This window comes from Sebastes umbrosus, chromosome 9 (genome assembly GCF_015220745.1).
Source record: "Sebastes umbrosus isolate fSebUmb1 chromosome 9, fSebUmb1.pri, whole genome shotgun sequence".
Lineage (NCBI taxonomy): Eukaryota > Metazoa > Chordata > Actinopteri > Perciformes > Sebastidae > Sebastes > Sebastes umbrosus.
The window spans coordinates 13,172,812-13,293,056 of NC_051277.1; the positions used below are offsets into that span (position 1 = coordinate 13,172,812).

The 120,245-nt window shown below is 41.5% G+C and overlaps 1 protein-coding gene across 1 annotated transcript; it reads left to right on the forward strand.

The window, feature by feature from the left end:
* The first annotated feature begins 12,855 nt into the window (after positions 1-12,855).
* ppargc1b (peroxisome proliferator-activated receptor gamma, coactivator 1 beta) lies at positions 12,856-117,162 on the forward strand. The gene is made up of 12 exons (XM_037779507.1): positions 12,856-13,219; positions 83,757-83,942; positions 87,543-87,743; positions 98,073-98,198; positions 100,907-101,978; positions 102,201-102,246; positions 105,557-105,621; positions 106,165-106,780; positions 107,348-107,405; positions 107,799-107,917; positions 109,787-109,914; positions 110,825-117,162. Exons 1-12 carry the CDS (start codon positions 13,139-13,141, stop codon positions 110,914-110,916), a joined length of 2,790 nt encoding a protein of 929 aa, XP_037635435.1. The 5' UTR covers positions 12,856-13,138; the 3' UTR covers positions 110,917-117,162.
* The last annotated feature ends 3,083 nt before the right edge of the window (positions 117,163-120,245 follow it).

Here is a 120,245-nt window from a genome sequence, read left to right on the forward strand (position 1 = left end):
CAAAGCAAGTTAATGCTGACTGAAAAGGTGAAGCCACCTATACCCTTTTTACATGAATTATTTTGTACACTTTTCATTCAATTTATACTCTGAAAATGAAAGGAAGAAAGAAAAGAAAATATATGTATATTATATATATCCAAAAAGTCCCAATCAAAAAGGCAAAGTTTTATATTAATCATCATCTTATTTTTTTTTTTTTTATATTATTGCAAGTTATTTATTGTTATATGCACAACAATTGCGGGGAAGCAGTCGTTGCCGATGAAAATCTTAGATCTCAAGCTCCCTCCAACAGTACTCATTAAATATGTATAAAAAGAAAATCCTGCAAGTGAAAAAAAAGAGAATCTAAGACATAGAATAGTGCACGTTAAAATATTGGGATGAAATATTATATATATACTGTATAAAATGATATAAATTTGAGGTACACAGATGTACAGTAATTGCACAGTGAATAAACTGAATGTAAACAGGCATGTAGTGAATGTATATATGTGTAATGAGAAGTAATGAATATATATACAGAGATGTAAACCGGTTGTAAAACAGTAAGTAAAAGTATGGGGTGACGATAGTGATAAGCTCAAGATTTCAAAGTCTTATGGCCTACGGGATATTATGTATTATAGACTTATTTTTAAAAACTACAACCCAGTCGTGTGTGTTGTGTGTGTTGTGTATGTGTTGACGGTATAGGGCAGGAAAAGGATAGTAGCCCAGTTGAGTGTGTGTGTGTAATAATTGTAATAATTTAGGCTTACTTTTTGTAACATTAGGTTACAGTGTCTTTCCTTGATTGAATTATTTTCTGCTACCTCCTCTTTTCCAGTTAGAGATTAGCAGGAACTCTCTTGCTGTGTCCAGTCTGCCACAACTTTAAGAAGTTTGGTAAACGCAGCGATCAAGGACTGATATGACCGATAAAACAAAATGTCAGATCAGATCTAAAGCTTAGTTGAAAAGCAGTTTTCTTTAAATTATTTCCTGCTCCAAAGTTTATCATAAAAGCTTCTATCTGTTCAAGTGAAAACATTTTCTCCTTAATTTAACATTATCTAAGAAACTTTGAAGATACAGTAACCACAGTTTACTTATAGACTACTGATAACAGAGAGGACTGGAGGCACATCTTCTGATTGATTTATTTTTCTTCCTGCACACACATTCAGACCCTGAACGCATCAGGGAGGCTCTGAGGGGTCCAAATATCTTCGTAGTACCACGGGACAAACCTAGTAATGGCCGTTACTGAGAAGTATGTTGTCTAGATGCAGCTATACTACTGTATGCTGTATTATCGTATCCCATATTTAGACTTTCAAAAACAATTATTATTTTATATATGCATATTTTAGATGGGTGGCGTGGTGGTGCAGTGGTTAGCACTGTCACATCACAGCAAAAAGGTACAATGTTTACTGAGGTAATACATCAAGTGAGAAGTAGGCTCATTTTTCTCATAGACTACAATCTGACTTACTTTTGTAACCAGAGGAGTCGCCCCCTGCTGGCTGTTAGAAAGAATGCAGGTTTAAGGCACTTCAGCATTGGCTTCACTTTTTAGACCCGGAGGTTGCCGCCTGGTCATGTCCTGCCTCCTGCACACTCTACTTAGACGCCGCCCCTCGCCTAAACCAAACAGAGTATTTCCAGTAGGTGAGAATGCGTCTGACACGGACCGGTCTGGGTCTGATTCTCCTGACATTGTCATGAGTTCATGCTGTATGAGAAAATGGCTTACGTGTCAGCCCTGTGATAGTCTGGCGATCTGAATGTCCAGAATGTAACCCACATCTATCCCGCTGTGAGCTGGGATCAGCTCCAACTACTCTGAACAGGATACGCAGTCACAGACATTGGATAGATGCATATGGTGGATGGGAAAAAAAAACCTCTCCAATAATGATGCAAAACATTTGGGTACTTTAATGACAACTGAGCAGGTTGGAGTTTCAGATTGAGCTATTTGATGTCTGGCAGCATATCTGTCCAGTCAGGGAAACAACGGGCCAAAGGCTTCAGGATTTCAGTCCAACACAGCAGCAACTGATGCAGATTGTCGACCTGAGAACGAGGCAGAAACTAATTAGAGAAAAGAGCCGCTGAAGTGTTTAGTTGTTGAAATGCAAACTCGTTTTTTCTGTATGTGTGTTCATGGACTCTAATAAAAGACAGCTGGTACACCGTGGCTCAACACAACCTGCTGCACATTTAGTTTTTGGTTTAATTTGTAACAGGTATCTGTGCGTGACGTGTCATCCATCAGCATCAGCAACCACATCGTCATTTTAAATCACTGCGTGGGAGTGTGAACGCGGACAGACAGACGACACATATAGGCTGATATAAACGGCATACATCACACGATGGGTTACTAATGCAGCAGCGGCCTTTGATAGGTCACTATGTGGGGACATACCCGATAATCTATTTACAGTGTCTGTTCACATCCAGACCTTTCATAAGCATCTTAGGCTGTGATGTAACCTCAGAGAGTCTGGCATCGACTCTAGATCATCTCGTAAACTGTAGCACAGACTCACAAGAGATCACGAGAAGCCCGCAGGCGGCTGCCAACAGGTGGTGTTACATGCAGCCTCTTCATACACCACGGAGCTCGCAAATAGCATCTGTGTCTGCAGGTACAGGTATCTCATAGTGTATACAGCAGTTAGAGGCAGTATGTAGCCAGAGGCGGAGTGCTCAAAAAGTTCCACATGCAGTAAATCCTGGAAACTTAAAGGACCAGTGTGTAACAATTAGAGGGATCTATTGACAGAAATGGACTATAATATTAAGAAGTATGTTTTCATTAGTCTATAATCACCTGAAAATAAGAATCGTTGTGTTTTCATTATCTTAGAATGAGTCGTTTATATCTACATAGGGAGCGGATCCTCTTCACGGAGTCCGCCATGTTGCACCGCCGTGTTTCTACAGTAGCCCAGAACGGACAAACCATACTCTGTTAACTTTTCCACTTTGGGCCAGAGTCGATAACGTTAATCGCTCCCGTCGCCACCGCTCTCTCTCTCTCTTGCTTCACCACTCACTTACACCTTTCACCCACATACACACACACACTCTAAGCACTCTACTCTCACAACAAATGGCTCTAGATAGGTCCATTCCCATTTTTGCGTATAGGCCACCGTAGCCATCCTACACGCTTGGCTAACGCAAGAAGTTGTAATCTGCAACCTCACCGCTAGATACCGCCAGATCTTACACACTGTTCCTTTAAGGTACTCTTACAGTTGAAAAGAATTGGTCATGCAGAACAAGAAAAGTCCATCACACCGTACAACAAAAAGTGACTTTCTAATTTGATGCATCAGAATGAAGAAATAGATTTTTAACTCTTCTAATAAACTTCATTTTGTATCGTACCCATTGATGAGACTGCATTATGCTTTGTGATACGATGAGTATGGATAATTCAGTTTTCAAATATTTCCTATTTTTCATCGCATGTATATTTTTCAATGTTGTGATAGTTGTTTTATTTGTATTTGTTGGTCATTTCATATTAGGAGATGAAGGCAAAACATACAAAAAATGCATTCACCAATCTTAACCCTACTCGTCATATTTTGCCGCTTGGACAGAAGTCCTGCAGAAGGTTTGTGCATGGTTAACGTTGGGAAACGGTGGCGGTTAGGTTTAGGCAACAAAACTACTTGGTTAAGGTTAAAAAAAACATCATGTTTTGATTTAAAATAAGTACGCTTGTAACGTAACGTAATGTAAGCTACGGACATAACATCGTTTGACTCAGTGGCGCAGCATCACATAACGTCGTCACTAAAAATCACTCAACTTTTGGTTCACGCGGGACATGAATGCCGGTCCCCTGAGTGAAATTCCTGTGTTTGTTTGACCCATCCACCACCACTCCCTCTCATCCTTAGTGTACTTTCTCGCTCTTTATACTACGTCCGTTTTTCTGACGTCTAATAATATCCCAGATGTGTTTACATTGGAGTTGAAAGCCTGGTGCGTCTCATACAGACGCTATAGGGTGCCTCAACACAAAGGGTCACTGACCAAGCGTCAGTATTTGATGCATTGGGAGTGAGACCATTGACATACATAGCATAATACACGTTAACAAGTATCAGAGTAAAGCATTACCTCTTTGTAGTCAAAGCACTTGTAACATATCTGTATTCAGATGCACCAATATGTGAGTGGACACACATGACACACTGAGTTAAGTTGTGCAAAGGTCAAGGTCAGCCTGCTGGTAGAGTGACAGACTGAGTGAGCGAACTAGTCAGGGAGTGATTGAATGAAGTAGTGACTATGAGTGAGTAAGAAAGCATGAGCACCAGCAAACACACCACACAGGATGGATTAATATCTATCTCAGTCAGATTCTCTCCACACAGTGTTTTTCCTGCTGCCTTTCACCAGATTGGCCAACCAAGTATAATGCAATTCCCCAGTTACATGTCAATGATCCCCACTGCCTTGAGTTAAACGCCGCCATAAATCAGAGCGCTCTTGATTCAGTAATGTCCTCTGCAAGATGCCTTTAAGGATGAGAGAAATGTAAATTGATTCATTTTTAGGACCTCCGTCTCTGAATAGAACGCAGTGGGAGGGAAGTGAGAGTCTGCGAGCTAATGTTGACTTTTGCATCAATACTTAAAATGGAGGTCAACAACAACGCATGATAAAAAGAGGAATCTATCCTTTGCTTGATAATCATCTCCTGATTTGAATATCTGACGAAAACTTCCTCAAAATTTGCATGCCTGGATTCTAATTTGCATTTCTGACTTTCTCCCTCAGTGTCATTCATGTCAGTTAATCTTTTTTTTATAATCAAAGCTCGATTACAGTGACTTTATAACTTTAGAATCAGTCATTTACTGATAAGCAGTTCTTTATGGACATATTTAATACTATAAGTGTTACACTGGTGCGCACACACACACACATTACATTGGCCTATTTCACAGTGAAATGTGTTTCATTGGCCCCGCTGTGAGGCTGCTCTGTTGGCTCAGTGGCTGACAGTCTGGCTAGCTGACTGTTTGGCTTCCTGACAGACTGATTCTCTGTCTATTTAAAGCTTAAAAGTGCTTGAATCCTTCGTTTACTGTAAGTAGTAATGGCAGAGTAGCAACAAGGCAATGGAACAATGCAAGTTGTGCATTTGAAATGTTACTGTTAAAGGTCACATATCGTGCTCATTTTCAGGTTCACCTTTGTCTTTGGGTTTCACATATCACATAGCTGGATGTTTATGTTTGCAGAGGATGAATCCTTTTTACAGCATGTTCCCTCTAACTATCAGATCTAATGTCCCCTTGTTCACAAGACATAACACAAACTATTGGCGACTCCCTTGGACATTCGCTTCACTCTGGTGACCCACTTTGGAAAAAAATCTACTCATAATCTCATATGCAGACTAGCTTGGCATTGGCTGAACTCATCCATGATGGATTAACCTCCCTGATCATAGGAATGACCAATGGATTTGATCTGCTGCATCTCTTTAAAATAATAGGTAACTGTACGTATTTACCAATAAAATGTTTTACTTGAAAAGACACAGCTAAAGTAATTTTGCCTCATGTGTTTCTAAATATTTAATCAAACTAGATTATAATCCATAATTATTCTGTAAATTGGTTCTGCATGTTGGTTTTATGTGTTTTAAATGTGTGCGTGTATCTTGTTTGAAACACTATTGCTGCTGTCTTGGCCAGGGCTCTAATCTCCATGGGACTTATTTGGTTAAATAATAATATTTTTTTTTAAAGTTATTCACTGAGAAGAAAAGGTGCTATAGCAGAGTGGGGGTTTCTGGCACAGCTACTTACAAAGTGCACGAAGAAGGGAAGCAAACTTCTGATCCTTGAAGAAAATGTCAGTACATGATGGCGATACACATTGTGAAAATGAATGCATGTACCAAAAAATGCCCAAAAAAAGTGTTTACAGTCATAAAAAAAAGCTTCATCCTGACAAGATAGAACCATTTCCAGTGCTTATTCGCCTCCAGTGTTAAGGTGTGAACACTGGTATGTCAAATTACCCCTGAAGTCATCTGAGGAGCTCACCATGTTAGTCAGCAGGGAGTTATTCTTGTCAGCAGAAAACACAGGGTTAAACTGAGGACGTAACTTGGAATATTGTTGAGTGTCCACTGATGAAATACTGTACTCTCCTCTAAGATCACTTGATCACCACATACCAGCCCTGCTGAGTAACTAACTGTCTGACTTTAGACTGCAGCCCAGTTTTCTGGAGGGGCGACTGCCCCCTGAGGACTAAACATTATTGAAATGTCATCTTGGATGGTCTGGATGCTGCTAAGACACACATCATCTCAGTTTACACCTGGATTGTTTTTAGTGTTTGTGTTGGTCTACTGCAAGCTCAGTGTGATCTACTGAGCCACTAATGCTGCCTGGGTTCCTGCAGCTTATAGCCTGTTTGTCATCCTGAGTGGAGTTTTCTTTCAGGTTGAGACATTTGTTTTGTAAGCTCCCCGCGGCATTTCCTCGTCTCCCCGGCACATTTTGTGTTTCTCCTCTTTCTCTTTTAGTTTTTATTGTTTGAACAGAGAAGTAACTAAATATAAAAGAAGAGCACAGAGTTGTTTGTGGTCGTGAGATGTTTCCCCACGGAGTTAGTATTTTTCAAAACACAACTCAGTTGATTGTGTATATTATAAAAGAGAACACCTCTTCTTGTTCTATTTCTACCATCTCTTGCTTGCCCCAGCTCTCTTCACTGATCCAAAATGTCCCATTCATCAATAGTCTGACCTTTAACTATTAGCTTCCCGTGACACTGATGATTTAGAAGTGGAAGGTTATTCTGCTGTTGACCTCTCTTGTAGTCTGTCTGGCTGAAGGCCTACAATGTAAATATAAAATGTAGTAACATAAGAAGAGGACATCGCTGGAACGCAAACTTGGAACAGTTTGGTGGCACCTTCTTCTGAGGCCACCACCAACCAGACAACACGGAAACACAGCGGCTTGGTAAGCCACCAACTTCTCTCTGATAATATATTTGGAAAGCATGAGAGAAAAGTAATACGTCAGATTGTGCAATGACTGAGAAATATGTAGGCCAGTAGGTTTTGAAATGAACAAAAGTAATGAGTAATGCATTAGATTAAAGAGATAAGAAGAGAAAAGCCACGACTTGCCATTTACTCAAACTTGCGGTGTAACTACTGTGCATTCTGGTCTATTTCCTGCTCTTGTGGTTGTAGCATTTGACTTTTCTCTGTATGATTGTTTGTGTGAAATGGGCAAAAATGCACTCTTTGATTGTGAGGGGAATGATGCCAAACTCAGTTTGATGTTTTGACCAAAACATTTTCTGCAAACTTCAATTTAGCGGACATCAGACAACTAAATAATAAAAAAAAGGTACATACCCAACTGCTATTTCACAACAGTATTTATGGGTTTGAATGAGACTTTCCTTCCTGTATTGCATATTTATATTTGATAAAGAGATCTAGGTGTGGTTTATGATATTTTCTGAACACTCTGTCTCCAACAGGCTTGACTGTACTTGTGCTTTAACGAGTAGTTCTTTCTTTTCATTGCAGCAATGTGACAAGTAGAAACAAATTCGGAGATTCACAGTGATGTTTTTTTAATTGAAATTGATATATTTAATACCTTCAGTGTCATCAGGAGGAAGAGGAAGAGGAGGTTTTGTACTTCTGTTTGTTAAAGCGTCCTCAAATGACTCAGAGAGACAGACATTCCTTCTATCAAATAACACTTCCTCTCTTTTGACACAGAAATATGCAAAAACACACACATTTCCAGTATCTCTGTCTCTTGTACTTCTGTACTTGTGAGTACCTTCATCAATAAAAATGTGTTTTACAACTTATTTTAATAGTTTTGACCCTCATTTCTATCGATTATGATGTTTGCTGAGGCGTGGGAACGTCAACAACATCCTCATCTAAACCACTGTATTTGGAGGTAAAACTGAAAGTGGGTGCACCCAAAAAGCTGCACAGGAAAACCAAGTGCACACAGCTACTGTAAATACGGTAGTTCAGTTTGAACCACACAGGCTACCGTCCTGTATAATGTTGATTCGGGGATGGGAAGCGAATTAACTAATCAACTTCTGTTACTGTAACAAAGTTGTGTGCTTTGTGAAGAGCACAACAGCGCAATATGATACATAATTATGTCATTATGGGTCAAGGTTAGCACTGCATGGCGGTTTAATTAATCACTGGTTAATTGCACCACCACACGTGCATGCTAGGTGACCCAAATCAAACACATCTACGCTGTTACCTGCCCAGGTGCATGCTGGGCGGAGCTAAACGCCAACATGGTAATGGTGGCATCAGAGATGGTGACTTCTGCGTTCACTGAGAAACTTCTACCATCATCCTGAGCCTCATTCAGCACTTGTTAGCTAAGTGATTGTAAACTTATAGGAGTGCAGTGGGACCAGAGGCACCAAGTGGACTGGTTATACTGGTACAGAGAGAGGCTGTATGGACTGGTTATATTACGGTATGCTACAAGAATGAAGGAGCTGATTAGTTGCACCTGGAGCAGGACTCAAGAGTCAAGAATGACGTTCAGACAGGTGAACACAACAACAAACAGATGTAGTATTAACTCCACAAGAGAATGTTAACGTTGCTAGGCAACATAGACCTTTTCATTGCCATTCTGTTACTAGGACAACAGCTTTTTTGGTCCATGTCTACTTCCTGTCAGCTACTGCATTAACAAACATTGCAACAGGAAATACAAAGGGGCCCCATTTAGAATATTTATGTTGTCAAATTTGAAAAAGGTCTATACATTACTAGTATTATTATTGTGCTGTTAACGCTGTAAGAAATTTTAGTTTGAAAGTTTTGTCCCCTTTTCTGGTTGTGTAGTTGATAATCAATATGTGTGCAGGGTATTGAGGTTACATCCAAAATTCCATACTAACTATTGCTATATAGTACGCTAAAACAGTATGTGAGATTTTTTTTAGTATGTCCAAAATCTTAGTATGAAACCAATAGTACGCAAATTGCATACTATTTCCGGTGAAATATTAAAGTATGCAATGCTGGACACTACGGCAGCATAAATATCCCACAATGCAATGGTGTAGTGAGGACAATGTTCATATAACAGACATTAATGGATAGCTCTGTAACATCTATAATGCTTCGATTTAATTGTAATTATAAGATTTCCCTTTTTTTCAGGCGTAATATTTATTTTAATTAATTCATACTTTGATTCTCACAAACCGTCATTTGAGGTTGGCACGGGTTACCATGGTTACACGTCTCCAAGCGGCAAAGAGGCTCTCAGGAAGTGACGACGTAAATTACTGCTCAGTGTGTCCGAAAAGAAACTACTGTTTATTCACACAAAATGTATGTTGAACGATAATACACCTATTAAGTATGTAGTGCATAGTATGCGATTTCGGACGAAGCCATGGTCTATATTCTATAGGCCAGTGGTTCTCAACCAGGGGTCCTTGAAGGAGTTCCAGGGGGTCCCCAGAAAAAATGGGGAATAGTTTATTTTCACTATTTAAATCATTAAAGCAATGTGAGTAACTTTTTCCATCCTTGGTTGGGTGTTTCCAACAGACAGTTTGGGAAATTATTCTATTTTTCACTTTTTTTTTCCTTCCTCAAAACAAATTTGGCTAACCTTGGGGAGTTTCTTTAAAACCTGTCTGATCAACTGACTGCTCGTCTTTCCTGCCAGACTTCTTTTACAATCCCAGATCCAAGAGCACCTTGGTGTTTACTGTTCAATGCTATTGTTACTGTTAATGATGGTCAAACCTACAAAAATAACAGCCATGTTGAAAGAAGAAGTGAGGACCACAGAAAATGTCCTTACTTTCCAAAACTATCCTTGAGTTTAACAACGTATTGGTCCTCACAAAGATAGAAGTAGCAGCACACACACATACTGTATTGAGGTCAGTGTTGTCAGCCAGAGAGAGCTCTGTTACAGCCATCACCTGCCTCAGACAGTTCACCTTTTTACTGACCAACACACACTTACAGAGCAGACAACTCCTGTGCTGCAATGCAGTGATAACATTACAATCATCACTGTTAGTGTGTGTGTGTCCTAATGCTTGATCTGCTCTGTATCAGCTGCTGGTGGGAATAGCTGCAATTGTGGGAACTCATAATACAATAACAGGACAGAACGCTATAAAAAATGTCATAAAATCGTACATTACTATAAAAGTTTAGATTGCATCATGTAATAATTTTGATGCATGATGTAATATGGTATTCTGGGTTTCCTTTTTAAGACTGTTGTAATAATTTCACTTTGAATAAAATACCAAACTAACCAGTTCCCTGATCCATCACACGTGATGATGGTAACACAAACCTGCTTACTCACTGTCACAGGCAGTCCCTAATGCATTTGTGTTCTTGCAAACTGCATGACTCACTGACATGGGAATGATCAAACACCGTTATGGGTTTGTTTTTAAAGCCGAAAACCTTTCTTCAAATATCTGCTGACATATTTTCATCACACAAACATCCCAGACATGCAGCAACAAATGAGGCCAAATAATGAGTTGCAACATGTTGCAGCTCCTTTCACATAAAGAGAGTTTGAAGCGAATTGGATTTTTCATGCAATGCACTTCTAGTTCGTCTGCCCGTGTGTTTAAAAAGTTTTAGTGGCTGCTACTGTCTGGCCTTCATCACCAACACAAAAGGAAACCACATCAGTGTTGTGACTGAAGTAGATGAGATGAGATTCTTCTTTAGTTATTCAAGAGAATCTGCTAATGTCATCTATGCTAGCTAAATGACTGACAGAAGTAGGTTTTGCAGTTGCCCGGCAACAGCAACAGGATACAGCCAACACTTGTGTCTGTGCTTCTGGCTTCTCAAAACAAAAGCAAAGTGGTTCAATGGGAATTTTCAAGCATTATACAGTCAGCGTGTCCTAAATGAGCAGGCCCTCTTTGTTTGGGACTGTGATAATGAGTGAAGTTGATCAGGAACCAGTTTGTTTTGTGCTAACTTGCTGTTTCTGGCTTTGATAAAGGGCAGAAATGTTGGATTATTTATCTTAGTGGTAGATGGAGTTTTACCAATGTGGTATACTGATGTGGAGAAATTACTAACCTATGTATACAGCAGACATGACTTGAAACCTGCCAGGCTTTGCTCTGCATATTTAAGTGTAAACCACAGGATCTGGAAATTAGCTGGATTGCTTTAGGGGACGTTCACATGCGGCATCTAAAACGCGTGGAAAACGCCAGCTGTGTCACTTTCAGTCTTTTATTCAAGGTGCTTCAGAGGTTGTGCTCCTGTCGCACCTGTCGTTACTAAGCAACCAAAACCTCCGTGCTGCGATGTCGATGATGAAGTTGCGGTAATTTAGCAGTAAAACCCTCACTGACTAAATAAAAATAAGTCAAAACTAAGATAAATGCATTTCCAGCACCGTAAATCCCTAACAGTAACTTTACTGTTTGATTTGTCTGTGTCAGTTTGGCTGACCTTTCAACAGGATGTTGTGACATCCTCGGTCAGAAAGGGAGTAAAATAGCCAGTAAAATAGTCCGTAGGAGTCAGACAGATGTAAGACTCTGGGTTGCACTGCACTATAAAATTATTAACTTCTCCATATATTTAAAGTGACTGATATGTACGGAAGACAGAAAAGATATCTGCCGGCTGTGATTGGTTGTTCCTCGTCACATGACGTGGTGTGCGCTGCAGTATTCCAAAAGTTGAACATTTTTTTTTTATCTCGGGGCACAGCCATCGTGCCCCGAAAAATAGGCGCTTGAGAGTGCTTGCATGTCGCAACGACATCGCTCCCGCGTTTGAGCACGCCTGCCGCGTGTCTAAACTGACAACAATGGATTTGATCGCGCATAAAAATGCAGCATGTGAATGGGCACAAAAAACAGGAAGCAACCGACCTCATTTGAATGAAACCAGCACAGAGGCTATGAAAAATACCGTCGTAAATGAAATATTGTGGTCTTGCAGAGACGTCCTCGCCTACACATCATATTCTACAGACTTAAAGGGACTGTTTGTAACTTCTTACACGTATAAATCAACCGGGTCGGTGTCCCATGCGCGCACTCGCATATGTGTGGCTTTGCTGTTTAGACAAGACTCCAACACAAACTACACGGAAGCACCAAAACCGCAAAGTTATATCTAGTGAAGCCCGTCTGTTAAACAGTGTTGGCCGCGGTCGGAGGACCTCCAGACCAACAGAGGAAACAACTACCAACAGAGGTTTTCTGTGTCTTGTGAAGTGACGGGGCTCCGCAGCGAGAAACGTTATCGTCTCCGACCGGGTGCCGGTGTCTCCCTCCGACCGCAGTCGGGAGGCTGAAGCAGGAAAAGCCAACACTAGGATCAGCAGTGATTCATGGAGAGACCTTCGTCTGGTCAGCTAACATTACTGCCAAGCAGGTGAAATATAGAGTGGTATTGTGGTTTTAGCTGACGTGTGTCGCCTCACTGTTTTGAGCGATGCTCGTTCATGTCTATTTAGAGCGAGCACAAGAGCGAGCCCGACGCTGACTTTCGTTGACTTAACAGCCACAGGTGTCACTGTTAACAAGCATTTCTGATTCTTACAAACAGTCCCTTTAAGAAAACATCTTTAGAACAAATCCCAGCAAAAATCACACCGTAATCATTTGAACATGTTTTAATAATTAATAATTAACAATAATTATGTCAAAATCAATTCCCTTTTATATTGCAAATCCTATCGCAATATCAAGTCAAAATGATAATATTCCAAATCCTATCGCAATATCAAGTCAAAATAATCCGAATTGGATTTTTTTTGTGGCAGTAATTTCCATTTAATTCAGTCTCAGTGAAATTTAATGAATCCTCATTTTATTGTGGGACCCCCTGGAGCCACCGCATTGACCCCTGGAGGTCCCCACACCCCACTTTTGGAGAACCGCATGTCTTTTAATGCCTTTGGTTTGTTTCTGTGTGTGTAAACAGATGCGCCCCCTGCAGGCCACCTTCCTCCACTGCTGCTCCTCCTCCTCCTCCTCCTCCTCCTCCTCCACCTCCTATACACTCCGCTCTCTGACTCCACGGCTCCTCATTCACTAGAAGATGGCGGACTGCGCTCCACTATTAGATGAGGAACTCTCGTCCTTTGTCTTCAATTACCTGACAGAAAACTCCGGCAGCCAGGTAAGACTCGGACCTCTTTGGAAACACCGAACCTTGGGCTTTCCAGCCCCGGGTGCGTCTCTGCACGTCGCCGGCCGTGGCGCACGCTGCACCCGGTTGATGCGAGCCTCTCAGCCGGCTTGTCAGCAGCATCTCACCGGCACACAGCGAGCCGGCGTCTCGGTGTGTGTGCGTGCGTGTGTGTGTGTGTGAATGTGTACTATATCTTGACGTCTGGCTTTCACGTGTTTTGGGGAGGAAATGTCATCAGCCATGGTGCAAAAGAGGGAATTTGACGGATTAAAGCGCATAAATGTGTATGTGTTGGTGCTGGAAGCTGAGCACAGCCGGCGTGTTGCTGCTTGGGGAGGATTATTTGGTATGCAGAGAGGCAGCTTTGGAAACTTTTGACGCATTCTTGAGGGAAGTTTTAATTTCAGTGCCCGGAGACGACTTGGACACGTGGTGCGCCTCTTTTACGCATGGACTCAGCCTAAGGACTATTATGATATTATGATATTATGACATTATGATGTTTATCCACTGGCAAACAGGACTGCTTGGCTTTAAAAAAATGTGCAGATAAAATACTTTTTTTTGATGTATTACGCAACTGGTGGTATATATTAGGCTTTATTTTTCTCTGCGTAATCGAAGCAGCTGTTTTAATAAAGTGTTTGTTTTGGGGGGAAACACTGCAATACATGCTGTGTAATGTTATGTATTCATTATTTAAGCAGCTTGCCACAGCACTGTGAGTTTATAACCATTGGGGATCTCTGTGTTGGATATCTGGATATCAGGCTGATCGGTGCACTGTAAAGTTGACCAACTCCCACTGATGATTCCTGTAATCATTTCGTCACTATTGGTCAATTCATCAGAAGAGGAGACAAGGGGGGGGGTTAGGTCAAGAGGAGAAAACTGAGTGCTGGTGCGGCTCTGCGTTTTCATAATCGTTTGCGTAATCGTTAGGCAACGCGGTTACAAAACGTTGGGTCTGATGAATTTGTTTGCTGGGGCCAAACAACAGACTATTGGGGCTGTTTGTGTCTGGAGGTGTGATGGTTCACAGACGGTTAATTAAACACACAGTGACGTGATTTTGCACCGAATTTCGAGGGAGCGTCCAGAACGCCAAACTGCGTTCGAAAAACCCTGCAATTCTGGAATTCCCTGCAATTCTGGAATTCCTTGCTTATATTGACATTCATGTATATAACACCTAACATAAATTACCTTTTTTTTTAAATGAATGAATGGGATCTTTAAATTGAATTCTGGGGGCATCAAGCAGCACTTCTGTGAACTTTATAACTGGCTCTAATCCCAGAATAATCTCCTGCTCCAAGAAACCCCCCAGTGGAGGGGCGGTAGCGAGTGGTGTTACAGAAATTGAGATTACATCACAATTAAGTGATGCCCTGCACCTAAAATTGTATGCCGAATTCTCTAGGAGAAAGTATTTATGAATAATAGCTCATATGATGCATACTGTGATGTATGCAGTGTTGCGTAACTCGGAAGAAAACAATAAATTAGCATATTTCTGAACCAGGTTTGGTGAGGAATTCAAATTATCACACGAATGTATCAGATCTAATCTCCATCACCTTCCTGGTTGTAGAGTCGCGCTTGTAAAGTCATAACCCGTGCACGTAACACCCATAAAACGGTCCGTCATTGGAATACAGGACACCCTGTGCTACTGCATCACAGTGTGACGTAAGATTGCGTCGTGCTGATTGGTACTGTATTGCTGTGATTGCGCGGTCATGGAGGGTGGGGGGTGTGAGTGTACTATGTGTGTGTGTGGAGGAGGAGGAGGGGGGGGGGGGGGGATCTGTCACAGCTGATTGGCATCTTAAGCAGGTTAATTCAGTGTGTGTGGTGGGATCCAGAGAAGACAGCAGGGCTATTTATAACATGCAGCAGTGACATGTGCCTCCACAACACACACACATACACAGTACTCACTCAGACAGATGTAGCCTCTCTAAAGAGGTGGATGAGAGGAAATCGAAATAAATGCACCAAAAACATCCCTTAATATAGGAGCTAACAATATGACAACACATTGTAGTAATATCCTACTGCATAATATAACTAGATGTTATCATATCCTATGACCTCACTCAAATATAACATATACTTTATATTTATTTGAATTTATCGTACGCCTATTGAGATTATGCAATGGCTTTATTATACTTTTTGGTATTAGTATGTCCCATGGTTATCACCACAATATCCCTGCAGGGACATGATATCTATAATATATTCACTAGTGACCTTATTAATCTTCTATTATATTATGATGCTCCTATACCATTTTAATGTATGGAAATGACCACTTTTTTATTTTATTACTATTGTCTCATGATAATGTTCTTATGATAATCGTATAATACTCCCATAAGATCCTACAATGGTTGTGCACTTAATTTGATGTATTAGTATGCCTTCAAACCCTTAAAGGACCAGTGCGTAACACTTTGACATGGGAAAAAATGGAATATCATATTAATAATTATGCGGGTCCTCTCCACGGAGACCGCCGTGTTTCTATAGTAGCCCAGAATGGACAAAACAAACGCTGTTAACTATTCCTGCTTGGGCCGGGGTCGATAACGTTACTCACTACCGTCGTCGTCGCCGCCGCCGCTCTCTCTCTTGCTTCACCACTCACTTCCCACGTACACACACACTCTAATCACTCTTCTCTTACAACAACTGGCGCTAGAGAGGGCCATTCGAGTTTTCGTGTCAGCCACCGTAGCAGGTGTAGTGGCTGCACAACTAGATACCGCCAGATCCTACACTGTTCCTTTAACAAGTCAGTATTAACTCAAGCTGTGCAGCCAAACGTTGTTCAAACGTACAGAATATTCATTTAACTCCTAGTGAAGATCTCAAAGTTTCCAAAGACACCAAATATGTACGACTGACTTCTCAAGACATCTAGAATATTTCCATTTGATGGAATGGTGCGACCATAAATATCTCTTGTGTTTGAGAAACATCATATAGCTTCAGGAAAGAGCTGGAACAAGCTGAACAAGAATATAACAAATACTGTCAGACAGTGAGCAATCATTTTAACAACCTTAAAGGTATAAACAAAAGGAGCAAGTATGCATTCCTATCATGCATGCTCGTACTGTATATTTTCTGTGCAGCTCTTTCTTCTCAGGCTTGTAATGCTGGATTGCTGCAAAGTCCTTGAGTGACACAGAGGGAGAAATGTACATAGAACATGATAAAGAATCAAATTGCACATTGTATCACTGCTTAAGTTCTTTCTTCATATGTAGCCCGATAAGGTTATCTATTCTACAAACGCAGCGTCGTTAATATGTTAATATTTACTCAGGGTTATTAGGGCCGGCTGGTGGCTTTCTCTCTCTCTCTCTCTCTCTCTCTCTCTCTCTCTCTGCCAGTGTGTTTCTATGCAGCTCGCCCCTGCCGGCTGGTTATTGTAATACTACTCTATCCTCGTGACTGGAGTTACAGAACAGGGCTGCTGCAGTCATGTGAGTTGTAGTGGAGGGAGGGAGGGAGGGAAGGAGGGAGGGAGGCGTTACCGTGACGTAGAGGAGTGACAGCCAGTCCCTCCCTCCCTCCTCCTCCTAACATGTGACTGCTTCCTCCTCTCTCTTTCACTCTTGCACATACATACAGTACACGCGCTTACTGTTCATTCTCATTCACACATTCTTAATCTGTCCTTTTTGTTTTATCATCCTTTATGTCAGGGCCAGTTTATATTTATATCAAGTGGGTTTATTGCACATGGAATCAATGAAAATAAAAACTAAATGGCTGAAACTGACAAGAAATTCTGCTTACTAGTGATTTGACTGGCCACTGTTCCCCAAATGATTATATGATGGATCTGTAAAGTTCCAGTTAAAGACTTGGTGTTTATCAGAGCTCAATTTCTTGTTAATTTAAGCACCATGGCACTTACATTTCTTCATGTGCAAAGCTATAATAAGTGCCTCGGTGGAGTGGACATTTTTTCTAAAGTTAATATTGATGTCTTTGGTTTTGTAAATATTCCCTTTCGAAGTGATCATCACGCCGTTGTACAAGCTCATTGACCACAGCGGGCTGATGTGACGCCTCATTGGTGAGCCGATGCCTCACTCGTTGATCTAAGTACACTGCACACTAAAACAAATGTGTGGTTTTCAGTAGAGCAGTGTGTCTCTGGTTCCTGCAACCTTTCAACACAGTGAACACAGTTTCATATACTACTGATATGTCAAATGTAAGAAATAAAGGTTAAACTGTAGTTTCATGTTGTTTTCACTGTTGAATCAGTTTGACATCTTGATATATTCTCCAAACACAGATTGTAGACCGTTCTGTCTGCTTCTCTCTGAAATTGCCCTTTAATTTTTCCCAAAATTAGCTAGATAGTTTATGCAGGGAGTGCAGTTAGTGACTGTGTGGGCTCTTACGGTAGCTTTGATGGAGTAGCAGCAGGGGGGCGGGGCTTAGCAAAAGGTCAATTGAGAGAAAAACTAAGAACTAGCTATGATGGATTATTGGTGAAATTAATCAAATCAGGTTTTAAATCCCTTTTCCTTTCATAAACGGCAGAGCAGGAGACCGATCGAGTCAGTCATCATAGTCATAGTCAGCTGTTCTCAGAGCAGCAGAACACCCAGAAGCTCATATTTTGTGCTTAGAAGAAAAACTCTTTTATCTCCAGCTATACGAATGGATCTATTGAAAGTGTTTCAGAGTGCAGGTGGACTCCCAGACCTATTTCACTGCTAATCATTAACCGGGTGTTTATGGCCAGTCTGGGTCCATGCAGGGGATTGACTCTGGGAAGATCAGGCCGACTTAACGTCAGTCACCACATCCTGCTGTAACAGGACACAACCAGCCACAGGGCACTGTAAAATATTAGCCGTGGCTCGTCAGTTGCTACACTTTAACTTAAAGTGTTGCAGTTGAAGAGAAAGTCGCATGCAAACTCAAGCACACGTGTTGGTGTCCAGTGAGACAATGTGGATTCTCCCAGTTCCCGTTTGAAAAGCAAATATTTACCTCTCGGATCAGAATGCGTCACGACAAACACAAACTGCACGTGCTTTGAAATCCCTTTTTTAAACTTTGTCAAGTTTACTTTGAAGTTCTGTTCAGGTCTGGAAGTCAAGTAAAAATAGTTGCATCAGTTTCCTCTGAAGGATCATAAAGGTTTTATACAAATATACATCCAAGTTATCCCGCTGAATGCAAATATTGTCAGCATCCAAAAGAAAGTCCAAATGGTTGATGAACTCCGGGAGCATTATTTCTATTCAAGCGTAATCTCAATTTTCAACCACAGCTCTGCACAGTGCACACCCGTTAAATTAACACTTAATTGGAGGTGTGTGATAACCCCCCCCGCCCCCTCTCCCACACACACACACACAAAGAGAGCAATCCCAGCCTGAGAGAGTTTAAGGTTGAAATAGATCAGTAATTGAAAAACTTTGTAAATACTTTTGGAGAACACATTGTTCCCGGACATCAACAGATTACTGTTTGCTTCCGTGTTTGCCTCCTCAGACTGCGCCCCAAGTTACAGGTTATTATAAAGTAAACTAATCAGCTCTCAAGTGTTTAAAACGTTAATTGCGTCTCTGAAACGATGCCTACACGCACCAAATGGAAAACTTAATAAAGCTTAAAGCCATTACTGTGCTGCTGTGTAGCCCTATAGAGCCTCATACTGTCAGTCAGCACTTTATCCTATAACCATGATGCCTCTCTGTGTATGTGTGTGTGTGTGTGTGTGCATGCGCTCCTACACAGCAGGAGGTCAGCTCTCATCCCTGGCTATCAGGTGATTATATCCAGTTTCCGATCGGAAGTCACACAGTCCCTCCCTGAACCCATTTAGCTTGATTTTGTCAAGTTCTTCAAGTTTTAAGTCAACAATTATTAAATTTAACGATCTTCTTTTGCAGCTAAAGTCATCATTTCTCAGTTATTTTCATGTAAACACATTTTTTTCTGCTCGCCATGGCTAATTGATGACAATGCCAACATCTTTTCTGGCGACTCATTTGAAAGACAAAGCTAGAAAAGGGTGGATCACTCCTTTTTTAAATTCAGTATTAAGGCTTCTGCAGAAACCTGGCTGGCCTGATGGCGAGGCCAAAGAGGGCGACAATAGAAATGGTAATGAGATTATCAAGTATCTCTCATCATCGATATCGGGTTGAATGAAACAGTAATGATCCCATAAACCACCCTTATAATGCATCTAGTCTGCCAGCAGGTAGACGCATCACTTTCTTGATGGTGCCCAATAAATCCAATTTAAATTGGACAGTGACAGAGAAGAGTGAAGGATCCAGACAGCCAAGTGGGCAGGCAGACAGACAGGTGTATAAATAACAAGGCTTTGAAGTTCCACCTGAGAGTGATGGATACAGGTGTTATTGGCAGCGACTGGGATTTGCACTGTGCCAGGGACAGACAGACAGACAGACAGACAGACACTCTCTTCAGCTATATTTCATGTTCTCTTCTGCTTCCATTTGATTTAGTTGTGACTGTCCTCTGTTTTCCTCCAAGTTCTATCTCATCATTCCTTGTTCTATCCCTCAACTCAGTGTCATTATCTTCCCCTCCGTGTCTATTCTGTCGGTCTGAGTCGTGATGTGCAGTGCTGCAGTGCAATGTGTTCATCTTGCAGCTTTGCCGTGACTCACCTGTCCCTTCTGTCACTATGTACCGGACACACACACTTGAGCTAACGAGCATCACTTACATATATATACACACACAAGCCTGTATATACAGTATATTGTACAGTATGTGTAGAAATATGCACATATAAGCTTCTACTACAGTTACATTTTTAGATTAGTTAATCTGTTGATTATTTTCTAGATTAATTATTTGGTCTATAAAATGTCAGAAAATAATGACAAATGTCCATCCCAGTTTCCAAGGTGATGTCTTTAAATGGCTTGTTTTGACAGTCCAAAACCCAAAGATATTCAATTTGATATGATATAGAACAGAGAAAAGCAGGAAATCTCCTTGTCTGAGAGGTTGAAAACTGCATTTTCTGCCACTTTTGGATGAAGAGGTACTTTAATGTTGGTGATTATTTTTCTGTCGATCGACTAAACGTTGCAGCTCTACATTTATATTTCAGGTATCTGATGTTATGTTGAGTGAATCACAGTGAGAGTACTATAGATCGTCAATACACTGAGCATGTCAAAGGTCAGGGGGGGTCAAAGTATTGTGTCAGCAAAAAAGGACAAAATGTTCCCCAGACTATAATCTGAGAGAGGAAGATAGGGAAGTGGTCTGCTGTGTTACATTTACAGATTTAAGATGAATAGCAAAGTGTTATATCAGTGAAACAGATGCAGCTTCACTCTGTGATTGATTGTCGCTAAAAATGGTCTCTGGTCTGGGTAATGTCTCCTGAACCCACCGCTGTGGTAGCCTGGTGGTCACCGTGGTGCTGCACCAAGGTGCCTATAGTGGATATATCTGTGTGTAAGTGGAGTTAACCATACAGTACATGTGTGTTTACGTCAGAGCTGGGCGCTGGGAATACGGCTGCTTCCTCCCAAATCCCTCTGAGGTTCATCAGGCATCCGGCCCCCCCGCGGGCCTTGTGTTAGTGTGCAGGGAACATAAACTGCATGTATGCTTCTGTGTCACATGCTTTGAGCGTGCTGTTGCTACCGAACATGCTAGTAGAGGCAGGTTAGGGGTCTCTCAATAATTAATTGCTTGGTGATTCGTCAGCTGCTCACCCAGGCCGGCTTGGCATGACAGCCAAGGCTCACATTAGGGCGGCACGAGTCCGGATTAAAGAAGATGAATCATGATTCTCTCTCTCTCTGAATTGAGATTACAATTATCTCTCTTCGTTCTTAGTGCCTCTATAATCTCCTTCCTCCTGTAAGATCTTTTCTGGTGTGCTGATGTAACACGTAAGGCTCCTGTCATTGATGTATTAAACTATTTCTGGCTGTTTTCATAGCCTTATTAGCATCATCATCACCTAGAGTATCAAGTAGATATATTTATGTCCTGTACTTCGTATTTAGACGTTTTCTTGATTGACTAATGTCCTCTGAAACTTTTACTCTCATCGTGTCACTCCTCCTGTATCTTCTTTCCACATGTATGATTTGTTTTAGTTTCTGTCAGCAATACAAGTGTACGGTTTGTCACATGGTGTAGCAAAGTCTTGTGATTTAGGAGTAATTAAAAGCTCCTGATTGGATGCATCAGATATTCCCGCTGAATGCAAACATGGCAGAATCGATTTCATTGAGATTGCATGGAGAAATGAATCCAAATTGCAATTTTAATATGATGAACTGTGCAGCTCAAACAGGACAGAACGTGACTACAGATATAATGCAGATTCATTAAGTGCTTGCTATCAATTGTGGAACATTATTATCGCTGCGATCCACCCATTGATTTCCATAATGATAATTTGTCATTTATATTTTCTCTTTCAATCAGTTTTTGTCTTTGGTCTCCCCTACAGAACACAGTAATGCAGCGCTAACCTTTAGCCTGGTTTCTAACACGGGGATAAACAGGGCTAGCAAAGGCTTGCAAAAGATCCAGCGTGCTTTAGTGCCAAACACAACTACGCAATATTTCATTAGATTGGTTTCCACAAGCAAGTCTGTATCAGGCTACACCAAAGCCTTGTTTTTGCCTCTTTCATTTTGTACACAGATTATATAGTCTTATTCTGCAGTCTGTGATTTACAAGTTATTTTACAACTTTTTAATATTGAATTTGACATTTCGGTGACTAATCTGACTTTAACTCTGAGTGAAATAGATTCCTACAGCACAAGGAGGGGTCAGAGGTCACAGTGTCAGCCAAGAAAAACCTTCCCTCAGGTCAGGACACGGACATGAACAGGTCTTTATTAGATGGGAACTGCTGCAGAATCTCTAAGTCCAGTTTGCATCCTATCTTGCATGCACACTGCAGGATTTTCCAAACACTATTTCTTTCCCTGAGGTGGAGCAGCAGAGCAGCACTCAACCGTGCAAAGTGTCCAACACGCACAATGGCTTCATCGCGTGTGTTACAGCGAGGGCCAGAGAGAACAGATATGGGGAGAGGGAAAGAAAAAAAAAAAAATCCAACAGCAATAACGACACCAGTGAGCGAGAGTCTTATTAGATATTCATCGTCTGCCTTTTGCCGCCTTAATTTATATGAAAATCTATTCGGTTCGTCGGCGTGTTCCAGGTTGTTTCCGCTCTTCGCTGTGACTCAAACCAGAGTGGGATGTGAGGATGTAAATTTCTCTTCATCTCGTTTCTCTCTCTCCGGGCTATAGTTTTAATACAGATTACACACTTTACAGTCAGCGCAGTGATTCACTGTTATCACCTATCATCATATTTCCTTCCTGCTTTTCCTTCTCTTTTTTTTATGGTTCTTATCTTTATGCCACATTCAGACGCTCAGCAGACCACAGAGAATTTATCATTTGAGTTATTTATTGTTAAATCATCATTTACATACCGTTTAACTTTTCGCGGCTCACTGGCGTCAAGCGGATTCAGCCTCTTGCCCGTGTGATTTGGATAAATGACCGTGCTCGCTGCTATGGGCTTAACGCGGAGAATGTGGGCTGTTTTTTTGGAAATGCTGCTATAATAAAGACCGCATGGGGCCGGGCAGCATTATTCCAGCAAAGGGGTACTGGTTAATGTTTTGGTTATCTTGCACTACAGCTGGATTCTCGCAATATCACACGAAAATCCATCTGGTCAGGCTTCAAGTAATGCGTTTGTGTCCAGACCAATCGGCGTCCTTCGAGGAGCTACTGGCAGCTACAGGCGTGGTTTAGAGAGGCGACTGTTTGTTCTAAACAACAATCGTGGCTCCTGAAGAGGTTAGGGTTGATACTGTTATAGCATCGGTTATATCACAACTGAGTATTTCCTCACTGAAGGCTTTTCTTGCTCTTCTCCCGCCTGGCTTTGGCAAGAGTTTGATTGACAGATGGGTCATCCAATCACCTGCCAAGTATTTCTTTGAAAGTGCCTGCCCTTTTCCAAACAGCTTCCAAATGGTTTCTCAGATGATTCTGTGTAAACAAACCATCCGGCGCGTTACGTTAGGTTTTTGGTAGGGCTGTCAAAGTAAATGCGATAATAATGCATTAACGCAAATTTGTTTTAATGCAACTATTTGTGTTGCAGTCATTTGTAGCGGGCTCAGTTTTAAAGCTAGAGTGAAGATACCGCCCTAGGTTTTGGGTCTTTGGGCATGTAAAGCACTTTGCTCAGGGGGACTTGGGTGCAACAGGGTGAATACACAATGCGTGGACTGCAGGAAGTGGCGCCCAATAGGAGCCACAAAAAGACAATGTTTGCTCTACGCCCCCTAACATGATAATCTACTCATGCTCTGCAGCCTTTTCTTTTACCTCAATATGTTGTGTTTGTCGTATAATCAGCGCACTTTGGATGTCTTTGTGATGTTTCTGTGTAAATATTGTCATTCAGGTTGTCTTTGCTTAAAAAAATCAACATATTGACTGTGTGTATTATCTTGAGTTTTTGCTTCAGAGGGTCGATAAAGTGGCCTTGAGTTGCGTCAAGACTACTCATTCTTCTATGCATGTAGGATGACATGTAAAGGCGCTGGATGAGTGTGTCTGCTATAGAGAACTGATTCATGCATTCATCCCTAATGTGAATTCCTCCTCACATCTCAGGCGTTTTTTCCTTTTTATCCAAGCACGTATAAAATGTTGACATGTGCACATGTGTGCCATCTGTCCTTAGCTAACCTTTACTGGCAATTTGTATTCATCACAGGGACCCTGTTGCTGTATTGATAGTGTCAACAGCAGCGTGAGGCTGTTTGCCATTCTCTGCACATACACACACACACACATCAGTGCACGCACGCACACAGCAGCTTTGTACAACACCTGAGGGAGATGGTAAGGGGTTGAAGGAGAGGGAATCCAATCTCACCCAGCAGCTCAGGGCTTTGTAGGGAAGTATGTGGAGGCCCAGCGGTCGCCGAGCTAGCTGGCTGCCCTATTTCTTTAAAGCTCTCCTCCTCCGTTACCTGATTTATCATGGGGGCAGCCACCAGGGAAATGTCTTATTTTAAAGCAGAAAGAGCGCACCGAGGGCTGTGTCTCTTTACTAAAATCTGCAGAAATGAGATGAGAGGGATGCTGATACCACGGCAACATATCGGAGCCTGATGTTAGCCATCTCTCCACATCTGTACAAGAAGTGGCATATGAAGCATGAAAGAGATAATCGTAGTGCGGAGGGATTGGATGTTGGGAATCTGAGGATTGCACAGTGTATAATGGCAGTGATTGCTTCTGTTTTAAAGGGAGTTGCTACTATATTTCTGCTAAAATTATAGAAATATTTGAATTTCTTTTCAAACAGGGTTTATATTAAAGCTTGAATAATAAAGCTTTGATGTTTTTCACAGCTGTAAAAAGTGAGATTTTAACTTATCACTGTAAAAAGTAGGGCTTGTTCACTGTCTACGACAGTTAAAAAATTGGACTTTCTTCTGTTGTTAAAAGTGAGACTTTGACACTGTGCAAAGCTGTAAAAAACGCGGGAGTTGAATGACAGTTGTGCGAGGCCACAATGTAGGCCTCTCTCTCTCTTTGACATTTTGCCAGTTGTTTTGGCTTGGGCTCGCCCCGACTTAGCCGTCAGACAGATCGAGTTGTAAAGATGTCTGGACCATGGATGGGCACGCATCCAACTGCACAAACTCATCATCCTCTGACACCAACACTATAGCCTGCCGGACCAGAGAGGTGACAAACACATTATACGCATACATACTGCTGGTCTGCCAACCAAATTATAGATCTACCAGTATATCTTTTCCCTCCCAATAATCCACTGGTCCAGCAGGATTATTGTATGTGATTACGACTCATGCTGCTCAAGGTTAGGGATTACACGGTGCGTTCATGGGTAATGCAGAGTCTCTAAACGGTTCCTCTGCTGGACTTGAAGGAGTAATGCAGCAGCAGGGATGTATGCTCGTTAATACACTCATTTCTTTTACTACTGTGCTAGTAGTACTAGTACACCCCATACATGTATTGATGGTGCTAGCAGTAGCATCAGCAGTAATGATTATTCACGCTTTTATATCATCCCAGCTAAACTACTGCAATTCACCTTCCACCTTCCTCAGCAAGTCATCTCTGAACCGTCTATGAGTGGTCCAGAACGCTGTTGACAAGTTTTCACATACAGAGCCCTGCATGGTCAGGCACAGATGTACATCTTAGACCTTCTTCGTCTATATACAGCATCACCAGTAGGTCAGTTACTGACCGTCCCTCGCGTTTGACTGAAAACTAAAGGTGGCAGTCATGTGGCCCACTCTTCCTGTAGACATACGATCTGTGGTCTGTGACACCTTTAAAAAGCAGCTGAAGACTAATTTAAGACTTTTTTAAACTGGCTTTTGTGTCACCTCGTGCTGTCTGGTGATTGCAATTTAGTGTGTTTTTAAGGTCTGTTGTTGCTGATGTTTTATTGATTGCTTTTATTGTTTTAACTGTTTAATGGTCTTATTTTTTAATAATTTGCATTCTTGTAAAACACTTTGTGGTCTTCTTTCTATGAAAGGTCCTTTTGCTTTACTAACTTCACTTATATAATAGTTGCAAAAATGATTGCAGTAAGAAGAAGTTGTGGGAGCAGTTGTTTTTATTGTAGCAGGAACTACTCATGCTGGTGGTTTTGGCAGTTGTAGTAGGCGCAGCATAAGTGTAGTAATAGTAGTAGTACTAGTTTGGCTTTTAGTAGTGGAAGTAGCATTTGTAGTAGCAATAGTAGAAGCAGCAGTAGTATTACTAATTGTAGAGGTAGTGGTGGTAGTTGAAGCAGCAGTAGTAGTATTAGGAGGAGTATACTACCTGCAGTGGTAAGCCAGTACTGTACTGTCATCAGTAATTGTTTTAAAGGCAGTCGTAGTAGTAATAGTGGCAGTGTTGTGGTTTTAAAAGTAGTAGTATTAGTAGTAGTGGAAGGTATGGCTGTGGCTCAGTCGGTAGAGTGGATCGTCCTTTAATCACAAGGTTGGATCCCTGGCTCCTCCTGTCTGCATGTCAAAGTGTCATTGTGTGAGATACTGAAACCTAAGTTGCTCCCTCGGCGCTTTACAGCAGCTCACTGCTCCTACTATAGTATGGGATAAATGCAGAGGTCAAATTTGATGTAATGTACATGATGATTAAAATAAAGTTTAAAAGTTTGTTTTAAGTCGTTGTAGTAGCAATAGAAGGAGAAGTAGTAGTGCTGTGCCACTAGTAGTAGTGGTGGTGGTGGGAGTGGCAGTACCAGTAGCAGTAGTAATAATCATCATGTGACTGTTAAGCAGGTCTGTTTATAGTCTCAACACAGTGACAGTTGGTTTATCTCTACCGTAGCCTACACCACTGCACCCCCCCCAGTATGTGTGTGGGTGTTAGTGTTGGTTCATGTGTTTCTCTGTGTGTGTGGGGGATCTCAAGGGCACTGGTGTAAATGAGAGAAAAGGTTAAAGGAAATTTCCATGGCATGGTGTACTGGGGACATGACAAAAAGGTACACACACACACACACAGATGCCAGCATGGCATATAGCCGTGGCAACCAGGTGCCAGGGGAAGGCAAGCACAGACTGGTGCGAACATGCACTTTTACACACAAACACAATCATGTAGTTAGCTGCAGTTATCTAGAAGCACGGCCTATCACATCCAGTACAGTTTGATTTGATATGGTGCGATGCAGTACCACACACACACACACTCACACACACATACATACACACACACACACACTAAGCATCTCTCCTCTTCCATTACTCTACTTTAAAAGCTATTTGTTGTTATTTTTAGATGTTGTTGCTTGCTCAGGTAAAAGGCACATTAATGTGTGAGCGGTTGTTCATTTGTGCTACAGCAGGGAGTTGTGTTATTAATAGTTTTCTCGGCACAGACCTCAACTCGTCATTTTCACATCACACACATTTAACCTGTGTGTGACCTCTGGTTTAGTCATAATTACTAGAAGATCTCCAAGGAGTCATAGCTGTGCCAAAAAAAATAATAAATAAATAAAATAAATGTAGAAATATGAAGACGAATAAGTAAATAAAAAAAAGGGAAATACAAAGAGAAATAAATAAAAGAATACATACATGTGGAAATATAAAGACAAATAAAATAATAATTATAAGTATTTTCATATATTTTCACATTTATTTATTAATTTATTTCTATGTATATTTATATATTTTTAAAGAAATATATTTATTTGTTTTTTGCCTTTAAATTACTTTTTTTTCTATATATTTTTAATGTGTTTCCTGCACACATGTACTCTATTTTAAATAAAACAAATAGAGTAATTTATATGCAAAAATAAGAAATGATAAATAAATATATAAATAAATAAATAAACAAATAAATGTGAAAATAAATAAATGATTATTTTTATATATATATTATTTGTTTTTATATTTCCACATTTATTTTGTTATTCTTGTACAGATTAGTTATTTTATATGGCACTCCTATGACTCCATATAGATTGTCGTAGCACTCAAGTACTCACAGTTGGAACCCGGGTTGTATCTCCAGCCTACAACATAAAAGAGATTATCACTGACACTACTTGCAGTAATTTAGTAACTGCCAACTAATGTAATAACTCATCAGATCTTAATAAATTGCCTCTCTGTAGGAGTCCAAAAATGTAATAACCCTGATATTGTGATATATTCTCCTGATAACGGGATGCAATTTCACTGATAATTCATAATGATAAACACATTAGGGCGGGGTTGGATGGCAGCGATGGGCTCGGGCGCCTCTGCAGGGCTCAGTGATGGAAACTTTAGAGGTGTGTATGTGTTGAGTGTGTGAGTCATGTGTGTGGGCTGTAAGAGAGCAGCAGGCTTCTACCTGCATGTAGCATAGAGAGCGAGGGAGGTGGGTGAGGCAAGTAATGGCCTTTGGGATGCATGTACAAACACACGAGCACACACATCTTTACTGCACACACACAGTCAGCATTCATGCTATATATATGGCGTGTGTATACATGTTCCCAGTAACACTAAAGCTTGTTTCTAACTGGTAACTTTCCAATGTCACTACTCCCTCCGGCCTCTCTTTGCGTGTGTTCTTATTTCTTCTTCTTTTATATGTCGTCATGATTTTCTCTCTCCATTCATCTCTCTCTCTCTCTCTCCCTCTCTCTCTCTTTCGCTCATTGACCTACTTCCCAAAGGCTGCTCAGGCTTGCGTGACCACAGTACTCAGTGCTACGGTGATATATGGCATTACACACTACACACATGCATAATGCTTGCACATTCATATTCACAGCTACATGCACATGTAAGCATCCATACCATTTATGAAGAGTGTAGAGCTGCTTCCTGGGTGTTGTGTTAATTAGCCAAAGGCTCAGCTCCAACAATTGGAGGCCTTTCTCTGATGGTAACCGCTTTGGCAGCAATCAATACAAATGTTTTTCCTAATATTGATGTCTATTACGCAGATGAACTGAATTCTGCATCTAATTTTTTCTTGGAATTATTCATTTCGACTGTAGCATTTTGTATATCAATACCAATATATGATCTTATTATCACAATATGAAATCACTGATGGTCGCTAAACAATGAATTGATAAATTACCACCCAGCCCTAGTAACAGTTTACTGTGATAATAACTCATTTAAGCCCATATGACTAGGGCATGCAATGATTAATTGATTGGTTGTCAACTATTAAATTAATCTGCAACTATTTTGACAATTGATTAATCAGTTTAAACAATTTTTTAAGAAAATAAGTCACAATTTTCTGATTCCAGCTTCTTAAAATGTGTATATTTTCTGGTTTCTTTACTCCTCTATGACAATAAACTGAATTTTTTTTTAGTTGTGGACAAAACAAGACATTTGAGAACGTCATCTTGGGCTTTGGAAAACACTGATCCACATTTTTCACAATTTTTTGACATTTAATATACCAAACAAGTAATCAATTAAGTGAGAAAATAATCATCAGGTTAATCGAATCGAGTCACGATACCGATACAGAAATGTAGTTGTCGATATCAATACCAGTGAAATTCCACGATTCTCGATACCAATTCGTTACCTCGGTGAAAACAAAGCAATGAATCCCATGTACTTCAACATATACTCCATTATTACCATTTTCATACTATGTTTTGCAAATTCATTATTAATCCCTGAAGATCCGCCTCAACAATTTTTAAAAAACTGAATAGAGCTTGAACGCATCATGCAACTCGATGCAACCTCTGTAAACGTTAGCTGTTAGCTCTGTTATTCATTTAGCTGTCCACCAGCTGCTAACAGCTCACGTTAACTTGCTCTCATCCTGCCGATATCAATACAGATTTGTTGATCACAATGTGCCAATCGTGACATGCCTACTTTGATTGCAATATTTCTGTTTTAGAGTTGCAGATGATCAGAATCAGCAGCAATATTTGCCAAGACGATCAAACGACAACAAAACATTCATTTTGCGAGCTATTAGTCAGCTCCACTTGGACTTATTGCAGCTTTTCTCTGATTATTCCAGTCAAAGATGCTTCGTTTCTGCAGCTGATTTTGTCAACAACTACAAGCACGTTTCATCTCGCTGGTGTTTGTTTTCTGTTTGCGCTCAATGTTCATTGTTCATGGGAACAAACCTTTTTCATGTCAGTCATCATAATTGTCCAAATTCACCTGCACTCTGTTGATCTGAAGCTCCTGTCGGATGCTGCAGAGATTGATCCGATAATTTGCATTAATTGCTGTAATCACAAAGTTGACACCTGCCTGTAGGGAGCATCAGGTTCAGGTTAATGAGGAAATTATTTCAAATCAATCAGCTCTGGCTCATTATTATTATTGCGTCTCTCTCTCTCTCTCACTCACTCACACCCTCAGTGTGTCTGTCTGCCAGTTAATATCCTATCCCCATCAACTGATTAAAAACGAGTGGCATCTTGTTGATTGAACTCAGAAAACATTGACACACCCATGTCTTAGTATGTCTGTAGTACAATATCTCTCTCGTTCATTGTTTCCCTCTAACACGCACACACCAAGGCGAGGGTGCTGTTGACAGGAGGAATGCCACTACTGTGATGCAATATGCGTAATAAGCCAAATTCTTTCATGGTGAGTGTGTGCGTTTGTGTGAGTATGTGTTTGAACATGTGCAGAGAGCTTTTATAGGCTGTGTGTGCTGACTGAGCGTAGCTATTAATGTGTTTACATGGCTCCATGTTTTGGGTGTGTGTGTCTCCTCCTCCTCCTCCTGCCGGTCACTGAATGTTAATGTAGCGTCTCCTCAGCTGAACAGTTGAGTGTCTGAACAAGTGCAGACTGGGTCAGCTTGTCCTGGTTTATCCTCACTTCCCTGTTCTTCTTCATGTGTTTTCTCTGTTTACTGATACGCAGAGTTCTTAAAGATTAGCACAGCTTTTCCCCTTAGTTTTCATTCTTGCATGGGTTAAACAAGCCTCTGAAATAGCATTAAGACATTCATGAGGTAGATAGGCAAGTTCAGGTATTAGAATCGGTATCGGGAAGGAAAAAAATGGTATGAGAACATCTCTAGATAGAAGATATTTGAGTCGGTTAGTAAGAACTGATTGGACATGTAGCCGTCAGTGTAAGTTTGATAGTAGTTTCACTACTTTTTCTTGCACGACACAGCACCGCTTTCAGAAACCCACCACTCATAGCAGCGCTGTGTACTCGTCGTGTGTACGTGTTGTTTGCAGTGTGTTCAAACCCCAAGTCTTCCTCAGTCTGTATTACCCTACACACACCTCTTTCCTGTCATCACGCACCTTTCAGTCTCTCTTATTGCACACAAACACACACTCTCTCCTGTGTTTCTCTCTCATGCTTCACGCTTTCCCCCCTCAGCTCTGCTCGGCTTTGTGCTTTTCTCAGCAGCGCCTGACCTCCTTTCAACTATCTCCCTTTTTCCTCTCACTCTTTTCACTTTTCATTTATACTCTCTCTCCCGTTTACTCTTTGGCAATCTCTCTCTCTCTCTCTCTCTCTCTGCAACTCTTTTCTCCCCTTTCTCTCAATTTACTGTATTCATTCCTTTCAACCTTTTCTCTCTCTCTCTCTCATTTGCGTTCTCTTCGATGTCAGCATTGCTCTCTCGCTGCATTTCACTTGAATATCTCAATAATTCGGAGCTGTCTGGTTCGAGATAGCAGTTTACCGGGTCAACACACACACACACACTCGCACAGTGACACGGAAAAGTGACCATAAGTGAGTGATGGATGTTTTGTCAATCAAATCTGGGATGCAGTTTGACAGCACACACTCACACTCACACACAGCGACATGATGAGGAGCGCAAACACTGTCAGAGGCAGGATGATAGCCAGTTGACACAGCATGAAATCCAGAGAGAGAGAGAGAGAGAGTCAGGGAGTCTTCATGGTCTGATAGCTTATCGATTCCTCTGCAGGTGATTTCAAGAGGAAGACGATTGGGGCAAGAAGACAGAAAGTAGACAAAATAGACAGACGGGTGAGGGGGAGTGGTAAAGAGACTCATTATTTAGGCAGAGGAAAGCAGATGTCCAAAGAGTCTACTTCTCTGAGATGTGATTTTGAAAAACCAAGGGAACGACCTCTCTGACCTTTTGATCTTCCTGCTATCAGTTGCATGTAGATACAAAATAAAAGTATTCATGGTACACAGTAAAGGAGAAAAGTTATTGTTTGAAGGACTTAAAGGAATGTAGAATGAAAAACTAAAGGTTGTGTAAGTCTGGTTGGAAACCGAGCTGATCAGTAAGCCTTAGAAAAGCAACATTTCTCCCTGAAGTAGACGTCCAGGCTGAAAAGTAGCCATTTATGGCCTTGCTTTCTCCTGCCATCTTAACTAGGCTAATTAGTAAGCCTGGGAAGGCCCTTTATGGCCATTTTAGTGGGAAGCAGAGTGAAGAACTGTCCTGCAAAGCCTCATCTTCTCCTGCAGAGCAAAGCAGGCTAATCAGCAGGTGTTACACTTGCACCTTAGCCCATTATGGCCTTGGTTGCTAGGCCTGTCGCAATAATTACTATATCGACTTATCATAGAATATATGGACATGACCTCAATCGTTTTTATGTTATCGAATACGATATATGGACATAACCTCGATCATGTTTGCTATCCTCGATATCGCCCGTTTTGTTTCCATGCATGTTTGTTTACATAAGAATGTCACCAACATATTAGCCAAAATGATGGCAGATTAAACAGCAGGGTATACGGTATATATTTGGTATATAGGGTATAACATTGCACACTTTTTTAATAGAGCCCGAGAGTCCACTTTATTTATTGTTTTGGTTGTGTAGTTTCATTATATTTAGGATATTTAAGAAACAAATCCTTAATATCTGACTATCTTTTAAGAATTAAAAAGTTCATTGCTCAGGCTTTAGGTAATGCGTTTGTGTCTGACCACAGATCACGTGTCCAGCCAGATCACGGACCAATCAGCGTCCTGTGAGGAGCTACTGGCAGCTATGGGCGTGGCTTAGGTGTGTGAGAGTAAACGGAGAAGGGACTGTTCGTTCAAAACAACAATGGCGGCTCCTAAAGAGGTTGGAAAAGATGTTCTTCTTCCAACTGCCTTCGGCAAGAGTTTGATTGACATCCAATCACCTGCCAAGTATTTTTGGAAATTGTCTGGCCTTTTCCAAACCGTTTCCAATGACGGCTTCTCAGATGGTTCTGTGTCACAAACTACTGGTTAATCTAGCCGGACTAGCCATGGTTGGCCCGGTTAAAAACACAGGTCACTGAGTTCATCTTGGTTAGTCCTGCATGGCTCTGCAGTGGAAATCTGTATAAAGTGAAGTCCTGTTTAACCATGGTTGCTCCTCCTTTTAAATTTAGTTAAATGAGTGAGCCTTGGTTGACCCCGATTGGCCCTGCAGTACTAGTTGGAAGGCCCTTTTTTGCCCAGTTTCACCCTGCGTCAGAACACTGAGTAATGCTATTTGATACTCAGGTCAGAGCCAGGCCTGCCTTCTCTCTATTGTGGCTTTTATGTGTGTTTGTGTGGTGTAACTGCCATATTGTCTGGTAATGTAGTGGACCGCCTACTAGGAACACTGAATGATCACCCTGTGTGTGTGTGTGTGTGTGTGTAGGTGAATGTGTGTGTGTGCTGGTCCTATTAGAATAGCAGCCTTGGTCCGGTTCATTAGTCCTGTTGCCAGCAACTGAATGAGGAGCTGAACACCTCGGAAACCAGCAGCAGAGAAAAGCTTTCTAGAGAGTTCTGTGCTTCCTAACGCTCTGGTCGTGTTCTTGTATCGTTGCCACCAGCGCAACAGGAAGACACACCGGCAATACAGATTTTCAGCTTTTCGGCTGCTCAAAGATTATATGCAAAAGTAGGGCTGTTGCGGACGGATCCGCCCGGTCTGTGTAATAATTTATCCTCCATTGTGGAGTTTTACCCAAAGTTGAACATTTTTCAACCCTCAACGACTATACCATTACACCAAACGTGCAGCGCTCAGCTCAGAATAGACGCTCAGTGCCTTATCACGCTGGTGGCGTTTGTAGCAAAGTGTAAAAATGCGGCGCTCCCATTGCAAAGAATTCAAAAAAGAAAAAACTTGAACACAGCGGTTGTGGCGGTTGCTTGCCATCCTCCATCTGGTTGGCTTGTCAATATTGCGGAATTGCAATTATGCAGTTATTGCGACAGCTCTAGAAAAAACGTGCAGAAACATAATCCTGTACCTTAAAATCTTAAATCCTGAAGGGTTGTTTGATGTTCATGAGTGAATATAATAACATTTTCTGGTAAAGGATAATGGGAAAGTATCACTTTAGCTGCAGTCTTTGAGAGAATACTGCAGTGTCTCTCAGTGGTACTGTAGTAATACTTCTCTACTGTATGTGGTTGTATAGTAATCCTGCTCGGTTTGATGATTGACTGGAAGCAAATCTGCCCATTTCCTCTCGAATGGAAAGAAATGTCAAGACTGCTGAGATGACTAACGCTTGCATAAGAACATCCTACACACACATAGACACACATAGACACACACACACACTCGCACACTTTACAGCTCGTCAAACACCCACAAATTTGCAAGTTTGCACAGTGACAGTGTGTGCGTCCATAATTCATCCCCTTTTTTTTCTTGAAGTGTGTGTTTCCTCGAGCGAGAGAGATTTAAAAGTGTCCGAGAGAAACGGTTACAACATCGTTCCTGGTTGGAGGAACAAGCCGGCTTTATGAAGTCACATATCTGCCTGGTTTCCCTTTGAACCTTAGTGCGAACATAAAACTCACTCCTCTCTGGTGGTGTGCACACACACATCACAACAGTGCATGTGTGTGTGTGTGTGTGTATAGATGACGGGGGAATGAGGACAGTGTAGTAATAGAATGGAGGTGGTGGCGTGAAGGTCGTTCGGCCACTATAAACATGATGGTCTCACACACACACACACTAACACACAAGGTCTCACATCAGCTGTCTGTCCCACCCTGTGTGTTATTTACTGCGACATTTTTAGAGCTAACCAGCTACCTGAGCTGCGTCCGACCATATGTGTGTATGTGTGTGTGTCTGAAGGCCAGTTCCAGCCTGCCAGGTGACAGATTTGCTGCAGACATGGTGACAGCTAGGGACATTTACCAAAGCAGCTGCTACCTCAGAGAGAAGAGAAAAACAGATACAAGATATTGTCCTTTTTAGACTCTTTTTTGACATGTTTTTCTAACGTGAATATTGTCATATTCACGTTAGAAAACAATATATAAACAATAACTATAACTACAATTATTGAAGTCCTCTATTAAGCTAAATGTAATTTGTAAACGATTATCTGCTTTCTTCCGTTTTATACTAGAGCTGCAACAATTAGTCGATTAATCGCCAACTATTTTGATGATCGTTTAATCAGTTTAAGTAATTTTTTAAGAACAAAAGTCAAAATTCTCCGATTCCAGCTTCTTAAATGTGAATCCTCTATGACAGTAAACTGAATATCGTATAATATAGTTGATTAAATGGAAAATAATCAACGTATTAGTCAATAGTGAACATGGCTACAGCCCTAAATACGGGTGGGAATCACCAGAGGATCTTATTGCGATTTTAAACATTTTGCAATAAGAAATATTGCGATTTTTTTACCTTTTTTCAACTGCAAATTATGCAGTTTGTCAACATCTGTTTTGGCTAATAAGATAAAAAAATGTTCCCTCTGTTCATCTCAGAGTTTTCATTCACATATCTTGAGGTCAGAGGTCAAGGGACCCCTTTGCAAATGGCCATGCCAGTATTTCTTCGCCAAAATTTAACGCAACTTTGAAGCGTTATTTAGCATTCTTCCTGACAATGGATTCCTTAGGTTTTTCTAGTTTAATATGATACCAGTATCTTCACTCCAGCTTTTAGACTGAGCCCAGTTCAACTTCTGAAAGACAGAATAGCAGCTGGGCTCGCCGTCGGGTCGTTTGTTGTTGTTAAGAGGTTAGTTTCTACAATAAAAGATCGATACTTGACATTTGTGTATCGATGCAATATTGCGATACTATGCTGTATGGATTATTATAGATTTTGTTAAGATATTTTAGATTTGTATCCATTAACACGTCTTCGTAGGGACTCAGTTGTATGTTGCAGACAGTTGCTCTCTATTCATAGGATTGCTGTGATAGTGTTGTTTTTTGTATCATGTATGTCTTATATTGTCGGAGAAAAAGTGAAATGACCAGATGCTGAAAGATGAGAGAGAGTGTGTGTGTGTGTCTGTGTGGACAAACAGCCATAATGGCAAAATAAAAGAGGACAGTGTGTGTGTGTCTGTCAGTGTGCTCACATGCTGTTTGTGTAAATACAGAGGTTAGAATGGTCTGTCTCAACTTGTGTGTGTTTTAGTGTGTTTTTTTGGGCCAGCCAGAACATAATGGCAAAATAAAAGTGCATGTGTGTGTGTGTGATGTAGAGAGGAAGCAGATCTTTTGATGGGACAGCTGGGAAGTTCAAAGCCTGATGATGAACACACACACACACACACACACACACACACACACACACACACATACATATTCTGTTTCTTGTATTTGGCACAGCTGCAGCGACAAACACACAAACACACACACGCCTCTCAGAAGCAGGTTCACTTTCTGCAGAGCTGTATTTAGAGATAAACCAGGAGGTCAAAGGTTGCAGTACAAAGTCTATGTCTCTCTGTCTTTGTTTCTCTCTCTCTCTCTCTCTCTCTCTGTTCTACCTAATATGGCTCTGCTGCTGCATGAGTCTCTCCATCACGTGCGTTGCAGTGCAGCGGGGAGGACGCACACACAGTTCACTGTCAGACGTCTCACACACTGTGGCTCTTGGTACTCCAGGGGTTGCTGCATTGTGTTAAAAGGGTTTGTTGTGTGTGTACTTGTGTGATGATCTCTTTCTCCAGCAGTTTGTGGAGGCAAAATCTCTCAAATCCTCTTGAGCTTTTCTGTTGATTCATCAATACTACTGTTGATGCTTTGGTCTCGTTCCCTCTTTCATCCTCTTGTTTACTTTTGTCTCCTCTTCCTCTTCTTTCCTCCTCTCCTTGTTGTCCTCCATCCTTGCTTCTCTCATTCTTCCCCCCATCCTCATTTTTCCTCTCGTTTATTCCTCTCGTAAGCGTATTTTCTGATGTCAGCATGTGATTTCTTGCTTCTGTAAGTTGTTTTCAGACTTTTATTTCAAGCTTTCTTTTTTATTAGCATGTGTTTGTGTGTATGCGTGCGAGTGTGTGCGTGATAGTGCCGACTGTTGTTGTGTTTCGGAGGCAAATCTCATACATTTAACCATCTGTGAGATTAGTGAAATGGGTCTTTTCATGCTGCTGCAGCTATAAAAGCGCCTTTAGACTCTGAGGAAATACTGCGGAAACTTCAGAAACGTAACTGCCACTAGGAAAGTGAGCCGTTTTTGACAAAATGTTTGGTAAAAACAAATCTATTTCTACGTTGTTTTGCACAAAAATAGGAAGTGAGATCCATCTAGGTGCTTATTTTTGCAAGTTGTGATTCATTAACTCAGTAGAAGGACATCAATCTGAAGAGAAAGTTGGCATATCTGTATTCACACCTTAGAAAGCAATTCAAAAAGCAAAAACATCCCAACTTCTGGTTTGACCGAAGAGCTTTGAGTCAGAGCTACTGTATCATAATTTAATGTTTACCTATCTGGTTGTTGGAAAAGTAAATTGCAATTATTTCTACACTTGCTGCCTATATGAAGAAAAGTCTCCTGTGCATGAAGGACTATAGTTTGAATCAAAACTGCAAGTTATTTCAATGTTCAGCGACATTTCACAAGTTGGACTGAAACATAGCAATGTGTTGAACTAGAACTTCCAGAGCAGTGCAACTGGTTGTACTGGACTAATTCTCTGTGTTAAGCCAGTAAGCCTTGGTTATCTCCTCACATTTGGCTAAGCAGCCTAGAGTGCTAACGTCTGGACCTCTGCAGGTGGAATGCAGAAATAGAGTTGGATAGTCTGTGAACAATGCAAATCAACGGAAACACTGATGTTTGGATCTTTCTTGATTCCTTTCTCCCCTTCTCCCTCCCCGGTCATCAAGTTGTGTATGGCAGAATCAGTCCCTGTGGTGTAATACTTATTATTCCAATGCCAAGCTCAAACCTTTTAAGGCTTTTTTCAGACATTGTCTTGCCAGTACAGACTGAAATTGGAGAGTAATTTCAGCGCTTAATTGGTGAAAAATGACATGAGAGAAATGAAAATTACACTCCTGTCAGAAAATAAAGTGAGGTGTTCATGTTTTTTTCAAATCAAAAATGTTATTTTAAAGACCTCTGATGGAAAGGGAAAAGTAACTTCTGAAAAGATATAAGGTAGCATAAAAAGATGCACGCTTAGAAGCTTCAAATAATAAAAGTAGTATAGAGAAGGAGACAACGTTAGAGAGCAGTTGAAAAGGGCAAAGAGAGGAGAGAGGTAGATGGTGGATCAAGAGAGATGATGAAGCATCTCTTCAGTTTAATTGAAAACTGAGAGAGTGTAAAAATGAAGACAGAGGGAAATTGAGAGAGGAAAGGGGAAAAGGCTATACAGAAAGAGAGCAACATTCATCATCTCTGTAAGGAAACAACCCAAAATGTCACTGAATTAAAGGAGAATACTAAGGGTATACACACAGAGACACATAATATACATTTGTCCTCTAATCATGTCTGTGTTGAACATAAATTTCAGCTTTTCTAATACGTACAGGTGTATGATGCTGAAAAAGCTGTAGTTTATCTCTGTGTCGTTTGCATGTGTATGTCAAAAAAGCTGTAGTTTATCGCCGTGTGCATGTGTAAAATGCTGAAAAAGCTGTAGTTTATCACCGTGTGCATGTGTAAAATGCTGAAAAAGCTGTAGTTTATCACCGTGTGCATGTGTAAAATGCTGAAAAAGCTGTAGTTTATCGCCGTGTGCATGTATATAATGCTGAAAAAGCTGTAGTTTATCGCCGTGTGCATGTATATAATTCTGAAAAAGCTGTAGTTTATCACTGTGTGCGTGTATATAAAGCTGAAAAAGCTGTAGTTTATCGCCGTGTGCATGTATATAATGCTGAAAAAGCTGTAGTTTATCGCCGTGTGCATGTGTAAAATGCTGAAAAAGCTGTAGTTTATCGCCGTGTGCATGTGTAAAATGCTGAAAAAGCTGTAGTTTATCGCCGTGTGCATGTATATAATGCTGAAAAAGCTGTAGTTTATCGCCGTGTGCATGTATATAATGCTGAAAAAGCTGTAGTTTATCGCCGTGTGCATGTGTAAAATGCTGAAAAAGCTGTAGTTTATCGCCGTGTGCATGTATATAATGCTGAAAAAGCTGTAGTTTATCGCCGTGTGCATGTATATAATGCTGAAAAAGCTGTAGTTTATCACCGTGTGCGTGTATATAAAGCTGAAAAAGCTGTAGTTTATCGCCGTGTGCATGTATATAATGCTGAAAAAGCTGTAGTTTATCGCCGTGTGCATGTGTAAAATGCTGAAAAAGCTGTAGTTTATCGCCGTGTGCATGTATATAATGCTGAAAAAGCTGTAGTTTATCGCCGTGTGCATGTATATAATGCTGAAAAAGCTGTAGTTTATCACTGTGTGCGTGTATATAAAGCTGAAAAAGCTGTAGTTTATCGCCGTGTGCATGTATATAATGCTGAAAAAGCTGTAGTTTATCGCCGTGTGCATGTATATAATGCTGAAAAAGCTGTAGTTTATCGCCGTGTGCATGTGTAAAATGCTGAAAAAGCTGTAGTTTATCACCGTGTGCATGTGTAAAATGCTGAAAAAGCTGTAGTTTATCGCCTTGTCGGGTGCATGTGTATAATGCTGAAAAAGCTGTAATTTATCGCCGCGTCGTGTTCTTGTTGTGTGTGTTTGTGTGTACGTACGTGTGTGTGTTTGTGTGTGTGCATGTATGAGAGCTGCCTCTGCGATGATGTGTCACCCCGGTATTCTTTACTCCGCTCAAGGACGGAGTCGCTGATTGCACCGGCCACCCTCCACTGCCTCTGTGTGTTTGGGCGTGTGTGAGTGATTGTGTGACAAGATGTTTGTGAATGTGTGTTTGTTACCCACTGCCATGCGTGCACATGAGTTTGTGTGTGCGTCGGTGTCCTTGTATATTTGTTAATGTGTGTGTGATGCGGTGACAGGCTGCTGGTGGTGTGAGGTGACTAAGTGGGGGACTAAGGTGGTGGTGGGGGGGTTCACAGATATACGAGCAGATCCCTCACTTGATACAAGTTCCTCTCATCACAGTGGGAGGTCTGACACTTGATCATAGCAGCAACTGATACGCCGTTTACTGCCGGCATCTATGGCTCTCTGTGCATGTTTGCATGTATGTTGCATGTGCTTCCATTCGTTGTGTATGTCGAGGGAAACTTGCTCATGTGGCCTGCAGGCTAACATGTTAAGCACCGCTTACAGCTCAGTCTAACATTAGCATGCATCATGTAACCCTGAATGGTCACTGCACAGGTGTGACCTCCATTCTAACATCCTGGTCTTGACCACATAAAGGCACCATATTGGAGGATCTGTTGCTGCTCTGTGAACAGCTGGTCGTTGTGTTCGTAGATAGAATTGATCAGTTGGATGTTATTGAATAAAACCTGATCATATTATCATTGATCCATCTTGTTTTTAGATAGTTTTAGACGTTTTATAGTACAAACCCATGCAAGTTTTAGATTATAAAGAGCACAGATACTGAATCCAGTTCATGTTGAGTGGGACACATTACTGAAGTAGTTCAGTAAAGTTCCTCTTGATAGTAGTTTCCACTTTTTTTTAATATCTATGGCATTTAGTGGAGCTGTTTCCAAAGTGTTACCTATTCATTTCGAGGCATAAATCTTCTGTCCAGCACCTATAATTTATCGTCTGGATGTGCATGCTTTTGTAAGTACTTTTTTGGGGGCATAAATCATAACCTCAAGTCTGTAAAATCTGTGAAACTATGTTGAGATGGCCTCCTTCTGTCAACCTTGAAGTTAGATTCTTAATACTATTTAAAAAGTACCCTTCTATGCTTTTATTTTAATGTTGGAAGTTTTGTCTCGGAGTGGATGCCAGTAGTTTCTGATGTAGGTTATTTCTTTTTCATAATGTTTCATTTTTAACATAAGCTCCAAGTATAAGGACTGTGGAATAGACAGCATTTCCAAAACCTTTTGCCTTTTTTTGACACCATCAACCTACTTTCTTCTCTACTGGAGCTCCTACAACAAAGTTTTTGACAGTTTTTTGTGTTTGTTTTCACTTTAACATTGCGTGGTACCTCCTTTCTTATACGTGGCTTTGACTGCATTCTGACTTTGTCGTTTGTCTGTTTGTCGCAATGCTGCTTTCCTGGCAGTTCTCCCTTGAATAAAAGTCCTTCTTGATCCCAGCAGGGCTAACCTGTTTTGAAAGTATGGTTAACCAACAACACAGCGTTTGCTTTGCCCTGACAAACATCTTTAGCAGGAGCTGCCAGTGTTCTTCTAAAATAACCATTGGACTGTCGCAGTCATCCCAATCGTCCACATCTCAGTGGAGGAAGTGCAAGTCAGTGAGTCTGACTGACGTGCCCTTTAGCACGGCGGTTACTGGCCAACATGCTTCATACCTGCAGTAGTAATGGTGGATGGTGCAGTGCGTTCCCACAGAGCTATTACAGCTAGTATTTTTGTTCTGCAGCCATAAATAACTCCATTTTTAGTCACCTTGCTTGTCCCATAAGAAGAGTTAAAGGAGGTCAAAGGTCAAGGCTCTGCATGCTCTGTCTATTCCGGTCGCTCTTGACCTCAGTGCGTGCAACTGGCTCAGCAGTAAAAGCTACTGTTAGTAGATTTGCTAATGCCAAGTCATGCTTTTATTTTGCCTTTCGTTGCGTTTCTGCATGCATGTGACGTCCTGTGTAGGCACTCCTAGGTACGTATGTGTGTGTGTGTGTGTGTTTGTGTGTGTGTGTCCACCTGGCTGTCCTGACAGTGATGGATAGGATGGGCTGCAGAGGGAGGGCTGCGTCTGCTGTCACCTCTCTGCACGCACACACACACTTGCATACAAACATGAAAGCGCACCATATTTATAGCTGTGTGCACGTGACTGAAATACCCTATTCAGTTTCAGCGTGGGAGTACTCCGTGTGCCTAAAGGACGTGCCTAAAAAGCTTCTGTTACTTCCGCGCTTGTGAGGTCACTGTCTAATCATTCGTGTGTGTGCATGTGCATGTTTGTGCATGCACGTGAGGCCTTGGCCAGAGGACGAAGTGCTCATGTGATGAAACTTGATCAAAGGTGCTTGAGGAAAAATGAAAGCGGTCAAACTCTTTCATTACATTCTGCTGTCTCAAAGTTGTTTCACTCATTTTTTACTCAACGCCCACTCGACCTCTGCACAGCACCCGTCACCTTTAGACTCTACGTCCATATTGAGCAACCTGTGTGTCATTGTTGCAGGAGAGGCCAGCATCTCTGATTGGCCGGTATATCGGTATATCAGCCACCACACAGGCTCCTTCTAGAGTTGAACTTTCCTAGAGGCTGTTAGAAAATGTACGAGAAGCTGTCAGGACGCTTAAAGCCTCTCACATCTTAATGTTGTTGTTGATCTCAGAAACTGAAGCTCATCGCGCTGCTGTGCTGTTTTGTGCATAAGAGCAGCTGCCTGATTAAAACGGGAAATTGGATTTTATTGTTGTCATTTAGAGTTACAGCCCATTTAATTTTCTCTACATCTAGTTTACATTTAGTCCAATCATTACGCAGTGCAGTCCTTATGTAATTGGATTTAATTTCACCCTTTAGGTGACGTCCAGATGCCACAACTACCATCTGTCACTTTCAGGGACAAGTTTTTACATTGAAACCACATCAGTTGCATTGTTAGCCACAAAGTTTTAGCATTTTGTTGGTTGATGAAGTCCATGAGTGAATGATATTGACCTGGACTGAGGTTCAGTTTGTTTGTCAGCAGGATTATGGAAAAAACTACAAGCCCGATTTTCATGAAACGTGGTGGAAGTAAAGCATGAGCCAAGGAAGAGCCCATTAAAGGTTGGAGTGGATCCAAATTTTGACATAATTCTAATGGTTTTGGAAATATATCCAGACATATATAGTGGTTTGCAGATTTGCACATCATGGAAGACTGCACTATTGGCCTTGGCAGAGGTCTGCGCTCTCCCAGTGTCCTTTTTTACTTATAATCATATTTGATAGACTGGAGTAATCGTTTTATGTGCTGGGTTCCATCAATCTATTTCACACATTAACACCAACTCTCAATGAAATACATATGATTTTACAGAGTGAAATCAAACACATTTTACATCAACGACACCCTAAATATAGACTTTTATCGCCACATCATTTGGTTTGTATTGTCAGTGTACATTACTGGTATCATAGCACCACAGTGGGCTGTTATGGTAGGTTAGCCTTGTGTCTATCTGGGCCAAGCACAGTGTTTCTTGAGCCCTTGGGAAGAGAAACACTTTCTTAGCCACCAGACCTCGGTAGAAAATAGCCTCAGTGAAAATGTTTCCAGTTAAAGGCTGTAATGCTCTCGATGTGCATTTGGTTTAGATATATGGTATATATAGACATATGGAGCTAACTCAGGTGCTTAAAACACATTATTGAGCTACACATTTGACAAGCCAAGCAACTTAATGTATTCTGGCTGATGTTTTCACACTATAGCTTCTGTACTGGCAACAGCTCAGATATCACGGAATAAATCAAAACTATAGCAATAAAATATCCCCAAAACAACACTAACGTTTGCTTATAATGCAATAATTGTGCAAGTAATCTTTCTTTTAGTTTTTTCTGAACCAGATATCCATGAATAGATCTATTGAAGTGAGGAAACACTGACGATAAAAATAAATGAAAAGCAAGCAAACATTGCAAAAGCTATATCTATTCACTCTCTTGATTGACTTTGCTGTAAGACAGACTAATGGAAGAAATTGATCTTAACAAAGTTCAATATTAAGTGATACAACCAACACATTTTTTTTTTTTATTAAATCAACATTAAAACAAATTAATTTAATGACAGTGCAGTTTAAGTGTTAACAAACTCACAATAGGAAAAATCTGGGAGAAAACTTGTAACGGTTTGGGATGCAAATGGGTCACATTTAGAGCTAATCAACTTTACACATTCGTGATTCCAAGTGGTGTTGACAGGCAAGTGTTTGAATAATGTCAGCTTTGACAGGCTGTTAGATGACATGGATGAATTGCATACAAAATGCTCATGCTAACCAATTTCGTCGGTTTGTGTCGCTTTTTAATAAAAACGAGAGATAAATGATTCATCCATATTTACCTTAGCACTCGATGACTGTGAATTAAAGCACATTTTAGATTTGTTGTCTCAATTTACGAGCCACTGTGTGCAGAAGAATGACCATCTGACACTGGATTTAATTTAGACAAATTTCAGCAATCTGCTTGTGGATCAGTTTCCTGAATATGAACCATTCTTCTTTGTTACATCCTCACATTGCGATTCAGGACAATAAGTTAGATGAACACAGGTTGACATATTTAATTATAGAAAACAATCTTAATCGATAGACGGTATATCGTCTGCCTGGAAGTTTTAGTGTTGGCCTTCAAACCCCCATATAGGTGGAACCCTGTTGAGTATAACTAGCTGCTTCTTCATGGATGTCAAGTCTATAAATACAAGAGAGACAGCGAGAGGAGAGGTTGCACAGCTTCAAGCTGAATTCAATAATTTTCTGACATGAGCTGTTGTAGTTGTGAGGTGTAGTTGTTTCTTCAGTCTTTTGCACTTACAGGTACTGCAGGCAGCGCTACAGAGAGCGCAGGGAAGAGAGAGGAAGAGTCACTGTATTGTATTTTTAGCTGCACTGTTTCCATGCTACACCGTCATGTTGTACTATAGGAGCATATGCTGCATCCACCGCTGCCGTGTGTCCTTCAGGCGGGGAGCTATGTGACCTTCATGACTGCTGCATATCAGCAGATAATGGACAGCAGAGGAGGGAGGAGGAGGAGGAGAGGACGAGATGGGGTGACTCAGGGAACGGGGGGTAGAGGAGGAAATGAGGGGTTTGAGAGGAGTGTTAGAGGAGGAGCAAAGAAAAGAGGAGATGAAAAGGGACAGGAAGATATTCATAGTGTTGCATTCAGTTGTTCACATGAAAAGTGAAAGAAATAGTTGTGTAAAGATAATGCCTTCTTTTCTCATCTCGACACAGCTGGCCAATCAGAGTGGAGTTGAATGTCTGATCGTCAGACTTAGCCCATCCTAATCCAAAGTCGGCTCCCAGCAAAGGAAGGAAAGGATAGTAAGGGAAGGAAAAGAGGTGGAGGTAAAATAATACGGAGAAAGATCATGGAAACGATGACAGGAAGTGAAGGAGAGGGAGAATAGAGGAGGGAGATAGCAAAGGTTTGAGCAGAGAGAGTAGAGGAAATAGGAGAGAAGAATGAGGAAAGAGCTGAGGGTAAAGGAGATGGAAAAGGAGATGAAGGAGAAGGGAAAGACGGAGAAGAAAGGAGGGAGACAGCAAAGGTTTGAGCAGAGTAGAGGAAGTGGGAGAGGAGATGGGATGCAAAAGAGTAAAGAAGGTGAGAGAAAAGAGGAGGAAATGGGAGCAAAGGGTAGGAGGTGAGAGGAGGGAGAGAGAGGGAGCAAAGGGAAGAGAAGGAGGTCTCTCATGGAAGTTACCCAACACTCAGTTTGTATGATAAATCGGATCGTCGGTTTTGGAAAGTTACAGAACAAGTCGGCCCCTAACGCAGGAAGGACAACAAGGGGAGGAAAAGAGGTGGAGGTAAAACAAGAAGGGGAGTAGACTTAAAAAAATCAAGGATCAAGGAAGAGAGGAAATGAAAAGGTGACAGGAAGGGAAGGTGAGGAATAGAAAGAAAAGGGAGATGGCAAAGGTTGATGAGAGTAGAGGAAATACGAGAAAAGAATGAGGAAAGAGGAGAAAGAGCTGAGGATAAAGGAGAGGAGATGGGATGTAAAAGAGGAACACGTGGGAGTTGAGGAAGAAGAGGGAAGGGAATGAGTGTAAGAGGAATTGGGGGGATATGGAAACTTGCACTTTACTTCTTCTTTAGAGAGAGCAGCAGTTGTGAAAGTCTGCATTTGAATGCAAACTGAGCTCGCTTTTTGTCAAACAGTTGGCCACAGAAACCACCTCTCTTTCGCTCTCTCTCTCTCTCTCTCTTTTCTATCTCTCTTCCTCTTTCACATGTTGAGTCCCAATGTGGGGGCCTGAGGCGAGATCATGTGTGTTTGTTCACTTACGCCTCAGCGTGTTTCGTGGGGGCATTTGAGGACGACTCGTCATGTCAGTCATCCTTTTCTTCGTGTTCTTCTTCTCCACTTTGGCTGCTGAAATAGAGACTCTTCACAGATTTGAATGAGGAGATAATTAATAGTGTGTATGCAAGTGTGTGTGTGTGTGTGTGTGTGTGTGTGTGTGTGTGTGTGTGTGTGTGTGACCGTCTCCTAGGAGATGCAGGAGGCGAGAGAAGCAGCCATCCTGAGTAGTGAACCCAAGAAATGTCACTGTGTGTTTCACAATGCAAGTGCAGGGGCGTTAAAGTCAACCCTTTACCTGCTTGTTCGTTGCCTAGCAACTCTGTGTATGCGTCTGAGAGATGCTTGTTCACAGGTAGCCCAGACGTGTTTGGGCGAGCTGTAGGTGTACTAACATGCTAACAAAGTGTGATAGCGAGAGGTTATAGGTTACAGCAGCGTCAGGTCCTCTCCTCCCTTCTTTGTTTCATTTGTTTATCAACTTCTCTATTTTCCATCGTTCTTCTCCATCAAGACTTTTATCCCTTCTTCCTTCACCATCTTTTCTTTCCTTTCCTTCTCCTCCTCTCCTTAGATTCTACTTTTGATTCTTCCTTTTTTTCATCCTGTGTCCTTTATTTCCTTCCTTCCAGCTTTTCTATATTGCATGTTTTTTTCTGTTACCCCCCCATATTCCTTTCCTCCCTTCCTTAAAGCTGATATATAGTTGTATGTAGGCTCTAAGCAGAGCCTGGTGGTGGTGTTTCTGTGCTATGGTGTTGAGTTTCTTTGTGTACCTCAAACAATAGCAGATTAAAACTGAACAGATCATGTTGGTTTTGGAGCTAATAAATGTTGAACAACAGTGATTTTACCATGGTCACAGAGAAGAAGGAACAACCACAAATGCGTAGGAGGAACCGCAAACCAAGCAGACTAATCACAGTTGTTGCGGTCTGCATTGCTGCGACGTGTAGTTGACATGGCTGCGGAGGTGCATGTCAGGCTACAGCGTATAGGGTACATGCCGTACCTACGTCGGCGTAGGTACGGCATGATAAACCGGACCTTTACTTCCTTCTTCTCCTCCACTGTATTTAGACAGACTGGAGCTCAGTGATTGAAAGCTTCTGTGTCTCATTAGAATGAATGGGTGTGGATCAGAGTTTTACTGTTGTGTATTTAAGTCTGTTTGAACTATGAGTACTAAATTCAACCATGCTACGTCTTTAGTATTTCATTATTTGCTAATAAAATCTGACTTGTTGATTCTAGTTGTAGATTTAGTTTGATATGGTAGAAGTAAGTTTTTATTAGCTGTAGTCGATACTTAACTTCAGCATTCAGCTTCCTTGAGTTGCGTCAAAGTTAAATAGTTGTTCTAATGTTGAGTCAGAAAGTTTTTATCAGTAAATCTTTTGTCTTTTTATAACAGATTCTATTATCTATACACAGTTTCATAAATTCATTATTATAAATCATGAAAGTGGATAACAAGTTCCAGATCAAATTTACAAATACACACAGCAGACTCTTGACGCTAACCTGATATACTTATCTACTGGGAGTGACTCTTCCTTTCTGTATTATGTGCTAATAGACACACACGCTGTAGGTCAGAAGAAGTGATGCTACTACTGTTACTTCAGTGTGTTTGTAATCTCTCCTCAAGCGTTCTCCTAAGATGCTAATATGTTCTCACTTCATTATTGTACCAGGTGATAATGTTGCCAGAACCGTCTCAAGTAGCTTCCCAAGGTAAAAAAAAAAAAAAAACTGAGTGGCTGCCAACAGTCCAGCAGGGATACGGAAAAGTTGCCATGGTAACGCCGGTCCTGCTCAGGTTAATGAAATGCTGATTGCAACTCATGTTGTTGTTGCTTTTGTTATTAAAATGTTTGATGAAGAAATTAGAAAATTGAGGCCAGACTGAACAGAGGAGGAGAAAACTGGGCTGTTAGATGAACATCCCTCCATATTGCAAACAAATTTATATATAAAAATATATGTTTGAGATGCTTTATTCAGCTGCCGCTTTACAGACACATCCACCATCCAGGTGTTTTTTCCCACTCTGTCGATTGTTTAGCTTGTTGTCTGAAAAACAGTGAGAAAAAACCCCCAATGAAAACATTTATAGGTCTCCTCTGCTGTTTACAGTTTACCAGATCGTTTTATATCCTGATAATGGAGCCAAATTAGTAATCAAACAATAGACTTTTCCGCTTTAGCTGTCTGAAAGGCCATAATTAAACAGTCTGTATGAGTGTGTGGGTGTGTGTGGATGGAGAGAGATGAAGGTTTGTGTTGGCATCCTCCCAGCAGCGGGAATTACAGGTTATTTGTCAGAATAATGCTGTTAGTTGACTGAAGAAGTGTGTGTGTGTGTGTGAAGCGACCGAGTTGGACGGCTTTGAGTTGTATTTTTGGAGCTTTGTTAATTATGTGTGTGCGTGTGTTTACATATAACACTGCCAGAATGAAATATGTATATATTACACATTGCACTATTTTTGTTTCTGACATCTTTTGTAAACTGTCTCATTGTAATGAAGTTGTTTCTGGAGACATCCGGATCTAAAGAAACTATACTTGTTAAATAAAGGTCACATTTGTTTTTCCTGTAACACCGTATATTTATTATGACAATAACCAAAGCAGAACCTCCTCTGATAAGAGGATTTTTCCCCAGACATCTATTTTGCTGGTACAAACATCACTCGAAAGCAGTAGTGCAACAATAATTAGATAAAAGTTTGGATTTCTTTATTTTTGTCAACAATGAGTAGATGCCCGCTAACCCAGAAGAATCTGTTGCTGAGTGGAATCTTGTACTTTTGTCCAGAGTCAAAAAATTACGTCAAATTGTCTTTTCCTTGACCTCGATGCAAAACGTCATGAGGTCAAGGAAGGAGTTTAGAAAAGACAACCGTGGTGTTAAGAGAATCCAACTGCACTTGCGTTTTTTTATTATTTTTTAAAAAACTTTATTTATAACACATAGAAAATGAATACAAACTCGATGCTGTACCATTCAAATAAGGATTCCTGTCCAAAACAGAATCACACCTCCTAAGGATGTTTTTAATTCATCCATAGTATACAATTAAACTGTGATGACGGGTGTTATTGATGGCCATCGATCTGGAAGGAGTGTTTTTTTACTCGTTAGCGCTGATATACAGTATAGTCTATAGGCCTAATTCACCCAGTCACCCGTAAAAGACCTCGGAGTGCCAGTTTGTGTAATCTCCCATTTGCCAACGGTAATTTTTACCCCTTCCCCCACGCTGCAGACACACTTCTACACCCTAAAAGACCTTTTCATCTCTTTTTTTTTGCGCCCGCTTAAAGCTGCAAATCCTCCCTCCTCACTCAAACAAGGTCTCGCTCTAATCCCTCTGGCAGATGCATTCTGGGATATCAAGGAGGCACAGTGCACTGCACTGATGTGATTTTTGCCAGTAATTGCTACAGATGCAGTTTGCTCATGACACAACTTGCCAGTTCAAATTCATATTCACAGCATTTTATCAAAGTCTTACAAATCTCTAGTTGATGCATTTGAGGTATTTCAGTTCTCACAAGTAAAAAGATCTCTCCAGAGTCTGAGGAAGTTGATCCGCACACAATTCTTTTCATTGCTGATTCATTTGTAGATTGTTTCGATTAATCGATCAGTTGTTTGGTCTATAAAAGGTCAGAAAATGGTGAAAAATGTCGACCAGTGTTTCCCAAAGCACAAGATGACATCCTCCAAATGTCTTGTCTTGGCCACAACTCAAAGATATTCAGTTTACTGTCATAGAGGATTAAAACCAAAAAAATATTCACATTTAAGAAGCTGGAATCAGAGAATTTTCTCCTCTTTTTCTTAAAAAAAGGTAAAACAATTAGCCTTTTCTCTCCCTTGGTAGCCTCATAGTAGAAAGACAGACTCCCGTTAAGCTCCAGACCGCCACACCAGTCTGTCCCGCTAACCCTTGCGTAGCCTTTAGAAGCCCAGCAGTCAAAATAAGGCTAAAGATTAGAGTTGCATAGCGTGACCAGTTGCCTTTAGCTGAACCAGGCTCAAGATTACATAACTACAGGCTCAAGGGTGTTAAAAATATTAAGAACAACATGTCCCAGATGAGTGTGTTTCCTCAGTCTGCATGTATCTGTATCAGCCAATCACTGAGCTCCCTGAGAACAATGTTGCCGGGAGGAAGTTGCTTTAAAAAAAAGTTGCTGGTGTGCAGTTGCCTTGTGAGCAGATGGCCCAGCCGTCTGTCTGCACATTAGGAAGATACAGATGAGATGAGTCACTTAACACACACACACACACACACACACACACGCAAACACACACACACTTCCCTTGCCGTGTGTGTGTGTGTGTATTTTGCCATGTTCATGTATGAGCCGTGTGTCTGCAGATGTCCCTTCCCCCTTGGGTTTGTATGTGAGCCCCTACCTGTGTGTGTGTGTGTGTGTGTGTGTGTGAGTGTATTATTGATCATAGTGTCCTCTGTTGTGCTTCCTCTGAGACAGCAGGGAACATCGCTGACTCACACTATCCACCACAGCACACACACACACAAGCACACACACAACAACCGTAATAAGACCAGCTGAAACACAAAAACTGCCGGCGACTGGAATTGCTTTTTCTGATAGAAAATCAAAGTATTTCTGATTGAAAACTATGTTTTTTGAACGCTGCATCAAAAACAATCAAACTCCGGAGAGAAAAACATCAGTGTGTGTGTGTGTGTGTGTGTGTGTGTGTGTGTGTGTGTGTGTGTGTATGCTGAAGCGGTCGAGGCTCACACTTAATGATGAGATGGGCCGCCGTATTCAACTCTCTAACGTCTGAGTGCGTCTGATAGACAATCCGCTGCTCTTATGCTGCATTTGGAAATAGGAGGGGGAATAAAAACTAAAGCCATGATGGATGAAGCAGCAGAGTTTTGAGCGAGAGGAGTGAATCTTAAAATTCAACCCACACAGTCAGGGAAGAGATGGGTGTTTGATTTAAACTCTGGGGTGCATTGATTGAGCACTCTGAGTGGAGGATTGTTGATTTTGCGGTTTCAGACTGGAGTTATTCTCAAACGATTGGGTTTATTTTTCATCAGTCATTTCATATTTATCTGATTTTTACGTCTTGGTCCGCTTCTATCACATTAAAAGACACTACATCGATGCTGTTGGCTAATAAGCAGGCATGGTTTGGCCACTCTGACACACAAGAATGATTTCCTCTGTGTGAGGGGAAATCCACACTGGAGACGATGTGTCACATCTAACTCCATTGTGTTTGGACCGTGTTTCCCTAACAAGCTTCATGTTGGAAGGAAGATTGTTTTCTGGTCTCTGTTTTGGTCTCGAAGAGTAGTATCCTGACAGTCTTTGTGGCAAAGAACTGATTGTTTATTCATTATACTTACTAATCTTTTTGTATTTAGTGATATTAAATGATACATGAGGATAAATTATTTTTAAGGAATAGTTTCACATCTTAGATAATATGTTTATTTCCTTTTATTACAATAGTTAAGGCATTTTTGGTGCAACTAATTTGCCTGTCAAAATATTTTTTTAATCTATTTTTGTCATCTTTCACGCAGAATGTGAATATTACGCTGTGAAAAAGTGTTGCTCTTCTTGCAGTCTGACTCATCGGATGTAGAGAGTGGGTATAAGTCTGCCATTGGCCGTTATCTGTGTAATCTATTCTGCGAGGGCACCACCACTACATCCTGGGCTTGATGATGTGTGGAGCCAGACCTTTCTTTAGCGCTGACGCAGAGCTAAAGAACGTTATGGGTATGTGAGACTTTACTCTTCTTGTAAACAGCACAGTGGAAACCATACAGTCTAATAATACAGCTGTTGGGAGCATGCAACTGAAGTAAACTTGTGCTTAAAACGAACATAGAGGACTTTTTTAATGCATCCTCCCCTAAAGTGTGACGGTGCAGAGGGTTCCTCCTGCTCAGCTAGATATAAATCTAGAAGATGTAAGTGTAGGAGAGTCAGAGGTGAGCTGTGTAGTCGCTGCTGACTGCCTGTAATGTTTTATAGTGCTGTCGGTTGCGTTAGCGGGTCTAGACTCCGCTTGCCGAGTCCCATTTAAAAAAAAAAAAAACGATTGCTGATCCTTCTACTGTTGTGTATTTACTGCAAAACTGATTATATCGTTCTGTACTGCTGCTAGGAATCACAGGGTTACTGCGTGTGTGTGTGTGTGTGTGTGTGTGTGGGGGGGGGGGGGGGGGGGGAGAAATAAGTTGTCAAAATGAACAGGACAGGTTTTTTAACCATTACCATCAGCTGAAATAACACACACAGTGTTAGCTTCACACACAGTGCTGGCTCAGTGCAGAGTGAATATGAGATGTGTGTGTTTGTGAGGTGAACTGGGACTTATAAGCTTTTATTGCCTATTTATTAGAAGTTAATAGAATACCAGGGAGACATTGAGGTAGGCAGAGACACACACACACACAGAGAGAGAGAGAGAGAAAAGATTGTCCCGATGAGTAAGGAAAAGACGGATGAAGCCTTTAGCACAGCGGTTAAAAGAGACTTTATTGCATTTTTTTTTTTCATTATAAATGTGTAATTTAAGTTCATTATCAGCTGGTGGCTCGCTGGTCTGGGAAACAGTCCAATTTGTAGACGTTTAATTAAAAATATCAACAGCCTTAATGGCTTTCAAACGTGAAATTTTCAAATTATAGAGCAGCTGGGATCAGCTGGTGGAGAGACAGTGTGACCCAAGAAGGTCATCATGGCTTATCTTTACTTTACTTTACTTTTATCACATAAAGAAAATGCCCGCACACGTACAACGAACTAGAGGAAGCTCTTTAGAAAGCACGAAGGATCCATTTATTTCATATTCGAAAGGTGACAAAGCCTTTACCGTTTTCATGTTTTTTTTTTCTCCCCACTTTTCATCTTTTGGATGCAAGAACAAAGTAATTTGATATTTTGTGTATCTAAAGCCCCATTGCAACTGCAGGAACTTTCTCCCCAAACTAGGAACCTTTCAAAGAAGTCTAACCAGAGTCTAAATTGAGTTTGGGGGACTTTTTACCCCCCAAAAAGTACTTTCTAAAAGTACTTTCTGTGAAAGTACAGGAACTTTCGGGGTGGCGTTTGCAGGGATGACCGTCACTTATTGGTCAAACACACACAGCGCCACCGCTTCAACCCAATTTAGGACCATTTTAGGACGAGGGGAGAGCATTTCTCTTTATTTGATAACATTAAGAGTTAAGTTAGATTCTGCTATCGGCTTCCTGCCTCATTTTAAGAACGACCTGTGAGGCCGAGCGGAAGAAGAGACACAGCGCGACGGTGCTGTGAACGAGAGAAAGAAAAGTTATTTTCTGATTGTTTCATGGCGTTAACGCTCTAAAGCACAAATCAATAACCCTCAAACACTCAACAGATGATTTACTGTGGAGTCGGACGCTCTTAGTTTAATTCTCCTCCGCTGCATTTCATTCACTACATCCAGAATGCATCAGAGTGAGAGAGAGTGTGTTTACCGCTGTGACCACCAGCAGTCCTCGTCACATAACATGTAGCTTTTTCATACGTCAGGTCTTTAGACCGCTATGGGAACACAGTGGAAAACAGTGGGCTGAAGGAACCTTTTAGTAGTCCCATGAGGACTATAATTACCAGGAACTTCTTGATGGAAACCCGGCTTAAAGAGCCTCCTCTAGTTCTTTGTCAGGGCCTTTCTATTGTATAATGGGACTGTTTACCATCGCTACACGCAACAAAAATACCACTTTTTCATATGCCTGAAGTCAAACGTGCAGAGATTTCACTCCAGCAGTTCAAACAAAAGATTCCCAGGGAGTACACCAGGTCTTATTTTGGAGAGATTTGTTTGCTGGCATTCCCCTATGATCCCTGTAAGAAGCTGCCTGTGTGAGAAAAGACACACCGAGAGTATCAACAGTTGGCGTCAGATGGACACATGGAGACGTGAGAACGCTCTGTTTGATCTTAGTTTAGCTGCTGTTAATGTTGGAGGAATTCACAGCCAGAGGTCAGTTTAGATGGCACCCTTCTTCTCGGGTTGGGTGGCGTTCGCAGGGCGGCACGGGGTGTTTATTTGGGAAAGGTTGAGGGTGAGGACACGGGTGGTTCAGATGAGGTCCACACCAGGTCAGCTACTGCAGCAGAGACACTTTAAGGATAATACTCCTAAAGTTATTGTCAGTGTTGGCACAGTGGGAGAGCATTTTCCCTGATTCACAAGAAGCTGTTTGTCGCCATTCATTCAGAGGGAGAGAAAAAATAGATTTAAATAATTCATCTAGCTGCCTCCATAAACATAAAGCACATCCCTTCCTGTTCAGTGGACTGTTTTTCCTGGAAAAGACCGGAGCTTTCATGGACCGGATATACAGTAGAGTCACTAATGTGCATTGCGGGACGTTTAAATGTATTAAAAAAGTGGGGGATTATTGTCTTAACGGTATAGAAAAGCAGATTCTGGTTGTATAATGTCTTTCTAAATGTGCACCACAATCAGCTGGCGGCTGCAGCTGTAATCGCTGCTGCTGCGTGTCAACGTGGGCGAGCGTGTGTGACAGCTGCAGCGCTCGTTTTTACTATAATACCATCTCCTCTGGGCCAAATGGTGCGGGTGTTTGTGTCTGCTGGACATGCGTGTTTGCACGGGGGATGTGTTAGCATTTGGTAAAAGTGTGTGTGTGTGTGTGTGTGTGTGTGAGGTTGAAATTCGTGTCTTTTGTTGGAAAGGTTTGTTTTTTTGCTCCGGGGCATGTCAGCTGGTGGAATCGAACCTGTGACCTTTCTTTCGGGTACTGGACAGGTGGCGGGCTGCATCAAAATGAATGGGAGTCAATGGGAGACGAGCAGAGCAACCCTGAGGCCTATTTCTGTGTGTGTGTGTGTGTGTGTGAGAGAAAAGACCATTGTCACAGTGATGCCAGCAGACAGCAGTGTGTAAGAGACATAAATAGTGTATTTGTTGGAAATCTGTGTCAGCGCAACAGCTGTTTCTCAACTGCGTCCTTTCAACCCCAACACACACACACACACACACATGTAGACCCCGGTTATCCTGTGTAAAGGTCAGAGCTCCACCCCTTCAGGGCACACTAGAGTTTCAAAACAAACCTGCCCCCCTCGCCTCATGTGGAGGGGTGTAGGAGGGTACAGTGACACCCTAAAAGTTCACATGCACACTTTCAGACTGGTCCTTTGAAGGAAGCGTATATACTGGACTGACGTCGGATTAGACGAGTCCTGATCTTTGATCCTTTTTTTGTGACCTTTGATCCAGAAGAGCTTCAGAGCCAGAACCTCTCACCTCCTCCTCCGCTTCCCTTTTCAACTTTCCCTTGACATGTCGGGCTGTCCTCGAACCAAAGAATTTCTTAGTCGGCTAATACTCATATGATTTTGTCGAGAAATCAATTAGTTGATTTAATCTGTAAAACTGAGTTTCTCCACAAAGAATAAGACGAAGGCACCTCTTTAAATCTTGTGTTTACCAGAGATGTGCTCATAAGTTTCTTGGAAAGCAACGCTTGTTCTTTGATGTCGGCTTTGTGGTCTGGACCTTAAGACCAAAATGGCAGATATTTGTAGGCATATTTTGAAGTGTCACATGAAAGCAGCTGTATGGAACAGTATTATTCGATAAAACTTCCTCAATTGCAGATAAAAAAAGTTTTTACGCTCGCTTGGTGTGGTTTTTGCCTTTATGGAAAAAGAGCTGATGCGCTAAATGCTGAATAAATTCTGATGTAGCGAACATTTAACTCACATGGCTGATCAGCTGTTTCTGTCGTCGTCTTCCCGGATATATATTTATATTGTCTTTGTCTCCAGAAAGCATGAAACATAGAAAATACTAACTAGAAACAAATTCCTGAAGACCTCTCTCCAATTGTCTCTCGTAGACGGTTAGATGGCAAGTTTTGTTTCCGGTTTGCAACCTCTATTTCTTCTTCTTCTTCTAGTCTTCGACTTCTTCTACTACTGGTGGATTACAGCCATGCATAGCCTATAGCGCCAACTTCTGACCAAACTACACTGTAGCCGAGTTAATTCGCCCCAAACCACTTGATAGAAAAGCTCCTAATTTGCATTTCTTGCAAATTCGCTTGACAATTAGATTGAAACACGACTTCTTGTGTGTGAGTGTCTCTTTCCACCCTTCATTCCTTCCCTGATGAGGAATAAAGGGTGGAGAGAGAGAGAGAGAGAGAGAGAGGGAGAGATGACGATGACGATGACTATGGCTGCAGAAATAACTTCCATATTTAGCCTCAGAGGAAGAGAGATGTACAGAGGAGAGATTCTGTGAGAGACAGATTGAGAAAAGAGCATTTGGGCTGCTTCGGACAAAAGTTGACCAATCGCCTAAAACACTCTGCAATAAACATGCAAGACTGTCGTTGTAGCACCGTGTCAGCGGAGTGAAAGCAAAGTAATTGAAATGAGAGATCGATTAACGCCAACAAAGAAAAACTCTTCTCTCTTTCCTTCTCTCTGTCTCCCTTTTGTCTCTCTCTCTCTCCTTCTTCACTGATATTGATGTTTTGAAATGAATACTTGTCAGATAGCCGGACTCTATATATAGAACAGACACATGATCTCTCTCTCTCTCTCTCTCTCTCTCTCTCTCTCTCTCTCTCTCTCTCTCTCTCTCTCTCTCTCTCTCTCTAAGCCTAACTAAACTAGGGGGTGTAACTAAAACATCATCACACATTTTTCAACTATCTTGCCTGTCTTGCAAAATAACGTTTTATTGCTCTGTAAGTCTGTATAACTAATGGCCCATTAGGTCACACTTAAGACGGTCTAATGTTCGGCTCAAGCAACCTGTTTCTTTAGCAATTACATTATATTAGTGAAGTAATGAAACGATTTTATTAGACCTTTTTAAGGAAAAAACATCCCCACTAAAACAGCTATCATGGCTGTGATTTAGGTTCCTGTTTGTGACGTCACATCAGGAAAGCTCCAGCAGCTACAATTTGAGAGCAGAGTCAAACATTTCTATCAGTAAAGAACACTTTTGAAATGAAGCCTGGTAGGCATCTGAGGACTGAATGAGATGCCACGTTTAAGAGTAGCCTCCCTCCAGTTTGACTAATCCGATTGGTTCCTCGGATGGAAAGCTAGCCAATGAGAACCAGCTTCTATTAGCCTGCAGCAGAAGATGCTGGCTGCTTTTGAGCTCAAAACTTTATGTTCTACAATTATGGCTGAGGATTTATCTGACATATTTGAACTGAAAATATGGCCAATCTCTCATTTGAACTGTCAAATAGCAGTTTTTTTTTATTTCCTCATATCATTGATTATGTTTATATACACAAAATATTCCAGTTTATGCCCTTATTACAAAAAAGACTTATTATAAATATTCCTACAAAGCTGTTTGCATGGCTAATGAAAATAAATATTCCACGATATTTCCACATATCCAAAAACCTGTTGATATCCAAGTCTTTCATAATGTTTAAAAGTAGGTGTGTTTCTCCTTCTGACCAGAAATGTGGGCTTTTCTTTTGGACATGCATCTCTGCAAACTGTCGTAAGCAAAGTCAAACTGCATGTAAACAAAGTACTGAAGGAAAACAACAGCTCATGAGCTGTAACACAGTGTCATGAGTGGCTGAGTCATTATATAAATCCTTCAGTGAATGATGCTTCCCAAAGAAGACTGGAGCTCTTGTTCGTTTAGTTATGTACCAAAAATGGCTAAATGTTTCTGAAGTTCATAAACACTTTGAGTACCTTTAAAAAAAAGCAGCTCATACCGCCCATTTTCTGGAGCAGACCATGGTTAGTTTTAGATTGATGAATGGGATTTTCGTGCCTTTCAGGCAGCCATTAGTTTCCATTTCTTTCAGCGCAGAATAAAAATCTCGCCGAGACTTGAAACTTGCTTGAAAAAAGGTGATCCATCACAGTGAGCAGCATGCCCGCTTTTGTTTCTGTCACAGTTATTGTTGTGTGGAGATGCAGTGCAGTGAAACTTTCCTTTAGTTGTGTTCAGGTGCTTTTAGGAAAGTGGGATAAAAGATACAAAAACTAGTGTGGCAGTCCTGCATGATTTATTCCTCTATAGGTCTGTATCTTTCTTTTGCTCTCATTTCCCCTCCATCTTTTCCCTCCATCTCCCTCTGACTCAGTGTTTTCCTCTCCCGCCGTTCCTTCTCCATGCACCATTAAGGAGTCGTGACTGGTCGGAGGGATGGAGGGATGGACAGGGAGGGGGAGGGGTAGAGGTAGGAGAGGGTGTGTCGTGATGCTCCGCTTCACCTTTCTGCTCTGCAGCGCTGGGAGGAGGAGGAGAAGAAGGGATGAAGAGGAGGAGGAAGAGATGATAGGAAGCAAGTGGGTTAAAGAGCATGAAAGCAGAGAGGAGGAGAATTAAATGGAAGAACGAATATAGAAGAAGGGATGAGAGGATAAGGGAGGGGATAAAGGAAGGGGGGGGGGATGTGCAGACACACCCACCGCACGATGCATGAGAATGAGACAGCACACACACACACACACACACACACTGGGTCGTGATGCATCTGCTAGATGAGCCATTAGATCAGGTGACCGAGGTCTGGTCCGTTACCTTTTACCTGCTTCTCCTCTTCCCTCCATTTCTTCATCCTTTTAATTTTATCGCCTCCATCCTTCCCTTTTCTCGTTACATCAGTTGCTCTTTCTCTCTTTCTTCATCTTCACCTGTGTGCCTCCTCTTCTTCCTCTCATCTTTCACCCTTTCATCACACATCTTCTGTTCATTCTTATTCTCTCTCTACCTCCCTCTCTCGTTTATTCCTTCCCAATCTCTACCTCGTTCCTCTTTCTCTCTTTTTCATCTTCACCTGTCTCCTCTTCTTCATCTCATCTTTCTCCCCCTTCCTTCGCACATCTTTCATTCACATTCTTTGCCTCCTATGTTTTCTTTCTTTTTTCCATCTCCTCTTTTTACCCTTCATTTCTTTTTTCCCCTTTCGCTCCCTTTCTCTCCTTCCTTTCCCTTCCTCTTTCTCTCTTTTTTCATCTTCACCTGTCTACCTCCGCTTCCTCCTCTCATCTTTCTCCCCTTTCTCTCCCTCCTTCACTCATCTTCTGTTCATTCTTTGCCTCCTCTGTTACTCCCTCTTTCTTTCATCTTTTGTCCATCTTCTTCTCTCTCCACCTCCTGCTTTCTTTCATTCCTTCCCCATCTCGTTCCTTTCCTTCCTCTCTCTCTCTTTTCATCTTCACCTGTCTGCCTCCTCTTCTTCTTCTTCTCTACTTTCCCCAATGTTATCCCTCCTCTTTTCTCCCCTTTCTCTCCCTCCTTCGCACATCTTCTGTTCATTCTTTGCCTACTATGTTATTCTTTCTTTCTTTTATCTCCTTTTACCCTTTCTCTTTCTTTCTTCCTCTTTTCTCTCCTTTATCCCATCCTCTTTTTGCTTTTCTTTCTCTCCTCTTTATTCCCTTCTTCATCCCAGTCTTCTGTCCGTCCTTCATCTGTGTCTTCAGTAATGAAGCTCGTCACTGTTCGCACTAATAGAACTGCTGTGATACAGAGAGGCCATAAATCAGCCTTTCTCTCTCTCTGTGTGTGTGTGTGTGTGACCAGGCCATTTAGATCCGTCACTGTGATATAAGTGCTTAATCTGCCTGGATACAGTACCTGTATCACATGCACACACACACACAGCTGTAGGTGGTGGGGTTTAAACGTCTCCTCCAGTGGGCAACTCCAAAAGTCTGAAAAGTGAAGTCAATGCAGAAGTCCCTTAAACTTGTGTTCTCAACCGTAGTCCACAAACCAATGGATGACGTCACGGTGACTATTTGCACTTCTTATATACAGTCTATGGTCTCCTCCAATTTTTCCCGTTGGGTCAGAGTCCCTTTACAGTATGTGTGTGTGTGTGTGTGTGTGTATTGGAACAGGTGTGTGTTATCCAAGCTGCTGTAACATTAGACACCTACTGTCATTGTCTCTGTGTAAAGGATACCAAAGTGCTGACGGACTTGCTAACCCCTGTAGAGTGTGTGTGTGTGTGTGTGTGTTTTGACGTCCTGGGAAAAGTGTTGTTTAGTCATGCATATGCAGGTATGTGTGTGAGACATCTGCCAGCTGGACGAACCGGCAGCATACACCCTGAGGGTGTGTCTTAATTCCACCTGATAGTAGGACACATTATTATATTAAGGCTGCAGCTGATGATTATTTCCATTATCAGTTTCATATATTGATTCTTTTATTGATTTAGTCAATCGGGAAATAACGGCAAATGCCCTTCACACGTCCTCAGAGACTAGGGCTGCCCCCTTCTCTTAGTCGATTAGTCGACAAATCGTCATTTTGGTCTAAGATTTCTTTAGTCGATTAGTTGTTTTCTTATGTTTTTTTCATGCTGAATGACTTCTGAGCACATCTCATGTAAACATAAAATTTAAAGTGGTGCTTTTGTGTGATTCTTTGTGGAAAAACTCAATTAAATCAGCTAATCGATGAGTCAACATAATCGCATACGAGTTATTAGTTAGTCGACTAAGAATTTCTTTGGTCGAGGACAGCCCCGTCAGATACCATGCATGGTCACGTCTTCAGATTTGTCTTAACAACAGTTTTAAGTGTTAATTATTTTCAAGGAAACAAAAGGAGGACAAGAGGCAATTGGGGATGATGGGAAATGCAGTCTTAATTTGATCAACGCTGATGTGAGATACAGGCTGCCCATCATGGTCTCGTTTGTTTACTGTAATTATACAGAGGTGTCATAATTAATTAGGCTTTGATGAACTGATATCAGATGTGATGCGAGCTCTTTTAACCCTTGTTTCACCTCTATTTCTTTTTTTTTTTTTTTTTTTTTTTCTCCTGAACCCTCCAACCCCACAGTCCACATGCTGAGTTGTGCTTATCTACACATTTCCTAGAAATCTCACAACGACCTTGAGCCACCGATATGTGTGTGTGTGTGTGTGTGTGTGTGTGTGTGTGTTTTGCCGAGCTGTGATAAGATTTTTCTATTAGTTACAGCTAGCTGGTCCCACCCTGCTGTAGGGGAACACAGCCCATTACAATTGAATTGAGACTATAGGATTTACTCACACAAATGGGCTCTTTGGATCACTGATAGTGCGTGTGTGTGCGTACGTGTGTCTTCATGACAACGCCTTCTTGTGTGCTTTATGTCTATCTGTGTGTATGTGCTGTACATGTGTTGTTGTTTGTGCATACATGTATTTTTTCCTTAAAACATAAATGTGTTTATTATGTTTATCACAGTTTGTGCGGCTTGTGTTTTTGTAAGCGTCCCCTTAACCACTCAAACATGAATAGGCATTTTTAACTTTGCGTGTGAGTCAGTGTGTTATTGATGCTTGTGTTTGTGTGTTTGTGTGTTTGTGTGTTTGTGTGTGTGTCCGCCAGCTACGCATCACATTAATGAGAAGTCAGTTTGCCCGCCGACCAATCTTCACGATGCAGCTCCGCATTATAATCTGCAGGCTGCAACTGAAGGAGAAATCACAATCAGCTGCAATTTGTTTTACACGCACACACACACACACACACACCTCACACACACACACACACACACACACACACACACACTGGTTTGTTTATGTTTTTGTGGGAGTGCAAACAGGATGTGATTAGGCATGTAATTAGCTGCGAGCACTAAGGTTTTCATCAGGTTTATGCTTCTGTTTGGGCTACGTTAGCGATCAGGCCCGACCTGACTGGGAGAGAGAGAGACGGAGAGACGGAGACAGAGAGCGAGACAAAAAGACAAGTGCATTAAAGCTCAAAGAGTTTGACCCTTCACTTTATGGAGTCCAATCCATCTGCTTCGGCCGTGTGGTCCGTCTCATCTCAAGGTTGACCTTGTCTGGAATTGATTGGTTGATTGATTGGCTGTTAAGGCGATTGATTCATTAATTGATTGATTGACGGGTGGGTTAAAAGACGGAAACAGAAGGGGCTTATTTTGTCCTTCACTTTATAACCTGCTGATTGGAACAATTTGCCAACTTGGCCTCTGCCCCTCCTTGCCTCCTTTTCCTATTAAAGAAAAAAAATAGAAACAAAATGTAATTTAAAGGGATTCAGTAATTGCTTGTTAACAGTGACATATGTGGCCGTTAAGTCAACGAACGTCAGTGACCTGTTGCTCGCGCTACGTAAACGCGAACAAGCATCGGTCAAAACAGTGACATAAGAATTGATTTTGTGGGATGTTAACAAATTACAATGCATTACTTTTTTGTAGTTATAGCTACGAACAGTGTATGAGAACAGCCTGTTATACTATCACTATAATTGCTTCAAGAAGTGACAGGTGACAAAACTAAAGGAGACAGCAGGTCTATAGATGGCAACTGTTCAGCTCAGTATCTCACTAGAAGGGGGTTGCTCATTTCCCTCCTCTTCCTCTGCCTCCTCTGTATGAACCCCCACCTCTCTGCCTCTGATCTCAGTGTCAGATTGCAGCGGTGGTGTCTGCGAGGTGGTGCTGTAGAGGAAACTGATGATGAAGGGATGCGAGTGAACGCACCTGTCACGTTTTATCACCTTTCCCAGGATTTTAGTCCACCATAAAAAAAGCTCCCCTCATGGGAGTTTACGAACATTGAGGTCGTTCCACACACAGAGGCATTATCTAATTTGACTCTTTATAATTGATTAAGGCCTGCTGCCACCGGTGACTCAGTGATATCGTATTACGAGGCCACAGGGTCGTATTTCCCCACAACGTCCTTGCTGCCCTCCTCCTCCTCCTCATCCTCCTCCTCCTCTGTGCAGCTCTGTTTCTCCGGTGTTATAGAGCTTCAGCTGTCCTTTCGTCAGAATAAGCAGAAAGCACTTGTGTTGCTGCAGCATCGTCCTTTTATTTTGCAGACGGCGTAGTCAGGAAGCAGGAAGGACGACACATCAGCAGCACACAGCGGGCTGGTCCAGGGTCAGCGCAACGGAGCGGATAAGAGACCAGAATCCAAAGTGGCCATGTTTGGGCCAGACTGAAAGTTTAAAGAGAAGTTCTAAAATTTAAAATTTAAATATTTTTAATCGATTGACAGCCCTAATTTGAACAAATTAACGTTAACAAATACTGGAAGTGTTGATAAATTATATGTGATTGGCTGAGATCAGGGTAAAAACTGCCCATCGGAGGAGTTTAAATGAAGGTGAAGTAATCTGATTCGCCGACCTGTCGCTGCTGAATTAAGGTCGATTGAACTGATAGATTTGGAGTTTCAAAATAAGTGTGGTGTGACGCGATTGGCTGAGTCCCAGAGTTGTAATCGGGGTCAGGGAAAGGTGTGAGTGCGTGTGTTTAGCTGCACACTTAGGTAATAAAAAACCCTCCTACGCTGCTACAAAATTAGTATCCTCCTCCGCTACACACACACATACGTGACATCATTAACCTCCCTGCTGACCTTTGACCCGACCCCTGTGATAAGGTTCACTCTGATTTTCTCCAATCCTGTTAAGAGCTTTAAAAACGTGGCCTGTCTGAATAGATAGATTACCAGCTGAGAGGAGGATGGACGGAGAGGAAAAGAGTGAAGATGGAGGTAGAGGTGATGAGATATAGATAATGGAGAGCGATCACTTACTTATATTTTATTTTTTTAACCTTTTATTATAACCAAGAAGTCCCTTGAGATTAAAATCTCTTTTACGAGGGAGATCTGGCCAGGATAACCAAGATGGCAATTCAAAATTGCACATTGCATTCTTCAGTTACACAGTTATACAGATTACAGGAAGTCACAATTTTACGCCAATATGTTGTGCCAATTATCTCAAATCTGAGCATTTTCATGCTAAAAAAATCCAGAGTCCAGTGTTCAGGATGCAATTTCAATGGTATAATGAGTGTCATGCCTCAGACCGTCCACAGCATGTGACAATGAAGGAATAGGAGGACGAGGAGAAAGATGGAGGGAGAAGGAAAATGAGACGCAGGACGTTGTGCACGGGTTGATGGGTATTACTCTTCGTTGCCTCCTAATGAGTTCCTTAGAGAGAGCGATTGGGGAGGTTTGACCTTGATGCCTCGCGCGCAGAAACAAGCATGTATGCTGCTTATACGTAGGACTCACAAGCATTAATGAACAACATGACAAACAGAAGATGGACGGGTCACATGGTAGTTTTTACTGCAGGAATTAAAAGGAGGGAGAGGTGGACAGAAGGAAGGGGAGGAGGCAGAGACTTACAGTATAGCAAGGTAGGAAGGATGAAAAAATATGTGGAAGAAAGAAAGGAAGGTAAGAGGCAAGGAAAGGTAAAACAGGGAGGAAGGATGCAAACAAGTCAGAAGGGAAATGGAAAAATAGGGAGGTAATGTAGAAATGAGTGCTAAAAGAACTAATAATGCAAAAAGGTAAGGATGAAGGAAGGAAGAGGGAATGTTGGATAATGTGTTGAAACTGAAGCTTGAGTTGAGTGTGTAGTTTTGGACAGCTAGCCGATCCCATCTGCTGGTTAGCTGGGATCAGCGAACGCTGTTAATTGCTAACGAAGCTATTGAGAATGCCATCAGATACACTGATCCCACAGTGATGGATTCAGTCCTGAAGCAGCAGGAGGAGAGGCTACAGCTTCAGGCTCTGCACTCTTAAAAAACAATAATCCCTTCAGCTCCTTTTAGGTTCTTAAATTAAAGAAATAACTGGCTAGTCAGAATGAGAGAAAAGATGTGATCATTGCTTTATAGAAGTGGTTCCTATCCTGGAGGTCAGGACCCACCCAAGGGGTCATAAAATAGATAGAGAAAAGCTTTACCAGCAGTGACGTCATGCAGATAAAATCATGTCTGCCTTCTGAAAGCTACATTATAAATACAGACGAATATGTCGGACTGTCATGGATTGATAGATGGAGTTCAGGGGTTTTGGTGCAGCTGAAGGCCGAGTGCTGTGGAATTAGATACTGGGACGGCTGGACACCTGAGACTGGAACATGGTAGACGCTGAGGGTTAAAACCTGTTCAGTGGCAATTTAATCAACAGAGGTCTCTCACAGGGAAACATGGAAAGTGGTTACCAGTGCTTAAAGAGATTGAAGAAGTCCGCATGTTGGAGTGACGACAGAGGACACAGAGGACATTTTGATGTAGAATAGATGTTGATACAACAGCCTGCACTTAAAGGAACAGTGTGTAACAATTAGGGGGGATCTATTGGCAGAAATGGAATATGATATTAATAAGTATGTTTTCTTTAGTGTATTATTACCTGAAACTAATTGTTGTGTTTTTGTTACCTTAGAATGAGCCGTTTATATATACGTAGGGAGCGGGTCCTCTTCATGGAGCCGGCCACTGTGTTTCTACAGTAGCCCAGAACGGACAAACCAAACACTGTTCATTTTTCCCTGCTTGGTCCGGAGTCGATATCGTTACACTCGCTCCCGTCGCCGCCACTCTCTCTCTTACTTCAACACTCACTTCCCACGAAGCGCAGACCAGATCCACACTTTCCTTTCTAACCTTTCACAATAAAAGCCCTAAACATATTTGCAGACGAGTATTTTGCATCTTCATGTTGTTTATTCGTCACGTCCCCGGTGTGTAAAGGCCTTAACATGTAAAAAGTTTCCTGGGTTTTAACCTTCTAATTATCAGTTTAAAGGCACGGTCATGCAAATTTCACGTTCGCCTCCTGTTCACTTCAATTCTATGCGAACGGAGGTGCAAAAATATTTGAGGCAAAATTCGCATCTTCACATTTGAATGGAGTTCAACTATGGTGAACTTTTAGGTGACTACCGCCTCGGCAGGTAATGGTCACTCACCTGCATTTGCACACGTGTGACCGCCTTATTCACTTTTATCTTGGCTATGACTCAGTGAAATTCAGAAAAGGCCAACGTGGTTGAAAAGCTGCTCTATTACACCACATTTCTTTTGTGTTATCATCACCTATTTAACACCTTCTTGAACTTTTTCAGATATATATTTGACACAAAACAACTCGTTCAGCTCAACTGAAAGTGAACCGATTAAATCCTCTTAACTCTGAGTGTCTCTGCCTCCACTCTCATCTTCCAGACTCCCTCTTTCCTTCTTCCATTCATTTTACCCCCAATGGTTTTCCTTTTTTCTCTCCTTCCATTGTGTTTTTATGTCGCCCTGAATGATCCTGGCTGGCAGCGCCTCCTCCACGCCGCCCGTCTCAACTGCCACCGTCGTTCTTATTTCTGAGCTGTGAATCGGCTTTCCCCCTCCGATCCCATTACCCGGCAGGCCCGCTACCTGCAGAGTCAAGACGGCAGCTCTCCGCTCCTTTTAGCCCACCGCTCTGTCTTGTCTTCATCCCTCCGTCATCATCCTCATTCACTCTGTCACTCGCAATTCTTCTTCAGGTCTTCGTGGGTGTGGATGTTCACAGTTTTGACTTGGACCCAGCTGCCAGGTTTGGCTCTAGAAGGAGACTATTGTTAAACTTACACGGCTTTTTGGTGGTCAATACTGATACCTCTCTTTTTAGTTCAAAAACTTTTTCAGGTGTAATAATCATAAAGATATAAGATACAATATATTTACCAAAAAAAAAGAAAATTCAGAAAAATATTTACACATACTGAAACACATTGCTCAAAACTGACATTACATTATACCACTTTAAATTAGAAAAACATAGATACAAGATTAGAAAAAGCTTTGCAGCTATACACGGATGCGGATGGAGAAAACAATTCGAATCAACAACAATTTATCTTGTAAGAATTAAAGTTTGTAAGTTTGAATTTCATCATGAACATGAATGAATGACTTGTGCAGTACTTTCCGAGGTATAGCTGAACTTTTCTCTCCACGTTTGCGTTTCCATTCGTGCTCCCAGCTCAGCATCCGTCACCCTCCCACCCCTCTCACATTTCACTGAGCTGCTGTGTGCTGCCCTTCGCTCGCTCTTGATTGGCTATGACGTTATCCACCAGCCAGTGGAACAGTCCGATTTAGCCTTGACTGCTAATCTGACAACAATTAAGCGGGGTGCTTAGTGATGAGGTAAGGATGGTGTGGCGTGGGCGTGGCCCCGTCTACTGCTCAGAGAGTACACGCAGGAAGTACAGCTATACTGTACAGTGCTGCCACATTATGTATCGAACACACTGATCGATCGGAAGATGCTTCTAGATGTGATTTACTACTTCAGTCCTGGCTGCATTTAGCAGATAGAGTATTAGCAGAGCTACACGCTGCAGTTTAATCAGCCTGTTTAGTCTGTTTGGCTTAATGTGTGTATTTCCATCCCTCCGTCATTAGCCTCTTACAAGCATGGGGACAGGCGAGGGTTCACTTGGGCATCCGTTTCCAGATTTAGCCTCCGTGCCTCTACTGCTCTTCTTAGCGGAGCGTTGGAGGGACGGTGGAGGAGGAGGATTAGGTTGCAGAGTGACAAAGGTTGGCTGGAGGTGAGATCAGTGTAACGGATCTCCCAGCAGGAAGGAAGAGCCGTAGACGGACTGGATTCCAGGTCGACAAGTTGACCCCAATAAAACCTTGAAATTAACCGAAGAAAGTTGATTTTTAATTTCATGCCATTGCTGTGGATGTAATGTGGGGTGATTTTCAACACATTAGCGATGATGCATGCAACACATTTCCAGTATCAAGGTTTACTGCTCAAAGGCAGGCGGCGGCTTTAATTTGTAGGATGTTTTTGGCAGTCATTAGTGATATTTATGAGCGTCATTATAAAAGTTGTGAGAGCATTAGTGCCATGTTCGTAACTCTTCTGGGAAGCTTTTGAAAAAAAGGTAAAGACTGAAGCACTAAAACAAAAGGGAAATGTTTAGGGCTGCAACTAACGGTTATTTTTGGTCAATAAAATGTCAGAAAATTGTGAAAAATGTCGATCAGTGTTTCCACAAAGCCCAAGATGACGTCCTTAAATGTCTTTTTTTCTGTCCACAACTCAAAAGTATTCAGTTTACTGTCATAGAGGAGTAAAGAAACCAGAAAAAAAACACACATAACACACATTTAAGAAGCTGGTAACTGTTTTCTTTAAAAATGACTCAAACCGATCAATCAATTATCAAAGTAGTTACGATTAATTTGATAGTTGACAACTAATGGATTAATCGTTGCAGCTCTAGAACTGTTACAGCTTTTCACTAAAGTTTGAAGAAATCCAGAGCACAAATGATGAAGAAGCAAATAAATCCATATTTTGTCTGAGTCACTTTGGTTAAATTAGACAGACTTTGAGAAAAACTAACAGTAATACTTCCTTAAACTCCTTTGTGTGTCACATCAAAAGCAAACCTTCTTCCGTCTTAATATCAAAACTTGAATTGAAACTATTAAAAAGAGCACTTCTCAGTGGAACTTCTCTGCCTCCAAAACTTTCTTATTACCCAACCCTGCTGTTCTACAAGCCTCTGAGGGTTTCACCTTTTAAAAGCAGCAGTAGATTGTCCAACAGAAACAACACAGAGAGAGTATTTGATTGAACTCTGGAGTGTTTTTTGAGTTGAAACTGGAAGCGGCATCAGAAGCACTCAATAACACTTGTTGTATTGACTGAAGGCCAGAAATCATTTGGAGACTGTGTGAGAGCAAAAGAGAGATAAGAAGGAAGTGAAAGAGCACGTGTGTGTCTGAGACAACAAGAGAGGAAGACAGCCTTTGATGATGTGTGTGTGTTATAGAGAGAAAAGAACAAAGACAACAGTATGTCGAAATTTGTGTTTGAGTCAATATGCGGGAGATTGACTTCCCTACATCCATCCCTTCAGTTCCCATCCGTCTCTTTTCATCAGCTCAGCTCTCCTGCTGTCTGATTTCCAACATTGCAAGCAGCTGACAGTAATGAAGTTCAAAGGTCAGAGGTCTTAGTGTCATTACAATATTCCTAGCACCAGAGAAAAAGATGATGAAAGAGCGGAACTTGGACAGAAATGCTCCCGAATTTGTCACTTAATTGGATTAAATATAATCCCTCACATTTAATAAGAGCAGTTAAATTCTTACGCAGATTCAGATTAGTGATGCAGCACCTGGATTATTGCAGTTAAAGCGTGCATGAAGGAACAGGAAGGTCCTCTACACATGATCAGTGGCAGAGTGAGTCACTCAATGTGTCCCAAAATATACACGAAGGCGTGTTTTGAGTTTGTGGTGTGTTGACACTGGAGAAGTGACCAAATTAAATGTACTCAAACCAGACAGATTAGTACGCTATCAATGGACATTTGAAAAGTGTAACCACACTTGCAACCGTTTTCGTCTCGCCATGCAGCTGCAGGGGTGGCGTCGTGCTGCCGCTGACTCGCTCGCTCTCTCTCTACCAGCGGCGCAAACACACTGACCAATCAGCGTGGCCTCGGCTGCGGCTCATACTCTCTTACCACATTCAAGTTTAATATACTTATGCATTAAGAGCTGTTATTTTAGGTCATCTACAATTTGATCGTTGAGTGAGAACAATCATCAAACAGCTGTTAAAAGTGCTGACCGGCGGGGTCTTAGTGTTTTTGCTCAAAGGCACCTCAGCAGGATAGTGAGAGTGATGTTACCCTGCTGAAGACATTCTGTCCCTTGGAATGACTATGCATAGAGATATATATAAATGCACATAAACACAAAGGTATAATCACACACACAGACACATTCACACCGTGCAGCAGCAGCAGTGTGATGGGAACAGCCAGTACTTGACAACACTCTGGTTTTCAGCAGCGTCCCACTTCCCCCTCAATTGGCCTGATTTGTGCTCATCACAGCACATTCACAGATACACACAGACACACACACACACACACACACACACACACACACACACACACACACACACACACCTACTTTGACCTCGTGACTTACTGACTGACTGACTGACTGCTTGTCATTCACAGACTCAAAGGAAATTAACTAAATCAACTTAAGAGGAACATTAGACAGAACGTGTCTGAGGCATGTGATCAGAAACACTAGCTGCCAATTTAGCTTTTCATTCAGTAACGCTGGTGTGCGCTCACATTCACAGAAATCATCTGTCATGCAACACTGCATGAGGTCAAGGTCACACAAACGGACACATTTGATTGGTTCCACAATAATCTCCATTGACTTGCATCAACACGCTGTATATATGTGTGTGAGGGGTCATCTGTGTCTGGCAGCGGCTCCTCAAGTCAGCAGCAGCCTGTGGAAAAATTGGTCATGAGACCAGGATGAGACCTAAATATAGACACACACACACACACTGATAGCTAGCATCTGAATGAACCAATGTACTTATCAAAGAATCACACCGCAGATTTGCATTCTTGGTGATGTCTCCTTCCTTTCCGTTTAGTTTTTCTTCCCTCGTCCGTCTTTCGTTCCCACTGAGAGAAGAGAAACTCCAGAGGGAGCGGAGTGACAAACTCTCTCTTCCTGTGAGTCTCTGAGGATCAGCCAACATGTTTCATTTAGAAGAATCAAAATTTGGAAGACTTCATTTTCTCTTTCCGACACTCTTCTTGCCGAACATTTCCCTCCACTGTCTCTCACTTTATGATATACATGCTTTTAATACTCGGCTGTGATGCGTACTTAGTGTGTACCAGGAGGATTAAAAATGATCTCCACAAGTCTCAAACATCCTCTCCTCTTCTCAAATGTGAGGATTTGCTGCTTTTCTCTGTTCTACATAACTGTTAGTTATGATTAAATCAACTAATTGATTGGTCGAGTAAGAATTTCTTTGGTCGAGGACAGCCCTACAATGAATTCATTAAACCAACCCAGTCGCCAGAATAATATGTTGACATTGTACGTTTCTGCGAACCACGGATATTTAGAATCTCAACATTTTTTAACCAAATCTACGTTTCATATCAACATTTTTACATACGTGCATATCAACGCTATAGTGTTTTAACTGCTCGTGGCGCTTTTGGCATTTCTAAACTGCATTCTCAATTACTTTTAGGTTTAGGCAACACATCTACTTGGTTAGGTTTAGTAAAAGATCATGTTTTGGGTTAAAATAAGAACGCTACTTCTGGTTTCACACGGGACATGAACAGCAATCTCCTGTGGGAAAATCCCACATTTGACCCATCCATCCACCCTGACGTAGTCTTTGATTAGAAATGTATTTGCGACACGTCAAAAACAAACGTAATCTAAGAGAAAATAAGTTCCTTCAAAACTTAATTGACGTTGCAGTTTTGTAATATGGGAACGCCATTTTATAGGAAACCAGGCTGCATTAAACATAACACATAACCAACAGATATCAATATAGATAATGACATGATCATTACTTGTAGCCCTAGACTGTAAGACAAAGAAATTAGTAAAGTGAGCTTTTGAGGCTCAATGGGGGCTGCAGGTTTTAATCTTGTTTGGAGAAATTCCGACCAGAGGAAGGACATAAGCTACAATAGGATATGTCATTTGTACTGAGAGGCTCCCACTGTGTATTCATGTTAACTCTCTGAATGTAAAGCAGGTTGCTGCTGAAAAAAACATGTTGGTGCTCAGTCAAGCTTCTCTGGATAAATAAAGATTAAACAGCGTGAGGCGATGATTCCCATTGATCGGCATCCTAATTTAGCTTTCGTCCCGTACCCTTGTGAGTCTTCATTGTCTGACTTTGTTCCTCAATAATCAAACGGCACATAATTGGCTTTTTGTGGCCCTTATTAAACATGGAGGGGGGCGGCGGATGGAGGGGGCGTCCTTTTTGTTTGCAGTAATTGAGCACATCCCTTCTCTGTTGGCTGCTGAGGAGAAAAAATAAGTGGGGAAGCTTAAACTGTGCAGCTTTCCCTTCTCATCACCTCTCAGCAAATTACTCACTGAGTCACGCTCTAATGTCATGATGATGCATCGGTTGTCAACCTGAAGGAAGAGGCCCCTCAGAAGGTCATTGCATAATTCTTACAGGGTCATACGATGATATATAGAATATAAGTGAACATATTCCAGGTCACAAGATTCAAAAGATGGATTTACAGTGAAGAAGCAATCATAGCTGTACAGACAAAAGCGCAACAAAAAATCCAAAAGAAGAGATCACGCAGACTGTCTAATTGACAAGTGTTCTCTGGGAAATGCAGTGTTGAAACACCACAACAGTTAGTGCTTAGTTAACACCGAAGATGTCTCTGTCTTCCTGTGAATCTCTGAGGATCAGCCCGACCGTCTGGTTCGACAGAAGCATGTTTAATTTATAAGAGAGTCAAAATTTGAAAGACTTAATTTTCTCTTTCTGTCACTCTTCTTGCCCAACATTTCCTCCACTGTCTCTCACTTTATCATATATACTTGCTTCTAATACTTGGCTGTGATGAGTACTTTGTCATCCATTTGTTCTGTAGACTGCCGCTTTGAGTCCGGCATTTCCGATCATCTTGGTTTTTTGTTTTTTGGCCGTCACCGTCTTGGTTTTTGGCCGTTGTCATCTTAGTTTTGTTTTTTGGCCGTCATGATCTTGTTTTTTTGCAACCAGAAGTGACACGAGAGGGTGAAGCTAAGTACAACCTGATGCTGAATAAGACATTTTTAGGCGACCAAAATGTAACAATTAACTTTCATGAACTGAAAACACATTGTGAAAGGGTTAAAGTTCTAAGACGAAAACACGAACAACTCCCAGACCGGACAATGCCGTGGTAGCGACCTGTCAATCACAAGGTAGCCACTCCCTAAAGCATCCCCTGCTTTATGGTCTATTTGACTCTAAATGGGACCATTATTTACTAAATGAACATCATGCTGTAGTGAAGAAGATTTGAAACTAGAGATTGAGACCATAAACTCATGTTTACAATGTTTACTGAGGTAATAAATCAAGTGAGATTTTTTCATTTTCTTAAACACATCTATACAATCAGACTTCTTTTTGCAACCAGAGGAGTCGCCCCCTGCTGGCCTTTAGAAAGAATGCAAGTTTAAGGCAGTGGAGGTAAAAATGATATCCCCAAAGGGGCAGATGAGAGTCAATTCATCCACTGCTCATACTAAATATCTATAGTTTCTCACCATAGTAGTTGTGGTTTGCTTAAACACCACAGCCATTAGTGCTTGGCACCAACGATGGAGGCAAAATTAGAAAGATCAAGACTCGTCTGCGTTAGCACCTGCAAAGAGAAACTAAAATCTGTTAATTTAGTATCAGTTTTCATTGCTTGATGCCTGATGTTCATGTGATGTGTTTCCTCGTTAATGGGGGTCACGAACCAATAGGTATGAGCGTCACTGCGCGGACGTACGTGGTGTCATTTATAAACCACTCTCTGTCAAAGTGACCTACAAGAAAGTGAGAGTTAAGGCATCGGGACACTTAACAGAGTCCCCAGCCTGGCACGCTGCCTTATATCTTTCATGTCACTTCAATGTGCGAGGCTGGGAGGTGATTACAACTCTCCATCCAGCTCCTCTCATCACCATTTTTCAGCTATATGGGCTCTGTTCTGTCACTTAACCTTCACATTTACCCCCCTCCCCATTTTCTGTATTACAGTGTTTCTCAAAGACAGGTTTCAGTTTGAATCATTTAAAGTTCTCGTAGAGCAAGCATACAAAAATATTTCACTTTACATACAATATATATAACGGATGCTGTAGTGGTGATCATTGGAAAAAACCCTTCGTCTCCTCCTGTGCATTTATCCCAACCTCTCTGCTTGATAGTAGCATGTGACTTCTGATGGATGTAAAAAGAGCAAAATTAGATTTTTCCTCTTGGGAATTGAGTAACAGTGCAGAAATAGTTCAGCGTTTCTGCAATAAGTAAGAGGGATTTCTGCAACATCTTCAGTTGCAACTAAAAAACTCTTGATCCAGTGCTTTAGCCGTTCAGAACTAGCCGTACCAAAGGCCTTTGAGGGTCATATCAAAATGATTCATGGAACACACTAGTGGATGACCTGAGAAATAATCCCTTATATTCAGAGGAGACTTATAGTCCTCTTTCCCCTCTTATGATCTACATCCCAGAGTTGAGAGAGCTTGACCTTGTATGGTGGTGGTGGTGCTGTATCTATGTGTGTGTGTATGATTGAGTGTTTGTGTGCCTAAAGGGAAGTTTGGACAGTCCAGAACACTGGCGAGGACTCACCGGCACATGATTGAGCTTGTGACTGACCTTACATAACGCTACAAAAAGGCCGGCTGTAGAGCTGCCAGGAAAGCAGCAGCCACGGCTTTGATTTCTCTGCGTGGATCAATAAGGTATCACATTATTATCAGAACCGTGTCGTCATTGGTTTTATGTAGAGGTAGAGTTATTTTAGTTGCATTTCAGGGGATCTATTAGCAGGAATGGAATATAATATTCATAATGTTTTCATGAGTGTATAATCGCATGCAACTAAGAATCGTTGTGTTTTCGTTATCTTAGAATGAGCCCTTCATATCTACATAAGGAGCGGGCCTTCTTCACGGCTTCGCCATGTTTCTACAGTAGCCCAGAACGGACAAACCAAACACTGGCTCTAGAGGGTGCCTTTTGCATTTTTACGTTACCTGAAGGCCACCGTAGTTCTCCGACACGCTTGTGGAACTGCTGTAACGTGAGCCGCAGAGCGCAAAAACGTGGTACCGCCAGCCGCTGTCTGACTTCCGTTGCTCCTAAAGTAGTGTTATTATGGTAAGGAAAGGCCTCTTAGCGAGGCGAACAGCGTTACCACAGTTTTGCACTCAGCGGCTCACGTTACCACAGTCTTGGAACGGTATGAGTGAGCGGAGAGGTACTCACTTGGTTGCAATCTGCAACCACACCACTAGATGCTGCCAAATCCTACACACTGCACCTTTAAATCTGTAGAAAGACATTATGCTTTCTTTTTGTGAATTTTTTTTGGTTTTCTAAAGCCTAGTTGCAGTTTGAATGACGTCCAACGGCGCTGAGGTAAGAAGTAGTGTCTCCTGAGGTTGCTCAGCTTCATATTTTTAGCTTTTAGTCCAAGAAAAAGCAGCTTTTTAACTCCTCCCCCGCAGACTTAACTCAACCAATTAGATGATTCCAGCCTCCAAGAAGTCCTTGTGTAACTAAAATCCCAGTACGCTATTCATAGAAAACCAGTGGAAAGACGCAGGGCTTTACCTCAGCACCGTGGTGAGACGTCAAACAAGAGATAACCCTTGAAAGAATGTGTCGTGTGTGTGTTTAAAGATAGAAGTGAAGGATGCGGTCCATCACATCCACATGCTAGAGCACCACCGCAGAGTCTCGCTGGCCTTTCCAGATCCACTCGCTCGTTTTAGCCCAGATAGCGCTCTCTCCCACGTGCAGGCCTGCTATAAATAGCGCAGGTTTAATGCGCGATTGTCCCGGCAGGCTTTTTATGACTGAACGGGCCAGTAGGTTTTCAGTGTTGTTACTAACGCAGAGATTAACCACAAATGGAAGTCACCACACTTCATTTCCTTTTACACCCCATTCCCCCAATACCACTGTTATTATAACACTGATACCCTTTACAAGCACACACTAGCAGGTGGATTTTATAGGTTTCAAAAGGTCAAAGGTCAGGACTAAGTTTTGCACTCACATCAGCACAAATTGTAGATTCATATAAATCCAACTTCTTCTATTAATTTGCTTTTATTTTGCGCTCTTTCAGCATTTCTCTTGTATTTCTGTAGCTTATAATTCATACTCACATATTCCTCTGTTTGTAAAACCCCTTAAACTAAGAATGAACTTGGTGCAATTTTCCCTGAAGTATGCCCTTTCAATAACTTCAAAGGTGTCTCTATTTTACGTTAATTTCATGCCCATTTGCTTAATCTACCCGTTCTAATGCTCCATTTAAGCCATAATAGATTTAGTCAGAGACACAGTGAGTGATGTGTTCATTCCCGAGATGCTATTGTGTTACGCCACCGCCATTATAGTTCATTAAAACTAGGAAGAATAAGCCACTTCTTCTTTCTATTTATTTCCCTTTTAGCAAGCATAACACATTAAATTTTCCCAGGGAAGGATGGTTGAGCACTGTGGTGGTTTTTCAGCAAAAAAAAACTGATTTATATTCAAACCTCACACTTGTGGATTTCAAACTCTTTTTTTTGCTCAGGGCCACCTCAGTAGGAGAAGTTCAGGGAGTCAGAGTGAGCTTTCTTTTTCAAAGTTTATGGATTAAAACATGAATGTGGGTTAGGTCCAGACTCACTCCTGTGCAGGAGGGCGATATTCGAGGAAATGGACTACACTATTCTTATTATTTTCATTATCGATCTGCCGATTATTTTCCCTCGATGAACCGATTGGTCTATAAAATGTCAGAAACATGTCAGAAAATAGTGATAAATGTCCATCAAAATTTGATCAAAGCTCAAGGTGATGTCTTCAAATGTCTTGTTTTGTCCAAAATCCAAATATAGTCACTTTAATATGATATAAAACAGAGAAAAGCTGGTAATTTTCATATTTGAGAGGCTTCAAACAGCATTTTCTGACATAAAAAATTACTACAGAGGAAGACGCCAGTTGTTGCCATTGTTGTTTACTTGTACAGACTTGTGCCACCTTCTTTGGATTACTGTATATCGTGGGGAAGTGATCCCGCCTGTAGGCTAGAAAAGGTTGCTCTTTCACGGAAAACAGCAGCTGTAACCAGTTTGGATTCACAGCCATTACAATAGATTATAATAGTGACCTTGAGTCATGTCAAAATAAAACATCAAAACAGCCACAGAAACTCCCCAAAACCACTTCAGCATAATCCACTTATATGCCCTTGATCCGTATGCCTCCAACCATTATTGCTCTGCCAAGAAATTGCTGAATACATGACTAGCTTAGGAGCAACAAGGAGGCAACAGAGTGAGTATACTGAACTGGTTTGAGACGCTTCTATGGACATTTGCTACGGGTTACCATTGAAACTGCTGTGAATGCACAATTTTTGACGGAGCGTTCCTCCTTTAATTTAATTGGATAACCTAAACACTTTCATTGAGATAGTTTCTTATGTCTGAAGCGTTCTTGAGGGTGTTCCAGGGGTTTGATGTGTTGTTGAGAGCATTTTGAGGATCCTTAAGGCGATTTCAGTGATTCTCTTTAAGGTTAGAGGGGTTCCTGAAGGGGTTTAAAGAGGTTTTTAAGAGGTTATAGGGCTCCTTGAGGGGCCTCAAGGAGTCTTTAGGGGAAGAGTTCTTCCAGGGATTGGGGTCATTGGGGTCGTTTTTAGGTTCTTGACTAGTTTTTGAATGTTTAGGTTTCTTTGAAGGCAGTTCAGGGATCCTTTGGGATAATCCTTGTGGGGCTTTCTGTGGACATTTTTTTTTTTAAAAATACATTTGTTGGCATTTAGCTTTTTCAACACATCACATCAAGACATTCACAAATGTATCCCCCACCCACCCTGCATCTTCTTCTGTCCAAAATCTTCACTCAAATCTAGCCAAAAATAAAATAAACAATAACAGCGATAATAAAAATTCCCACAGACACTTTATTTAGAAAACCAAGTAAATAAATATTCAAAAAAAAATACCACTAATAATAATTTAAACAATATAAATATAATAAAAATATAAATATAATAAAAATAAAAATGTAAAATATATATGTAAATAAATAAATAATGAGAAAAAGGGACAACATTTAATCAAAATTAATTAATTAATTAATTAGATAAGCGGCATAATATTACATGTAAAATGGTTAATACATTTTAACAATAAGTTACAAATCTGATATCCCAAAAAGTTTTACATTATCCCGGTCACATCCTTCACCCTAAATCCTAAAGGTATCACAAAGGTTAATTTCTCTAAGGCGAGACATTGAGAGAGGTTTTTCAGCCACTGAATGACAGACGGCTTTTCTGGGGTTAGCAGATAGATGGATAACAGATATTGTATGTTTAGCTTGAAAAAGAGAGAAACAATGATTATCTTGGTGTTACTAAGCCTTGTAACAGACAAAGAATACATAGTTTTGGATGTTCTGGTAGTTTTCTGTGGACATTTTGACAGTTTTTTTGGTGTGACTGCTACTACAAACCATTGAAACTGCTGTGAATCCACCGTTTTTGATGGAGTGTTCCTCCTTTTAATTGAGTCAGAGAAACTAAACATCTTGATTGAGATAGCTATAGAGACTGAATGGATGTGTTCCTGCATCTGTTTGAAAATCTCAGCCCACTAGCCTCACAAGCAACCAGTAGTAAGCGTGTTTTAGGTCAAAGGCCGCTGCACTCTCAGACAATAAATGCAACACGATGTTCAGTGATCATGTACAAAACAGAGCTGCGAGAGAAAAATAAATGAAATGAGAACGGAGGAGAGCCGGCGTCGCTTGTTGCTGAGCTGCTCTGCTGCCTTCTTCCTCCTCCTGGCGTGTGTGAGTCATGTTGTGTAGCTGTCAGGGGGCTTCATCATTATTCAGAGTCAGCGCGGCGGTGGGAACACGCCGCAGCCACACTCGCCGGCTGCCTGTTACTTTCTGCTGCTGCAGAGAGGATGTTCAAACGCACACGTCACGAGTGTGTGTCGTTTCTGCGTGTTCTTTGTCATGTTTGTGTGTTGCATGGTTTCCTATTTGTTATGTGTGTTAGTGTGTGACATAGATTAATCTCTACTGGTGTGTGTGTTTGAGTGTGTGTGACGGAGAGCAGGACACATTAGAGCATCATATAAGGCAGAGGATTGCTGCATTGGTATGTGAATGTGACGTAGACGGCATCACATGACGCGTGTATGTATGTGCCGGTATATATTCTGGTGCAACATGTGCCCACGTGTTACTTCTGTGTATGTGATATGGAATATGTGTGTGGCATGCCCAAGGATGTTTTTATTGATTGACGGCTGCAATGGAGAGAAGGAGGGAGGGAGAGGCTGAGTGGAAACAAAGAAATCAATCAGCCGTCCTCTGAGTTTATGAGGGGAGGAGAGAGAGAGGGATGAAGGAAAGGAGGAGAGAGGACATGGGAGGAGGGGAGAGAAGGACAGAAGATGAAAGAAGAGAAGAAGAAGAGGGAGAAGGGAGATAAGGAGAGGATAAAACAGGAGAGAAACGAGCTGAAGAGGGATGACGAGAGGAAAAAGGAGGGCAGAGGAGAAAAGGGAAGAGCTGAAAGGGAATGAAAGAAGGGAACGAATGAAGGGCAGCAAAGGGGAAAGAAAAGGAAAAAGGGTGTTGGCTATAGACAGATGAAGGAGGAGAAGATGAGAAAAGGGGGGGTGAGGAAGGATGCTGAGGAGAAAAAGGCAGATGGAGAAAATGGAGGAAAAAAGAAAAGAAGGCAAGAAAGAAAATAAAGAGTCAAGATTGAAAGGAAAGAAAGATGACAAGAATGAGGGGAGAAAAGAAGGAGAGGAGAAGAAAGTTGAGGAGGAGAAAACAGCTGAGGAACAAGATGGGACGAATAAAAGAGGGGATGGAAGAAGAGGAAAGGCTGAAACTGATGGGGAGGAAAGAGAGGATGGATGGAGAGGAGAGAAAAGAAAAAGAAAGATTAGTTGAGGATGAAGAGGAAAGAGAAGGAAGACGAGAGGATGCTGCATGAAGGAAAGGACAGATGAAGGAATGAGGGGAGGAAGCAGAGAAGAAGAGAATGAGCTGAGAGAGGATGGATGGAGAGGAAAGGAAAGAAAATGAAAAGAGAGGAGATGAGGAAAGAGAACAAGAAGAAAGCAAGAAAGATGATTAAGAAAGGAGAAAAAGATAAAGACTGGAGATAGAGGAGAGGAAGGAACATGAAGGAAAGAGGAGAGGAAGGAAGGAAGGAAGGGATAAGCAGAGAAGCAGAGAATGAGAGGATGGATGGAGAGTAAAGGAAAAGAAAATCAAAAAGACAGGAGAGGAGATGTTGAGGAGGAAAGAGAAGAAAGCAAGGAAGATGATTAAGAAAGAGGAATGAAAGACTGGAGGTATGGAGGAGAGGACACTGCATGAAGGAAAGAGGAGAGGAGTCAAGGGGGGAAGGAGGCAGAGAAGAAGAGAATGAGATGGGAGGAGGGAGGAAAGGAAGGAACGAGTGGTGGAGGGGGATGAGTCAGATGCACGTGAGAGGGATGTGAGCTGCATGCTAACTAACACACACACACACACACATGCACACGCACATGCACACGCACACACACACACACACACACACACACACATTAGGTGAAAACACACACCTGCATCAGCAACTGGAGGCAGAGGAAGCAGTGGGAGGGTCTTCTAGAGGGCATCCTCTCCCCTCTCGTCTCCTCCCTCCTTCCCCGCTGCTTCTCTATCAAGTCACGACTTCCTCTCCCCTCCCCTCCCTATCTCCATCGCTCTTCCTTCCATCAGTCTTTTATTCTCTCTCTTCTGACCCATATCTCTCTTTTTCTCCTTCTCACCCACTCAATCATTTCCATCCCCTTTCCTCTTCCCTCTCCTCATTCCTGTATTCACATTTTTCCTCTAATCCCTCCTTACTTCAGCTCCTTCTGCCTTCTTCTTCATCCTCCTCCTTCCTCCATCCCTCCATTCTCTCTCCACTTTGCTGATTGGCTCTTTGATCATATCTGCTACTGTGTAATTCTGCTCTGTTATTTATGAAACTATAAATGATATTAGATCATTCCTTGACTGAAATAAACACTCCTCACACAGACCAAATCAACAAACCCACACACACACACTCTCACACACATAGTGGAAACAGTTGTACAGTTGTTGTTTGAGGTCGTAGGTCAACGCACTACGAGCAGCGATCGTAAATACAACATGGTGTTGTAGTGATTAAAAACTAGAGCCGGATGATGGGAAGAGGAACGTGTTTATGTTGTGTAAGTGTGGATGTGTAGAGAGGAATTGAGAGATTATGAAGTACAATTTATCAAAGACAATAAGTATACTTTAAATATAATGTAATGGTAAGGAAAGGAGAGGTTAGAAAAAGGTAATTAAGAAGCATTAACGATACATTCAAATGAAAACTGCATGGCAGAAGCCCAACATAGTGAGAGCTGCAGGGAGAGACTGATGATCATGCACTGCTGTTTAGTAGCGGAGATAATATATTATTATATTGTAAATTCATCATTTATGTGTAAACTGTTTGGTTGATTCGTTTTGGGGAAATGTACATTTTGTAAACTGTTTTTGTAAAATGGTTTCTGGTGATTTGTCACAATACAGAAGGAGGGAGGAGGACTTTAGTATTGTAACTAAGTTCTTTTTAAAAATGTTTTTACATAGACTAAACCTACTTAATGCCCTTGGACAGCATATTAACTCTTAGGGTTCAAGGATAAAATACCAGTTTGTATGTAAGAGACAATGCAAATTAGTCAGTTACCTCTGAGGAAACCTGATAGTGAATGAAAACCGTCTGTTTGTTTCAGTTTGAAAGGTGGTTGGTGTAACTGGTCGACCCTGTCTGCTCGCCCAGTGAGATGAATGGAGACGTGTGTGTGTGTGTGTGTGTGAGTGTGTGTGTGGGCGTTTAAGTGAATGGGAGACAGACAGACTGGTAACGGACCATGCTTCCTCGTGCATACAATATGACATTGATCTCTTGCACTTCTATGGGAACAGCTCAAGTGCAAACACATTATTCAAAGAGTACACACTGCTTGTAAAAAATCCAGTTTGACTGCTTTCTCCCCCCCTCGTGCTCTGTCCGTTCCTCCCTCTGCTCCTCAACACCATTCTTTCCTCTTTCTTCCTCCCTCATTTACTTCCCCCAAGAGACCACAGTCGCTTCCCTTCACACTGAGTCACGTACACACACTTCCTGTTCCTCTTCTCTCAATGACGTGGCTCAGTGTTTGTCTGAGTCTCAGCCATGTGTTGTGACTGCAGACCACGTGGCTGCTCACTTCTGACTGGAACGTTATATCAGTATAGAGCACAAAGTGGGGCTTTTTTAATGGGGTTTCAGGGTTTCTTTAGAGTGTCTGAAGAGTTCTCGAGGGTGGTCCGGGGGTTTGTAAGAGGTTTCCATGTGTTGTTGAGAGTATTTTGAGGATACTTGAGGGGATTTCAGTGATTCTTATTAGGGTAAGAGGGGTTCCTGAAGGGGTTTGAAGGGATTCTTTAAGTGGTTATAGGGCTCCTTAAGGGGCCTCTAGGAGTCTTTGGGTGTTACAGACATTCTACCATGTTTTAGGTGTTTTTAAGGGGGTTCAAGGGGGTCATTTAGGTGGTTATAGGGTACCTTGAGTTGGGTTCTAGGAGTCTTTGGGGGTTACATATATTCCACCCGGTTTTAGGTGTTTTTGAAGGGGTTTGAGGGGGTCATTTAGGTGGATATAGGGTTTCTTGAGGGGCCTCTAGGAGTCTTAGGGGTTACATACATTCCACCCTGTTTTAGGGGTTCTTGAGGGTTTTTAAGGTGGTTCTTTAAGGGGTTATAGGGCCCCTTGAGGGGCCTCTATAGGAGTCTTTGGGGGTTTTATACATTCCACCCTGTGTTAGGGGTACTTGAGGGGGTTTAAGGGTATTTTGGGGAGGTCATTAGGTTCCTTGAGGGCTAGAAGTCTTCAGGAGGAAGAGCTCTTCCAGAGATTTTGGTCATTGATGGGTTTTTAGGTTCTTGAGTAGTTGTCGAAGAGGTTTTCAGGAATGTTTAGGGGTTAAGGAGTTTCAGGGTTTTTTGACGGAAGTCCAGTGATCCTTATGGGTTGAAAGAGTCCTTTTGAGGGTTTTAGGGGTTCATGATGGGGTTTAAGGGCTTCTTTGGGGAGGTTATTAGGTTCCTTGAAGAGGCACAAGAAGTCTTTAGGAGGACGATTTTTTTCCAGGGATTTGGGTCGCTTATGGGTTTTAGATTCTTGAGTAGTTCTTGAAGTTCTTTTCACAGGAATATTTAGTGGTTAAGGAGTTTCAGGATTCTTTGAAGGCCGTCCAGGAAGTTGAAAGAGTGTCTGTGAATGAGTGAAAACTTTTGTCACAGTAGTAATGTCACTGAAATAAAATCCCCATAATGTTTTTTGTGCCCTGAAATAATCTTCAAATGACTTATTTTTTAAGAAACTGTACACAGTTGACATGATTCAGGAGATTTTTCTGACAGACAAAGACTGTGCCACCGTGACCAAAGACACGTGACAAAAACAAAATAGGTGCTGCTGGTGTTTCTGTCTAATCCTGCATTGTGCCGGGGCAGATGCTAACATCTGAACCTCCTCTGACATGGAAGTCTCATTATCTATAATGAGTAGCTGTTGAGAGATGAGGGGCTGTTGATGAGCGCTCCTTGTGACTCCGACAGTGAACAGTGTAATAATATTCCTTATACGCCAGATGATAGAGGCTTTTATCCGAAGTGCTTCACAGTGCTTCAACTGCATACATATTTTAGAAAGGGTGGCCCAACGGGACCTAAACCCCTAATTCTAACAATGGCAGTGCAGCGCTGAGCGACGAACTTCACAGGAAACACCAGCCTTGGCAGCCTCATAGAGGGAACAGAGATATTTCCCATGTTTGGTAGCTTGTGTTTCAGAGAAAACATCAATTCCTTTGTGATCACATCAGAGTGACGCACGTTGTTCATTTCTCACTGAGGAGCTCTCCAGCTGTGATCAGCACCTCCAGTTTTTTGGGGGGTTATGTTTTACACAGTGACTTCATGCACTTTTGTTGCATCTCAAAAAAGACAACCCGCCTGGGAAGCTTTAATCTCGATGTTTGAGTAACGTGACCTTTTCCCTCTCTCTCCCTCTCTTTTTCCATCTCCAGTATGGGGAGGAGGAGGTGTGTTCGGACCGTTTGGACACTGACTTCCCGGACATCGACCTCTCCCAGCTGGACACCAGCGACTTCGACAGCGTCAACTGTCTCAGCGAGTTACAGTGGTGCAACGACCATTCGTCGGACGCGTCGCCGACCTCCATCCACTACAGTACAACAGATGAGCTCTTTGAGGTGAGGCTTCTTCACCAAAATACAGTTCAGTTATACGACTGATGTTGCTCTCAAGCCAATCATGACACATACAATTGTCTTCGGTCCAAAAGTCAATGTGTTTTTTGAACATTTAAAGCATATAAACATGTTCTAGTAGAAACCTAAACTACAAGTATGAACCTTGAAATGATCATGATATGTCTCCTTTAAGGCTAACCCACAAAGTGTACACTTTTTGACATATCTATATTTAATAACAATGCCAGGCAAAAGGTATTAGTTATTATATATTAGAAGAGTATTGTTTTTTGAGTTATTACAGTTATTTGACAATGATTAATTAACACGTTATTTTGATATGGTTCTTTTACTTGAATCTGGGCGTCAGAGCCAAAGTTTCCTTTACTGTCAACAAGTGTAAAGCCCAAACTGGTCACCTGATCCCTGTGCTGAAATGTGCAGCATGTCTCTGAGGGTGCTGCCAAGGTATTCCCAGCTACGCTGTGTGTAACACGATGATGGAAGCAGTCAATCAGTTTGGATCGGCCCAAATGCTTCTACAGGGCCAATGAAAGCCCCGCGGCTCCGGTATCAGATGCCCTTACTGGATGAATTCAGGGAATACCCTTCTGGTTCGTCTCTATCTAAGAGCAAAACCCTGGATCATTGATTGTCTATAGGTTTCCAGCCCCGGCGATGTCTCGAGGTCCCATTACAGAGGCTAAATTGAGTGCATCTTGAGAATAAAAAGACGACAACAAAGAGATAAAGTAGCATTTAGGTCCAGATCATCGGCTATGTAACGCAACTCTGCTGGTGGAAATTGCTCTGATGCTGCGATGCACCACAGAGTATTGGTTAAATGAAGACAGGCAAGGCATGATGGGAATGCAGGTGAAGTAAACACAGACTGTCTCCGTCTGTACTCTCTCTTTATTCTTATTTCGATCCCCATTAAGTCGACGCCCGGGTGACTGTTTGTCTTCCTGCTGTCGACACAAAGCTTTACAACACACTTTGCATCTCAGGACGGACTCAAAGCACGCTACATTAACAGTAATAGTTATTGGTAGTGACGACATACTCTTTATGAGAAAGATACGACAACGAGACACTTCATCTGCTGCTGACATTACCTGATACAGAGAAGAAAGAGACAAAAGAGAAGACATGATATGAAAACAGACTCATTTATCTCTGTTATTTTCCCCTCCTCTGTTCTTTCTCTCCATCTTCTTTCTCGAACATAAACGATTTCTGTTCTACTTGCTCTCCGTTATCTTGTCTCCAGCTCTTAGCTGATCTCTCTTTTCATCTTCGCTCCATTTTTCCCCTTCTCCCTTTCACTTGCTTTCTTCTGACTTAAGTCTCACCTAGTGTCTTTTTTAGGGATGACCTGAATGCTTTGATCGTTGCCATGGTAATCAACCTCCAAATCAGTTTTCTTTTCTTTGGTGGTCAAAGATCAAAGTTCACTGCGACCTCACAAAACACGTTTTTGGCCATAACTCAATAATTCATATGTCAATTAAGACAATTTCACACAAATGTCTAACAAGATACAATGTTGAAGTGATGACATTTTGGACTGCAACTTGACTTTACAACCTGATTCTAGTTTCTTTCTGACTTTGTCTTTCACCCATACATTTTCCATTTTTCTTTCTCTTTCTCTTGTTATTCTCCTTCTTTTCTCTCTGCGTTTAGACGTGATTCTGAATGTTTCTGTCCTTGTTTTCTTTCTTAAACTTTCTCTATTATCTTTGCCTTTTGCTCATAACTACATAACTGTCCCTCGTATCACCATTGAAAAAAAACAAAAAACGTCTTTCTTCTCATCTTTCTATACCTCTGCCACCCACCAACTCCGGCATATTATATTTTAGCCAATATCGTATTGATCGGACTAATACAGCAGACGGCGGTTGTAAACACACAGTAATAAATGGAGTGATAAGCCGTCAGATGAAGCCCCCCCGTGTCTCTGTCTCCACTTATTTACAGCAGAGTATTGGAATCTAATCCCATGTCGGGCGGGATTGATCGGTGTGTTGTATGGCTTCATTTTAACCTTGGAGAGGGTTAAGAGAGAAATTGATAGAGTTGCAAAGGTTATATATTACTTTAATATTAACAATAATCATGATGTAAAGGCATCTAAATTGTCAAGTATATGATTATATGTTATGCTTCCTTCTATCTGTCATTGATGTTACTTCCTTTGTTTCTTTCTGACTCACTGGAATCTAATTAGTATCCAGGAAATCTAATTAATATCCATCTAATCTAATTAATATAATCAGGTAATATCCATGAGTGCCTTTAAATGTACAAACATGCTGGTAATGCTGATAAAGATTATGATTTACCCACTTAGAGAGATGAAGACAATTTAAATTTAAAATGGAATTTTATTTTTTTAGAATAACAAACAACACATTCACAATCCCAACTCGTCAAATACCGTCACTTGATCCGCGCCCCTCGGCATCGGATAAAGACGCACGGAGGCGTGACGGTATTTGACGAGTTGGAAGTGAGAACTGGTTGGAAAAAAAGCCATCTCAATGTATCAGAAATTAGTAAATCAGGCAAAAAGAAACATATAAGTAATAGGTAATTATCAGGAAAAGCATAATTTATACACCCACAAAGTCTAACTTTAATTCTACTTATGACTATGTTTTGACATCCTGTAGATAATTTCAAAGTCTAAATTGCAGCACCCAGCGAGGAGAAAGAGAGGCAGCAAGCCCCGAGAGATGGAGAGTAAATTAAATAATAAATAGTTTGGCAGCCGGGAAGAGATAGAGCTGGATGATAAAAGAGAGAGACAGATGAACGGGGCTTGGTGGCTTCCCGTAGGCCAGCCACGCTATCACCTCTCCACCAGACTCTGCTCTCAGCAAGATGGCAGCTCCATCACAGTAAACAACCCCTGTGTGGATGTAACAGGAGGGATGACAGCGTGGAAATTCTGGACTGAAATTACAGATATTATTTTCTGCTGCGTATCTTCAAATTTGACCATTTTCATGCTTGCAAACTTTTGGAAAAAAACATGTAAACCATCAGGAGAAACCGAGAGGTCAAACAGGCAGTGCTGCTTCAGCAAACCTGTATAGTGTCCTTTCTAATGAGGTCAAAGGTCAGCCTTGCATCATCCTCACCATGTTAATAAATAAGACAGAAAAGACTTTAGACAGCGGCTGATTAGGGCGAATGGAGATGGAGGAGAGGGAGATTCAGGGAGTGATTCAGTAATGACACAGAGCTTCCAAAGACTTGTTTTTCTATCTGCTGGGAACAATAATTTCCAGTTGTAAATGTGGTACACATATATATATAAATCTGTCAGGGGATAGTTATTTTCCAACTGCCTTAATGACTCAACACCAAATGACTCAAACATGGCTCTCATGGTTTCATTCCTGTGGATTGCAGGGCGGCGTCACACAAGGTTTAGGAAATTAGATTTGTGGATTTTTAAAATATCTATCCATCATAACAGCTTGTATCTACTATACAAGCCCTGCTAAATGACAGGCATTCAGACTACATACTTTTCCTTTAAATTGTACACTGTATTCTCACCCATGTCTGTTTGACTCCCTCCAGATAGAAGAGGAGAACGCGGCTCTGCTCGCCGCTCTGACCGACAGTTTGGATGGCATGGTGGATGCCGAGGTGGGCGGGCTCTCCGTCTTCCCCGCCCTCGGGGAGGAACCTGACCAGGAAGAGGAAGAAGAGGACAATCTTCCTCTCAGCGCCGAGGACTTCAGCCAGTCCCTGGGGGCCGAGACAGAGGATCCATCTCTAGTAAGAACACCTTTATACGTCCTGTCTGTATTTCACACATTGTTATTGAGACATGAACTGGAGAATCCTCTGATCAGAACACATCTCGCCTGAAGGGTCCCTGACCTCACTTTCACAGCCCATATCTGAGCATTTACCCCCCCAGTTTAAGAACGTGATATCTTCACCTCAAATACCCTCGTGTTTCTTTTTTAGTCAGTGCTCCTCGAATCAAAAGTCTCTCGCAGCTCAACCGCCGCTGCCTGTTGAAGTGGAGCCTTTCATACATGCTTCAAACACCATCCAGTCCCCTCTCTCACCCCCGCCACGCTGTGCCTCTCCTTTCCCATGCTCCCCCTCTCTCGTTCTCCCCACTATCTTAATCTGTGTCGCGTTCGCTAACCTTGATGTTCCCCTTGTTGGGCCGCAAGGTTCAAAGTCTGCCTTTAACTGTGGAAAACAAAGGGGCGCTGAGGCACACTGCTGTAACCTTTCATCCAGTCCCGTCCTCTTTGTGTTTAGTGTGTGTGTGTGTGTGTGTGTGTTGTATTTCTGTATTTATAAGGACCACGTGTCCTTCCAAGAATAGAAAGAAAGTCTAAAATCCTTCACACAGCGGACCCGTTGCAGATTTTTATTCAAGGAGATTATACAGGAATAAAAATGATGATGAGTTTTAAGGTTGGTACTAGATGACAACTAGTTTTAAATTTAGAACTAGTAGCAGGCATAGGTCAGAGAGAACGTGATAACGCGCTACGAGATTCATTTAATTTCTTTAATGCATTAACACAACTTGTGATCGGAGGTTGTAAACCTCCTGTAAACTACAAAACATAAGGAATTCATTGGTACCAACCATGTCATACTAGCTTGTCACGCAGAAGGTTAAATAACGCTCCAAACTTACGCTAAAGTTTGGTGAGGAAAAACTGGCATGGCCATTTTCAAAGGGGTCCCTTGACCTCTGACCTCAATATATGTGAATGAAAATGGGTTCTATGGGTACCCACGAGTCTCCCCTTTACAGACATGCCAACTTTATGATAATCAAATGCAGTTTTTTTGACAATATTTGTCATTGTTTTGTGTTGTTAATTGATTTCCAATGATAAATATATACATACATTTGCATAAAGCAGCATATTTGTCCACTCCCATGTTGATAAGAGTATTAAATACTTGACAAATCTCCCTTTAAGGTACATTTTGAATGGATAAGTTCACAATTAAATATTTTAATCGATCGACAGCCCTAATTACTTAAATAGTTTTCTGAAATTGTATGTTTGAATACACAAATGAGGCATTATCTAATGCTTATATTTGGTAAATTTAGGAGAGATATACAGACGCAAATAGACAAAGTAGTAAAATAAACATCTAAATATGTATTTTGGATGTTTTCTTTCCAGTAATCTGAAAGAAGACATACTAAAACAGCCCAAAATCTACCAGTGCATGAAAAAAATCTGGATCAGGTTCAGGTTTTAGTCCCAGAGATAAAAGTAGTCCAAAGTCCTCACAAGTTTAGTAATCCCAACATGCATGTGGTCTTCCAGCATGTGCTGAAGTTTATGTGTTTGCTTGTTTTCAACCCGTCCCCCCCCCCCTCTCTCTGTTCACACAGTGCTGCTGGATGCCTCTCTCTCTCTCAATAGGCCTCCCATCATTCCCTGAACCCGACTTCTAGGAACAAACCTTGTTTTTCTCTCCTCACTCTGTTATCAGCCCCTCCCTGCATGCACCTAAACCCTGTCCCCCCCAAAAAAGCCTCCTCTCATCATACAGGAACAACAAATTGCTGTATCCCTTTACGGTTAATATATTGTGCCCTACTTTCCCCTCGGTTCACTCTGCTGTCAGAAGAATGCAGCCGGCTCTGGAGCTTAATTGAAGCAGGAAGCTATTTCACTGCAATAAACGACTTGTGATTACTGCTGTTATGTGGCCTTATTGCACGTGTCAAGATGAATTCAGCCCGCTTCCCTAATTTGACTTAAATTTCACAGCAAAAGAGGGGGGCTGCTTACAGGGTTTTTCTTGTGCGCTCTGATTTAGCGGCAGTTTACAAAGATACTATTGTTTGGCAGTGATGCGTCATGCCGGATGGTTGAATACCTAAAGCGTAAATATCCACCGAGCTGCGCTGCCTTTGATTACACAGGGAGTCGTACCATAAAACAAGTCAGTCGGTGGAGTCGGAGGAGGTTTGTGAAGCTCTACAATGAAAGGGTGGATGTGCAGTAATAGTTTAGGTTCAAGGAGGTAAACTAAGTGAACAGCAGGAGTCAACAGGAACACCTCTTAAACCCTGCACAAAACAGAAATAGATTACAAGTAGGGAAAAATGACTGCTTTTACTGAAGCTATATTTGATGTTTATACGTCAGAAAAAGGATCAGCAGGTTTTATAATCCCAAAGAATTAAGACTTTTTAACCAGGCTAGCAGTCTGTCTCTTGGGAAGGCAGTGTCTGTCGGCCGGTCCAACACGTTTATCCAGAAATACTTCAATATTGGATGAATTGCTATGACGTTTGGTATAGATATCAATGGTGGTTATAATGACTTTGGTGATCCTCTGGCTTTACCTCGTGTCTGGTTTTGAGTGAAATGTCTCAACAACTATTGGATGGTTTGCCATGAAATTTGGTCCAGATATTCATGTTCCCCTCAGGATGAATTATAATTACTTTTGTGGAGGACTCTTTGTCATTTAGTTGACTAATCGACCAATCAATTAGTTGTTTTTTATGCTTTTTTCATGCTGAATGACTTATTTCAGAGAAACTTATGAGCACATCTCTGGTAAACAAGATTCAAAGTGGTGCTTTTTTTGTGAGTCTTTGTGGAGGAACTCAGTTTTACAGATCTGTCGATTAAATCAACTAATCAAGTAGTCAAAAAAAATCGCATGAGTGTTAGTCGACTAAGAATTTCTTTGGTTGGGGACAGCGCTGATACTTTTATGTTTATGACCAGACTAATGACATTCCCATCAGCCTGAGCTGTACTTTATTATCATGCTGACATTAGTATTAAGTGTTGATTAGTATTTAATGAGCAATAGCCTATGTAGTACTGACAGCTAGAATTTTAAAATAGTTATTGCAGTCCAAATTCAAAACTGCAAATTCAGGACCGTCCGCTCCTCCAATGTGACTGATAACAGTTAGCGCCTTCTTCAAAGCCCTATGAAGAAGGCTCTGTGCTGAAATGCGTACGCGTACTGTATGTCTATTGTGATGTGAGCCAATTAAACAAGTGAAATGTTAGTATTTTGTCCTCCTTGAGTCCAGCTGACATGCTTATTGGACTTTGGGTCTAGCACTCCACCGTGAATCCCATTGTTTAGAGACTCTTACACACTTTAAGAAGCGGTTTCGTGTCATATTTTACTCTCTTTCTTTGTATATATTAAGACTGTACTACCACTGTTTGAAGCATTACAGGATCGGATCTGAATCAGAGAGAAAAATGAGCAGAGGAAGGGGGCATTCCTTCCAAATGGGTGGAAATGATAATGACTTTAATGACCTTAGATGGTTCAGTACATGAATAAGGCTTGTTTGGCAGTTGAGGAAGCCAAAAAGATGCCAAGCCTCACAGCGATAACAGTGAGTGTGTGGCTTACTTACACTATGCTGGCATGGTAACAGCAAACAGGACGCAGTGGGACAGAACTGGCTTTGTCAAATGCCATGGAGGTATTGTTTAGTCCAAAACAACGGGTCAGCGATACTTAGAGGTCAAGCCGCCAGATGCCATCGTCTTCACTGTTGTGTTGCAAAACACTGTGGCCCCACACATGACCGCCATGCCCTTGTTTTTCACCTTGACGGCTCCTTGGTTATCAGTCAACTCGTGTCAAAATAAGAATGAGTGTAGGCTGGTTAATCAGTTACGCCTGCCAGTTTTCTCAGTTTCCATCTAGTGAGAAAAGACGCTGAAGGTCAAATGTGGTCGGTCTTGTTTGATAGTTACTGTTATATACTGAGGAGAACCTGATTATCCATCATGCTTTCATCCTCTGTCAGCTCGGTGCCTTGGAATTTGACATGACCACAATAGGCTGTGGGTGCAAACAACACTGTATGTGCATGACAACTGAGAGAAACATCAGTTTCTTTACCACTAAAAGGATTCAGGTGGAGGAGAGCTGGAAGGAACTGGAAGCAGACTGACTCTAAGAGAAGTAATGGTGGGATTTACTTTAAACTTCAGTGGCTTAAATTCAGTTTCCAGCTTGATGATGATAATGAACTTTATTTAAAGAAGTGCTTTACAATAAGGACAAGTAGACATAGAATGGACATAAAAACAGGGGAAATGAGATGGAAAATAAAACACTATTGATAAAATGAGATAAAATAAAAAATAAGATGAAATAGAATGCATAACATAAGATGGAAAACCCACTGAATAATAGATTAATAAAAGTATTAAGATCACATACTGTACATCAACAAAGGGTCTCCATTTCCTTCTACTATGTTCTTTTCTTTTCTACATCAGTGAAGGAGATTTGAATTTGAATCAGAAACTTTAGCCAAAGGGTTTTCTGCTTAAATGGGGGGTCCATTATTTTTATTTATTATTTTAGTTTTGAGGTTTTTATATCATTCCATATCTTCCCAGTGGTGTTCTTTATTTATTCAAATCTGAACATTCAAATCTTGGTCAAGTTTTGGTGTCAAAATGCTATTTTCCCTTCAAGCACTTCTGAAACGTTTCCCCACGTGACCTGATGTAGGTTTCTGCATGATGACGCTGCTGCATGTACAGTATATATATACATCCTTGTAGTCAGTGTAGTGATGTTGCATACAGTAACTTAGATGATGGTCGTCGTGCTCCCAGTTTGGAGAAGCAGAAAGGAGTACTGGCAGGAAGCTAAGCGATGTACTGCTGTGTTAGTTCGGATCTAGAAGTCACAAAATAACACAAACACACCAACCTATTGATGCAGCGGTAGACCAGCAACTCCTGTGTTCTGAGAGGTAAAATTACTGTCCGGTGGCTTTGAAAAGAGCGATATAACAGCTCCAGTTCCCCGTCAGAAAGGGCTGTCTGATGGCGAGGCAAAGTGGTGAAAATACTCTAAATATACGGTACACTTAAACTGACCAATTTTTCTTTTTAGATGGGTTTTTTTTAAGTGGCTAAAATATGTTTTGCTCACCTCGCTGTCAGACACCACCAGACTCCATTCACAAAAACAGTGATTTTACCTCACAGAACGCCGGGAGTAGACATACAACCTCACTTCAAAAAATCCGAAATAACCCTTTCAGTTATTTCCAAACTTAGCACCACTGATGTGCTGGCATTCCTATTATTCATAACATTATTAATTCTTACTTTGGTAACCTACATCAGTGCTTTTTGCTGCAGAGTGGGCGTTTCCATTTGAAAAAAAGCGAAAAATAGTGCAGATTGACCCAAATCTTTAACCTAAATGTTACAAAAGTGAATTTTATTTCATAAACCATTAGCTTGTGCTCATCTTGGCGATCAACTCTGCATGTTACACAGCTATAAATACCAATAATTCATCCTGTAATTTATCGCTGCTGTTACCACTCTGACCGGTTCATCTTGCTCCAGCACTGCATATGTCACTCCAGCTCCTCAAATACTGTAACAGTCGAGCTGAAGAAGTCTCTTCCATCCCCAGACACACAGCGCTCAGTCAGCTGGCTGCTACTTCATTCCTCCTGACAGCTGGCAAGATAACACGCACTTCCAAAAGTCTCTTTCTGTCACATACTACTACTACTATTACTACTCTTGCTGCTAGGCTACTACCATAGTTTCTACCTCTACTTCTATCTCTGTTGTTTCCACCTCAACCTGTGAAATCATTTCCCTGAGGCATCATCTCGATACGCCTCCAGGCAGCGAGTTTATGAGTAGCGAGACGAGTCAAACCTCCTAGTGCTTTGGGGGATTCAAGAGTTTTCTACATCTAAAGTTATGAGCTGCCTGATATAATTTACATGTCAGGAACACAGGATGAACAGTAGCTGTTTCTCCAAAACACAGGAAAATGGCATTGATTGACCAATTAGTGCCATTTTTAGGTTTCAGATTTCTTTATTGTCAACTCATGGACCTCTATCTTCACTGTCTCTGTACCTACAGTACTACTATTACTCCCCTGTGGCAGCCACTTAACTGTAGTAATACCAAACAAAATTGCTGTTTACACGACTACAAGTGCCTATATTTATGTCTTCCATGACCCGGTGTTTTTCTTTTTCAGCCTGCTGGTTCATTAATGCTTTCAAGTCTGGTATCTTCTCCTGTTTGCCAAAGAAAAGAAAATCTACTACAACAAAACTGAAAAAGAGTTGTGCTTCTTTTCAAACAAGTTTCATCACTGTCTTCTAAAGATCCTTTTAGATTGTCTGAAATGCAGTGTCTCTAAGGTCCTAGTTCCAGGACCTCTGACAGAAAGCAGGATATTTCACTTTACCGTATATGTACCGTATCATTCTGCATCGTAGCTCTGTTTCCATTGTGTATACTATCAGTGGCAAAAATAGCATCCTAACATTCACATCCACTCACACAGAAAAGCCTTGTGTAATAACATTATGCTGTTTACTCTACTGAAGCTACCAGATGTGTCTGTGCGTGTCTGTCTGTGTGTGTCTGTGTGTGTACTCCATCCTCTGTTTCCATCAGTTGAGTGGTTTTACTGTCACATGACTGCTGTCACTCATGTGTTCAGGCCTGAGTGTGGCGCCGCCCTCTACTGGTGAGAAGTGATACTGCAGACTCAGAGTGTGTGTGGCTGTTCATTTACAGTGGCCTAAAAACACACACACACACACACACAGACACACACACACGTCTTCTGTTTTAAATTGTATTAGCTTGATTGGATTCACATTAAAGACAATTTATTTATGACCCATCAAAAATGAGATTAAACATATGAATTAGTCATAATTCTCATTCAGTCCAATTACATTCGTCTTTTATTGCTTTGTATGTGAATGAAAATGGGTTTTATGGGTACCCACGAGTCTCCCCTTTACAGACGTGCCCACTTTATAATAATCACATACAGTTTTTGGGAAAGTCATAGTCAAGTCAACACACTGACACACTGACAGCTGTTGTTGCCTGTTGGGCTTGCTTGAGTTTCTGGACAATATTTGTCTTTATTTTGTGTTATTAATTGATTTCCAACAATAAATATATACATACATTTGCATAAAGCAGCATATTTGCCCACTGTCATGTTAATAAGAGTATTAAATACTTGACAAATCTCACTTTTTAGGGACATTTTGTACAGATAAAAAATATGTAATTAATTTGTAATTAATCACGATTAACTATTTTAATTGACTGACAGCCCTAGAAAGAACAGCTTCAGTTCTCCCAGTGTTCTCCCAGATGATATTCTCTCATTTGGTGTTTTGATGATGATGGAGAGCGCTGTCCAAAATGTTGCGCCAAAATCTCCCAAACGTGTTCAGTTGGGTTGAGATTTGGTAACAGTGAAGACCACAGGATATTATTGACACACTTTTCATACTCTTTAAAACCATCAGTGAGGCCTCATGCCCTGTGAGGAAGCATCTATATTACATTCTCTAAAAGTGCACCTCCACTATTTCTATGTATGTGTGTCCCACAATAGAACAAGGCCTGCATTGATGCAGCCTGTGGAGCTTTGGACGGCGTCCAGAGTAGAGTAGAGTGTGGTAGAGTAGAGACGGGTAGAGTGTTTAAGGGGCCCGGATGCTGCCGGAGGGGCTTTCAATGTTTCACACAGACACAAACCTTCAGTCTCCTCTTCACTTTTCCTCAATGGGACTCAGAGGAGCATCATCAGGCGCTCCGAGCCAACTTGGCTTGCTCACTGAGGGCCGCGGTCGCTGCATTAGTGATGCAAGACGTCCTCCTGTCAGTCATTTGACCCAGATAGTAGTCTGTGATTACAGCCAGCTCTGTTGGCTGGAAATGTTCTACTCATTAACAGTAACATACAATGATAGTGTTATTAATAAACTCTGACCACCGGACAAGGATCTGTAGCTTCATAACAAACAACCACCATTATAAACAATAATCTGTTGTTTCAGAGAAACATCTTTTTATGTTTGATCCATGACTCTCCTCTCTATAATGTTTCACATTACTCTCACATAAAGATGTATGCCAACCTGTAAAGTGGTATTAAGAGCCCATATAGTGCCCCGTATGAAGTTGAATTAGAGGTTGGTCAGGAGGTTTGATGTATACAGTATTTATAGATGTTCTGGCGCCGTTATTCATAGTCATCATCATGGCTAAATATATAACAAGGTGAAACATTTGTAGTGTGGTTTTATGTCTAGTCAATACATTTAAAGTGAATAGTCTGATGAAATTACCCCCCAAATCTGAAAGTGAAGTGATTGAAATTGCTGAGTGTATTTTGGGCTTTCTACTTGAGCTTCCACTCAGTAAAAGCAACATACACAACAGAAATTAAAGTTCCCATGGCGTTGTCCAGTATGGGAGTTGTCCATTTTTGTCTTATAAATTTAACCCTTTCACAATGTGTCCTCACTTCATGAATCGTTAATTAGTTAATTGGAACATTTTGGTTGCCTAATTCAGCGTTCGGTTGTACTTGGCTCCACCCTCTCGGTTGCAAAAAAACAGGATGGCGACGGCCAAAATGCCGAAATCGAGGCTTCAAAACGGCAGTCCACAAACCAATGGGTGACGTCACGGTGACTACGTCTACTTCTTATATACAGTCTATGGTTTTAAGCCGCTTGCTCAGTTGTCGCCATGTTGAGAGCAATGCGGAGGCAATAGAAATGATCCCAATCTCCCATTTAGCACCTTTAACTTATTTCTTTACAGTTGTATATACACAGCCTTGTAACTATTTGTTTTTTTTAAAGAAGTTATTAATCGTTTTAAGCCTCGGTGGTGCTCAAAAAACGTCATTCACCTAAGAAAATGAAGCAAAAGCACACCCAAAGTACTGTAACTTCTTCCACTTTGCAATTCTCTCTTATCCAAAACACAAAATCAGCGATGAATTCATCATTTCAAATTAACTGTTTTCCTCACTTTCATGGCAATAGCGAAATCATATTCAGTTAAATAGTCATATTAATTCCTAGCAGGGATGAATTAGTTTACACTCCTCCGTCACTGTTTCACCAGAGATGAGGGCCCTCCAGTATGGCTGCTTCTTTCAAGTGAGCTCTCTGTGTACAGGGCACGTTGCTGTGAATCATCTGGGAAGCCCTGGTATATCCTCCTGCTCCAATCCTCATTCCTATCACATCTGTATTTTCTACATCGTCTTCTTCTGGAGCAAACGCTGCACAGCTTAGTGGGGGGATTTTCTCCCTAAGCTGATTTATATCAGCTGATAGCCCTGTCATGAAGCTAGGCACTGGAATGAATGGATGAATAGACAGATGAATAAAAGCAATGGAAGGATAGCGGGGAATGAGGAGCGGTTGTGCTAATATCCATTTGAAAGGTAATACTCCGAGGAAGGATTGTTCCGTTCCCTCTCTGTGTCTTAACTGTGGCTTCCTGTTTGATGTGAAGGAAGAACAGTATGGAAAAATAAAAGATAACATTCACAGGGATGGATGGATGGAGAGAAGGAAAAGATGAAAATGGTAGTCAAAGGTCAGAGATGGAGAGGAAAGGATGAAGATGAGAAATGGGAAGAGGGTGGCAAGTAAGAAGGGATGGTAGCAAAGATTTATGGACGAAAACGGAGAAATAGGAGCTGAAAGACGGGACAAGGGTTAAAGGAAAGGAAGAGAGGATGGAGATAAGTGGGGAGGAAAGGAAGATGGAAGGAGTTGGTACAAAATGAAAAGACATCAGGAAAGGATGAGAAAGAGGGATTGATATAAAGACTGTTAGGATGGAAGAGAAATTGAGGAGCAGAAGTCATATTCTATGTTATTATAGAGAGAGAAGTGGCTGAATCCAGCTCTTTAATGGGAAACGTGAATGTGTCGTGTAGCTGTCAGCTTTAGTGATGTGATAAATGTACAGTATCATAACCTCATGGCCTCTTCTGCACATTATCCCCTTGTACAAACATCCATCTGCAGGAAGTTAACTGCTGACAGAATATAGATTAAAAATTGGAATGAAAGTCTGGAGTTTGGAAGATTTCCCACTTTCTATCCACGTGGAAACATTTGTTCCTCACAGGGACATAAATACTAGAACAAAATTACATCCTTTTACTTTGATTTTGCCACTGAAAAAGAAATGAATCCTGCCGTACTAAATATGTTGGATGGTAATTTGCAATGTGCAGCCTAACTGATGTCTCCCATCTTTCTTTCCTCTCTAGCTGATGAAGCTGCTGCTGACTCCTCCCAACGTGCCCGCAGGCGCCGACGCACACAAAGATAGAGTCCACGGCCACCGTTTTAGCAACAGAAGCCTACACCTACGGCCGGTCAGACCTCTTGTCAAGGTGAGGAGCGACTTACTATGAATACGTGTCGATTAAAGATAGATTTGCTTGGTTTACAGTAAGCGATAGTTTAAACTAGGGCTGTCAATCGATTAAAATATTTAATCAGCATTCATCGCATGATTGTCCATAGTTAATCGTGATTAATCACAAATTAATCACACTTTTTTATCTGTTCAAAATGTACGCGCTACATGCGCAACAAGCTGACATGACATGGTTGGTACCAATGGGTTCCTTAGGTTTTCTAGTTTCATATGATATGTCTTTTTTACAACTGAGCCCGCTACAACCTTAAAATCGTAAATTGCCTTAATGCGTTAAAGAAATTAGTGGCGCTAAGAAAAGTCATAGTGTAGTATGTTGAAAAATGTCATGAAAAAAAAGTCATAGTATATGATGTCGAAAATTTTTCTTAAAAAAAGTCATAGTAAAGTATGTCGAAACTTTTCTGAAAAGAAAGTCAGTATTGTATGTCAGAAAATATGAAAAAAAGTCATAGTATAGTATGTCAAAAAAAATTCCGAAATTAAGTCTTAGTTTACTATGTCAAAAAAAAATCTCAAAAAAGCCTTGGTGTAGTATGTCGAAATATCTTCTGAAAAAAGTCATAGTATAGTATGTCAAAATATTTATTGAAAAAAAAAGTCATAGTATAGTATGTCGAAAAATTTTCTGAAAAAAAATCTTAGTATAGTATGTCAAAAAAAAATCTCAAAAAAGCCTTGGTGTAGTATGTCGAAAAATGTTCTGAAAAAAAGTCATAGTATACTATGTCGAAAGTTTTTTTTTAAAAAGTCATAGTAGTGTCGAAAAATGTTCTGAAAAAAAGTCATAGTATTGTATGTCGAAAACTTTTATGGAAAAAAGTCATAGTATTAAATTAAATTAGTAGCGTTAAAACAAATTTACGTTAACGCGTTATAACAGCCCGATTTAAAATGATTTAAAACTCTCCCTAAAACTTCCTCAGTCTTTCTCAGACTGAAGTAGACCTGAAGCAGTCTATTGTGCTGTAACCCCAGACACACATCTCTGTATTCACTGGTTAACGCCTCATACCCTGTGTCTTCTGGAGGCTGGCGAGATAACAAAATTGGATTTTTCCAATCACTTCCCCTCAGAGGTGGCGAGTTAGGGCAGAAGTAATTCACTGTTGCATGCAGGGGCGTGCAATCAGCATCACTGCCACTGCAGGAGTTGTGCTTCAAGCAGGTATCTGCACTTGTTTGTTTTTTTTCCCAGGGTAAAGTCAGACCGGTACATAGAATAGATATCAGCATTTGGTTAGGAATCATGCTTGAAATGACCAATGTTTTCTCTATTGAGCTTATACAAATAAAGGCTGCTCCAAAGGTGGGGGGTAGAGTGACATAGTAGGCTGCAAAACCTCCCTAGGGAGGGTTGTTGAGATGGATGGTTGGGTGTGCAAAGTGTCTGACTTGGACAGAGTTTGTGTCCCGTTTCCTAGCAGCAGTCAACATTGATTTCTCTTTAACGATTATCACAATCTTGCCTACCAACACTAAACTTCATAGGATGCATATGAATCATAACAGGTTTATGGGTTGCTTTGAAAGGTCCTGACAAATTGTCTTATTTTAACGTTTGTTGGACGCGCTGGAGCAGGGACGTTTTTCTCAATAACGTTTTTGTGCATGTCAGTCTTGTAAGATGTGCAGCAGCTGTCCAGCTGGTACAGTTTTTATTCTTTAAAATGAAAGATCTCATGTCAGACTTAAAAACTCTTGGAGCCTTCAAGCTTGCAGAGACCTTCAGCTGCTGCCCATGATAGATGTGGCGATGGGGAAGAGAGGACGTTTACAATGGCTACTGCTGTATGACTTAGCAGTAATTGGATAGCTGCTAGCATTGTGCTTCAAGTGGTCATTGATTACAACACCAGTCATTTATCTTTGTACAAGCAGAAAGCATGGTGAGCCTTCACACAGCCCCTCTGCTCTGGCTTAAGCAAGGATGCAGCGCTGGGATCAGCCAAGCCTGTATCCATCACACACCCTCCTAACCTCACTGCTGTTAGCTGTGTGTAAGTGTGTATGTTGGAGCTTCAGTTTTAGAGTAACGTGGCTTTGCTGTGGCAGATGGCGGGAGTATTGACTGGCAGGGCAAGAGGGCAACAGTGAATCATAGTCTCTCTCTCTGTCTCTCTGTATGAGCAATATAGAATCAGCCTTTTCATCGCAGCTGCACACTGATTCATCCCTCACAAAGTCGTAAGCAGAATATACTGCTTGTGTGGACGGTGTTCAGGGATGCAGGGCAGGAAATTGAAGATACAGTCATGTGTTCATGAGTCTGTTTTTGTATTTTTACGTGGTTCATTTTACTTGTACCGATTAACGACTGTATACAATACACAGCTACAGTGGAGTTTACGGAAAAACAAGTCATAAAAAAGTCATACTATACTTTGCCATCAAAATTTCATAAAAGTCATAGTATAGTATGTAATAAAAATGTCATAAAAACGTCATAGTATAGTATGTCATACAAATGTCATAAAAACTCATAGGAGGCATATAGTATGCCCACATTTTTTATTAAAAATGTCATTGAATAGTATGTCGAAAAATGTCATGAAAAAAAGTCCTAGTACAGTATGTCGAAATTTCTTTTGAAAAAAAGTCATAGTATAGTATGTCGAAAGTCTCACACTGGTATTCATGTTTGTGTCTCTCTACCCTCAGAGTGACCTCCGTCAGGAACGGAAGCCCCGAGCGGTGCGTCCGGCGGGCCGCCTGTGCACCGAGCTCCACCGCCACCTCACCACTGCCCGGGACTCCGAGGACGCCCCGGCCCCCGACACGGAGGAGGACGAAGAGGAGGACGAGGACGAGGACAGTGAGTCGGAGGAAGATGAAGAAGAGGAAGGGGAGGAAGAGGAGGAGGAGTCTTCCAGCAGCGAGGTGGAGGGTGTGGCAGTCGTGGCCGCTGTCCCCGCTGAGCCACCGAAGCCTCAGTTCAGCTCAGAGAAAGAACTGCAGTCGGTGGTGGAGCTGATCACGTACATGCACACCTACTGCCTGCCCACACGCAAGCAGCAGGGCTGGGAGCGTAAGGACCGTGACGTCCCGAGGCCTCGGGCCAGACCCGAGGCCTCCCGCCTGGCCGCCACAAACTCTCACAGCAGAGTTGTCTTGGTGGCTTCTCCCGGGACTAGTGGGGGCTCAACTGGGACAGGCATATGTGCCCCCAGGAGAGTCCCATTTGCAAAGCGAAGGGAGATGAAGGCCAACTCCCTTCTCCGTGAGCTCCTGCAGCAGAGCAGCTCTTACGATGTGAGCAAGCCTTACAGACTGCACAGCCCTCCTTACTCCCACTCACACAGCCCCAACAGAGTGGGAGTAACTGCTTCTTCTGCCCTGGCGAAATCAGCCCCATTCTTCTCCCCCAGCTCCACCACCACCACCCCTAAGCTAGAGCTTCGTAAAGACTCTTCCTCCCCAGAGAGGAGGAGAAGCTGCTCCTCTGAGGCGCTTCAAAGCCCAGAGGAGATGGCAGAGGACGGCGGCTCCTTCTCGGTTCGGCGCTCCCGACGCCTGGCCTCCTTTCCCAGCCGCTTCGCCAAGAGGCTGCGGCCTGGACGGGCGAGGGAAGGAGAGGGGAAGGAGGAGAGGGAGGATGGACGAACGGGGGTCAAACTCCTGCCCACCCAAGCAGGAGGCAGGACGACGACGACGGAGAAGCAGCCGGAGCAGCTAACGCCGGGCGACGGCAGCGCCGGTACAACGGAGCCGACCAAACCCTGCTGCCACAACGGTGAGATGGATAGGAAAGATACAGGCTGCATTCACACTACAGGCTTTTATCTTCAATTTATTATAGCTGCTAATATCACATTTTATATTATTAATGACTCTAACTGTAATCTCAAAGAAACTATTTTGTTAAATGAGGGTAAAATCACCGAGACAAACATCTTCTGAGCATGCATGTAAAGTTATGCGTGGGTTGTAACTGGCTTTTTACTCTTGATTGCAGAAAAGCGAGCCTGCCTCTGCCTGCCTCTCAACTCCAAGTCCACAGGGTGAGTTTCTCTATGTGAAGCACCTCCTGTGTTTCATCATACAGTAGTAGCCTGGCAGAAGTACTGCAGCATCCAGCCTGCGTCAGCAGAGTACTTTATGTTAGGAACTGTGGAAGCATCTTTTTATGAATGTCTTTTTTCCTGGCCCTCCTATTGAACTCGGTTTTTGTTGCAATCAGATCAAATATTTACTAGTTCATAAGCTAAAAAGTGAAGGTTTTTACAAATGATTTATGTTGAAGACGGGGACAAAATGTAGCAGCAGTTCACCAAGCTTACAGTTAGGATCTACTTGTGAGATATCCAACTTTATACCTATAACCAAATACTCAAAATTACTCATTAAAAGATATAAAATAGCATCTGCTTGTTATTAAATGACTCCGGCAGAAGTTTGTTTTGTATTTCTATGTATTTAATTTTTCATTTGGACTCACTATTGGATCTAATAAATGCAGTTAAGTGTATCTTTAATGACAATTAGTGTTATGTAAAGGGAAAAGATTACACTAAGAGCTAAAACTGCCAAATTCAGCAGAGAAGGTACTTAGGATTTATTTCTCTACTAGGTTGTAATCCAGATTCTGGTAACTAGAGCCACAGTGGAAGACATTAACTTAAAATCTACACTTAATATCCCTCCAGATCCTCAAGATTAGTTTTTCTCTAAGCACAATATGCAAATATTTCTGTATTAGGAGAGAAACAGGAAAATGCCGAAAAGCTGTTGTGTAGCTGGTTAACCGAGGCTTTCACACTGAGATGTGAGGCACATACGATGCGTTAATATTCACTGTAAATGTGGTGAATCGCTAAATGATGCTGGTGACAGTTGCTTTACTACTGATGGTTAGCTAACGTTAGATTGAGTGGGAGGCTGCTGCAGTGCAGTCAAACAGTATAGCAACATCAGTCTATCGTCTGTCAAAATTATAATCCAAACGCGGCCTCAACGTTTTGTGACGTACCCGTATGTGCCAGTCTGATGTATGCACTTAAATGCACAACAGTAGAACGTGGCTGGGCTCTTTTTCCAGGTAGAGTTTCACCTCTTAGGGTCTGAGTAAATGGATTCAACGGGAGCCGCTGCTCCACATTGCCGAGGAAATGCATTCAACATCAGGGGAATCGTTTATTTATGAGTACTGAGCGAGAGACCGATCCCATTAAGGAGCAGAGGATTGTTCCAGCTGTACTAATCTAATGCCTGTAAACATGCAAACTACTGCGTTAATCACCTTTGCTGTAATTTTAAAATTCAGCACTAATTTGTTTGATCCTATTTGAGTATTTGTTTCATTGTCTTAATTATATAATCTAGTGCTTCACAATGTGGCGGTAGTCCATAATTCATACATTTTCACTTCCAAGTATTGAGTGTTTGGCCTGGGGATTCGTTGTTGGCAGGGAGGAAAAGCCTCTGAATAGGGCTGCTCAATTATGGCAAAAATCACAGCCACGATTATTTTGGTCAATATTGAGAACACGAGTATTTAACACCATTACTCATGGACTTTGTAATCCTGCATTTAAAAAGAACATTTGTAGTTGTATGTAGTTTTACAAAGTTAAATCCATCCGTCTGGTGCACATTGAGAGCAAAATTAGGAGGATTTTTTGAGGGACCTTTGTGCTCTCGTAAGCAATTTAATCATAAACACATTGGTCATAAAGATATTAATTGTGATGAAACGGCAAAAAAGTCCCCACAAAGCATAGTTAACAGCGAATACTAAGCGGTGAGGTCCAGGCGAGGGGTGCTGTAAAGCGCTTCCTTCACTCCGGGACTTTTCCAAGCTGACCTAGAGCCGGTCCTAGAGACACCACTACAGTGCAAATGCACCCGGCGAGAGGGGCGAAAGGGCACCACCGTAAAGGAAAGGGGTGCATTGAATTTATAATACAAGACAAAACGCGAGCGTCAGTGCAAAAAGGAATGCGGCACAGTAATGTTGATAATCTTGTTTTCATAATCGTTCGTAAAATCGTAATTGGAATTTGATTAATTGCACAGCCCTACCTCTGAAACTAGTTAAGACCACTGAGTGACACATAACACAACACTAATGAACATTATTTACATTCAGCACACACAAATTTGACAGAAACTAAATAAACAAGGCCAGACTGTGAATCTCAAACCACTATTAGACAGTGTAAACTAAAAAAAGTTGCAAGTAGGGTTGTCCTCGACCAAAGAAATTCTTAGACGACTAACACTCATACGATTTTGTCGACTAATCGATTAGATGATTTAATCAACAGATCTGTGAAACTGAGTTTCTCCACAAAGAATCACACAAAACCACCTCTTTAAATCTCGTGTTTACCAGAGATGTGCTCATAAGTTTCTTAAAAACAAGTCATTCAACATGAAAAAAAGCATAAAAATGACTAATCGACTAAAGAAACCTTAGTAGACTAAGACCAAAGCGAGCATTAATCGACTAAGAAGGGGCAGCCCTAGTCGTAAGGGAATACGAATATTAACAAAATTGTCTTCATGCTTAAAAAAAGGTGACCTGGATCCATTTTTATAGCATGGCTTGCAGACATGTATAATCTAATAAGACTGTATGATATTTTGAAATTGTAACGAGATAAACCAGGCTCAAATCCAGCGGTTTTATTCTACGATCCCTAATGAATCGGGACCTCTGGCTGGTTTACTCAGATCTTAATCTGTGCCAGACAGAGTGCCCTCTCTGCTCTTACTTTTTCCAAATTAACCTCCACACCCATCAGCCTCAAACCCTGGAACGTCTCCAGCTCCAACCAGTCACAAAGCTGAATGTTCTCCCTTTATAAACCTCTGGCGTCCGTCCATCTCCTAAATTAATCTGTTTTCTGAAGCGCTCACCAAAAAAAGAAAGAGTTGGGTGTGTTTTTTTTTTATATATATATATATTTGGCTCTCCTGTTCTCTGTGGAGGGTAAGTAATACCCCGCCTGAAGCCAATCCACTCGGCACCGCTCCCGCCTTTCATGGCAACAGGAGAAACAGAAGCAGACAGCCAGAAATAGAAAGCAGAAGAAGAATAGGGGAGAGGACAGCGGAGTACGTATGGTTGTTGTGATAAGAAATGAAGAGTGCCGAGAAATGCCAGTAGCATTTACAGGGAGAAACATAATTCAAATTCAGCAGACATCAGCTGAAACTGTGCCGCTTTTTTTATTTTTTTTGGGGGGGTAAAAAAAAATAGGTTTTACTGTGAGCCCCTTTAAGGCTGTTAATGGATTCCAACATGACACAGCACTCTTAAATTTCTCTTTCTCTCTTCTTTTATCTCGGTTGTCTCTTCACCACCAGAGAGTCCCGGTACAGCACCAAGCCTTTCGAGCAGACGCTCAGTGTGGATCTGTGCGGAACGGCAGGTAAACACATTGCACGTTTACTCACTTGTTGTTTGGATTTACGTTGATGTCAACGGGTTACAGCTCTAAAAGGTATAATCATAAGGGACAGGGATGGTGGGACCAAATCTTATAGAGAGGCGTAGTCCCTCCCCTTCCGGTGAATTCCTTGTGATCTTATTTTGGAAAAAAATATGTATGGTAGTCAACGGCGAGAGACAACATTTTTTGATCCCGTTTGAATCACACATGACGTTTGTCAATTTAAAAGCTAAATTTGCAAGTCAAGAAAGTCGCAATAGCCAGCTAACTTAGCTATGACCACACACAAATGAAGCGTTATCTTACCTGATGTGTTTTATCCAGCAACTCCTTGTCTTTTTTTTCGGGAAGCGAACGAACAATTGAGACCCGTCGCTTGTGTTAGTAACTTGCATCCCAGTACGAAACATACATCGTAGCTTCAGCGAGAGAAACATTCACTTGCGCAGCTTTTTGGTTATGTGCATGTTCATAGGCATGGAGCACAAGTTAATGTTGGTCATCTCTTTCCTCCTCTCTCAGGTCTCACCCCTCCCACCACCCCGCCTCACAAACCAGTGGAGGATGAGCTCTTCAAACCGGCAGAGGGAGGAAAGGGAGGTGAAGGAACAGGAGGTGGCAGCGAGTCTTCAAGCACCAACACCAGCGTTGCCACGAAGGGCTCGTCCTGGCTGAGCCGCGCCCACCACCAGCGGAAGCTTCCGGAGCAGACGGAGCTGTATGCCCAACTGAGGCGCATGGGCCAGGCCGGCGACAGCGACACCCATCGCACCTTCGGCGACCACGATTACTGTGCGCTGAGCCTCGGGGAGAGCCGCAAGCGTAGCGCCGCCATGCTCGGTGCCATTTTGCGGGTGCAAGGAGGAGTAGCGCCCAAAGCAGCTGTTGATCAGGAGACTAATGGAAATGGCAAGGAGAACGGGGAAAGGATGGTGGTGTCAGAAATCGCTGAACTGCTCGAGCAGCAGCGGACGACGACGACGGTGGTGATATCATCCTCGCCGCCGTCACACTGCCAGTCGGCAGCTGCCACGCCACCCGTCTCGGAGGAAGAAGCGGAGCGCTCGTCCGCGTCTCGCTCACCCTCGCCCACCCTCCACCTGTGTCCCGACTCGCCCGCCAGCAAGACGGACTCCAGGTGAGATGGAGAGACAATGAGTGTGGGAGGAGTGGAAGGAGAGTTGTGAAGATATGGGTCAAGGAGATGAGATTAACAATGAAATGTAGACGGACCGAGAAAAGCAAGAAAGTGGCAGAGGGAAGGAGACGATACGAGTAGAATTCAAGTGTTATTGAAGGATATCAGACACTCCCAAGTCTGTCTATGAATGTAGTGTAATTTTCTCAGCATATTGAGGCACATATGGCAAACCAACTGCTTCACAACACAGGGTCTACAGTTAGAATCAACTCTTCTGTGGCTGTAAAAAAATCAAAGAAGTGCAGTGCCTTTGCAAAATGGCAAAATCTATGACGGTTGACACATTTCTGTACATGGAAGACAATGGCATGGGTGGGGATGTAGCGGAAAGAGTTGAGAAAGAACAGAGCGGTGTCGTACTGCAGTCAGTGGGAGAAAGTCTCCCTTTTTGCCGCAGTTCACCTGTTTCCTCATGTCTGACATTTCAGCTTCACCTTGTGTCCGTCCTTATCTCACTCGCCATTCTCTCTCTCTTTTCCTTTTTTCTTTCTCGTCCTCCTTTAGTGAGAACTCAGAGATCTGTCCCGACGACAAGCAGAGGAACAAAGCCAAGTCTGACGAGGTACAGAAGAACATTCACGCTCTACCGTCTTCTGCATACTGTCGAATTAAAGAAACTTTTAAACTCCACCTCAATAGCCCTGAGCTCACCAGACTATAAAACACACCTCTAAAGGTCAAATGGTTTATGCCGGGAAACATCCAAAGATATTGGTACATGAGTTTTTCACTTGTAAACACACAAATTGATAGCATATAATCTGGATCTTGCAGATGCATGCAACATCTGCACGATCAGAATAACCGACTGCATGCAAATGAACGCGGGGGCATGTATAAGTGTTGCGTCTCAGGATGCCGCCCTACACTCAGCCGTACTGCTTCAGTTCCCACGTCTATCTATACTCTGTAGTGTCCTTTGTCCTGACTGTTGCCATGGTTTCCCTGTTGCCAGGACAACTGCCAGGTGTTTTACATCCACAACCTGCCAACCAGCGTGACCCAGAACATGCTGAGGAAACGCTTCCAGGTTTTCGGCAAACCCGAGGACTGCAAAGTCGTCATCTGCAACGAGTAAGTGTCCTGATCTGGAGAGAGGAGATATGGGAACTTTTTTTGAAGATACACTAAAGGTTTTTTGTGCTTTCGGTCGCAGTTCGAGGATTTTAAATGCAGCCTTTATAATCAGATTTAAATATTGTAGTCAGATAATGTCAATTCCTACTAGTTTGAGATGTAAGCACTTGAAAAATTTAGTTACTGGACTTGAAATGTAAGTAGCAAGTAAGGCAATGGTTTGACAAGCCAACCGCATGGAATTACAACCACAACCGCTACGTTCATGTTTTTCTTTTTTTAATTCTTTGCAATGGTATCGCTGCGTGTTTACACTAAGCTACAAACGCCAGTAGCGTGACAAGGCGCTGAGTGTCTATTCTGCACTGAGCGCTGCACGTTTAGTGTTTTTTTCTGGTCAGCAAGAGTTGAAAAATGTTCAACTTTAGGTAAAACGCTTCGTTTGTCACTGTCACTTTTTACCCATCCGTCCAATCACAATGGAGGAGGGGCGGGAAAAAAAAACACAAAGACCAACCGTCGTAGGTTGCTGCGCCTTATTGCCCTTCTAAACAATAAACAAGTATTTCATTCGTTTTGAAACACCAAATTTTTCATTTAAAAAGCAACAATATACCTAATAATAGCCTGACATAAAGCTTATTTATACAGCACTAAAATCAGGATAAAAAAAAGAAAAGAAACTCAATAATAGCGAATACCGCACTGTTGAGCCAATCATTATCACTGCAGGGTGAATTCCTTCACCGTGACAGCCCTAATAGCAAGTCATCCGAAATGCCTGTCTTAATTACCCTGAAATAATATGGCAACCTGTGGGAAACAGTGTTGAGATGCAATAAACACATAAACATAAAAGATAATGAGAAAATAAGAAGGCGGCACTTTTTGATGGACTGATCCTTCTTTTTTTTTTTTAAAGGCTTGGCCGCAAACTTTTTACAGTCTTCAGCTTCTGAAAATCAAAAACTTTGACAATTTGTTGGAACAAAATGTTTAAATCCACTATCTACTCTAAATGTCTTGCCTGAAGTAAAAAATCACTCCGAGTGGTACTTTTGCAAAATATAATTGTCACGACTACTTCAGCAGTTTGAGCCTGTGGTCTTTGCTTTAATGCTAAGTCATAATTTTTTGCAACTATTTTCAGTGTCTAAAAAGTTGGGACACTTATAACCTTATACTAAAACACAGATAACCATCAATGAGACACCTAGCACTAACAGCAGTCCCAGGTTTTTATTGTGTCTGTATAGGTTACTCTAGGTGATCTGGTTTCTGTACACCACAAAAAGACAAACAGTTAAAATATGATCTGTTAGGAATATTGCCCTTGACCAAGGCACTGACCTCAGATCTGGAGTCGGAGTCGGAGTCCCTGGGCTTTGCACTGTTGCCGGCCACTGCTCCTAAATAGTTAGATGGGCCAATTACAGAGGACAAATTTCCCCACTGGGATTAATTAAATATGACTTTAACAAGTTGAACTAAATAAAGGTGCCCTCTTGTTGTTGCAGACAAACCCAAACATCCGTCCTCTAACTTCTTTTGGATATCTGCTCTTTTAAAATTGATGCAGTTCGGAAATATACTTGATACCTGAGATGAAGTAAATACAGATCAGGCATCAGTACAGGGACAGATCAGAGAAGCAACAAAGGATATGTTTTCTGTGTTGGACCACTTCAATCAAATTATTCTTTCAATTTGTGCATTGATGGCACACTGAATGAAAGGACAGATATGATTGATTTAGCGTTCTCCTTCTCTACTGATGCCAGTATTGTACCTTCTCATCCTCTCAAAAGCAAACTGTCATTATCTTAATGCACATGTCTGTCTGTCTCTCTACCTGTTTGGTTGTAGGGAGCGCTGTGGGGTGATAAAGATCCGCCAGTCGGGGGTTCAAAAGCACTGGAGAGAACGGGAAACTGTTTTCCAGAATGGACCTGCGGGTCTAAGGAGGCTGTCGAGGAAACGCTACATAGATCTTGGTAATGAACACGCACTGACAAAGTTATACTGTAAAGTATTGAATATATGTCCCGCAATGGCGTACAGACAGCTGCGGACTTGTTTCTGGTCGCATGCACGCGGTTATATTCACACTACAATCGAGGGTCGATGTCGGCCTGGCGTTCCATGCATGCGCATTTACAAATCCACACTCCTTTCCAGTTAGTAGCTGTAATGCACCATAACATTGTTTCCCAGGAGGTCAACACCACTTGGCTGTCTTTGTGTTCCTTTAAAGACAAACTATATAAGTTTGGTAACAGCAAATCTCCTCACACAACCTCACTTCAAAACAAGCATCAGCTTTGTCATCTACTTCTTCTTCTTGGGAAATCAGCTAGAGGTGCATACGCCACTAACTGGACTGGAGTGTGGAACGAAATTGGAGCATGTGTAGTCGGCACGCTTGCCATGCGCACAGTCTGCGTGGTCACAAATTTTAGGCTGCAAGCAGATGACGACATTTAGGTCACGCAGACCAAAGCGGAACCACACGCGGAAGCGATGTATAGTATGTATTGGCCTTCATTGGCTCAATTAGTAAACTAGCATAATGATGGAGCAAATATGTCTGGTTTTGCGGCAGATAATGACTATTGGTTATTAGAAGCTAGTTTTGTTTGTGACAAAATAGATTTGTGAAATGGTTTGCAACTGGACAATAGCGCAAATTTGTGTGTCAAAATTCATCAAACCTGAACTCTACGTGAAAGCACCACACAAGGTCACCGCACCTGTGTTTAGAAAGCACACAGTCCATCTGAAATTTTTAAGTTGACATTATCTTCAAGTAAATTGTACTCAAGAAAGATTGAGAGGAACAAAGACACAACTTGAAATTTGACTTGGGTTTCTTGCGTTTGACAATGAGCTTGTTTTTCTGTCTAGATGAGGCAGGCCCGGGCCCTGTCAAGAGCAAGTATGATGCACTGGACTTTGACACTCTGCTGAAGGAGGCCCAGAAGTCCCTGCACCGCTGACAGCACGGCACCCCTGACTGGCCAGCCTTAGTAAACTGCAGCAACACCCCTCCGACTACACGGCTCTGCCCTCAGACAGGCCTCTTTAGTACCTCCATGCAAGGCAACCTCGCAAAATGTTTACATTTTTACCATTGGAATAACGTAACGATAAGGACCTCGTTGTTTTTTAAGTTTCGTTCACCGGAGGATACTGCTTAAAAACGAGGAAGCCACTGGGAATCCAGAGGAGTCAAGAGACAAACGAGGAAATGGGACTTTTAACAGCAATGGTAAAACAACTACAAACGACGATACAGTTCTCTGCTGAACAACAATAACAAAGCTGTCTGTGTTGGTGACATCATTGCCCGCCTTGGAAGAGCGGGCATGAGAGACCTCTGTAGCAAATCCTTGCTATTCCTGCGTTGCGTTGGTCGTCGTGGTGTGTGTTTCTGCGTGTGCGTGTTCTTTGTTCCGTTTGTTTTGTAAAAAAAAAAGAAAAACCCCTCCCTCTTTCCGGTTACGGGTGGTGAACCTGCAAGCTGTGTTCGCCATGAAGTTGTGCGGTTGTATAACCAGAACAAAAAAAAAAAATAACCCTGCTTTGTTTTAGCGAAAAATTGTGGATGTTAAGAATTTTAAAATCTATTGTGTGTGTGTTATGGACAAAGAATATATAAAACATTTAACGTAATCATTTGATGACTGATAAAGTTTACAAATCTAAAATGAAGAAGAAAAAAAATCATGTTTTTTCTTTTTTGTAATTGTAGTGCTTCCTTGATTTGATCTATGCACTGTAAGGAGGTATATGTCTCCGCTGTCCTCCACTTCCCCCCTTTTGACTCTAACTCTGCCATGCTGACTATTTTGGCTTCTGCTACTGGCTGCTGCAGGCTCCGTTTGGTAGGCGTTGTACACGTTAAGACCCCGATTAAATCCTGGGAAAAATGTTACCTCAAAATTGTTTCCAACCCTCGCGAACATTTTGCCGATATTGTAGCTCGCTAGAGCCTCGAATCACAGTTTGCCATCTCAAATGTATGTTATATCTGGATTCTGGCACCCAACAACACAGCAAGATGACATTTTTAGATGTATAACTTTAGCCCACTGCTAGTGTTAGTCTTTCCTTTGTTTTCTTCCTTTGGTCTATTCGAAAAGCACTTATCTTAAAAACAAGATGCCCATTGAGTTCGGCTGTTGTTGTTAAAATGCCTGAATTTAAAAAAGATATTTACAGTCTGAGTTAAAGCAAATCCCAGGACTGGGCCTAAAGTTAGAAATAAAGTAAGGATTGTGTTAAAACAGGCGTTATTGGCAAAATTGGTTATAATAAAGCGTGTTTTTCGTGCTTCATTAGTTGATTCCAGGTACATTTTTCCACATCTAGAGGGGTCTTGATGTATCTTTGATAGGGTCCCACTGAACATGTGTCCAATACAGGCTGCAGCCTAATGACACCCCGCGAATGCCACAGCCAATGCAACACTAACTGTTTACATTTGGACTGCAGCAAGCAGGACGAAAATGGGGAAATAAAGATGGTAGCCATAGACGCTTTTGTACCGCACTTAGTTCATCCACATCCGCACATTGTCCAGATCATCCCAGTGCAATTTTCTTTCACATAAAGTCCCATCAGTCAGGGCAGGGCAAAGTACTGCACATGGAATTCAACTATTCCGATTGTCCAGGTGACATTAGTGCTTCACGTGGGGTTAGCTTGACGTTGGGTTTCAAAGGGCAACAAGACCAATTTGCTCCCCATAATCCACCCATGGAACATTTCCATTGCCAGAAGTAGACGAATCTGTTGGTTCAGATGGAATGTATTCAAGAATCTGAATGTAATCATTGCGTTTTCCCCATTTCTGCTTGCCCAAAGATTGTGGAGTTTGTTGGTGCTTCAAAAAGCTAGAGTTGCTTAGTCGTCCGGTTGACACATTCTAGCTTGAAAGTGCAGTCCAGGTAGCGCCTAACTTACATTCCTGACGCAGCCAGTAGCAGCCGCCGTGAAAAGGGAGAGAGCCTCCAAACCTGCCAATACGGTGGCACCAAACCTACACAGCCAGGGGACGAGCTAGGGATGGGCTTGAAAGTCACAAAAAGAACAATCGGCCGAAAATCTGGGTTCTCGTCCGGGAGGTACTGTATCAGCTGAGCATCTCTACCTCACATCCATCCCTGCTCCCCCCTGTGTCTTTATTTCCTCGTTCCTCTGGAAGCTCTCCCCCATCCTCTTTTATATGTCTCTCACTCTTTTGTTTTGTTGTCAGACATGTTCTCTGTGTGAGGGTTTCCCCAACTGATGGGCGGTTTTGGGTAGTTTTGGGGTTTGATTTTTTATACTTTGACTCCTCCTACCACTAAGCCCCTTTCAAGGGGAATAATCTCTCTCTTTCTCGAACTCTTTCCTTCGCTTGCCTCAACGTTTTTTTGGCGTGTCCGTTTCTTGGAGTCTCGACCGTGTGTCCTTGTGTAACTGAGTGTTTTGTCTTTGTCTCGTGTTTGAGTCGGACACTGCTGACGCTTGCAGGTCGACGAGGAGGGGCGGGGAGGGGTCGGACGGTTGGTTGGTTGGTCCTTGAGTGCGCTTGGAGGGTGAAGAATCCCCTCATTTTACTTGTTTTCTTCAGGGACTCGCCATTCCTACAGATGTCCCTCTTCCTCCTCTCCTTGCCCAGGAATTTCAATTAAAAACGCAGCCCGACTCTTTCTCTAACTCTATCGCTTTCCGTCTCTCGTGGGTTCAAGGCCTTGTTTCCAGGTCTTCCCCAAAAACCCTGGTAAAACCCCCGCTTTTTAACAGATAACCCCCTCTATCCCCCGTCCTCTTCCTTGTCCTTTCTCTATCTAATCAACTCCTTGGTAACACACACAAAAAATTGAATGTTTACATCACTCGATTCTCCTTTGACTTTATTAGGAACGCACACTTAGTACAAAGGCGCCTTATTCAGTGTTTCAAAAAAAGATTAACAGCAAGTGAAGTGGCCTAGCGTTACCTTCTCCAGGCTCACTGATGTCCAAATCTAACAAAACCAATTTAGTGCTATACATACTGATTGAAAGAGAAACAAGGTGTCGACTTTTAAAAAAAAAAAAGGAAAATTTTTAACAACTAATCGCAAACAACTGAATGAGTATTTGTGCTTAGTATGTATACTACTAAAAAGTGAGAGAATGTGCTGGTTTACATATTAAAAAAAGAAAATATATTATAATATATGACTATAAAATGTGTATATAGCACTATGCCTCGTTGTAAACATAAAATGTATTGTGTGTTTTTTTAAAAAAGTGGCGGGTCATAGTTGATAGCTAATCAGACAGGAGAAGGTCAGGTCGGCTTAGTTTCAATGAGTTAATGTTTGTTCAGTACAGGGAGTAAATTAAGGGAAAAAATTAAGTTCAAATGACTTCACTCAACTACTACACTGTTGTAAAAGAAAGACAAAAAACATCCCTTTAGACTATCACAATAGAAGGTTCTATTTCTTTGCCGTTTATGAAATGACTAAATATTTTTTAATATTTTCTTTTCTTACAAAGCAATTTGAAATGCAATACATAATAATCTTATCTTTAAGACAGCCTTTCCGAAAAAAACTGAGGTAATAATGTACAGCGTATGGTTGGTTGTTGAACTACAACGCGGGCAATCTTTGCTACAGACTCAATAGGCTACTGTACTGTATCTAGACTGCTGTTAAACACAAAAAAAATCATAAAAACAAACCGGAAGAATGTGGTTAGTTGCGTTGTAAAACACATAACACGTATACAAAAACGAATCGTACCAATATACTCTTGCACAAATAACGTCCCAAGTAGAGAAATATCTTCACCGTTTTTTCTTCTCATTGAAAGGAAGCCATTGTAACTACGTTATTACCACCTTTTGATGGTGCACAGGTTTGTTCAAATCTGAGTTGCATTGAACTCTTACTTGTATTACAGTTACAGCCAATAACTATACATGTATGACTGGTGAAAGGAATGTGGGAGGGAAAGGAGAAAAAAGCAAGTTGTGGCTGGTTTGACCCAGTTCAAGATTCACACTAGTTGATACAGATGAGGTTGACACTGTAGAAATCCCTGTTTCACTCTACTTCAACCTAAAAAGGAAGCATTTGGATTAAATCAATTACAATCAATTACAAGTTATGGAATGGTATTTTGGTCCAACTAGCAGTGAAGGCTTTAGAGTTTTGTGTTTGCAAGATACTAAAGCAGGATAGATGCTCAATAAAGCATGAAGGCAGTCTGATTCGACAAATTTGTAAATGCCGCATAATGGGCCGTACACATGCCGAGTCTAAAAACGCGTCTACATTGATAACAATATATTTGAGCGCACAAAAGACGCGGCATGTGTGCGACCCATTAGACAGAAAAAATTGTTTCAACTTGAGAGTAGTAGTAGAGAAAGAGTGGAAGTCAAGGGTGTAAATGGGAGAAGAAATTTGCCTTCAAACTTGTGGAAATTTTTCAGATTTTGGTGTTATTGATGAGCAAAGTGTTACCTTGAAAGGCTTTTAGTTAGCAATATTACATGTTTGCTAACCTTTCCACATAACAAATAGCGTACGTGGCAAAGCTAGTTCTGGTTTGGCCTGTTGCTTTGTTATCTTTGTGAAGGAAGAGCGTAGTTTCTACATATAATCCAAAAATTTGACTTCCACATATTTAGTGGTGGGATTTCTACAGTGTCTGCCGCCGTGCCTGTGAGGGTGCCTCCATTGTTCTAGAGGTGAATGACATTGAAACAACCCCATTTTTCATCATGGCAAGCCTTAAAAATCAATCGGGGGGGAAACTAAGCTACCACTAGCTTTTTGTTATTACTGTTTCAACTCCTTTCCAATCCAACGTGGTTTATTATTAAATAATTACTGACGTAATTAAAACTTTTTTCAATAGCCATATTATAATAAAAAGGTATATACATATATATGAATATATATTTGTGTGTTTGTGTAGATATCTAGATTATTATATACTTTCTTATAGAAAACTTTGATGTTGACCATTCTCCTCAGTGTTTTGAGAACACGTTGACACATTTCAACATATAATAATACCGCTGTCCTCTCGGTCTAGGTGTTCTAGGTCGACGGACAACGAATCCAAAAAAAAAAGTAAAAAAAAAAAAAAAACATCCTTCCAAAGGGAATTACCCTCGTCAGAATGCAATACCTTTCTTTCCATTCTTCATTTCAGAAAAATGGAAAATGGCAAGAAAAACCATAAAACTTGATAGGCGAGTTGACCAAAAAAATAAAACTTCAACGGTAAAAGCGTGGCTCGCGAAAAAAGTGACATTTTCGACAGCCGCGTCAGATTCAGTTTTATAGATGTCATGTTTCCAATGCCATGGCCCACTAAAAACATTTCTTTGTTTTTATGTCACTTACTGTTTTAGTTTCCTAAAAACAATGTATCTGTCAGCTAGCTACACCATCAAATTAGCTCCCTACCAGGACAGGAGTGCTTGCAATACCGGCCTCAGATTCCACTTCCATGTTCGAACTACTAAATGGTTGTGTCACATTTCAACATTAACAGTTGTACTGTACAATACACAGAAGCTAATGGGTAACCTGTCAAACTTGATGGCAACAGTGATGTCAAATAGGCACTTAGTAGGGACTGCAAACTGTCAAAATCTGCTAAATGTGAGTGGGTGTTTTTTTGGTGGAAGAAAATATTTTGACATAAAGGGCATACATTGTTTTTGTTGTTTTTCATTACTATTGATTTTATTGTCTATTTACATCTAATGACTATCAAAATTCACATAAATGATTTTTTTCTTTTTTAACTTAGTTTTTGGTAAAACAAAAAAGGTAAATACTGCTAGTGAGATTTTATATTTTTACATATGTTGGTTTTATTTTGCGTTTCTTTTTTTATTTATACGCCACTTAGTTTGGATGTCTTTAAATGGTGTTTTTTTTTTTTCTCCGTTTTTTTGTGTGATTTCATATGTCTTGAGAATGTGGAGACAAAGGCATTTCAGTATTTTTGAATTGTTAAAATCTAGTTTCATAGAAGCGGAAGTATCTGATGTTATAAATTATATTTTAATTCATGTAAATAGTTTAAAACAGAAGACTACGGCTTCCTTTTAAACTGAATACATTTCTCTTCAGAGATTGTTTACATTATGAAACTGTAGAGATGTGCTCCTCATATACTGTATAAAAGTACATATATTCATTGATTTGCCTCCAAAAAATAAAATCCTAATGAACAGCATTCTTTCAGTGCACATGGTGATTTTTGAACAAGGACGAAATACCACATTAAAATGTCATGATTTTGTTTTAGCTCATTGTTGACTATTTAAGGTGTTTAGTTTCAAAACATCTACCTGTATTACCTGGATGAAGATGGGTCTAGCATATTCAGTTTGGTCAGTTTGAAGCCGTCATTCCCAAGGACTGGGATCACAGGTGGGTCGCAGTAGATTTTATTAGGGTCACCAAATAAATTTGCAGAATGTCTTACATTGTCTTTTATTTAACAATTATATGAGGGAGCCTGAATGTCCGTATTGTTCTGATAAAGGTAGCCTACTTATAACATTGAATCCAACATGAAAGGCTAGCGTACCTTCTGTTTGTTTTACTGATGATAGGAACAAATGAGAGCCTGATAACGTCACCTAAATCCATTTATTTTGTCTCAATTATAAAGAATTAAAAATGTGTATATGTGCATAAAAAGAAATTGTGATTTATCAAACTTATATCTCTTCGACATGGCTGGTACCTATTCAAGATGATATGAGGTAATGCGGAAATGGCAGTAAAAATGGTCAGGAACGTTCATTTACACACAGATTTGGTCTCTTTATAGATAAGGCCTATTGTGAATCGGGTCGCGATGGTTTGTCATTTTTAAAAAGTGAGTCCCCAGTAAAAAAAAGTTAGGTAAACAATGGTTTAAGGGATAAGACTGGCATGCTTCTACATTTTTCTTATTGTAAACAGATCCCTCAAAAAGACCAAAATAAACTATTCCACTCGTTCCTACTGAAGACGTAAATCTTTAAAATTAGGTTACAAATTTGTAGCTGTAATTTCTTAAAACAGCTGGGCACTGTAGTTTGTAGAAAACAACCAGGAGGAAATAGTGCATTTCTTGGGGACTATTTTCAGCGGCAGATTAATCTGCATTAGGTGCTCTAGTGAGTATTAGTGGCAGCAGGACGGTGTATGTGGGATTGAGTGTAAATAATCTACAGTGTGTGTGTTCACGGTGATGAAGGAACATGTCAACAAGGTTTTTAGTAATTTGGGGATAACAATGGAGCTCTATAGCACAGAGGATTAAGATATATTTGGCTTTGGCTGCACAGACAATACTTAACAAATATATAAAAATATAGAATATCACAAAGTTTTATCCTTTAACTAACATTCTTGATTCTGTCAAAAACACTTCTTTTAATCTATAAATTTCATCCAGTCTTCTCTTGACACAACAGAAAGCAAGCCCCATCTCTGCAAAGCATTGTCGTATCGTGATGAAACATGTGGGTTGTGTTGCGTCCTTAGTGTACTTGTACCCTGCGTGATTAACTTTTGCTTTGGCCCTAGAAAATTTATTCATATGTGCAGTGTACGATTACATAACTTCTCGCCACCATCATCGCCTCTAAATGCTGTGGCGGATTTGATTTAGCTCTAATCACTCATCTGTGAGCTACTTCGTACTGACATTTCACACATGTCTACTTCTGTCTTAACTTTTATGCCTTGAAATACTCATGGGTTTCGAGTTATTACAGGTTGGAATATTAGATTTAGAGGTCAGAAATCTCTCGTGATTAGCCAGGCATAACTGCATAGTTCATCTTCATGAAGACAGTATTGACATATTGAAGAGCTACTAATGATTTAGTTTAGTAAATGTTATTGTCCTTAAAGAGGCAATTTGTGTTACAGCACAGAGGACATGATATTCTACAGGTGGTTGTTTTATTGTGTCCACCAATGATATGCTCTTTTGTCTGCAATGGGGCAGTAAAAATCGTACTTATTGCATTTAAAACACTTGCATTTCCTTTACTATTATTCGTACAAAGTTATGGTTGTATAGCGTTTTCTGTCTCGTATGTTGTTCATAATTGCTGCTGCAACAAATCATCTCTCTCATTCGACTCAGTAACAACCACACAAAAACAAATGTCAGTTTCTCGGAGCAGTTCTTCGTCTTTAGACATACAATTTGAATGTTATAATTCGTTATGACTACATGCTCACACAATACTGCATGTATTGTGTGTATTGTACTGCTGTGATTAGTCTAACCATGCTGTGGAGAGGTTCAACTTCATAAAGCGGTACGCTCTGCTGCCTGTGCTTACACACACACACACACACACACACACCCACACCCACACACACACTAATGGACACTCCCTCTTCCCAGTCTTCCCCTGGTTAAACAGCATCCTATTAACAGGCCGCTGGCAATTTTCCGCCTGGCTGGACCGATTCACATGTCAGTGACTGCACTGATGATGTCTGTGCACGGGACATCACTATACCAGCACTGTTGTACTGATGGCCTCCTGTCACTCCCACATCAGCAAAAACACATGGCGACATTTATGTTTCACAAAGCCACTACTTCGTTCAAACTATATAACTACAGGAAATGATCACAGAACATAAAACTACAGAGAGCAGTTTTTGGGAGACAGAAAAAAAGCTCTAAACAACAACTGATTATCTACAAAACCAGATGTCACAAAAAAACAGCATGAGCATCCCCATTGGAGTCCACTTTATGAATGTAATATTAACTCTCATTTTAGCTCTGAGAGAAACATCTGGCTCTTTTAGCAGCTTTGTGTTCTGCCGTTTTCACCAGTCTGGCTGCTGTTCGGGTCATCAGAGCTTGTTTGCTGGAAAACCAGGTTGATGAGAACACTTCAGACTCAAGAAAAAAATGTGAAACCAATACAATGAGCTGAATATGTGTAGAGCTTCACAAGAGGCTGTCCTCGCCCAAAGAAATTCTTAGACGACTAACGCTCATACGATTTTGTTGATTTATCGATTAGTTGATTTAAAGGGACTGTTTGTAACTTTTTAAGCGTATAAATGTAGCGGGTCGCCACACATGCGCGCTCGCATATGCGCGCTCGCGTGTGGCCGCTGCCTCTCCTCCTCTGCCTGCCTGCCTTCACTCAGACAGAGCGCGCGTTCTCAGCTCGCTCCACCTCTAGACGTGAACGCGCGCTCACTCCACACTGCAGAAGAGTTAGTTTAGCTCTGAGAATATGTAGTGAATGTACAGTGGACGTTTGTGCAGAAATAAATGCTGCA

Excerpts from the sequence above, each read along its gene's own strand:
- ppargc1b (XM_037779507.1), top strand. The coding sequence starts at position 13,139 with ATGGCGGACTGCGCTCCACTATTAGATGAGGAACTCTCGTCCTTTGTC. Across the intron at positions 98,199-100,906 it reads CGGTCAGACCTCTTGTCAAG|AGTGACCTCCGTCAGGAACG; the intron begins GTGAGGAGCGAC and ends CTCTACCCTCAG. Across the intron at positions 106,781-107,347 it reads GCCAGCAAGACGGACTCCAG|TGAGAACTCAGAGATCTGTC; the intron begins GTGAGATGGAGA and ends GTCCTCCTTTAG.